Source organism: Amblyomma americanum, chromosome 2 (assembly GCF_052857255.1).
Source record: "Amblyomma americanum isolate KBUSLIRL-KWMA chromosome 2, ASM5285725v1, whole genome shotgun sequence".
In the NCBI taxonomy this organism is placed as follows: Eukaryota; Metazoa; Arthropoda; class Arachnida; order Ixodida; family Ixodidae; genus Amblyomma; species Amblyomma americanum.
This window is the reverse complement of record NC_135498.1, coordinates 181,355,059-181,499,237: the sequence shown is the minus strand read 5'-3', so window position 1 is coordinate 181,499,237 and position 144,179 is coordinate 181,355,059. Positions and strand designations below refer to the sequence as shown.

The window sequence follows — 144,179 nt, the reverse complement described above, 5'->3', positions numbered from 1 at the left end:
CCGGCATTAGTACAACGAGTGGCTGGCGGCAGAAGGGCGGGAACTTACGCCAACGGGGCGCGTGAAGAGAGCCTCCCTGGCGGCTGTGTGCGGGTGCGTGATTTCCGCTTGGGCGGCCGTTCTACGCGATGTCGTGGTGCGGTCATTCAGGAAGTGCGGGCTTTCCATGGAGGACGATGTGCTGTGGGATCGCAGCGGCGACGACGAAGACAGCAGTACCACTGAAGATGACTCAAGTGAGGATGAATAGCCCCATCTATGCAATAAATTTTCGTTTTTGAAGCGCTCCACCGGTTTTTTTTTTTCGGACATGCGATTGGGGGGTCGACTTACAATCGTGTAAATACGGTACATACCACAGGCTGCACATTATCATCAAGAATGCCTTGTCCTTTTTTTAATTTGTTTGCACCACGCCCTTTTACGTACGTGTGCGCTCCCCAATATTCTACACCTTGCAAGTTCGCCGCCTGTCTATCTTCTCTTGGTCTATTATATGGCGCCTGATACATAACCTTAGCACCGTTGCGACTGCATGATTTCGGCCCCATTTTAGCTTGATGTTTTTTTTTAAATACTTACTCTCAATGGTGCAGATATATTGATAACGTACCAGTATAGATAAGAGGCAGACTGCAGCTCAGTTTCTTCAGACGAAAGCCGAAGAAAAGTAGTGTTTTTTTCCCGCGTGTATATATATAGACATACCAATGGCCTCGGCACACTCCTCTGGGGAACACTATATAGCTGACGGAAAGCGTGCCAGAAAAATATTTTTGCACCTGAACAAATCGAGCCTTGCCAAAGGTGTTACAATAAATTAAAGAAAGCAAAACAAGCATTAAAATTTAACATACTGTTCAAACTAATCGTGTAACTGTGGACATCATCATCATCAGATTGACTATGCCCACTGCAGGGCAAAGGCCTCTCCCACCCTATCCTGTGCCAGCTGTGGCCACCGTACCCTTGCAAACTTCATCCACCCACCTAATTTCCTGCCGCCCCCTGCTATGCTTGCCTTCTCTTGAAATTTACTCCTTTACCTTTAAGACAATCTGCTATCTTGCCTTTGCATTACATGCCCTGCCCAAGCCCATTTCTTCATCCTGATTTCAGTTAGGATGTCATTAACCCGCGTTTGTTTCCTCGCCCACTTAATTCTTGTCTCTTAACGTTACACCTATTATTTTTCTTTCCATAAGTTGCTGTGTTGACCTTAAGCTGAACCCATTTTGTTAGCCCCCATGTTTCTGCCCCGTAGGTGAGTACCGGTAAGGTACAGCTGTTGTAGACTTGTCTGTTGAGGGATATTGGTAACCTGCCATTCATGATCTGAGAGAACCTGCCATATGCACTCCACCCCATTCTTATTCTAGTTATTTCCCTCTCACGATCCAGATCTGCAGTCACGACCTGCCCTAAGTAGATATATTCCCTTATTACTTCCAGCACCTTGCTATCAAATGTAAACTGCTGTTCCCTTCCGAGACTGTTGAGCATTATTTTGGTTTTCTGCATATTAATTTTTAGACCCACCGTTCTGCTCCGCCTGTCTAACTCATTCATCACGCTTTCCAGTTCATCTCCTGGGTGACTTAGCAAGGCAATGTCATCAGCGAACTGCACATCACTAAGGTATTCTCCATTAACTGTAATCCCCCAGCTGTTGCCAATCCAGGCCTTGGAATATCTCCTATAAACACGCGTTGAACAGCATTGGCAAGATCATGTCTCCCTGCCCACCACCCTTGCTTTTTAGGATTTTATTGCTGACATTATGGAGGACTTTGGTAGCTGCTCAATCATTATAGATATCTTCTAGTATTTTCACATAAGACTCTTCTGCACCCTTATTCTGCAATGCTTGGATGACTGCTGGTGTTTCCACTCAGTCAAATGTTTTTTTGTAATCAATGAAAGCTACATATAGGGGTTGGTTATAGTCTGCGCATTTCTCTATCACCTCTCTGATAGTGTGAATATGGTCTATTGTTGAGTAACCTTTTTAGAAATCTGCGTGATCATGATCATTTGGTTGATTTAAGTCTAAGGTTGTCCGGACTCTGTTACCAATTACTTTAGTAAATCTTTGTATGCAACAGACAGCTGATTGGGCTGTAATTTTCCAAGTCCTTGATGCCCCCTTTCTTAACAATTAAAATATTGTTATCATTCTTCAAAGCTTCTGGTACGCTCGAGGTCATAAGGCATTGCGTGTACAGGGTGGCTAGTTTTTCTAGCACAATCTCCTCTCCGTCCTTCAACAGATCTGCTGTTGCCTGATCCTCAGCAGCTACTCCTAAGCAGCATTGCTCCTAAGGCTTTCTTAACTTCCTCTTTCATTACTGGTGGGATGTCCCATTGCTGTGCACTACTGCCTCTCTCATTAACGTTCTGATTACATTGGCTACTGTACAGAGTTGTGTAGAACTCTCGGCTGCTTTACCTATCTTATCCATATTGCTAATGACATTGCCCTCATTGTCTCTTAACGCATCTGATTTTTGCCTATGCCTACTTTTCTCGTCACCGCTTTTAGGCTACCTCCATTCTTTATAAAATGCTCAATTCTGTTCACATTAAACCGCCTAATGTAAGAAACCTCGGGCTTATTGATAAACTTTGATAGCTCTGCCAGTTCTATCCTGTCTGCGGGGTTAGATGCTTTCATGCTTTGACATTTCTTAATCAGCTCTTTCGTCTCCTAAAAGAGCTTGCCAGTATCCCGTCAAACCATCCTACCACCTACTTCTACTGCACACTGTGTAGTGATCGTCAAGCTGATAAGCAACTTTTCACATTCAACGGCGACATTTTTCAGGTGACTGTGAAATACATGCTATAACATCGTACAACGTCGACTAGTTACAGCAACTTGGTGATAGGTGGTAACCAGTGACTCCCCTTTTCGTCAGTTATCACGCATTCCACATGAGCTCAGTGATTGGTAAAAAGGATCCGTTAAAAATCCAGAATTCCGCTCAGCATAGCACCCCAAGAATAAATTCTGATTCAGTACCTTTTCGTACATCAAAATTAAAAATCACCAGAATGTCGTCACGTATGTGTGAATACAATTTCATGCAAAAAATCAGATGCAGGGGCTCAGTGTTGTTTTTTCAAGCTCAAAAAATATACATACACTCTGGAAGCAATGATAAAAATTTCTTTATGCTAGATAGATCAGTTTCAATCATATCACCGTTTCTTTTTGATACTTCAGGTTTAGCTTGGCTGAGAAATCACCAAAAATTTCAGGGATCACTTTTAAAGAACTGTTCCAAGACTGTCATTAAAAAGTTTAGTTTAGTTTATGAGGGTTTAACATCCCAAAGCAACTCAGGCTATGAGGGACGCCGTAGTGAAGGGCTCCGAAAATTTCGACCACCTGGGGTTCTTTAACGTGCACTGACATCGCACAGTACACGGGCCTCTAGAATTTCGCCTCCATCGAAATTCGACTGCCGCGGCCGGGATCGAACCAGCGTCTTTCGGGCCAGCAGCCGAGCGCCATAACTACTCAGCCACCGCGGCGGCCCTGTCATTAAAAAGTTATTTGTGGCTTCCTTGACTTTCGTTAATGAATTATTTCTAAGAAGGATTATTTCAAACTATTTTGGTTTCAGAATTTCCCAGTTGTTTTAATTTACATTTAATGAGTTATCTCCCTGGTGAACCACTGGTTTAATCAATGTTCAAGGACAGTTTTCAATAGCACAAAGTTTTTGTCACAGTGATTTACGACACTAAGAAGCGACTGACATGCGCTTTTAACGGTATGTATATGACCGCAGAGCTGATTATCCAAATCTATTATGTCCACATCTGCTCAAGCAAAGTCTTTGTATTTTCTACACAGACGACTTCGTGCTGATGAAAAGCTCTTGTCTACACACAAAAACATTTCATAATCTGGAATTTCTGCCTCCACTGAAACATCTAATTCATCCACAGAAAATTTTACTCACAAGCAAATCAAGAGCAGAACTCCCCATTGTATTTTCACTTGTTCGAGGTTACGGGTAAAAGACTCAATGCGTGCCCAGAAAATATTAAGCTCATGCAAATTAATATTTGAGGGAAATTAGTCACCCATGGTTATAAGTTCTCTGCTGCAACTTTAAGGCTTCATAGTACAGTCATCCACATACCTGTCTAGAGCGCTTGAATGCTGCGCTCTCTTGTACAGATATGACAATCGCCGCTGCCCAATGGGCTTGTTACTGCTTTCAAAGGCAATAAGAAAAATTCGCATGCACGATAAAGTCAGGCTTCATGCATTAGGCCACTCGCAAATGATGTAAGTGAATTCCCCACTGCTCTAGACAGGTGAGCAAACGACTGTACAAGCAGTGCTTGAAGTCTGACTCCATCCAAGGGGGGAGGGAGAGTCTCTAGTGATTCGAGCACAGGTGGAGAGAGAGATAAAGACAGAAAGAGGAGAGCGGCTGGCAGCCTCTTTCAAACATTGTTTATACGAAGGTGAGAAATCGTTTTTGAAGAACGTTGTTTGCTGTTTATCACAAACCTCAAACGATCAGACCCCACACTCTGCCAGTGTGCTCGTTATTGTTCAGACTTGGAACCAAGCGGCCAGCTCTGGACTGACTCTTGGCAAGGGGACATGTAGGCTTCCCTTTTTTTTCCACCCTGCGTGTAGTGTTGCCAACTTTGTATTTTAGAGCGAGAGCTCTATTCCTCGGGTTACAACTTCCAATTTCGATGTGAATGAGAGTGACCTTCAATGCCTCACAAGGTCAAACCGAACTTGACTGCACGGTGGCATAGCCCAAGCTATGGTAGTATCATATGACTATCACCAGTAGGTGCCCGACCTTGGCCTCTGACCTTGACATTTGATTTAAGAAAGTGGAGACCATGCTTAACAGAGCTTTCGCTCGTATAACTAGGTTCAAGCCACATTGAACCCCAGCCATTTTTTTCTGTCTTGGGTTTTAGAGAACAAGAATTCTCACTAAAAATCACAGTGGAATTGTCGAAACGGTACAGCAATGCTTCGACCGCCACTGACAAAAACAGTAAAAAATGGTTGCTTGCTTCGGGTGTATGCAGTCCCTGTGTTCTAGCACGGGGGGTCTATCCTCTTGCCAATGTTGGTGGGAGGGTCTGAGACCGCTGACTTTAAGCGCCTAGTACAAGGAAAGAATAAGGTACAAATCGAAAAAGGAAAGCTAAAATTGAGCAGCAACAAGTAAAAATGTTACTGCAAAAAACCCCACTCTCAGACACAAGCCTTTTATGGTTGTCTATTTCGTCAACAAATGAATAAAAACTTTTGAGCCGAATGATAACAGCTACGCCACTGCCATGAGAGACTCTATTATAAAGTGGATGGAAATACTTCAAGAATCGGTTTCAACAAGGTTTTCTGTGATGCAGTACACTAATATGTAACATGAGAATTTTAGAACAGAGGGACCCTATCGGTTAGGGGGACAAGGGAATAATGTGGCGTCAGTGTGCGGGTGCAGGATTATTCTGGGCACATGAGCACTGGTGCCCCGCTATTCCCATATAACCATAATCTATGGGGTCCCCCTATTCTAAAGCTCGCTATTGCAACTTTTTGGTGCTACCTGCTGGGGCAGTGCATAGCTTTGATCAGCAGCAGCTGTAGGGCCCGGGAGACGAAATGTGGCAGTGCCATGGAGTTTCTCCGCATATATCCGAGGAGTCTGCTCGATTAACCTATGTCCTTTTGTGCATCACATACAGCTCCCTTTTGGTTTCCTTTTACGAGATACACAAATTGGCTACACTTTTGTTATGCTGTGGAAGTCTTGAAACAGCAAGAACAAGCGGAAAAGTTTTTTTTTTTTTTTGGAGCAGGAGCTGAGCTGCTTGCATGCAAAGCTGAAGGTCAAATGACTCTTGGATTTGACTTCTACCCGGAGGCTCACCGCAGGTGTGGCTACGACGGCACACCACACGAGTTGTCGCAGCTGTTACTGCTCGTTCCGCCGCTCCAACCACTCGCTCTCGCCAGCTGTGTCACAGGACTAACCACGTGATTCGCTCTTGCTGAATAAAGGGCAGCACTTGACGCCTATGCAGTACTGCCGCTGCACCGAAACAACTGTCTAACCAAGCTTGATCAAGCTTTCGCTCCATATAACCTGGCTCAGCAGAGGTGAGCCACAGCCATTTTTTTTTAAGGGGGGGGGTGTGGAATCTGGGAATCTCTCCATCCCATCCTTTCCGTAACCCTTTCCTCCATGGTAAAAACATTGTGGCCACCCACTATTCAGAATGCTATCACACCTTTCCTTACGACCACTACATCAACGCGCACCAATCTTCCGAGAGGCAGTAGTTTCGAAACGCTTCGACTGCGCGCCTTAAACGTACAGTGACAATGAAGATTGCATGCATTGCATGCACAGGGTGGTCATGCGATCGCGGGGGAAGAGCTAGGCGTGATCGGCAGTGAAAGGCATCCCATAAACAGTTCTCGCTGCAAAACAAGGCAGAAAAGCATCCCCCCAAAATAGGATATTTCAGATGGGTGTATGGAAACACACTAATGAGCCTGCAGGCTCCAGTAAAGTTGACTCCAACGTTGGGTGAAGCATATAGGCCTTTAATATATTATTCACAGTGCTGCTTTGATGTATATAGTACAGTATATAATATAATATTCTTGTAATATAACATGGTAGAGAGTAAACACGCTTGCAAGAAAGATCGGCGTTGCTCAAATGAATCTCCACAGTTGCAATCACAGTGTAGAAAGGTAAAAACTCCAGAAACATCTGCGCTTCCTTTTGTGGATTTTCGGCAGCAAACACAATGACGACAGGCCACACAAAAATAAAAGTGCCGTTTGCAGTCAAACCACGTCCGCCCTGATCTCTTCACAGCTTGCTCAGACATGCATGTGCTTTGTCTAGCAGTGCCACCCAAGACTCCAAGAGAGATTCAGGTTTATGAGCAACAAAACGTGCCTGCCAACAGCATCACACGTATGCCCCTTTGTCGTGCATTAAGTTCAGCTGACCTTCAAATTTACCGACACGACTAGCCACCAAACCAGATTGTAAACTGAAAAAAAATGTAAAAAAACTACAACAATCTGAAGCATAAGAAATGGACTAGTTAGCAGTGTTCAGGCCGCCATGCACCAAGTGTGAAGTGCTCTAAGAGCACTTCACAATATATGCCAAGCATTGCAGTATCAAAATCATCATTTAAGGAGAACTACAATCTATACACCTTGATGCAGAGTGTACAAATGATCTGTCCATTTGCCACTCCCAAAGTTGACTTCTTAGAGGCCATCTTTGCCAGCATTGTCAGAAACAGGGATGAGAATGTGCAACAGCCAATGGTGTCACAGCACCTGACACAGGGGCAGATCTGAAGACAAATCAGTCGTCTCAGAAATATGCCTGCCCTGCCTAGCAATACGAGTGTCAAAAAATGAATGCAACCCAAAGCAACAATAACCAAGAAGTGAAAAAGAGATGTGCAGCCATGCAATACAGAAAAAAAAATAATCTACTTCGTAAACCTGCAAGACTGTGCATTGAAAAAAAAAAAAAAAAGAGCATTAAGCACTGAAGGCAGCAACCAGAGCTTGTCTATTGCTGCAGAGAGGAAACTTTATGGAACACAGTGAAGGATGCAATAAATGTACACACACACACTGGCACTGTGACCTGTTCCGTTAAATAACTCTTTTTTCACAGGCACACGGTAAAGCACAAGAAAAATTGACATTTACGTTCCCAGGCCAATTTCCACCTTCTACTGCATAAGCACATTTCATAGCCTCTGTTCCAAGGTGCATCACAAGGCTTGCACACCCAAGTGTAAAAATGGCCAGAGCAAACTCTGCTGTACAAGGTGTCTGTGCAGTCAGCCCCTGATGAGAGGAGATGTGCAGTCGTTAATGCTCCTTGTTAGTTTCGGGAGTTGTGCAAAACACTATTTTCCACTACACCCATCCCGCAGGTGTGCTTTGTGCATCTTTCACGTACCCTGCATATTACAGCTATCTCATGTGTACCTCTATGGGTTTGCACAGAACTAAGCCCTATACTGATGCAACATACTCTACAGGCGCAGAGATCCTACTTCTCAAAGGTGTAAGGCCAAAGTGGCACCTGCAGTGGCTGAAGTGCTATTACTATCCTGTGCCTACCCAGTGTGCTGAAATTATGGTAGTGCTGCCCTGGGCCGAGCAACCATTATTGCGGATCTGGTCAGATGCAAGTGCAGATTGAGAGGTGGATGCAAGCGAGCAACTGCTGCGAGGATGGCAAGGTGTGCTTACCAGCACTAAAATTCCACCTAGGGGAGAGAGGTAGGTGACACTGTCCACCACTAATCATCCTGCTGAACTTCAGCACTTATCAGGGTTAGTTTGTATTTTGCTAAAATACCAGGGCTCGTTGGTCAAAAGGAATAAAAGCAGTCAGCAAAGTTGCAAAATACCGTACAACTGTAAGCAAAATCCGTGCCATAGAGCTAGTCCAGAGCCATTAACGCTGCGCCCGAGTGACAAGGAACACACAAGTACTGAGAGGCTCTGAGCCTCATTACTGCTCACATGATCACAAGGATGCTTTGCAACTTCAAACCGACCACCTGTGAATAAGAGAGTGCTATGAAACTTGGGTTCCAGATCTGCAGTGACATTGCAAAGTACACACGACCTTTACTAAAAACAAAAAAGGATGAGTACTCGAAAACAGGCATCAATTACAAAACAGCTGATATTGTGCATCACAATCTTGGAAGGTGACAACAGCAGCATTAGAATAAGAGGTAAAAGTTGTGCAACCTTTTTATTTTTTGGTGTAAACCTTGCAATGAAAATAATGTGCTGTACCAAGAAGACAGTGTAGTAATGCACAGCTGCTGTTCTGCAGCTAGCCAAGCAGACAGTGCGCACCACAAAGAGCAAGCAAATATGGTACGAATGCTCACCAATCTCAACTGTTAGCATTAACACAGTAGTATGCACAGAGCACCTTCCCATTTAAACTTGCAATGACCAGTGCACTAGCCACCAGATTCCCACTTTGCACTGCACGCAGCTCAGTGCGACACAGGCACAGCCGACCACTGTGCTGCGTAGGCGCTTTTGTTCATGCTCTTGCCACTTCGCCGCTAATGATCGCACATTGTACACTGCGATGCCAGACAAATGTAAAGCTGAGTGTGCACCTACACAAAGTGAGCAATGAAGCACGGCTTGATTCCCACCGCCATGGCCAGTTTTATTAAGTGACGCTAACGAGATTTGGCTCAACCTGTGCCATTGAGCTACCACAGCACTAACCAGCAGAGCATACCAAGATGACGCCGCTCACCTGAAAGATTGTAACTGCAATCATATTGCAAAGCCAACTTCACGTTGTATATCCTAATCTTCCACATAAAATACAACCGGAAGAAGATTGTTGTATACTTTGTGGCAAGCATCCAAACTCAACCACAACCACTCAGCTCTGCAGTGCACATTGGCATAAATGTACACTAAAGAACCCCACAGAGCTATAAGCATGTTCATAAAGAGCTTACTTAGAACTGTGAACCATTGATGCCATTGTTCATAAACTTGTTAAGCACTCATTAAGACATCCTCTCGCAATGTGAAAAACTGACATTACTATTAGATGGTACAGTGTTTCACTGCAGGTTCTATATTGTCGCTCTTTTTAACCAGATATTTGGAAGGAACTGATAGCTTAGCGACGAAACAATAAGTGCCTAGTTCTACAGAAGCGCCTGTTCCCAGCTCGCACAGTGTTGGGACTTAAAGGCGCGGGCTCCTTTTCCAAGCCATGCACCCTGAGAAGCCAAGCACCAGGCCGGGGAATGGCTTGTACCCATTTTGGGATGACCGGTGGGTAACCGGCGGCAGTGGGATGTTCAGTTCTGATGTTCAGTGCTATGGGCAAAAAAAGGTTCAGTGCCAATTTACACAGACCATGATCTAGACCACGAGTGAAGGCAGAGATAGTGGTTGTACTGTACATGTGCAAGAAAACCGAAGAGGTGGAGAGGACCCATACAAATTCAACAAAAACATTTTCTTCTTCTGCCTCGTGTTTCCCATTTGCAAGTTATGGCGACTAGTATATCACAGAGCTGCTGCCAAACTTTGTGCAGCTCATGAAATGTGCAAAAATGGAAAAGCAAAACCACCATCACAAAAGTGAACACAAAGGTGAAACAGCATTGTACACAGCATTGTATACAGCACTGTGCATTATGTGCGAAGTATGTGATCCTTTCTCATACCAATCTCTTGGAACGATTGGCTCTTACCAGCCTGCTTATGCGTGCATGCCATCAAATTCAGTCTACTCTGCAGCGTTCTGCCAGCAACAACAACACAACTAAATCAGCTAAAAACAGCCGACAGCAGAGTGCATGCAGCTGTGGACTGAATCCTGCAGGAGCCAAGCATCAATTCCTTTCTACTGCACGTGCTCTCCTTTTTGAGCACTCCAATTTGCTGCAGCAGACAAATTGCATCAAGCCATCCCTTGCACAATGTAATACAGGATATGCATATTGCCTAGTCACACCTGCTTTCCTTGTACTTGCACACTTGCATGCCCTCAACTGGTGGCTGCCACATTGTGTGCCTGTGCAGGCGGTGTGTGCCTCAACTGCACAGCAACATTTATCTATATTCTGAGCGGCACGTTCCAATGGCAACAGTCCAGCGAAAATAGATGTCCCAGCCTCACTAACCTCACGCAACCCTGCAGAGGCCAAGAGCACATGAAAGACGTTTCTTTGCACCACACCACTCCCATCTCAGCTTTGTACAGCACTGCAATGACTTCTTTGCATGTAGACTACCCCACAGCAGTTTGCCCTGGGAGTGCCAACTTTTGAAGCAATGGCTACAGAAAGCAGTTGCAGGGAGCAATTTTTTTCTCTTTTGTTGGCAATTTCTTTAGCAGTGCTCAGAACTACCCACGCCCTTGCACATGCACCTCACTTGTGTAGAAATAACACGCAAAGACTTCCCAGCAGGCTCTAAGAATTCTCTGCTGGGCCCACCTTTTTTTATTTTGTACACTGTAATAGCAAGAGTGGCTATACTTAAACACCAACAAGCTCATCCACTGCACATGGGACAAAGAGCAAAATAGAGCACACAAAAAAAAGCAAGAAAAAAATTGTACAACATAGTTTTTGTTGGGCCCATGTCACACAGATATGTCACAAGCCTTGAAACACGGTACACTGAAAACTGCTCCACCTGGGGCTTCGAAGGGCACGAGATGAGCAAACACTCCCGAAGGCACCACTCTGCTTGTGCAGCTTCCCTTCAATGCACTGTCAAGTTATTCTTCACACAAAAGTACAAGTTGTCAGTTCTCAGGTTATCAGGAGGCCTTTTGCGAGCTTCTACGAGTTCAACGCTGCTCAATCTCACTGCCGGAATTCAACTAATGCTGTCTGTTCACATTCATTGCAATGAATGCAGGGTAACCTACAAATGCCTTATCACCTGCATTTATGAACACTTGCACCTCCTGTACCTCAGTTTTTTAAAATGGCATTCACAACTAGGTAGCTCAACTCCAACGACTTTACAACTTTAAATGAGGCATACCAGGCTTGTGCAGTTTGATTTCGGCAGCTGAGCGAATGACAACTTGACAGAGTAATTTGAAGCACAGAGATCAGATCTTGCTGGGCAGCTCCAGCAACCAAGAAGCTTTCTGTTCAGTGAAGTAGGACTTTAAAAACTTCATAATATGCCCCAGAGCCCCACTTGAAAGCAATTTTAAACTGCTAAGCAGCTAATGTGAATGATACAATGCAACCTGTGGCCAACCTTCTATCTTACCAGTAATATAAATTCGCAACAATGGCCGCTGAGTAACAAGCTGCGAGGTACCTTCAGCCTTACAAAATACTTTGTGCATGTTACGTAGCTGTAATACTTACCAAACTCTGGCACTGAGCTTCCGGCTCACGGATAATGTGGCCCTATTCAGAGGCACACTCAAGAACAAAACCATCAATTAGCAAATTGGCATGAATACTTTGCTTGCTCAGATCACGACTAGTGAAGGCTATTCTATGTGGCTCAACTCAGCACAAACTGAAGGAGACCACTTATAGTAAGTGAAGACTCCAATCCTGCCCAACAACCAGACACAGCAGCTTAGCACCTGTGCCACAAATTCAGTACATCGCAGAAGTCGCACTGCAGCAGCATGAAACCTGCCAAACAAAGCGCATCTGCATTGCCCTATTACTAAGCGTCACTGGCTGACTTCTGAGTGTGACACATTCTTCTTCTCAATTCTGAGTGTGACACATTCTTAACTCTCTGCCCTGACACCACCCAACAGGACGGCTATTGCTTCATTGCAATGGTCCTTTCTCCAGAAGACTTCACATCGTTGTGCAAAAAAAAGAAGCTCTGAACAAATGATCTGCAGGATAAAACCAGTAACAATAAGCAAGGACTCAAAATATAGGCCAGCTGCTTTTACTGACCAATCACTGCTCCAAGCAGGCTACAGCCACTGAAAAAAAACCTACACTTGGCCCACACTTACGAAGCTGTCCCAATAAGAAAAATGTTGCCTTTTTTTTCCTTTCATCTCAGAGACACGCACCACATGCAAATGTGCTTCTGGCGACCAGCACTGGTGTCAAGGAAAAAAAAAAAAGGCTGTTCCATACAGTGTACGGGCTCTGAGTGTGTGCAGCTGACGGCGACCTAATGGCAGGTGCAGAGTGTGCAGTGCCCTGGACGGGGGGTAAAGGTAGGAGGAGCTTGTGGCGCGAAACCAGGGTTGTTGCCGCGGTGTTCCCTCCCGCCCAGCAGAGCCTGCGAGCTGCTCATGCCTCTTGGCGAAGAGTCCAAAGGGGAGGGGGCGCCGGCAGCCATGGCCCTACTGGTGCTGGAGGCCGCCGTTGTAAGCATAGTCAGCCTTGTTGTGCATGATGAGCTTGTCATCCACAAAGTAAAAGCTGTCCGACCGAGTCTCAAACGGGTTGGCAATCATCTCGTCACCTGCATTGCAAGAAGCAACAATGACCATGTGATGCAATTAAGAGCAGGCCACCAACTGGGACTGGCTGTTTTGTATGTAATCAACAGTTCTACTCCTTGCTACACTGCTTTCTCCAGAAAAATAGTACAGGTGGCGGCATATGTGGATGCCCACATACCGATCAAGAAGACAGTAGCATCCATTCAGCTCTAAACATTATTACAATAAAACCTCATAGCAACAAAAACCAACGAGGCAGACAAACCCTTTTGTTGTTAGCAGTACTCCAACAAAGCAAAGATGCCTTAAAGGCAAATCGCAATGAAATTTTACTTTAGCCAGAATATCTCTTAATATGTTTGGTACATCATAAATTTAACTGCGTGTTCTATGCTTCTTAGACAACCAGTTGGACAACGCATGCACCTGACGCTGTATCATGCAGTTAGGCAATTTACCAGACATGGCGTAGGTATCGACCACCGAAAGAGAACCTTCTCAAGCCCAACCCACTGAAAATGAACAGATTACGGATCACATGGATTGAAGGCTGCTGGTTAAAATGCAGCCCGGCTGACTGTGGAAAAGTGTTTAGAAATATGAACTGAGATTATCATGCCAAAGCACTGTGTAGCCATTGGAGGTATAACCGTGCAATGCCGCACAAGAATTGCGCACACTACATGAATTTCCGAAGTACGGCAAACAGTGAGCTTTGTGGGACATGCAGCCAACTGTCTTCTCTCGCATGACATTCTGGCAAGGTCCTTGTCTGGTTTGGTCAGAATTAACCAAAACTCCACAACACCTAAACCTATTCTCAAGAAAAACAGTTTTTACAAAAGTTAAACTCACAGCGCAATTTCTCGCAATTTCTCACAGCGCAAGTTCATGCAATGGGCATTTGCATCACTCATACATGAGTGTAGCGGGTGCCCATCCAGTGCTGCTGTTTCTACAGGTAGCAGTGATTTGCTAAAACACCACAACTACAACACCCGAGTGGTTTTGAGTGCGCAGGTTTTCACATTGGTTTTATGTCATTTACGGTGAACCAAGCTCAGTGGTGTCTTACTAAGTCGCTGCCCCAAGGCTGTCAACACTGATCAACCAGAGCAGTGTGCACAACTCTTCATCCCCTCAGGATCCTACAGCGCAGCACAAATTTTTTTTTATCTACAGTCGACGACAGAAAATTCGGACGCCTGATTTTTTGGACATGCTTGATTATACGGACTTTTTTGTGGCCCCGCGACATGCCCCATAGAGCCAATGTATAAGAGCGACTGAAATTTCGGACGCACCGGAACTGACCGCTCGATTTTTCGGACCTCGTTTGCACTCGCTGCCAATACCAAAGCCGCCATATAATGCGTACAGTGGAACCTCATTAGTTCAAACTGCAAAAGGGATCAAAAACTTGATCAAACAAAATGAAATTCAAGCTTAAAGGGAACCTTTTAACTTGTGATGCAGAAATTCTGTGCGAGTCGGCACATTGCACCCACGTGGTTTCGAATTCGTACTGTTCTTGAATGTCTTCCGCCGCATGAACTTGAACCGTAATCTGAGTTCACGGAACACATCTGTGCCGAGTCTTTCCTCCCGAATATGGAAAGAGGTAGCAGCGAAGCATGTGGGAGGTGCACGGCCTCACGGAGACGGCAAGCGCGGGAGGAAACGGTGGTGCATTTCTGAGCAAGGTCAGCATACCCGCGGCAAAATGCAGCACAATCCGACTCTTCTATTGTAAAACCGTAACAACTGGCGTTTCGATGACAGGCAAGACTCCTCATTATACGCAAGCCACCACAGAGTGCATATCGCTGGATATGATGCCGGTTCTGGCTCTAGTAGCTAGGCCTAATGGCGAAGGCCAAAGCGGACGGAGCGCTTACTTCGGCCGCTTTTCTGTTCTTACTGTTTCGCCATCTTCGCGTTCTCGTTCCGGGCCCATCGTACTGTGGGCGCTGCGCAGTTCTCGCAGCGGCGTGTTCGCTTTCCCGTTTAGACTTTGTCCCAACCCGTACATTCATCGGCGACATGCCGAGGGCAGAACAGCCAGGCCGAGCTGGTGAAAGCGGTCCTTGCCCGTCGTCTGTGCACGTGTCGCGCGACAAAATATAGTCATGAGGAGCTTTAGAATGTGTGCAATACAACTGGCCGCTTCCTCTGGCATATTGGCAATAAGTTCGTGATTTTTTTCGATGAAATTTGATTTTCCGGACTGCCCGATTTTCCGGTCGTGTTCGCGGTCCCTAGAGAGTCCAAAAGATTGGTCGTCGCCTGTAACACAAGCATGCACAGTTTCAGCTGAAAACTGTGGGAACCAGGCAGCACATGTAAGTATGTAGGTAAGTATGAAGAGTTAGCAAACGCACTCCAGTCAAGACTTCTCTGGCTAGATTGTCCGGACTGCCCGATTTTCCGGTCGTGTTCGCGGTCCCTAGAGAGTCCAAAAGATTGGTCGTCGACTGTAACACAAGCATGCACCGTTTCAGCTGAAAACTGTGGGAACCAGGCAGCACATGTAAGTATGTAGGTAAGTATGAAGAGTTAGCAAACGCACTCCAGTCAAGACTTCTCTGGCTAGATTGTTCATTACTGCACTGAACTGAAAGTGCACAAATGCAATACCGACAAAGACAAATGCATTCACGTGAGACATGGATAGACACAGACTTAAGTCAGAAATTTGAATGCAGTGGGCGAATGAGAGAAGCCCGCACTCACACAGCTCCTGGGAGAGGGAGGGAAACTCGTAGATGTGCTCGCACGTGTTCTTGCTGTTCGGGATGCAGAAGCCGAACTCAAAGTCAAACGTCTTGAGCAGCTTGTCCCGGAAGAAGTGTCGCTCGATCATGCGGAACTTGCTCACCGGCTTGCTACCAACTGTGAACTCCACTCTGCAAGACAAAGAAAAAAGAACGACGGGTCCATGCTCTGGTGCCTTCCAATTAAACCAAATGTGGTGCTTCTCCACTGCATTCATGTCTTATGCAGCAACTCTGGTGCTTGCCAAAGTGCCACAGCAGATGCTGTGTACTCCATTTCTTACACAGCAGGCAAAGCTGAGGAGGCTGCGGAAGTAGTGCATCCGTGAAAGAATACTGCTTCGCCACATACCATTTGTTCTTCTCAAAACCTCAATGAGTGTTTGAACAAAAACAGAGTGGCATAAAACAAAGTGGTAGCACTGAAAATCGTGGTCAAAGCTGCGAGGCGTTCAGTGCTCGGGCCCTCTGGCTATAATTTTCACCAAATGTAGACTACTTTTTAGGCACGGATGATATCAGAGTGATTCGCCCTACCAGCCGCACATCATGCTGGCACATGCCATTTTTGCTTCTCAATGTCTCAAAGAGTCCCAGGACAAAAATGTGGGAAGAGGTTAAAAATGTGCAGGAGGTTGCCATTCACGGTACTTGAGATTTGCCACAATGAAATATGCCGGTGGTCACTGTGGTTGTATGGCGAACTACTTTTTGGGAATGCAAGCTAAGGCGTGCTAGCTCTGGCAGCACAGTTGCCAGCTATTGTAGTTAACAGACGACTCACAAAGCGACTAACCAACCACCGCATGCTCTCAAATGAGGTTCAATGCCAGTGGATGATCAAAATAAAATGCAGAGTAGAAATTTCCAAGATTTCCTTTAAAATGGCTCGGCAGGCATTGAAAACCAGCACCGAGCAAAAGGCAAGAATTAGCCATTTCACAAATTGGGATACATAAATGTGATGCGGCAATGTGCTAGTACTATGAGTTGCTGTGCTGCCATCAAGAGTTTTGAGGCATACTTTTGACAGAGGTTCTCAAGACACACACTTTATTACGAGAGCAAAAGGTTTTCACACACAAAGATTTTACATGAGTAAACTGCGCTCCTCATAGGCTCACACAAGAAGTTTGCAGGCCAAAAAAAATTAACCGAGTTTTACTTTCAGCACCTCTCATGGAAGACTACAAATAGGGAAGAATAAACTCATTATAGAAACTATTTTACCAATTGTACATGCCTCCCAGTGCTCTAAAGCTTTGGTGATGATCATTTATAGTTTCCAACACACCGATATACTTTTCACTGGGCTTGCGGGTTATAATAATAATAATAATAATTGGTTTTTGGGGAAAGGAAATGGCGCAGTATCTGTCTCATATATCATTGGTCACCTGAACCATTGGACACCTGAACCGCACCATAAGGGAAGGGATAAAGGAGGGAGTCAAAGTAGAAAGGAAGAAGAGGTGCCGTAGTGAAGGGCTGTGGAATAATTTCGACCACCTGGGAATCTTTAACATGCACTGACATCGCACAGCACACGGGCGTCTTAGCGTTTTTCCTCTATAAAAACACAGCCGCCGCGGTCGGGTTCGAACCCGGGAGCTCCAGATCAGTAGTCGAGCGCCCTAACCACTGAGCCACCGCGGCGGGTGGGCTTGCGGGTTGCCGTATTGAGTTTTGCGGCACATAAGCAACCTTGGCAAGACGGCGTGAATAGACCGAGGGTTCAGATGGTTCAAGCACTATCAAGAACACCAGAGGAGGGTGATACAGCTTAGTGCGTGCTGCCGTACCTACTCCTTTCCCAGCGCCTCCGCCTGCCTCTAGAAATTTCGGGCCTAGTTATTTAAGAGCGCATTGCGTGCAGTTATGTTGCTCTTGGTGAAGCTTCGCACAGCGAAGTGAGCAGGCCCCTGCTTTTGGGAAGTCGTACCTGAAGTGGGAGCGTTTGGCTAAAGTATTACTTATTGTGTTAGCTTTGGCAGCTGACAATTAAGTGTGTACTCTGCTTTGGTAGCTGGCTGTGAAGTTGTTTCTATTCTTCATTCACTCGCTCCTTCTTCCCTTCCCTTAAGGCACGGTTTGGTGTCCACCGAGATATGTGAGACAGTTAAACTTTCTCGAGTTTAACGAGGAGTAGTTCTTCGCTTGGACAGATAAAGGCGTTGCCATCTGCCGGCATGAAAACATGCTGACAGTTTAGTGTTTGCCACATGTGGCTGAGTTAAGCCGGCTGGGCTTTTTGTGCTCGTCTGAAACTCAGTTTGCCTCTAAGCCGGCGCTTTATTGATGCACAGCAGGGTTGCATGAGTATGTGTTCTTGATAGCCATTTCCTTTCCTCAAAAACCAATTTTTCAATGCTAGAGGCCCATGCACTGTGGGATGTCAGTGCACATTAAAGAACCGCAGGTTCTTTAACGTGCACTTGCATTTCTGCATTGTTAATAAAGTGTGACCACGAAGTCCAGTTTCTCTGTTGCTCCAAGTGTCATCATCCGTCCACAGTCTGCAGGTCTGTCTGCTACGAGTCCTATGTCAAATCAACGTTTACTCTGAAGGATCAAGGTGAAGAAGAACCTGATATTTATACTTAGCTGAACCTAACAATCACCAAACACTGTCTGTGGTGCTAAAGGACTAAAATTTTTAAAAAGTCAATTTATTTCGAATATTTCCTGACTTGGGGAACCTTAAAGGGACACGAAAATAAACTAAAGTTGGCCTGTATCAATACATTACTCTATTCTAGCAACAAAAATGCTACTTTCACTGAAAACTAAGCTTTTATGAGCTAGAAAAGGCCAAAATATTAAGTACCAGTGTTGTCATCACCAGCAGATTTCACCACTAAACCAAGCGCACTGACAAATTTTTTGTAGCGTGAATCCCAGAGGGCCTGCTACACTGCCATTCATTCGTAAACAATGGTCATGGAGTCCTTGTTCGGTGTAGACGTCACAAATTCGAATGTTAAATGCAATTTCCTTGGCAATAAACGTGTCTTTCACTGCTGAACAAACATCAACGCAACAAAAGAGGCATACAAGCAATTTCTGATAAGAACAAGAACTGGATGGAGTAGTCCACAGTGGCCCTTGAAGTTAAAACACAGAACCTACAACCACATTTTCTCCTGGGGCTCGTCGGTGTTTGTTCATGATGAGCCGGCTACTCTGAACCATCCTTGGGTCGTATGCCTTGTCCTTGGTGCCATAGACCCCCCATGTCCCAGAACCCCAACTTGGAAAAGCTTTGGAATGCCACTGGTACACATTAGCGCAACGTGATGCCAGTTTCAACCACAGTGGTGTATAAACTTCCTCACAGCCTGGGTGTGCAGCTTTAAACTCAGAAACGTAATGGTTTATGGGGTTTAATGTCCCAAAGCAATTCAGGCTATGAGGGACGCCGTATATAGTGGAGAGGTCTGGATAATTTCGGCCACCTGGGGTTCTTTAATGTGCACTGACATCCCACAGTGCATGGGCCTCTAGCATTGAAAAACTGGTTTTTGAAAATTGGTTTTTGAGGAAAGGAAATGGCTATCAAGAACACATACTAATGCGCCACTGCTGTGCATTAATAAAACACTGGCTTAGAGGCAACCCGAGTTTCAGGCTAGCGCAAAAAGCCCAGCCGGTTTAACTCAGCCATGTGTGGCAAACGCTAAACTGTCGCCATGTTTTCATGCCGGCAGATGGTGACGCCTTCATGTGTCCAAGAGAAGAACTACTGCTCGTTAAACTCGAGAAAGTTTAACTGTCTCACATATCTCGGTGGAAACCCAAACCCTGCCTTAAGAGAAGGGAGGAAGGAGAAGTGAATGAAGAAGTGCATAAAGAGGTGCCATGGTGGAGGTCTCCGAAATAATTTCAACCACCTGGGGATCTTTAATGTGCACTGACATTGCACAGCACATGAGTGCCTTTTGCATTTCGCCTCCATCGAAACGCGGCCACCGAGGTCGGGTTCGAACCCGGGTACTATGGCTCAGTAGACGAGCGCCTTAACCAATGAGCCACCACGGTGGGTCTAGCACTTTGCCTCCATTGAAATGCGACCGCTGTAGCCAGGATCAAACGCACGTCAGACACCGAGCACCATAACCACTGAGCCACCACGGATGCATAGGTCATACATGTAAATGTGAAGTACATGCCTTGCTTTTCAGCCAACATACGCATCTTTTTGATGACATCAGGACGGCGCAAAAATAACAAGGACAAAAGAGGCATACGAACACAACAGGACAGGCACCACCCTGATGGCACCTGTCCTGTTGTGTTCGTGTGCCTCTTTCGTCCTGGTTATTTTCGCGCCGTCCTGACATCATCAAAAAGCTATGCACACACTAGCCCAAACCAAAGTACTTCTTCAATAGCCTGTCAGGAAGACATCATGTTTTGAAAGCGCTTCTGTGAGTTTGTGCACGGTGTATGCATTTTTGCCTCGCTGCAGATGACAGGCAATGCACAAAGACAGAAAATTTCACTTCACTCTTCCCAGCCAACAGTAGTAGTACAATAGCGATTGGCGGTTTATGGCGCAGCAGCAACTCTGCAGCCACAATACACCAAGCACAAGAGATACTGGTTAGTTATTTGTATTAACATTATTAGGGTCTAAATTATGAGCCTAAAAAACATTGTCTACACTTCATACGCAGTAACTGAAGGATGCCAGTTTCCCCAAGAAAATTAAAAGTGGCAGATTTTCGTGTAAAAATTTCGGGTGAGACAGGGTGCATTCTTAAGAAATCTTAATGAAATGATACCGACGTTCTGACTGAAAGCAAGGGCATGTAATTAAAACATGCAAAACTGAAACTGCATCTTCGCGTTCTCTCAGCAGCTCCAAAATGTTGCCAGAGTGGAAGACTCACGTAGCTCCCACTGTCTTCAGCTTCAGGAACTGTGGGGTGAACTGGTACCGAACAAAACGGCCGGCATTGGGGTCCTGGCACTCGGTCTCCGGCGGCTGCTCCTCCCCTGCGTCATCACCATCTGCACAAAGAGCCAGCAGCCCATCATTCACTGAAACATGACCGTTAAACGTCTCACACGGATGATGAAGGCAAAGGCAGCAATGGTCAGCTGCACGCATCCTTCCAACATCTGCTTAGAACAGGCAGTGAAACAGTGCTTTTACGGCAGGGGTCCCATGCTTGCATGGATACTGGCTATTTTTCACAATGTTTGCATAAATGCTGTAGTCCTCCCACTTAAGACAGAAAAACAAGCTTTAGCTCATTAGAAAGATAAATGTATTTATGTTTCATCGGTGTGCCTTAATTGTTAACAGCAATAATTGTTAGTATACTAGTGAAGTGAGCAAAAAACGCAGTGCATTAAACAATACTTTTGTTTGACTTGCCCAATTGCAGGATGGTTTGGAAGAAACTACTGCACCAAATAGAGGGCTGCTCCTACAGTATTTAAATGAAATGATAATCTCAGTATGTTCAGAGCAGTTTTTGGCTCCGGTGGACAGTTTTTTTTAGAACCGGAGCTCTAAAGAAAAATACCAAAAATGATGCACATTAGGGGTTCAATAGCTTCTCGGCTAACCGATAAAACATATATCAATATATCTGGTACGTTTGTGGGACGCGCATATTTCTGTGCAAAATTTGAGCCGAAATTTTAGTTGTGTAGTTTTCATTGTCCAGTGTTAACAGTCGTCATGAAAACTCGACACCCGGTCATCTAGTACTGTGTGGCCAGAACTCTGCATAAGGGAGCTTCCGGCTTGACATGCTATGTCGGCACCACCTACCCTAGAGAAGCTTTCTTACGCAGTTGCAGCAAAAAGTGAATGACGTCACAGAGAATGACTAAATGGCATGCACAGAACATAGCAACCATCAACCAGATGTGCTATCAGCACCAAATGAAAAATAATTCAAGTGCAAATGATAATTCAAATGCAAAAACAATTGGTAAAAATACTACTGCCTGCTAGAAGGGTTCACAGGCAGGGTCCATTAACACTCAACACAGCAGTTGTCGTGTAGGAGTTTCGACTCCACCAGCTAAGGTCACCTTATTTTGCTGTTCCTGTAGCAGTTGTTTTGTTCGCGTTTAATTTGGTGCCGATAGTAGTAAGTACATATCCTCCCAAGACACAACAATGGAAAATTTTTCAAATACATTGGACAACAAAGCTGCATCTGCAGCAGCCTTAGGGAGGAAGTTAAGTGCTGTAAAAAGCTCTTCCTCAGCTGGTTTTCAGAACCTAGTGAGTGAGGCCCAAGTCGTAGTGCGCCCCTCTTCTTCAGAAGCTCTCAAAGAAGTTAGAGTCAGTAAAAGCTAACTTTAAGGTGGCAGTCAAAAATGCAAGAAAATCTACATATATTTCAACAAGCAGCAAAGCATTTTCAAGCACTTCTTAGCGCTCATAACAGTAAAATCAACACACATGAGCACACATTTGAGCAAACAGGAGGCTCAAATTTTCCTTTACTTCAGAAGTTTCATTACTTTTTCTACATTAGGTATTTCTCAGCATTCCGTCAAAAGCTTGAAACGTAGCAACAGACATTTTCAGCCATGTTTAGGATCCCAAATTATCATATACTAAGTGTTTAAAAGCAATTCGGGGGACACTTAAGCTCTGCCTTAAAGGTATGATGCAATAACTTTGTAGATGTAGTGGGCGTCACAAATTACGTGATGTAATTAAGAACACAAGCAAAACAGATCTACAACATGAAATATTACAGAGAAGAGTGCGAGGGAAACACAAGGAATGCACTGCAAACACAGGCCATGACTGACTTTTATGCTGCCAGGAGAGAACTGATTCATTCAGTCAAGGTCACTGCGTGTGCTCGGCACGAACACGACGATGAGCAGTGGCTCTGTCTCATCTTCCACTGCGCTGCCGCCGGTGATGATGCTGCTACACCTTTGGTGCAGCAGCGCTCTGCGGCGCGTCTTAGTTCTGGCAGCCGCAACATGCAAACGCCCCTATACCAATCAGTTGCGGTGCACTACCACACCAGTTGACCAATCCGCAATTTTTCGCCCGTGGATTTCCCGCACCACTCAAGGAAACATAAGCTAACGCTTAAAATCTGAGCCAATTTACGCTCTGATAGTATGTAAAAAGGCCTTATGGATGCAAAATGTCCTTTCTGAAGCGTACTACCATGACATTGTTCAGTGCGCTACCAGCTCACTTGCTGGTGGCGAAACTTGTTTCTTGTTTGTTGGCACTGCATATCTTTTCACCTGACAGTAGTATCAGTCCAGCCAGCTGGCATTATCTTGAGGCTGACTTGTCGCTGACTTGTCGCCTCACTCAATAGTAGTCGGGCAAGGCAATAGATCTCTCATAAAGGTATATGGGTCTGTGCTATTTGGAAAACCACATTCGACGTAAAGCGCGCAGAAAGACTCGGACGAATAAACTCGCCAGGCAAGCTCTCATCCCCGCAGCTGTCATCAAGAGCGGAAAAAAAAAACAACTAAACTCTCTGAAATGACTGCCCAGAAACACACTTGATGACTTTGGCTGATGTGGCTGCTTGACGCCAACGAAAGGAGCCTTTTTTTCCCCCTGTAGTGGAGAAAAGAGGTTCCTTTCGTTGTGCATCATGCAGCCACAACTTCTTTGATAACTGACGCAAAGAATGCAGGTATAAGAATGGGAAAATAAAAATGGAGCTCGAAATAAGTAATCCTGTTTGTTCGAAAAATACTGAAATGTAAAGTGTCCAGGTCAACAGATTCCACTGGAGTATGCTAGGCCCGTTGTCAGGATGTAACGACTGTTCACAAGGCGCCGAGTTTTTTGGCATATCAGCTGCAAAAGAAGATATATTTTTGCGTAACTAACTTTGATTCACTTTTTAAACTATCTATGGTACCACCCTGTCTCGGGAGGACACAAAATTTGTGAAATATCACGTGGTAGAGGCAGTTTTCTGTTCAAAACAGCCCGCCGCCGCCGCATTGCTTCTAATGTAGCTTCATGGGAGAGTGGGACCCAACATGCCGCCGTCGAGAGCGGTGTCGTCACCCTGAAAGCGGTGCTGGCGATCGAGGCAACCTAGTGCAGCAAGATTTGGAACATGGGGGGGTGGGATTGGAGGTCTCTTACTTTTTTCATGATAGTACATGTTACTCAACACATGTTACAGGTTACTCATCACCAAGTTTGCTGATTCACAACATGTGCTGAAGACTATTACACACTAACACGTAAGAGAACTGTCTGCAACAGCACCTCTCGCAAACCAAACTACTGAGTCAAATGGCAGAGAGCGAGGCCCCCTTATCTGCCACGTCAGGAACATGCCTGACAGCTAGGAAACTGCACTTCACATATCTCTTACCACTTCCAGTACTTTAACCTCATACAGTAAACGAGGACAAAACACTGGGCTGGGAGGCTAATCGATCTTCACGTGCTGCAGTCTGCCAACCAGTTATCTCGAGACACATGACAAATCTTAATGCTGTTTCCGTACTTTTGCACTCCCAAGCTTTGTGTGACCAACCTAGTAGCGAGAGACATTCATTACTCGAGGCAAAACAGATTCAGAGCTTTATGTCCTCGACAAAAAGTGCATATGCTCAAGCCAGGAGAAGTGACCTGACCACTCACCAGGTGTAGATGGGGGTGGCGGCTTGGCAATTTCAAACAGCACCATGCCACTCTCCATGTCCCGGATCTTGAAGCGTGTGAAGTCGATGTCGTAGACATTGGCGTCAGGAGAACACAGGTAGCCTGGCAAAAAAATTTTGAAAAAGACGGCAGTGTCACAAGACGTGTGAAAAAAAAGTGAAAAAAAAGAAAACAGTGTGAAAAAAAGGAGTCATACTAAGGCCAACACTTCTAGCGCAGCAAAACCACAGCTATCAGCTCATATGCTTGCCAAGTATATGAGCACGATTCACAGCAGAACCAGTGACCTAACCGATAAGCAAAACTCATAACCAAGAATAAAGGGAATCACAAAAATGTTCATTTTTATATTCTCCAATCCGCTTTCCCTTTGATTGCATCTTGTGCCACATAACGAATAAATGAAATTGTAGCTCACATTTCACTCAGATGTAAAACAAATGCTGTCGCTAATTCTGACTACAGCGATCCCTTTGCATGCGCACATATACAAATAAGGAAATAAATATGCAGAGCTACTGTTTCAATGCAATTTCAAAAAGAAAAAAAAACATAACCAGAGATTGCTCCCAAAAACAGTGTTAAAAGTCCAGTCAGCAATCACTGCAACTTCTTGCTCAAAGAGCAACACAAGTAGCACGGATGGGAGAGACAGTCCTGCTTTTTGTCATTTGATCCATAATACTGCTAACAGCAAAAGCTAGTAAGCCAGCAGCCATTTATTTATAACTTTGTGCTCATGTAGCCACAGGCACAAGTTGCTGAGCAGACATGGTGAGTACAGTTTATTCAATAGCAAGAGAAAACATATCCAAGACACCCTCTAAATGTCAGACAAACGCTCTCCAGTAATCCATTACACTTGCCAAGCCTCAACACTTTAGTCTGCAAGGCCTGCAGCTGCTGCCGAAGTGCGGCTCGAACTGCTGCATTCTGGTTCAATGACCCCCGCTTTCACAGCTGGTGCACAGCATGCTCAGAGCACCACCGCTTTGAGGGTGACACAGTGGTCTTTCTGCACCAGGTAACATCACTGCATCATCCAAGTAACAAAATTCCCCTAGCAACACGAACCAATTGTTTTAAAAAAGAACAGTATACGTTTACAGCAGCATTGCTGGACGCCACCTAGAGGATGCAGAAATATATTTTTTCTTATACAAATGTTAAAATTAATTAATAGTGTCTTGAATCACTGCAGAAATTTTCAGCCAGCAAACTGTATGCCATTTTCAAAATCAAAGTATCAATGGCAGAATTTTCATGTTGGTCTCATTCTGAACAGTTTATTTGGAAAGCACTTTCCAGGTCCTGAATACAGCATACGAAATCCAAATTTTTTGCAGAAGCAGTGTGTGTAATGAACATCCCACATTATGCTCAGCAGTACTCTTTGCAAGCTGCTCACTGGCATAGCCACACACAGCACATGCTGCGGATTATACAAATTGTGCCACCTGAAGTATTTTCGTGCTTTACAACTTTGTCTGAAGCTTGCAAGTATCCACGCTCTATCAACTTTTAACTAATCTCAAGTATGGAAGTTTTATCAACTTTTAACTAATCTCAAGTATAGAAGTTTTATCAACTTTTATCTAATCTCAAGTATGGAAGTTTTATCAACTTTTAACTAATCAGACTAGCCTGAAGTGAAAGATACTCCAGCTTGCTGAGCAAGACAAGCCGACAATAAAATAAAATTTCAGTTTCAATCCCAAAAGAGCCACCAACTTTTTCTTCTTAAATCGTACGCTCACATTACGAGAAACAGCCCATAGTTATGCACGTCTACCTGGCTTTTAAAATATTTTGTGCAAAAAGGGCAATCAGTAGTGTGCTGTGCACTGTTCAACAAAGCCTTCCCCAGATCAGCACAAAGCAAAAGAAAAGCTTGAAATTACAAGAATGTAATGCGGAGCTTGTGGGGGGATGCTTGCATGGTACAAAATTCAATTATTCACGTGCAAATAATTTGGTCACAACAGCTCCCATCAGGGTTGATTTGCTAAACTTGCAATGCTATCTTTCATATCTTACACTAGTTGCTGTAGTTGCACCGGCCTCATCTTTCCCAATGTCACTGGCCAAATCAATGCCATTTCTTGTTGCCCTGTTAGGTCACTGGCATGAGAATACGTGAACACTCAAAATAACGACAAGCAGCTACGACACACACATTTCTTACTCATTGATGACCCATACTCAATCAGTGTCTACTAAGTCTTTGGACATCTAACATTCCCCACATGCTCCAGCAGCTCTGTTATAGTTCATTTGGGCAGAGTCTTTTCATACCGTGCTCATTACTAAGTGAGCTGAGTGGCTGTGTGGCAGCCGAGAGATTGCCGATCTGAACCCTGATACAGACTACCGGTGTGGTGTGAATATATGCTGAAAACTCCGCACATAATTTTTCCCTTCAAACCCTCATGTTCTGAAAATGTACGTCACATGGCAGGAGTGGACATGCAAGCATTTTATTCTTAGGGCACAGAATGTAATCCTGACAAAGCTAGCTACCTGCCGCAACCTCTAATCAACAAAGTAAAAAAAAGACTTTTACAAAAATGTGCACTGCCAAGCAAGAGGAAAGACTACCCACCCACTAAACATAGTGCAGCTGGAACGTGGTGATAACCTCGACAACTTATGATACCCATTTCGTTAGCAACATCTACCCCAGTTGGCAGCCTGCTGAGTGCCCTGCTACGGTCACTAATGAATTCAGTGCATATGCCAGCAGCTATACACACTACCAGCACTCCCTAATGACCTGAAAAGCGAAACTCCCGGCGACCTCGGTGGATGGGCTCCACCCACTTGGCAGTGCCCTCACAGAATAAAGCGCTGCTCACCTTCAGCAAACAGTGCGCAGGTCATTACCACACTACATCTGCATGCTCGACATGCGTCTTAAAACAAAAAACATTTGTTCAGTCCTAGGCTGTCAGTGTAAAGGCTTGCTGAGTACTGTGATAACTACTCTGTAGAAATTTTTTAAACTCAAAAGCTAGTATTAGCTTGCGAACAAGAGTACTTCGATCCCAATGTCTGTAGGGTGAGGCGAATTGCTCAATGCTGATGGCCCATTCGCTAAAATCTCAAATGCATCATTTGGTCTTTAGCGAACGCCAACTTGAAATAGAAGGCTTTATTTGTTAGCAGGCAAGAACTTAGGTGCTTACTTCTTGCACACTATTATATAAACACTTTCGTGGCCACTGAAGTACACAAATGGTGACATTGATTTCATACTATTTTTGAGTGTCCAAAATGTTTTACTTTTTTTTTTTTAACTTAACAAAGGACCACAAGCAGGCTGCCAGAGGCAACAGTCTGCTAAGCGATCGACTACTCCACGCAAAGCCTCGAAGAAGGTCCATTTGCTGCGGGCCATATACTCCGCGAGCGAGAGCAGTGGACGCGCGCTAGCCTCGTTTCGAACGCCGACGACGACAGTGCAGGGCCTTCACTGCTCACGGAAATCCCAGCCCGCGGGACATTTACCTCGTTCGTGCCTCCTTATCGCCTCCGCAGCACCGCATCTGAATGCGAGGAAGTAAAAACGCCGCGGAGGCCTCGGGAAGCCGGAAAGGTCAGGCCGCGTACCGCGCGGCGCCGCGCACCTCCGCGTTCGCCCATGACGACGGCGGCAGCTATCAATGACACCTTCTGGAAAGGCCTTCTTTACTTCTGCTGTTTCCTCCCGGCCGCACCGCTCGATGGCAAAGAAATTCTCGGGCAGCGGCAGCGCCCTCGGATAAATGTAGGCCGTGACCCAGATGGACGCGAATCGGGGGAAGAAAGGGGGAGGCGCACGAGGCAGGCGCATTTCTTATCTTCGCCTGGCTGCGGAGCACACGCGAGGCTAGGCTGCACTCTCTCCGGCGCCATTGTTTCCACGCCGACGCGCGCGCGGTAGCAGACTCTCCCGCGAGAGAGTTGCCTCCGCGGCGACAAAAATAAAACGCGCCCGCGCGTATTTGCGGTTAATTTATGGCCGGCGCGCCCATGCGGTCGCGGACAGACTGCGCGGCTGGCCGCAGTGCTCAGCTGGCGAATGATTCATGCCCCGGTTCATATATATATATTAAACGGACTGGCGCGGAGCACTGCAACCGCGCAGTGCGCACTGAACGCACAGCGCTCTCAAGTTCCGTCGTCTGCTTCGCGCGTCGCACGACCATGAGGTAGAGCGCGCCTCGGCGCGCGCAGGATGACGGATCACGGCGATCCACATTTCCGGGAACGCGCTCGTTCAAGCTGTTCAGGGGGTAATGGCTCGTTCCGCCAAAACGGAAGTCCGCGAATTAGTGCCGCAGCTGTGCGAGAGATAAGGCGCCCACAGTTGCCGTGTAAGGGAAAGCTAGCGCAGCACGGAAGCTGTGAAAAAATACACACTCCTGCACGAACCCTGGCTGGAGCGGATAGGCACGCTACGGTGCCGACGAGAGCGGAATGCACGTCTCGATAGCAGGCCGTAATAATGGCAAACTGTTTGTCCGCGATATATTGGGCAGGACATTTGCTGATAATCTTTAATATGCGAGATAACGAATGATTATCACGGCCAGCTTTCCGCCCAATTGTCTAGCAGTCACCCCGTAGGACTGTTCAAGCCAGAGTCGATCCCATGATACACCGAAGCGGTTCTCGTCGACACCAGAAGTGGAGTAAACTGAAACCACGAAAGGTGCAAATGGGGTTTATTTCCATATCCTGTTGTATGGACCTCCTTCACCCCGCGACGTCACGAAGATGCGGTGGCGCTGATGTTAGCAGCGACTTTCGCATGGTAGGCAAAACAGGTTGCGCTTGCCCGTGCCTACCGCAGCTGCCGCAGTTACCGGCGGCTGCTTCAAGCCTGTGAACTGCAGAAGCAGCATATATTGACCAGCTGCGTCACTGCTGGATCCGCGTAGTAGCATAAAAAATATTAAATTAGCCTAGATAGATTTCTCGCGCATAAATGCCGCATTCGGAAACTGGCTAACACGCATTGGGCCACGGTAGTAAAGCGCGAAGTCTGGGAGTCGGTAGGCACTGCCACTCAATGCACTTAATAGCATGCAAGTTACTGCGTTCATTCACCCGAACTTCAGGATAGTAGGCTGATAATTGCTCAAGGAAAAAAAAGACATATGTAGCTGCACACGTACTTATCACCTTGAGCCGGAGTGCACGGGGCGCCGACAGGTTCACTCGCCCCCAAGGAATGCGTTTTTTTGTTAATAGCACACCATGTTTAAATGGCGCGTTTTGTGACATTTAATATTTACTTGAAACTGTTTCTTGATATGACGACGTAATTATTTCATTCGAGTAGAAAGAAGTCTGGTAAGTTGTGTCAATCTTGCGCGGTCGCGTTGGTGTGCTTAGAATAGCGTACCTTAAGTGTGCTAAACGCCATATGCTTTTTCATTGCATCATGCATGTGTCATGTTTCATGAGGTAATACATGATCGCGAAGCTTGTTTGGAAAGAAGCAGCCGCAGGCGTGCTACTAACAGACACGTGGCGAGATTGAGAGGGGACGCGGCGTGAAAAGTGTTTTCGTTATTCATGCATGCGATATATAACTAAACTTGGTGCAAATATGAAATTCCTACGCTAGTTTCAGTCATTCCTTTTATTTATAGCTATACCTGGTGCAGTTCTGGGTAATTATAATTAACACCGTCGTCAAGTCCCCCCAAGCTTGGTCTCAAATAATTGAGTAGATAGTGCGCAGTTTTTTTATGCCAGCATGTGCATAAAGCCCTGTTCTGTATGATGACGCGATTAGTTCTTTTTCTATATGATCAGTACTTATGCATGCATAGTTACATGAAAACGTTTCTTACAAAAAATAACGAACACAATGCTGCACGTGTAGGGAAAAAATCGAGATTTATTACGCGCCTCAACGTCTCAGGAATAGTTTGCGACAAATGGAATCATTTGATTTTCATGCGAATTACGAAGGTGAGTGATCCAGTCACAGAAAATGTGAGAGGTCAGAAAACGAACCTTAAAGTTTATTCCCTCGTTTATGGCATCTTCGCTTTCGCTTTGGTCAAAGAAATGCGGCACTGAAATAAAAAAAATTACCTCACAATTTTTGACGACCACACTTCTAAAAAGCGTAATTTATAAATTTGTACTCAATAGTTTGCTATGAAACTAGACTTCGGGGCTAGGAAAGAAAATAATTCTAGAAATAAAAAATTTTCACCAAATCGACCAGCTTAACAAGAGGACAAGTCGGCCTGGCTGGTGCGTGGTCATGCGGCTAAGAACAGCGCTAAGCGAGACAGGAGATCGGGGACACGACGCTGTCCCCACTTTTCGCGCAGCGCGACACGTACGTATGTCAGCAGACGATGAGCGCATGTCTGCTCCGACCAAACAACGCCAGCACTTCTCCTCACTACTGTCCCGAAGTAAAATCATTCCGGCTAGTGCATGCAGAGTGTCAAAACTTGCTTTATTCAATGCCTAGCGCATAAATAAACGGCAGGAACGCTTTCTACATGTTTACTACTAACCATATATACAATACACAGTGGCAAACTATTTCTCTTTATAGGCCGCACGTGGACAACGCGAGCTCGTGTACTTCGACAAATTAGTAAGTTGGAAGCATCGACCATTGCTATGATTCGCAGAAACTGGAAACGCGCCTACAAGCCTTGAAAACCCGCGCTCAACACCTATCCGCGACGCCACTCCCCGACCTTTTGCCTACCACGAGCTCGCTAGCGACTGCAGCGCCACCTCGTTTGTTTACAAACATGCAGGAGGTCCATACTAAAGCCCTTCAATGACGTTTTCTGCCGACCGGGGAGAATTGATTACCCCTACCCATTCTTAATATCGCTGCCCCAATTCCCTCTCCGTGCCCTTTTATTCCCCTTAGCCGCAGCTCAGATCTACACGTTTCGATAGCAGATGGCCTGGCTAGTAAAATCTTTTCCTTCTACTGTTATTTTTCATTAACAGCTGCCACTAACAACATCAACAAACGGGGTGTTTATATGCACGCGGTACAAGAAAAACCAAGGGTGTAAAATCGTTGATGAAAAGGTTTCCTGGAGTGGTGTACAGCAAAAAGGTGGACGAAAGCAAACATGACCAGCCCCGCAAAATTTTCGTTTGGGCTGAGAAATAACTTTATTGCCATAGAATGTAGGGATTTAGGGCAGGTGGGCTTGGTGTTGCCCCGAAGTGGGGGAGACTTCCTGAGCCCACAAAACGAGTGCCAGTTGGATGGTCTTGTCTGGCCTTCTGAGGAGTTGGTTCCATCTCTCCTCGGAGGGAGCAGGCAGTAAAGTTCGTCGGGGCGGGTTTCCCGCGCAACCCCAGTGGGTATGCGCCTGGGTGGCGATTTATCCCTGGTTGAAATTTTGGCAGGCGGGGTCGTATTCCCCGCCTGTGATGTCTAGAATGGCTGAGGATCGCATGTGTCTGCAACCTGCAGAGCATGGTGGCTTGCCCAAGTCGGGGCGGGGCGCCTCGTCTCTCTGTTGAGGTTGGTTGATTTCGGCAAAGTTCTGGGGAGCCTCAGCAACAGCGTCTGGATCCGTAGGGCCGGCCGCCCGGCTGTTTGGGCCTCTGGCTAGTCGGCTGACCCCTTCGTTTCCAGAGTTTCCCGCGTGGGCGGGTACCTAGACTAGGTTGATCTTATGGTCGGGAGTGCAGCCGCTAAGGATGCGTGCTGCGGGTGGCAGGGCTGGTTGGTTCATGCTGAAAGATATGACGAAGACACTAGGGACCCGTTTCCCCTGCTGGTCGCGTTGTCTTCGTTATATCTCATCTAGCTACGCGCAGTCATTTCAGTTCATTTCCCTGCTTGCTTGTCCTAGCTGCCCAATACACGCCGTATAAAATGTTCTGCAATTACTAAAAATTGGCTTTTTAAGTTAGAAGACCGCTTTTTAATGCGAACGCACTCATACGCCCCCCCCCCCAACACCGACCAAGAATCTTGTCAAATCTCTCGTGCCGTTGGCTATACAGCGACGCCATCCATATACAGTATGCTGAGTTAAAAAGAAAACACATATCCACGACTGGGAGTAGTGCGAACAGATCGGCTTCGCGAGAGCACTGTAGGCTATCGCCGCAGCCAAACACGCCTCGTGTTAAGCTACAACACACACTCGTGCTGTGCACATATAGTCTTCTTCGTAAACTAATACAGCTATCGAACTATTATCGTCGCCACACGTGCAGACGACCCAGCACAGCAAAGCTATGGGCAAACCGGACTAAATGCAGGCTTTTGCACGTCTACTCGGTTCAACTATGTGAAAACCCTACGACTTTTTTCGGCATAATATTATCAGCGGTGTAGCGCATAGAATACAGCTAAGACGTGCTAACTAGCATGCCGGTTAACTAATATTGAATGGTTAACTTTTAAATATAACTGTTAGTCGCCTTATTTATTGAGAGACTGACCGTAACTAGTAATATCCATAGCAGTTTTTTTTTTAATTTTGAAAACACGGATGCTCTTGTGGCCCGACATATTTTCGCTATTTCGACGAGTTACGTGGACTAGGGGGATTGCTTTGCCTGCGGTGCAAGCGTTTCGAAAGCGCATGCATTTGGCGAGATGTAGGCAAAATTTGTTGGACCAAAGCAGCGAGCGTAACTGCGTTTTCGAAATTCTAAAAACTGATATCAATATTACTTACAGCAGGCTATACAGTCCTCTCAATAACCAAGGCGACTAAGAGTCAGTTAAAAAGTAGTTGACCGTACCTCACTATAAGCATGTCTCAGCTGTATTCTGATGCGTTACATCGCAGACCGTGCTATACCGGAAAAAGCGCTTTTTTTTTAAAAAGCCTATTTTAAAATAAAAACTGCAGACCGTCTTAGGTTCGCAACACTCGGTATGTTAATTACCACTATGAACAACAACAGCCTGCGATGCGCGGTTTCGCAAATTGAAGTAAAGCGGATCATTTCGCGCATTCAAAGTAAAGCGCAAAATATCCGCAGTGTCTAAACTCTTAGAAGACAGCTGCTTCCTTTGGAGCTGTTCGAAAGGACGCAGCAAACACGCCCATAGCGCAGATGGCTTGCCGCTGGCACGTGCGCTAGGTAACGGAATCGGAGACACGAAGAGACGCCGGCGCCTGCCATTTGTTCTCTTTATTAGTGCGCGGAACTATATAGGAGCCGCAGATCGCGTATCAGCCGGCATATCCGTCTCCTGCTGGGCACGTATACTACACAGCCCCTTGGCAGTAGTCTGCATGCATATACGTTACTGGCGCGCAAACGCGCCGCATCTTGGCGCGGCAGTTCCACGCGAGGGCAGAATGAAAAGGAATTGCGGACTTCCGTACAGTCAACCCGTAATCTGCCTTCCGCTGCAGGGCTGGGTAAATATCCTTCGAAGGAAATGACCTCTGACGTGCGCGGTTGACGCCGTCAAAACCGCACCTCTCCTACTGCTCGGACCATAGACGGTCCTGAAAACTTGCGCGGACGCTGACAAGGCGCGCTAGCATCATTGCTAGCATTGTGAAACCCGAGCCGGCTTCACTTGCTGCTGTCGACACAACGTTGGCTTCAGTGGCCGGGCGCGCATCCCCACAACGCCCGCGTGCACGAGGCATTATTACACAGCGGTGACGAAAGCGGTGGGTATTGCACACGATGTTTGCGACTGGGATGTAGCGCAAACGTCCGTGACGAAAGCGCGTTCGGCAGTTAACCGGATAGCACACAAAGAAACCTCTTCCAGACGAACGTATCGATACAGGCGCCCGACTTAATTCCCACGTCTAGACAATGTGCACGGCGCGCCGAAAGACAGCTGTTCAAATTAATTATTCCTGCGGGCGAAGCGGACAATTAAATATTCACCGCGGGAAAACAGCAACGTACGCTATACGCTCCAAGGACGCGCGAAGTGCGCACCAAATCCAGACCTCACGAGCATCGAGGCGCGGACGACGGATCGCTGCAGACGGAATACATATAAGCTCGCCGACTGCAATACGCGTTCCACGAAGCGGAGCACACCGCGCTAGGGAACGGCGACCTTCGCGCGAGCGCGCGACCGCCAGAGAAAAAAGAAAAGCCGATGGCAGATCAATAGTCCCGATAAAACGCGCAAGCCGGCAGCAACGCGGCACCAACAGAAACTATACGCGATTAGACATAGGCAGACGTCACGCGCGCGTCGCCCAGCAGCAGCAGATCGCGAAGCGCGAAACAGCTGATCACGAGAACGGCAGCAGGTAGCCGCGGCCGCAGCCACCGGAGTGCATAACGGAACGTTGCGAAACGCCGTCAACTGAACCTATATGCGCTCCTCATCCAACAACGGCTGCCGCGAAACTGGCAGACAGAAACGCGGCGCCTTACCTTCGGTGATCTTCTGTAGTCTGAGAACGTCCTCCGGGGAGATGAACTCTTTCGTGGCCAGTTCCTCCTCGGTTATGGGCTCCAAATCGGCCGGGTGGTCCTTGCGGGACTTGGCCTGGCGCAGAAAGCCGCCGGTACGCTTCTTGGAGCCCGGCGGGTTGGGCACGTTCGAATTCTTCACCGCACTCATCTCGAAGCGCTCCTCCGGCGTTCGTAATCCTCGAGAAACCGCTCCTAAAACGACGGTCCGCCGCGACGAAGCACGGCCGAGGCCGAACGGGACAGGCACTCGCCAAATGCGGGCTCACCGGCGCGTACTCGGCCCTGTGCCGGCCAGCCGCATCCCAGGAGAACGGGGAAAAATAAATCACCGCCCGCCTGCTGCAGCCCAGCCGCGCGGAGAATTAACAGACCGACTCTGTGTCATGGCGACCAAGCGCCGCGCGCTTAAAACAAAAGAAAAAAAAAGACACGCGCGTTTATTGATGATGATGATAGCGAATGCCGAGAGCAGCGACGGCGCCCCCTTCTGGATTGCTTGCGTACGCGAAACCGAAACTTGCTCCTGCGCCGGCTGTGTGTAAAAGGAAACAACTTGTGATGTACATACGTGCGTATTGAGAGAGCTTGGCTGCATGAACATCGTTCTGTTGTGCCACAAAATGTAGCACTTCGCGGGCCAACCTCTTACGGCATCTCCTCAACACTGTTATATTGCGCCCAGCGGTCGCATTCATTGCTGCGTTTTTAGTTGGCCACTCCCTGCATTTACCCGTTGCCTGTTTGTCTGAACCCGGTTTTGTGGCAGGCTGCTCACATGCCCACCGGGTTTATTTAATCATGAGAGGATACTCTGGAAGAGCAACCTGGGTCGCAACCCAATCCAAATCAACCAGCCGAGTCCTACCGATAGCAGCACCTGCCATAGACGGGCAGTGGCGCTTCGCTTGACAGCTGCACCACTGCGCCAGGGGTGGCACGAAGACTCCCAGGGGTCTATGAATGTAGAGAATGCCAAAATACGTATATATGGTCACCAGAGGTGGGCATTTGACCTCAAAAATCTGGACCTCACCTCAACCTCAAAAAGAATTTGCCGACCTCACTCAACCTCAATTAACCTCATCAGTTGAGGTTGAGGTCTTCTTAGACGCCCTCACCTCACTTTTCCTGATGCCACTGCTGACCTCACTCAACCTCACCTCAACCCGGCTTCTCGACCTCAGAAAACAAACGAAAACAAAACAAAAACGATTAAGAAGTTTTTCAGTTAAAAACAATTCTGAGAATCCTCTGAGACAGAAAAGCCAAAATGATGTTGCTATTATTTAATAAGGTGTGTACAGACACTATTGACGTGCACGCAATAGAAGCCTATAATATGGGATGAACCCTCAGAGAGTATATATGGCCTGCGGGCTTGCAGGGGTGTCCCATACGCGGTTACCAGCAGTACGTCGGTGAGCACTTTATTTGTGCCAATATTTGGCAACCTGCTTCGTGTATACTTCTTCGTATTGGAAGCCTCGCGCTCATTCACGCACGAACTGGCAATTGACAAACACAGCCCTTCTACACCATCAACCAGAAATTGGGAGGAGGGGGGAGGTATTCACTATACTCTTTTTAGGCTTGAGAATAGTTACCGAATGTAAAGAAACTGGTCGTCGATGTACTTTCCGATGCGACGGATTATGCAGACGCATATCAGTATATTTCGATTTTCTAGCTCTATCCGGCATAGCGAGAATGCTCTTTTCAGTCCTCTGTAGCCTTAGAAAACACTTAACAAGCTGCGACTCTAGTGCACCAACAGACACGTTGTATTTATGCCTGTGTAGAAGCGAGCGGCTTCTTTTATTAATGCGAAAGCATTAGATGGCTCACTTTCAAGCTCATATCTGCAAAAAAGTGTCCGCAAGAAACGGCGCCAAGCGACATCACGAGCCTACGAGTCACGCGACGAAGATGATGACGTCACATAATTAATTAATATAACTAGGTAACGCTAAGAGTAATTAGTATAATTATTGATGTCGTCATGTGAGTGCGACGTCATACCAGGTCACGTGACAGCGATGTAATGCATATGCCATCAAACCTAGTCACGTGACGACGCTGTAATATGACATCACACCTACTCACGTGACAACGATGTAATTCCTCGTCATACCAGGCCCCCATCTACCCCCCTTCCACCCCCATTTCAAGATCCATACGGATCCCACGTTACTACACATGCGCGCACGACGCATTACAAAGAGTGCCCACAACCCTGTCCACATTAAGAACATTCGGATTGTCCAGCAGGTAGACGCGCCAGTTCTCATGTATATCATACTGCAAAGATGATGCGACGACACATGCCTTTGATTCTCGAGATGATGGCGACGATGATGATGGTAACAGTGTATCCTCATGAGCCCGGGGAATTCTGATATACCTCTACCAAATTAAAAGTTGCCAGAATATTGATTAAATATTGTACATTACCCAGCAACCGAAGACAATTATTTTGCGGGAAAATAGGAATACCTGCAGCTAATAATTAATGATGATGGTGTTGATGTTCCTGGGAGGTCAAGACCTTCCCCGTTTCCACCACTTCCCTTGGGACCTCCAGGTGGCGATGGTAATGGTATCGAAATCCTGGAATTTTCCGATGACTCAGTGAACCCGCGGCATTTTGAAAGGGCTAGATTACCTCTTCGAACACTGTGCCAACTATTAAAATCACACGGGCCAAATACTGGCCTAGAGCAAGCAGCGTGAACCGCTCTCTCTGTCAAGAGCACCATGGCTCTCCGCTCAAAATTCCCCGCAGCAGCGATATCTTTTTACGAGCCCCCCCCCCCTCCCCCCCTCCACCCCCCACCCCCCGCCGGGAAAAAAAAAACCGCCTAAGTACTCATACGCCTCAACAACAGAATTTTGGGTAGAATTTCGTCAAACAGCCTGTGCTGTGTCGCATTTACTTGGCGTGGTAGCAGGTCAAATGCTGTAAGCCAATCCCTGCCGCACAGGTTAGGGCTCTTGCAGGCTACTACAAGCAGTGTCTGCTGACATGTAGTCTTGCCAAGACATACGTCAACCACCAGCGTTCCCTGAACCGGTATTGTTCCACGTATGCAGTTCAGCTTGATGTCTGTCCGTGAAAGCTGCGGCAAAACACCTTGGTGCTGCCGGTAAGCATCTTTTGAGATTAACGAAACGGGGAGAACCTGAATCCAACTCCATTTCCAGTGGCACTCCATTGACTATGAATGTCACTGTGATTGGCTTCAGGGGTGACTGTGCACGCAAAGAATGCAGGTAGTACTCAGGTGGCTTCTCGGTCGACTGTACTGCATTCACTGCAGTTGCGCTCAACTTCTTCCCTTTCTCAGCACCAGACAAACAGTAGTTCGCCAGGTGACCTACTTTGTCGCACTTGTAACACCTTGTGTTGATGTGTTTGCATTCCGGGGGCCTGTGATCACGGGATCCGCAGCGTACACACGGCCTGGACTTCTCTTGGCGTCCGGTTTTGATTTTGCCTTTAGGCTTCGGGTCTTGCCCATTTTGGCCACCGAGCCCTTGCAGGTGCTGCTTTTTCTTGTGCTTGACATAATTCGCTGAGCCTTCTTGAACCGGGAAGTCGGTATGTCCGCGTGGCCCTTTCGCAGCTCGTTTGCGTTGAGTCCGCCGCCTCTGCCGTTCTAGCAATCTCCAGCGCTTTATCTAGGGTGAGGCTCTTCTCAACTAACAACCGTTGCTGCACGGCTCTGTCACGAATTCCACACACAAGTCTGTCTCTCAGCATGCGGTTCAGCGCCGTACCGAAGTTGCAGTGTTCCGCCATTTGCCGGAGCTCGGCGACGAACACCGCGACGCTTTCATTCTCGAGCTGTACTCTGGTGTGGAAGCGATAACTTTCGGCTATTTCCGATGGAGCGGGGCTGAAGTGGCTGTTGAGAATAGCCATGAGTTCAGTAAACTTCTTTTCTTTAGGCTTTACGGGCGCTAGCAAACTACGGAGCGTCGCGTACGTGCTTGTGCCGACCGTCGACAAAAATACCCACTTTTTCTTATCGTCGTCTTCGATGCCATTTGCATTGAAGAACGCATCCAGCCGTTCCGTGTATGACGACCACGGCTCTTTGTTGTCGTATTCTTCGACTCGACCAAACGTCGCCATGTTTGCGCGGGAACGAAGCGTGCTTCACTTCACTGGCTACTGGCGCAAGTTCACTTGCCTGCGTGCATCACGATGCGATGTCTTCGCTTGCGTCCGGGTCCCCGCTATCCCATCCTCGTCGCCAGTTGTTGTGTTTTGGATAACGTAACAGCAATCTTTATTCTCCTGGGTTACACGTTACACAGGGCCGGCGCGTGGTGGCACGAGACGGCGCCACCGCCGCAGAGCGCCCCCAGCAAGTGCTGTGTGTGTGTACGGCCAGCGCCGGCCCTGTGTAACGTGTAACCCAGGAGAATAAAGATTGCTGTTACGTTATCCCAAAACACAACAGCCTGAGACAAGCTGCTTTAAGTCAATCACTTGTTTTCCTTCAAAACTGAATTAATCAACGGTACGCCAGCATCCTCGACGTTTTTTTTTTTTTTTACGAGCACGAGCACCGCGCGAGCATTCTGCGAAGCCGTTTAAGGTGAACGATGGGTCTCTGCAAAACAGTTAAAGGAAAGATAACGTCTAGTGCTGCATGGTCGTCTGCAAGGCAGGCCGCCAACCTAACTGATCCCATACGAGAAAAGAAAAAAAAAGAGAATGATTAGCAACATACAAACAAAAATCGCACACTAAAAACAGAACCTAACAACAGCGTGCCCCATTAAACGTCATATTAGAAGGTTTGAAACAGCGACTCAGCAGCACAGCGCGAGCATGTAATCAGTTCAGTTCGCACATCTTCAATTAAGAAAGAGGAAAATGAATCAGCTGCCACGTCCCCATACATTCATTATAGTTTTGCCTTTTTTCGCCGCTGCGACACCGCTGTGCTGTGCGGGGTTTCGGAATAATAAGCGAATTTCCGAGAAGGAACAAGGAACTGGAGACCAAAGAGAGGTTATTCGGAACGGTAAAAAAGCGAAATTGTATTTGCATCTGCTTGCATTTCGGAACGGGAATATACAGAATTAGTGTGAGATTCGAAAGGGGAAGTCACCGATCAAAAGCTTGGACGGTGTTATACAGGTTTTTCTGGCTGCGTGCTTTTTTAATCAAATCAGCAGTTGTCCGTGTTAGGAACCACCTGAATCACATTCTCTCACCTATGCCGACTACTCCAGTTTCTGTTAAGTCAGCTTGTAATGTACAGCAGCATCCCCTTTATTCGACTGCAAGGCAAGAGCCATGACGTCAGTTCCGGCAACAAGCATGAACACGAAGCAGTCTTGCTAGGGCCATCCGCGCTCCGACGAATTTAGTGCGTGCTTGTTGGACTGTACTTGTTTGTTTGCGGCATCAAACAAAGCTACCGCGGGTCAACATGAGTTACGTGCTTTGCGCTCTCCAGGGAGTTTGAGCTGACCGGTAGGCAGCCGGGTGCTACGCTAGCGGGGCAAGGGGGAGGGAGAGTTCCAAGCAGCACAAGTAATTGGCCCAACATTGGAGCCGTATTGGCAAAGGCCGACCCTACAAAGGACCAGGATGGGACCATCCTGTTGCAATATTGGGCCGATGACCTGCGCTGCTTGGGAGTGGCGTGCTGTGACAGGAAGTAACACTCCTGAAGGACATTACGGCGCAGTACCGGAAGCTAAGAGGGAACTGTGGCATCCGGTAGTCCAAACAGGGGAAACCGAACACCAAGCGTCATTGCATGAACATTGCTGCGGTGCGCTGCAACTTAGCTTCGGAAGCGGCACTCGTCGGAGTAAGACGTGGCAACTGCAAAAAGTCTCGACCTCAAAATTTCGACCTCACTGTATGATGACCTCACTCAACCTCAAACTCACGCGTCACGTTGAGGTCTGACTTGCTAACCTCACTCACAAAATTTCGAGCCGTCGCCGACCTCGCCTGAACCTCACCTCACGACATGAGGTTGAGGTCGAAACCTCATGAGGCTGCCCACCTCTGATGGTCACTAATCAAATGCTTTCACATAACCTAGCTGTTAGAATTCGATTAATGATTACTTGGAAAGTTATTGCACCCCGTTTGCAAACGGACACGATACCTGGAAGACAATTAAATATTACGTATGTCATTAATCTGGGATTATACGGTTTCATTTAATTTATTTCTCAATAAATTTCAGAGTAAGGATTACTAATGCAGCTGAAAGACACTGCGCCCTTATAGCGCGCTAAGTCGCGGTCATGTTCAGTCCCAAATAAGTAAACAAAATTTTAAGTTATAAATAGTCAAATGGTATCGCCTTTAAAGGTTCGAAAACCTTCCTTATTAAACGCGTTCATAACCAAGCCATATGTGTGCTACGTAGCATATTTATCAGCAAGAGAGTAGAAAGCAAGCTCACCTGGCATGCGAACTTCCCTTTCAGGTAACCTTTTCCTTGGCGCCCTAACATTCTGGAGACCTCTCCCTGGTGTGAACATTCTGACGTCAAAAAGGTGTGGCCTGATTGGCAAAATCGTTGACTTTGTTCTGAACCGGAAAGCGCCAGGGACAATAGAGGGGCTTAGCTAGCCCATCGGACCAGAAACACGTGCGCTGATGACGTAGGCAGGGAGAGGCCAGGAGAGAATCCCCAATCTGTCGTGGTCTCTACAGCACCTTAAGTACCGCCGACGGTCGCAGCCCCCGCGTTGGTAACGTCTCTCGTCTGTGGGGTGCGGGAGTGTCGGAACATCTGTAATTATTCGCAATGTACACAACGCTGTCACAAATTAGTACCTGTATATATCATACTAACATTCATATCAGCCGCGGCGGCTGCTTTTTTATGGAGGAAAAACGCTAAGGCGGCCGTGTGCTGTGCGATGTCAGTGCACGTTAAAGATCCCCAGGTGGTCGAAATTATTCCGGAGCCCTCCACTACGGCACCTCTTTCTTCCTTTCTTCTTTCACTCCCTCCTTTATCCCTTCCCTTACGGCGCGGTTCAGGTGTCCAACGATATATGAGACAGCTACTGCGCCATTTCCTTTTCCCAAAAACCAATTATTATTATTATGAGTGTGTCAAATAGATTCTAATGTACAGTAACAAAGCAACAAAAATGAACCCAGATAACATCGATCAGCATCATCATCATCAGCCTGACTTATGCCCACTGCAGGGCTAAGTTTGGCCTCTCCCATGTCTCTCCAATTAACCCTGTCTTTTGCCAGCTGCATCCACCGTATCCTCGCAAACTTCTTAATCTCATCCGCCCATCTTACTTTCTGCCGCCCCCTGCTACTCTTCCCTTCTCTTGGAATCCGCTAAGGACCAGCGGTTATCTTGCCTTCGCATTACATGCCCTGCCCAAGCCCATTTCTTCCTCTTGATTTCGACTAGGATGTCATTAACAAGCGTTTGTTCCCTCACCCACTCTGCCCGCTTCTGGCCTCTTAACGTTACACCTACCATTTTTCTTTCCATAGCTCGCTGCGTTGTCCTTAAGCTGAACCCTTTTCGTTAGCCTTGCATCCTTAAAATCCTTACGAAGAACCGTCGTGACCACAGATATAATGAACTTATTTTTTAAATGCAAGGCTTGATAATGAATAGTTAGTCCTTTCGGGCGCTGCTCGCGTACCCAGTAGTTCATTAGGTCTCAAGAAAGACGATTAGTCTGGTTAGCAATATTGTGTACAAAATTAAGTTTCACAAAAGCTGGAAATTGCACCATCGAAACTCCAGGATTTGCGTGTTGAGTGCTCGAGGAATTCATATTTGTATTATTTTCAAGATGCACATCAGGCTAAAACAATATATATATATATATATATATATATATATATATATATATATATATATATATATATATATATATATATATATATATATATGTGTGTGTGTGTGTGTGTGTGTGTGTGTGTGTGTGTGTGTGTGTGTGTGTGTGTGTGTGTGTGTGTGTTCCTCGAGCACTCACCACGCAAATCCTGGAGTTTTGATGTTGCAATTTCCAGCTTTTGTGAAACTTAATTTTGTACACAATATTGCTAACCAGACTAACCGTCTTTCATATATATATATATATATATATATATATATATATATATATATATGTGTGTGTGTGTGTGTGTGTGTGTGTGTGTGTGTGTGTGTGTGTGTGTGTGTGTGTGTGTGTGTGTGTGTGTGTGTGTGTGTGTGTGTGTGTGTGTTCCTCGAGCACTCACCACGCAAATCCTGGAGTTTTGATGTTGCAATATATATATATATATATATATATATTACGTGTCACCAGTACTCGCATACGGAGCAGAAACTTGGAGGCTAACGAAAAGGGTTCAGCTCAAGTTAAGAAAAACGCAGCGAGCTATGGAAATAAAAATGGTAACGTTAACAGACCGAAAGCGGGCGGAGTGGGTGAGGGAACAGACGCGGGTTAATGACATCCTAGTCAAAATCAAGAGGAAGAAGTGTGCTGGGGCAGGGCATGTAATGCGAAGCCAAGATAACCGCTGCTCCTTAAGGGTAACGGTGTGGATTCGAAGAGAAGGCAAGCGGGGCAGGGGACGCCAGAAAGTTAGGTGGGCGGTTGAGATTTTGTGAGGATACGGTGGCCGCAGCTGGCAAATGACAGGGTTAATGGAGAGACATGGGAGAGGCCCTTGCCCTGCAGTGGGCGCAGTCAGGCTGATGATGACGATACGGGTTACAAAAGCTGTCTGCATGAAAATGGCGCTGAACGCTGGGCTCACTGTGGTTCCAGAGCACTGTATCACTGTTCAGCGAAATATTATTTGCTACGTTCACTAGTTGTCATAAAAAGCACCCTATCTAGTGTACCTTCAAGAGGCCGGGAAAAAGGCTCGAATTATCTGAAAGTTCGAATTATCGAATGGCCCCGGAAAAACAGTCGCTCGCAGGAAGGTTAATTTATGTACTGAAAGACTGGGCAATGGTTGTCTGATTTTAAGAGTAGAACAGCTCGGCATTGACTGCTTGCGTACTGTCATTGGCATAGAAGCAGAACTACAAAATCATATATAAGGCGTCCGGCATCCTTCACGCCGCGACGCGGCAGAGCTCGATCGCTATCATTAGCAGCACTGTGAGGAGGCTTCACCGCACTAGGGTCCCTAGAAATACTTGCTAGTCTGTCGTTCGTGCGGAGCTCTCTACGGAACCGGTTGGCCGCGCCTCGGATGAATGCGCAGGGGGCGCTGCGCACATTCGGAACGTCGTGCCTGCAGGGGCGGTCGTGCCGTGGCTGCGGAAGCGATGCGCGCTGCTTCTTGGTCGCGAGCCCATAATACTGGTGTTTTTTTGCCAAGTCCATGAACGCTGACTGGTGTGTGTGTTCATAAGGACGTGTCATCGCGTCATGTCTAGACAACGTGACAAGCGCCACATCTGGCCAGCTCAAAGCTCCATGCATTGAGCATTTGTAGGCAAATGGTTTAACGCACCTGATGGTCGGGTGCACGCTCAAACCGATACGAGAAGCTAGGAAAATGGACAGCCAGAGTGTTTCGCTTAAAGCCATGCTGAAGATCACCAGCATGCACCTGAATCACAATTGTTTTGAGAAAATGGGAGTTGCTCCAGCATTCCAGCTATTTGGTGATCATATGATTACCGATCTTTTTATTTATCGCACCCAGTTAGGACGCTCTTTTGACTTCGTGGAAGGCGCTGAATCTTTTGTAAAGAGAATGAATAAGCTTATTATTAGTATAATGACTGCGCGTGTGCCAAAAGGGGCGTTATACCCGCAGTCACCAAACTTTTTTTAAACGTGTTCCTTGAACACTTCACAAAGTGGGAAATTCATGCAAAGGCCGCAATGCAAAATTTGATAATGCTGGCTTACTGTATCCGTCTGACCCCTTGAAGAACACTATTATCACCGCCTTGAAGACAACTTCACCGCTTATTTTAGTCTGAATAAGTTGCGCTAGAAGAGCATTGTAGACTTCGCTGAAATTTTAACACATGTACATTTTCCGCCTCTGGCCTGTGTGAAACATGGACGTGAAATTGTAGATGGCATAATCAATTTCTATATTATGCTTCGCCTGCGCTTCTACATGAAGTAAACCAATGTTGAGACCTAGGGCTGCCAAGAAAGAGCAGTCGAAGCTGTTAAAGATGGGGAGATGCCAGTATGTGGTGCAAACAAGAATGCGGGCAGACTGAGTGCAAAGTGATGGAAATAAATGTGGTTAACAATGGTTTTATTTTGTGCTATACATTATACTGATCCTTGGGTATCTTTTCCCTGACATGACGTGTGCCCTACATAGCATGGGCTAATAATGCCATTTTACCATGCACGGGATTCGAAGAACTACTTACAATGCATGCTTGTGTTCATTACTTGTGTAACTCGGTTGCCTAAACACTATAAGGAATGCGTTCCTGCACTTTGCCTAAATCACATTATTTACAGGACTCAGGTTCTCATCTTACATGTTTTAATTGTGTGTGCATGTAGAAGTTTTCAGTGTTCAGTCTTTCTAGCTTCAGAGTCCGTAGAAGTTGAGATCGGATCAATAGCATGAATGAAAATGCCGCTGTCAATAGCGCTCTGTTGCGCGCACACACGGTCATGTGGTGTAGAATCGTCGGTAATGTTCTTGATGCAAGGATATCTTTATTTAAATTCCTCAGAAGACGGTATATGATACGGCATGGCAGCAGTATTGAGAAAGGAGAATAGGGTGTAAAAATAAGTGGGCTTGTTTCGCCTTCGACTCTGGAGTACATGCACAAAATTTGTTCGCAAGAAAAAAAAAATAAATCGTTTGCGTCGCTACGCCGATGACTGAACTGCGCATTGAAAAACAGTGGCTAAGCTTAAATAAAAAAAATCAGTGCAATAGCATGCGTAAGTCACCCGAAAACGCGCAGGGAATTCGTTTCGCGGGGCGAAACGCGCGCGTCTACCGCAGACGCCGTGGCTGGCATGGCACACCGGTTGCTCGCAGCGCCACCGCGGCGGTCATTCATCAGCAGCCCCCGCCGCAGCCGGCGGACGGCAGACTAGCAAGTATTTCTAGGGACCCTAACCGCACGAACACTGAACGGCACGTGACGAGCGCGCAGTTCAGGCGCACTGGAAGGACGAAACCACGGGGACGCAAGCGCAACCGAAGGGAACAGCGCTGAAGCGGCCGGAGATAAAAAAAAAATAATGTGGATTAGCTCAGGATATACAAAGCGAAAGATGTCGGCGTTCACCGTGTTCATTGGCGTTGACAATGTCTTAGACGGCGATGGCATTGAGCAAAGGAACAGCGCATAACTGGCTCCCTGAACATGCGGACGCCTCATTCGTGCTTTGATACATGTGGCCGTGGTGAGAGAGATGTGGTCTGAACGCATTAACGCTGACAGCGTTGTGGCTGACATGCGGCACTGCAGCAATAGCTAGGCCGCAGCGTTCATTTGGTGACGAATCTCTTGCGATCCACCATTAACTGCATGCCACCTCCCACGGGGACAGGGAGGGCCCGCTGCCTATCCAGTGTGCGGAAGGCAAAGCCGGATTTTGCAGTTCGTCACCAACGCCACGTACATGAAAGCGAGACTGAGGTCTCCACTGGCCCACGGAGCCGGTTGTGCGCCTTTCCTTTCGTGAAAATGAACGGCCTTTGCAAAGTTGTCATCGCCAATGAACGCCGTCGGCTCACTTGTTTTGTTTGGTTTTTGAGGAAAGGAAATGGCACAGTGACCGTCTCACATATCTCGGTGGAATCGGGAACCGCGCCGCAAAGGAAGGGATAAAAGAGGGAGGGAAAGAGGAAAGAGAAAACTGAAAATGGAAAGTTGGATGTTGAGGAAAGGCGCGGCGCTGCGCATCGGCGGAACACCTGTGACTCGGTGCTACTAGTGGCGCATGCGCAGTAGTCACTAGGGAGCGAGAGAAATATATGCGGCGATGCGCGCGTTGTGACGTCATGTGCCTCCTCGGAGCACCGCCACGGCGAAATCGCAAGTTCGCGGCCAGTAAAGCTTTCGCTTTAAAAAAGGAAGGGGGGAGGGGGAGGAGAGAAAACCACAAACGACGCCCCAATCAGCCTCTGAAATTGTGCTCATCTTGGTTAGGCTGGCTGGCTGATGCTTGCTGTTCGAGCTGCCATCGTTGCGGACTGGCGGGAAGCCAAGAAAAGGCGAAACCGGAACTAAGCGGTCGGATTAGGCATCCGTTATCGTCAGGCCTGCCGCCGCGCGCACGTCAGAGGTGCGCGAGCGACTGTTCATCATTGAACTCTGGTTTTGAGCACACCTATTTCAACGATCTCTTGCCGCGCCGGTCATGCACGGGCACAGCCTTCCTTTGGGAGCCCATTCGTATTAACCTGTGCGAGGCCCGTAGCGCACGAATTAGCGACCGTCCGACGCCGGCAGTTCGAATTATCCGAATTAGTGGGGGTCGAATTAACTACCTGCTATTGTAAAGAGGAGTGTTAAATTCATCTTAAACTAAAAAAATAAATAACTGCTAGTTGTTGCATACTCCCAGAAAACGCTCCGAATTCGCTATGTACGCACTTCACGGTGCTTTCTTAACTGAAAGCTACGCCTGGTTAAGCAAATGCAGAAAACTACAATTCACCATTGTCACGTGACCGCCCACTGCTGACCAGCAAAATTTCACCCCCCACATTGTCCCTGAAGAGGGTGTGATAAGAATGTTTTAAAACAACTGGTTACTCTGATCTGCCGCATTGTGTCCGGGCCAGTGTGAGAGGTGTCGGCACAAACAGGGTGCACGATGAAAGCTTCCCACATTGCTTCACCACTATATATGGCAGGCTAGAACAGCCTTGGAGATTACCCCGCGGACAGAACCTGGCCAAGCTACCTGACTGCGACGGCTTTAACACTGCTTTTTCTCAATCCTTAATTGCAGGAAGATTTTGCTGGTGTGTGCTCCACGGACAGAATGATATCTTGCAAAAAGGGTAGAAGTATGATAATTTGTCAACACAGGTGGATCAAGTGCCACTGATACCAGAGGTACAAAAGGAGGGGGTGCAGGGTGTGACAGTCAACTCAGAATGTTACTTTTTTAAATTAAATGCTCAACAATCTCTTGCCCTTGACCCTGCTGGACATTCTTGACACTTGAATAACCCTTCACATTTGTAAGAATCTGTGTACAATATGCGCAATAACTGCTATTCATCCAATTTTACCAAATGTAAATTCATAACAAGGTGTGCACCTATTATTAAAGGGACTATGCAATAAATTAATTGAGATTACGTAAAGCGTACGAGAGTTAGGCATTTCATCATTCGTAACCACAACGCAAGAATTTTTGAGCTAGCATCAATAACAACGAAGATATCGACGATTAAAAATTACGTTCCTCCTCTCCCCCCTCAACTCGTACACGCGGGGCACCAGACAAAAATAAAGAAAACAGGTATGGGACTGCGCCCCGCCCATGAATACGTCATCCGCTGGCGTTCCTTTTGCAACTTCCGGTTGTCGCTCCTAGCACCCAAGCAGCAACGTCGGCGGCGTGATTTCGGCGCGCGTCGGGCGTCTTTCCTTGTCGTCTGTTGTAGTTAGCAGTAATGGACCTCGAGGCGCGACTGCTCGCTCTTACGGCCGCGATGGGCATCGAGCCCTATGCGTTCATGCCGTGCCGGCTCAACGCCAGCGACGACAGTAGCGACTCGGCGAGCCACTGCGAGTGGCTCCGGAACTCTCGACAGAAGGAGGCGGCAGAGGAAAATGGAAACCATATTCGCGAAGGCAATGCCCTCGGTCGCGCTTGCCCGAGAGGGTCGCGCGTCGGCACGAGCAGACGATTTTCACGGCTGCCGGAAGTGTGCCCGTGACGTCGTGGCTCCCGCAAATCACAGCGTGTGGTGGCCTGCTGACGTCAAGGGTATAGTGACGTCTATTTTCACGATTTTAGTCTCAAAATCGGTCACTACGAGCACACCAATCGGCCCGCGAAATTAAAAAAAAAAACGGTTTTTAAGAATTCATAATAAATTGCCGGCTCAGTTCCGAAGACTCATACTTGGTGTGAATGCTTCTTAGCATCATTTCTAAGCATTAAAAAATTTACAAGCGACTTTTTATTCGTTGCATAGTCCCTTTAAGAATTGGGTTAATTTGTGAGACATGCATGGGAGAGACCTTTGCCCTGCAGAGGGCATAATCGGGCTGATGACGACGGTGATGACGACTGGCGCTTATTACAGCACAGGGTACATGAGTGGTTCAGACCTCTATGAAGACCCTGAAGGAGGAAATATAATTAACCCTTAGTGTGCTACACACACATGAGAAGGGACCTCACACCATCCTCATCCTCCACACAATGCAAACTGGTCAGACCTCCCGCAATTTAGTCAAAAACACGTGTTGTTATGCCTGCTTAAGTGGCAGATTGGAAAGACCAAAAGGTAGGCCAAATTTTGTAAGCTGAAATTCCTCGCAGATTACATGTTTTTATTGCACATACAAAGGAAACCAACACTCACCGAAACCAAGAAGCATAGGGGAATGTTCCTGTATTATTTGTGCTGGTAATCAATTAGAGGTTAATAGTACAATTATTTTATCGCCTAAAGATAATTTATTAGAAAGTAGAAGAAAAAACAACCACATGCCGCCGGTGGGATCTGAACCCACGTCCTCTGAATGCATCTGGTGCGCTAGGAACTGACCCACGGTGAAGGCTGTGCAACATTCTTTCAGGGGCACTTATGATGAGTGTAATCCAACCTTAGGAGTGCTCATCAGCACCCCCCTCGTCCATAGCGGCGAACAGTGCGTTGTGTTACCACGAATGTCATGCGGAACGCGATCGAACGGTGAGGACGGAAGGTGTGTGAGAACCCTCTTGTGCTACCTATGGCACCCAGACTCCCGGAACCGAGGCCCTCATTAAGCTATTGAGCAGACTAGGGAAGGAGAATGAGGAGCTCTTTATGACATACATACGAACGAACCCAGCACTCATCAAAACTGCTAAATGCTTGCTTGCAGTGAAGACAGGTTCCTTCATATGTATACATCACAACGAGCCTCTCATTCTCTTTCCCTTCTTTATATTATGTGGCAGCATTTATAGTAGTCATCTGACAAGTTGCAATTGGCCAAAAACATGCGAGTAATATGTATGTAGACAAATAAAATGCTCTGCCAAGACATCGGTGACCTTCTGGACTCAGAGGAGGCAGTGGTATGAAGGACTCTAGCACCACGAGAAACAGCTGGTATGCAAGTAGCGAGGAAGACAGAGTGGTCATGTAGCACAGCATGCTCTGGTTTGCCTTGTTTTGTGGCACAGCTTGTGAAACTTCACCATAAGCGAGCCACTATATAGTACTCTGCTCCTGCATTCACCATTACATATAGGTAAAGGCAAATGTCAGATGCATGGACCATTGGTCAACAATAAATGCTTGTTGTTCGCCATGGGTTAGTGATGCAAAAGGACAGGCTAGACATACTTCATTATATGACCTAGACAATGGGCTTGTGTGTGTGGAAGGGAAGGGCACCCTTACTGCGATTAAACGTATGCTCAGTGGTCTGAACAATCAGATACACACAGACCAGGATAGAACCAATTTTGCAAAGTTTTTTACTTTTCAAAGTATGAATGTTGCACCAATCTATTTGATGCCTTTTAGCTTCAGCATGTTCAGTGGGTGCATTAGAAGACATTTTTTCTCACTGAAGTTTTAACACTGTGGCTTCAGCCTCTGCACAATGTTGCCAGTTTCACCCATGTATGCTTGATTACCATTTCCACATGGTATACTGTAGATTGTGGTCAGAAATGCCTCTGCGTGGAGCCTGTTTTTTAAATTAACAAGAGCATGCGGCAACTTTTTGCCAGCATGTGCGACATCTCAACATCACACGACTACGACTGCAATGTCCAGTGATGTCCTACAACAATGAGGTCCACACTTCTCCCATTTTTCTTCATGTAAACTTTCAACGCCATTGTATGCAGGTCGTAAATGCATGAATGGTTGTTCTGCAAAGAGGACACAAGTGTCAATTTATCCCAAATGGGCGCACCTGAGAAATAAATTCAAATGAGCAGTCAAACACTTCGTAGCATGTGTGCACTTACTGACATTTTAAAAGGCGGGCAAGATTGTTTGGAATGACACAAGAGGCAAGAAATTCAGTCCTTTGCAAGGCTTTATTAAAAAATCAGACAGACAAAAAGTCTAAAACAACTGTCAATCATTCATCACACATACTTTGTGCTTGGCCTTCAAAAGAGCAGACACTGAGGTGTGTGTCAAGAGTGGCCACACTACAGCCCACACCCCATGGTTCACTCTTCCAAGTCATGACACACACTTCTCCCACTTCCAGTTCATTTAGCTCTCTCACAACAGTAGTTATGATACTGAACAAGCCACAAAACACAGCACGTGATATAAAACCCTTCTGCCATTGCAGCTCACTCTACAATTTGCCGAGCGCTAATCTCAAAAGTACAACGATGATGTTGCAGTGGCATGTCGCCACGGCTGCGTCCAACTGGAAGCCGCAAATTCACATTTCAATATATCTATATACATGTTTTGTATGTATATATTTATATATATATATAATATATAATCTAATATGAAACGATCAACTCTCAAAGGAGAGAAGAGGGAGAGGGGCCTCGCCATCGCATATCACGCGTAGAGCTGCTGTCAGCCGATTCTCGATTGTGTACAGGAATGCAATAAATAATCAACGACCTAGGAAAACTGACGCCTGGAAAGCCATCCAATGCTGGCGCACTCCTAAGAAACCCTGGGAAGACTGGGAGGAGGAAATGCTTTAGACAATGGCGATGACCGACCGACTGAAAGACCGCGAAGCTGCCACACAGACGCCTCCTCTGCAATCTGCAAGCGGGCCGTTGGCCGCAAAAAGAAGCATACGGTCATTCGACACTGACAGTGCGAGTGCTCTCCGAGAGACTAGCGATGCATGCAAATGTGGGCGGGGAGGAGGCCACAAGTTCTGGCAGCTCCTCTGTTTATTCCTTTTTTTCTTTTTTCTTCCTGCCTGGTGGGCAGAAACAAAGATGTGTGCATTCCAAGTGAAACGAGACAGGCCATGTGCAAACATCCGCTACAGCTGTGCGATGAAGAAAAAACAGGATGCACAAGTCTGCTGCAATGGCTTCAGCAGGACACCAACTTCTTTGAGTTTCTTGTACACAATGTCCAACATTTGACAGCTGTTCTCTGGACATACCGATAAGCTCCTTGACAGCAGTGATGATTGCGCCGATTAGTTCTTCTCGACTTCCTTGGAACAGCTGAACCAATTTCAATGTCATCTTGTATGGTTAAAGAGCAGTGCACAGCTCATTTACTTAGCTCTTGGGTTTATCAGCTGTCAAGGCTCATACACTGCAGCACTTCCTCTGGTGAAAACAATGTGAGGCTTGCTACAACTGCAGATGAAATTTTCAGGCTACATCAGTGCTGGTTCTTGACTGCCACGAATTAGCGCAGCCAATGCAGAAAAAACTGGAGAGTATTTCAACAAAGTGTTCAACAAATTGGAGACCAAAAGAGCCATTTTAGCCAAGGTGTGCAAGGTTTAGTGGGCTCTGCACTTGTGGTGTGCTACAAAGCAATGGCTTGTGCAGGAAAATGAATGACCAAAGTAGGTAGTCTTTCATTGCTCCATACAGAGTTTGGATGGGTCAGACACAGCACATGCAACAGCATCCCTGGGAGTCTCCAGTAAAAGAAATGTGCGCTGTATATGCTCAGCTTTTGGCTTTAAAGCGTTGCGTTCTATGTGCGAATGAAGGAGGCATGTGCGTGCGTGCATGTGTGTGCATGACCGCAATCCAGTGAAGCATCCCACTACTTATCGCAGAAACTTTAAGTAGTAGAAAACAACAGCTGCGGCTACAACAAATTCCATCTGCAAGCCAACCTGGTGGGGGGTAATAAAAATGAACGAAAAAATGTGGCACGCATTACCTTGCTAGGCACTGTGCGTGGGGAAGCTATGTTGAGAAGACAGATTGTTGAAACCCATTCACAGAAGAAGGCAAAAAGAACAGCACATCTGAGAGCAGTCAACGTTGCCATAACATTTTGGCGAATTCTGATTCCCAACGAAGTATCAATGCAGCGAGTCTCGTCACACTCAAAGTGCACATTATGTATTAGCCACATAGAAAGGTATGACAAAGAATGCATTAGAAGCTATGCAAGTGCGTGTAAAGGCACAAACCAGGAAAAAGCTGAAGCAAACTGAAGGAACACTGTAAATGCATGATAACCAGCTACAGTTTCATAATTCATAAGCTAACTAGGTGCTCCTGTACATGCTGCTTTAAGGCTTGTGAAAGGTTTCGTTACTCCTGGTTTGGTGCTCAGAAGCAGCATATGATGTAGTAAGAGAGAACAGCTTGCTTCAACACCACAATGATGAAAGCACTGCGCTAAAGCACTGGCAACTGCAACTATATCAGAATTGGGCACAATGTAAACCTACTCTCGAGAAGCATAATTCATTGGTGCTTGTGCAAAAGATCTGTGAAGAGGGAAAATGCAGTTCTCACATCCCCCTTTCAAGTTTCTGTTCCATAGCAACACTCTTTCTACAAGGGTGGCCATAGATAATGAATTTAGTGCCTTACTTGACCTGTGTTATATATTACCAAGAGTACACTATCGCAAAGTCCTTAAAGCCCATTTGTCACAAAGCAAAATCTAAACGACACTTGCGTCTAATGATCCCACATTGTCAATATGGTCAGTGGCAAATACAGCACATTTGGCAATTGCATCTACTTAGGCACTCCAAGCACATTTATACTTGGCAGTGGACCAGGACAACTCAGGACGTGGCTTTTTGTGCCACCCAGTAGTCCTGAATGACTGCAGCGCCTCTCAGCAACACAAAGCTGGCAAGAAACGAAGCAGAAGAAGCAAGCCACCGCAATTGAACAAGAAAAGCTTGAGGCAGCAAAAGAGCACTCGCACATCTCTCTGAAAGTGCAAAGTTGCAAATGAAAAAAATAAATGAAGTATGAGGAGACGCAACCAATGATAAATGATTCCATAAATAAGAAGTCGAGGCACAGAAAAGTCGGGAGGGAGGTTACTGCAAGGAGGAACCACATCAAACAGAAGGTACAACCACAAAAGGAAGGTGGGGTAGACAAGTTGACACCGAGGCAAGGGCACCCGCAAACAGCAGCGCTCCTGTGCAACTCGCATGCGCTGTTGTGTGAACGGAACGCTGTCTTTTTGCACCACTTTGATTAAAAAAAAAAAAAAAAAAGGAGGAGGACTCTAGCAGAAATGGTGCACAATGCAGAGCTGTTAGTTGCAGTGCAGAAGGACCACTGCATAGTAACCTTGGATCGCAAAGAGCTGCCAAAAGCATCGGCTGTGCACTTTTTCATTCAATGGGTAAAGTCATAACCTGGCCAAACAGTAACAAGTGTCAATGTACTCAGGGTACAGCCTTCATTACCCGTTTTTCGGAAGAGAATGTGGACAGAATGAAGCTGTTCACTAAAAGCTGTGCTTCTGTTTATGCTCCAAGTGGGAGTGAAACAGTCCGCAGCGACCCCTTGCTAAGCGGGAACTAGAGGCGATGATTAAGTGTGCAGGTTCGTGACGATGAAGCAGCAAAGTTTTGATTCTTGCAAAGTTCGAGTGTGGGTCCTGTGTTTTGCAGTCCCTGAACAGGGTGTTATGAACAGGGTGTTAACACAGATGTGACCTGGGACCACAAAGTATGCTTGGCTGCAGTACAGAGCTAGACATTCATCACCACACCATCTACAGCAAAGGTATCGTCAGCCCAACAGAGCACAAGGGCAGGAAACCAGAGTAGCCATCCCATGAGCTGCAGAAAAAATTTGTGGATTGCAATTAGGGCATTGCAACAACTCTGCTTGTCTTTAATCATCACCTCCAGTGAGTTCCTACCTGACTGAGCACAGCAGGGCTGACACGTCCAAATTTCTGCGATGTAAAAATAAAAAAATATTGACATACGATTACAAGAGTTTCTAATGCAAAATTTGAGCGCAATTCTTCACACGTCACTTGCCACTGCTGGCAGGTGGCCAAGGCAGGTGAGGTCTCGCTGTGCTACCACCTGCCAACACACCACCTGTCACATGCCACACACGGCACCTGTCAGATGACATGCTGCGCTGACAGTGCTGATGCTGACTACGACACAGAATTCAGGAACAGGAGCCTAAGAACTGCACTTTAAAACTGTGCAGAATAAACCAGCTCAGCGATTTACCGCACTCAACAGTAGCCTCCTGCAACATGCTCCCAGCACACAAGTTAGGACTGCAACACAACAAACAAAACGGGAGACGCAAAAATAAAGCCTTAGGCCTCATGCAAACAGTTTCTCTGTCCACTCTCTCCAGGTGTTACCTTCCTTCACACTTCTGCTATGCAGACATTAATGAGACAATTTGAATCTCCACTATTGCAAAAAGCACGTGAGCTTCCCTGACTTAAGAAAGGAAGGCCAGAAGATGAGGTCCAGCCGGGTCCCGACACAAGGACAGCGAAGGATCACCAAAATGCGAGCTTCCTGCTCCGGTACAGAAACGGCAATGCTTGAAAAGAAATAAACAGTGCCCGAACTTTTAAATGCTGGCGGGCTCAAGTTTGGGACTCAACTGGCACCCACCTTTCCAGCCTCTTTTCTGGCTTTTTGCCCACTAACCCAGAAAGATGCCTTCTAAAAACGGACTGCAATGCCACGTCGAACGGGTCACTTCGCGGAGGCTGTGCTGCATTTGCTTCCTTCCTTCAGTCCCAGCCCACGAGCGAGGCACCAGCTAGCCACAGGCGGGTTGCAGCAGTCACGATTCCTTGTCAGGGGAACAATGAGGGTTGATCCGAACCAGCCACCACCCGACCGGCATTTCCTGTGGCGGCAGTCATTGTCCTTGTGGGGATGATGAGAGGAGAGGGGGGAGTGGCGACGGGTGACGCGATGAGGTCTACACACTCTTCCGGGCGCGTGGCAGTCAATGTTCTTCACGCACGCACACCACAAACACACACACGAAAGCGTGCACACGCAAGCGAGAACGGGAGTGCTGAAGCACGCGGGCAGGTGCGGCGATGCCTGTCAGACGTCCCAGGTGCTTGGAAGGCGGGCTGCTGATGAACGGCTCACTCCACATTCTCCTCAAGTCACCCTGTCGGTGAGAGCAAGGCCACACACGTTAGGGTGGAGACACTTCGTTCAAGAGGTGCACTGCACACACATAACCCGTGAGCTCTTCGCTTGAGCACCATACCTCTCCATTCCACACCACCATAGCCACCGTTCCACGTGCATTACGCACTGGCCTGTCAAAATGCCGGAAAGGAGTAAAGCACTATTGCGACATAACAGTGGCGACATATCACGATGGAATGCTGTCCGAGTTGGCGATGTAGCAGCCGAGTTTGTATTGCATGTCTCTAAGGGAGCTAGAACAGTACTGGCTCACTTGAAAGCCCAAGCCGGGGAAAACACAGCACACAGTAATGTAGCAGCAGGATTCTACAGTACCCACAGAACTAGACTGAGTTACTGCGACTAGAAAAGATAAACACATGACTGGAAGGCAGAACCTGTTGTCCTAGAGTAAGCTGCAACCTGACGAGGTGCAGACCTCAAATTTTGGTTGCATGCTCTTCCTTTGCAATAATGTGCTAGATGTCGATAACTATATGTATATCTCCCCATGGAATTTGCTTACGGTCAGCAAATATCTATAAACAGAGCCCTTCGCTTTTCAGGTAAAACCCGTTTCACCTGATTCTTGCATCCCAAGCAGGTTTACCAAAATCGGGTTAAACCGGACTTCTATCCAAAAATAAGTCTTCAGGGAAATCTAATTTGCCAGAACCCAAAGTTGGAGGCGCCTCACAGAAACTAACGGATGTCTCGCACTTATTTTGGATATGTGTTCTCAGTTAACTAGCGATTATTATAAGCTGCTTTAAATATTTCATATTTATGGCTTGACTTAATCTGTAGCTCAGGATGAAAAGCACATTTCAGAAGTGAGAGGGCTGAATAGAGCGACCAGACCATAAAGAGCGAGAGAAATGGAAGAGGATGAACACAAAGGTTCTCCAAGGCTGCCGTGCATTTAAGGGGGGATGAGGGTCTTGAAGACATTTTTTTTTATTTCTTAACATATCTTCCTGAAAATTGGCATGCAGATATATCCTTGAATGCTAATCCCAAATACATATTCAGATTTTATATATCTCATCTAGAAATGAAGATATGGCAAAATAATTTATGCCACTTGGGTCTTTCTTACGGGCCATTATGGTGATTTCTTAATTAGAAAAACTAGTTTTAAAGTTATGCTGTCACTTTTAAGGGCCCATTGCACATCCTAAAGCTAAAGAAATTTTTAAAAAGTCATCACATAGGTCATGAATGAATAACAAAGTAGGGAAAAAAAACAATGTGGGAGTAATTAGCTTACATCTGACCTAATTGCTAGTCTATTGGGTTTAATGAAAATTGGAAAGCTTTAGGATGTAGCTGAGATGTTGCTGAAAAAAATGATACCTACTTCAATAAAATCAGTCGATGCAAACATTATGAAAAGTTCCGTAAGGCAAAGGCATTTGATCGAAAAAGCAAAGCTGAGAAAATTGCATTCAAAGTTTTGCTTACTCTGCCATTTTGTTTACTGATAATATGGAAAAATTTAATGCTTTAGCATGCAGCCCCAGTCATCGCTGAACACAATAACACCAAATTTACAGAAATCTGTTCATGTAAAGATTGTGAAAACCTCTGTATTGCATTGGCACTTGACAAAAAAAAAAGCTCAGAAAATCACTTGCTATTTTCTTTGAATCTGCCACACATTCACAAAAGTCTGGGCAGTAGTCCCTGGGTGCTGTCAGGCTTGTGCTTCTTGGCTATCTTCTTCTTCACCTTTTCAGCATTGGTGTGACCCTTATCAGACCTGCACAGCCTCTGCACAGCCAGGCCTGTAACCCAAGCTGTGCTGCAACAGCTCTGCTGGTTGCTGCCATTCCTTGGTTGAAGCGAGAAACTGCTTCTTGCGAGGTTAAAAACAGGACAGTGAGGAGAGTGTCTAATGCGAATGTTCAAGCTTCAGTTTAGAGCGCACAACGTCTTGGCGCTCTGCCAAGTTCGCCGAACCCCCCCCCCCCCCCCCCCCTTCTGCAGGAGCTCTCCTCAAAATATATAAAAGAAACAAATGATGTTATCAGCGGCGGCGGCGGTAGCGGCTTGGCGCGCTGCCAAGGTCGGCGCTGCGTGTGCTTGTGGAAGCGTTGAGCACGCGAGCTCTGTTCAGCCGTGTCCGTCGGCACCGAAGCAGCATGCGCAAACGCCGAAGTCGACGATAGGCTTAGGTCAGCCGGCTCGGCCGCTTCCCACGACACGGAATTCTAAGCGGCTTGCAGCGTATCAAAAGTCGACATTTTCGACGGCTTAGTCCAGGCACAATCCACCGGCACTGCAGAGACTTGCGGTAACACCGAAGTTGACGCCGATCGGCACTGTCCAGCCGCGTCCACCGGCGAAGCTGTTGTTGGCGAGCTCAGTCCAGCCGCATGCACCGAGGGTACAGCAGCTTGCGGCATCACCGAAGCTGCAGTTCCCGACGTTTGCAGCGCTCTACTTATTATGCGCGTCTCTTTTTGCCGACTGCTTTTCGCGTGCTTGCTTTCAAGCGCGCGTCTCGGTCCATCGTGACACACGGAACAAAGACACCAGGCAGGCAATTACACGCAAAAGCACGAAATTCGAGGCTAAAAGAAGCGATTCAATAGCCAAAATATCTACAATAACGATAAGAAAAAAGGCAGAACCGAAAATATAGGAAACAGAGGACCGCGAAAAATGACGGGCGTGCAAGCGAAAGCAGACGACTGGAAGGAGCCGGACAACACGGCCGCGGAGGGCAAAGCATGCGTCACGGCCAATCAGTAGGCTGCGCCTCGAGGAGGCGCCCGTTTTACCCAATCGGGAATGCGGTCCTGTGTATGAGGCCAGATGTTCAAGCAAGGCTGGAAATTAGGCAACGGGGAGTAGGGAGGTTAGCTTTGGGAGCACATGGCAATACATACACCAAATCAGGGGGTACAGGGTGATATGGGATGGGCGTCTTTCGAGAGCAGAGAGGCTAGCAGTAAGATAGCATTTGAGGAACGATTGAGAAGGATGGAGGAAAAGCGGTGGGCTAGGAAAGTTTTCAGATACCTGTATATAAAGAATGTTGACACGAAATGGAGAAAGCGAACTAGAAAATTGACAAGCAAACATCTGGACAGCAGTAAGGGGGCAAATCAGCAATTATCGGTTAAGAAAAAGGTTAAAGGAACAGAGAGAGCTTTGTGGAAAACAGGGATGCTGACGAAATCGGCACTGGAAACATACCGGACCTTTAAACAGGAAATTGTCAAAGAAAATATCTATGATAATTGTAGGGGAAGTTCTTTGTTGTTTGAGGCCAGGACTGGAGTTTTGCGGACTAAGACGTATAGAGTCAGGTACCAGGAGATAGACACTTTGTGCATTGCGTGCGGAGAGAAGGAGGAAACAGCTGAACACTTGATACTTTTCTGTAAAGGGCTTCACCCTACAGTGGAAGGCAGTGGGGCTGACTTACCCAAGGCATTGGGGTTTAGGGATAGTGAAGGGAAAGTTGATTTTATGAGGTTAGAAGTAACCAAGCGAAGGTTATCTGATTGGTGGCTAAAAGCAAGACAGGAGTAAAATTTCACAAGACATGGCTAGGTGGCTTGAGCCACCGCCCGATGTAAAGGGTTCAGCCGTATCCATCCATCCATCCGGCGGCTGTCTTGCGACGCTTTCCCGCCTTGCGAACGGGTGCTGATAGCTCCGCTGTGCGAGGGTCTACAGCTTGCCGAGAGGCGCCAAATTGGAGAGCGGGAAACCAGCTTTCAAACGAGACCAAGATGGCGTCGATCGGTTCGTGTCGCGCGGAGCTACGGCAGCTTGAAAATGGGGCAAACCTTCGCGCTCGGCGTTCAATTTCGGCTCACCGACGTTCCTAAATTGCAGTTTTTTTCATACTTTGAGTTGGAATTCAGCTATAATATTTTGTAGAGGCATAGTTGGGACATTAAAGACTTCAAAATCGCAATTTTTGAAAATTGCCATTTTTGACCATTTTTCGCGATTTCAAGACCCGCGTCCCTCCCTTAAGAGAAAAGCGATCCTGTTAGCTGAGGGGCAGCTCGAAGACTTGACCTCAACGAGTCAACCATCCGCGGATGGCGGCTCCAGCGGGAGGGGTTTTTTAAAGCAAAGGATTTCGTGGGCCTCGCCATGGCCATCACGTTGGGCTGGAGAAAAAAGTGACAGACTTTATTATCGAGCAGCGCAACCGTCTCATGGAGGTCGGTGTCGAGCTGATCCATTGGAAAGTTAGAGACACTGCTCAAGAGATGGGAAGTTCAGAGCATCTCGTGGGTGGGCCAAAACGTTCATGAAGAGGAATGGATTCTCTCTGCGGTGAACAACACCGATACGGCAGAAGTTACCGGGAGACTTCGATAGCGAAGAGAAGGACTCCGTTTCCGAGAACTCTGCCTCCGAAAGCGAGGAAGATGAATAAACATGTTGGCCACAATGTCTATTAAAGGTACTTTGTTTCGCGCCCTTAAGCTTCACGTTACATTCGTGATTTTATTTTTTCCCTTTGGCCAGCATGTAAAGTCACCCCTTGTGTTACATTTGCAGCCGCGTTACATTCGAGTAAATACGGTATTAACCCCCCTCCAAATCGTGAGCAAACAGACAAACAAACAAATCAATTAAAAGTGAATAAAATAAAGTTGCAAACAAAGGACCCTATCTATAAATGAATTTCTCTCAGGCTGTTTCGGTTTTGATTTCAACAGCCAAACAGTGGTTATGATGTAAAAATTGTGTGAATGCATGTTCATGCACATGTTTCATGCTTTATGGGTATTGTCTTTTTTTTTTTAGTTGGGGCACGTCATCAAGGGCAGGTGTTTTCTGGCATGCATGCGGGACGCACCAAGGGTCGTCGAGAGCACCTGTACACTTTGTTTACTTGCAACATCACTTCAGGTGCTCTGCGGTTTCGTTCTAAAAAGGGGGTGGAGGGAACGACAACTGGAACAAAAGGTAACTAGTAACGTGACACCTCACGTTATTGAAAAATATTAATGCAATTATGTTACCCATTACAGTTCCGAAATGGTAACCAGTACATTATTAAGTTACCGAAAAAAGTAACGCGTTACCGACAACACTGCTTGTGCATCACCGCACGTGCCCCCATGAATGTCATTTGTCTTTAGTTTACAAACTTCCATCACAGAGACAGAAACTGCCATAACTAATTCAAAGAGGGCACATTTAATAGTCAGACTTACAAGCTAGATTACAACTGTCACTGCTTGATATGAAGGGGCAGTTGCTATTTGCCTATCTCCCAGCTATTTGTGACACCACAGCATTGTGCCAGGCATCCACACATTCAAGGGAAACTCACCTTGAGGTAGGCCATGGTCAGGAGCGGGAGTAACGTGAAAGGAACCAGGTAGAGCAGGGCAGGCTGAGCAGCCTTGAACACCTCAGAGGACACCGTGGCTGTCAGCAGACCTGGCAAGGGAGAGAAGCGAAGCAACAGTTGGATCACCCACAATGTGCAAGAAACCTTGCATACGGCCCACATCAGCACTGCTGTAGCACACAATTGGCACACACACTTTGTGCAACAATGCATGTGGATATGATATGCGCAAACCGTGCTTTGCATATGTGCCTAGTGCCCGACATATACAACACTGCTTTTTTTGAGCAGTTACCGTATTTACTTGAATCTAGGCTGGCCGCGATTTTAAGCTAACACCCGAAAGTTGGAAGCCAAATAATAATAATAATAAAAGAACCTTTCCTCGAATATAAGCCAGTAGAAAAAACAAATGAGAACGACAGCAGGGACCGCACACAAATGGCCCTTATTTCCAGGAACCTGCTCCTGCTCACTGGTCCTCGTTATCGCTGATCTCCTTATCGCTGTCCTCTGCGTACAGTGGTACCAACAAGTGCATTGGAAATGCTGCGCTTCCGGAACAAGCGTGCAACCAAGCCTTCTGGGATGTCATCCCAGGCTGCAGAGATTCAGTTAGCTAAAATTCCTAGTGATTTCATGAACTCTGCCAGCGCCGGTTCCACTTCAGGATGGCAGCCTTTCTTCGGTCCTGTTAAAGCCCTTTTTGTTGCGGCACAAACAAAAAATTCATCACGCTGCCCCCTCCAAAGGTACATTCTTTTCATCCCCATTGCAGTCCCGACTGGCTTGCAGGCTTGAAGACTGCTCTGTAGTGAGCACAACTTTTCGCTTGAAGGCGGTGCAATTTATAACACCAGCTGCTTGGTGCTATGGTGTTGGTGAGACACCACGTGTGAAAACATTGCACTGCCGCGAAACGTGCCTACACCACCACAAGAAGAGAATATGAGGTCAAAATGGCAGCCAATGCTCGTGTGTGCATTCAACAGCGTCGGCTACGGATAGTAACGGCTACAGTGTCATCTTCTGGTGGCTTTTTGTGAGGGCACCACCTGCATGCTACTTTTTATCCGTTTTAATGTGTTGTTGTCATATTTTAAGAACACAACAAAATCCTCGAACCTAAGCCGACCTAAGAGTTTTATATCTGGTGTCTTAAAAAACTATCAGACCAGATTCAAATAAATACGGCACTGTAAACGTTTATTGCATAAAAGCTTGCACCTACTAGTGTAGGTTCAAGATGCTCTAAGCTTTTCTTGTGCAAGCACTGCATTGTGTGCATCAGTTTTGTGCATTGTATGCATCAGTTTAATGCATTTTGTGCGTTCAGAGAGTTGCCAGTATTCTCAGGAAACAGCAAGCAGATTCGACCGCATCGACCACATTCTGATTCCACAGAAAAGCAAATGATTTGTGCATTGTCACGAGAAAGCCACCCAGCGTGATGAGAAATGGCATATTAGAGTAGATGTCAAATGGCGGTGTTTCCGTACTCCATGCACATTTTTATATATTTTTTCTTTGTCCTTCCTTCCTGAGACCCCAGCTCAATGATTTAAAGAGGCAGCCACCTCAGCGCATTACCGAGCGTCCTTTCAGTAGACCTGTTTGTTTCTGTCTGTGACATTCCTTGTTAGCGAGTGTCCTTTTCCTGCCTGTATATTTGTTTCCTTGATGTCTCCTCTCTGTTCTGCGATGAGCGTGGCGGGAAAACCTTTTCAAAGAAAGGGGGGGGGGGGGGGGGGGGGGGGGGGAGTTTTTGACGGCACGCTTGTTCAGCCCCACAGCCAGGTGTCTGAGCTCAACGGACGGCTGAAGCACAGACCCAGGAACCCTGTGGCATTTCTTGGAAAGTGAGCCTGTGCATGTGCACGTGTGTTTGCGTCTCTCCTGTGCATTTGTGTCCCTTTTGTTACTAAGTGTGGGGCTGTCAACATCACTGAGAAAAACTAAGACAGCAGTAGCGTGGACCAGATAGAGAGCTAGAAGCAGAGTGTGTGCACGGAGGCTTGAGTGTGTGCACGAGGGGAAGGCTAAATGAACAACACAGCCCAAAGAACATGCCGAAGTATACATGAACTGGGACAAGGAACTAAGCACCTTGTTTTCGTGTGCAAGAATGTGTGTACGGAAAAAAAAAAAGGCGCCATGAAAAATCGTGCGCCCACCAAGCAGACGAAGCGGCATAGTAGGAAGTAGTACGTCATTCCATGCTACGTCAACGCATTGGCTACACCTGCCCATCTTCCGTCAGTCAGAATAACAGACCAATGGAATGTCTTTCGCTGAGACATCATGGGCATGGTCACGGGAATGCTCGGACAAAAGCCAAGAGGAAGTGGAGCTTGGCATTTCGAAAGGGAGCACGGAAGAGTTTGATCAGAATTTTTTATGCTTTTCGGGGCATGCACGACTAGCATTTTGCAGAGACTATCTTCGATGCAGTGCGCTTATTTTATTAAAGTGGCTACACCCTGGTCCGTGGCCCCTTTAAACGAACGGTGAGTGGGGGAGCAGCGCACGCACCGAGGAAGTACCCGATGAGGGAGCAGTGGAAGTAGGAGATCTTGTTGAGGTGGTTGGGCGGCGGTAGGCCCGTCTCGGCCGAGCTTAGCTGGGCCTTCTTGTAGGCATCGTAGCGCAGCACAAAGCACAACAGCAGGCCTGGCATCACCTGCCACAGGAGGAAGGCAGAGAAGCAACAGCAAGAGAATCATCAAACATCATGGCCAACAGGTCGCACTGCTGGGCAAGTTAGTTCATATCGGTTATATGCAGATGAGTTGCACAACGCAGACGTTCACAAGAGAGAACAAGATGGCGCAAGCGCAACCCATCTACAGTAAAACCTCGTTAATTCGAACTCGGCTTATTCGAAATCCCGCGTAATTCTAAGGTTTTTCGGCGGTCCCAACAGTTTCCACGCAAATTTTGCCGGATAATTTGAACAGCCAGCGCGCCCCTATCCAGATAATACGTCGGTTTAAACCGTGGCCTCCGTGATCTGAAAAAATAGCGTTGCCAGTCTCTGAGGCCAGCATAGTTGCCGGAGTGGCAGCCAGGCAGCACTTTAAATTAACTTCCTGTTTCTGGTGCTTTGTTGCACCTCAGCGATCTGCATGATAACACCACCAGTCTTGGAGGCTAGCTTTGGTTGACAAAGCAACAACCAGGCGTCACTAGGTCACAATTTTTCTGGTTCTGGTTTTCGTTGTTTCTTTGTCTAGCTCATGGCAGGCACTGCTCGTAGGGTTTGGTTGTTCGATGCCGCGACCAGTTGTATTCAGTGCTCTGCTAGTTATTCTTGACCACATGCGCGGTGTTGGTGTTATGAAAATGCCGAAGTACAGAACTCTGACTCTCTGCCAGAAAGTGCACCTAATTGAGGAGACTAAAAAATGGATGAACTACAAAATACAGCTGGCGGAAAAGCACAAGGTGCCTTTGTCAACCCTTTCGACGATATTGAAGAATAAGACAAAGATCCTCGAGGCCTACGGGAAGACGCATTCGACGAAGCGGACAAGGATTCGTTTTCCTACGTATCCGGTCGTTGAAGACGCCTTGATAAAGTGGCTTCAGCATGCAAATGCAGCACACCTGCCTGTGAATGGCACGCTGTAGCACAAAAAGGCCGATGAGCTTTGCATTGCGGCTGGGCCATGAAGCATGTCCAGACTTAAAGACCACAATAACCTCACATTTGTGACAGTGTGTGGCGAAAGCGGGAGTGTCGACGCCAATGTTGTCGAGAATTGGAAAAAGCATACATTGGCTCCGCTGCTTCAGCAGTACGCGGAGGACGATGTTTACAACATGGACGAGGCTGCATTGTTTTATAAAATGCTGCCAACGAAGATGTTTGCTCCAAAAGGATGCGGTAGTCATGGGAAAAAAAAAAAACCCAAGGACAGAATAACTGTTCTCTTTGGCGCGAATATGTCCGGCAGTCACAAACTCCCACTGCTGATCATCGGAAAAGTGGAGAACGCATGACTTCCTCCTAAGGATGACATGCTGTACAGAAGTAACAAAAAGGCTTGGATGACGGCAGCGGTGTTCGAGGAGTACGTGAGGCACCTTGACTGTAAGTTTGATGCCATGGGACGAAAAGATCCTGCACAGCCCACACCAACATCCAGAACTTGACAGCAGTTAGGCTTGTCTTCTGCCGCCGAATGTTACAGCTGTATCGCAGCCTACGGGCCAAGGCGTTATTCTGCAAGTGAGGAAAATTTATCGCTGCCATTTGCTTAAAAGGATCTTACTGTGCTGTGACAATGGCAAACAATATTCCGTGGACCTACTGGGTGCCATTTGCCTAATCGTGTACGCATGGAAGCAGGTGGAGGGATATATGATCAGGCGTTGCTTCATGCACGCCGGTTTTTTTTTCCAAGCAATAAGATGACAGTTCCGAGGATGCACCTGATGCTAGCTGCACGCTGGATGATGAAGGAGAGTCATCGTGTGCGCGCATGACCGACTTCGACGAAGAAAACGGAGGTGGGAGCAATGGATTGACCTTTGCGGACTGTTTGAGCACCGAACTTGATGTCCAAACGGCTCATGCCGACTTGGAAGCAGAAATATGTGACAATGGGCCTTCCAACGAAGGTGAAGGCGATGTTGAGCCCACCCGAGCACCAGATTTAAATTAACTGCAGTCGTTGAGTCACTGACCGTTGTGCGCAATATTGTGGAATGTAGTGGCGGTAACAGCAAATTGCTGCGCACTATAAGCAGACTGGAGGACGCAGTCTACGGTGCGGTTAACTACTGCGCCAAGCAGTCATGCATCAATGACTACTTCAAGTGACCGTTTTTCAGGTGAAATAAAGGTGCAGTGTTGATACAGCCACGCTTTGTACGTTTATTTCTCGTTTTTCGTCCATTTTTGATAATTCGAAAACCCGGGTGATTCGATGAATTTTCGCGGTCCGACGGACTTCGAATTAACGAGGTTCCACTGTTCATGCAACCAATGTGGCCACAAAGAGGAACAACGGCAGCATTTGGGCTAGTTGGTTAACCATATTTATTCGTGACAGCGCTCAAAAAGACTACGATACAATGTGTGTCCGTCTCTTCCTCTGTCCTTGTCTTTTTGAGCACTGTCACGGTCTAAAGAAGAACAGCCAATATCGCCAAATCTGTGGCCTCTAATCAGGAAACAAGATGGCCAGTTCCTGTTCCTCTGCATGTGTAGAGCAGCCAGCAAAATGCATCAACACAATGCACTGCAAACTGCTGACTTAGCAAAAGGACACTCCTGCAGTGCTGAGCTGAACTGTAGAGCTGAAAGTACTGCTGTTACTACTGCCACATGACATGGGGTCAAGAAGTGTCAACTGATGTGCATCATGTAGCGCTGTGCAGCGCATGGCAGTGCAAAGTGTGCCACTCCTTGCACAGTGCCTTGCTGCACCAGCAATGGCGATACACAACACCAGGCACGCTGCAAAGGGATTGCACGAACCCAAAGCTAGTGCTTAAACGCAAAATCTGGCACCATAAGATGCCACTCAAGAGCACAAAAACAGCTCTCCTAGCAGCCACCAGCTGCTGCCAGCATGCATGGAGGCTCCAAGTTGTCTGCGACACTCTTGCACCACTGCAGACAACAGTGTCCCTCCCCCATGCACCGTCAGCACCAATTGAAATGCGAATAAGACAACTGATATTTGGATAAACACACAAAAAAAGCAAAAGTACCAGGTGCCAGAGAAGAAATAGCGGCGAAGTACACTAACAAGTCTAAACAGTAATCTTCATGACTTTTAAATAAATATAAACTGCGCCAATGTCGTCTGCCTCAACCAAAAGCTTCTCATATTGTTTGCGTGTCATTTGACGCTGACAATACGTACATGCTTTCTCTATGCGCATGTGTGTCACTACTGCAAAGCAGCATGAGCAAAATGTGATGCAAAAGGGCAAAGCAGGAAGGAATAAGTGTGGATGACAAGAAGAGGGGGCACTTACAATATCACCCAGTCCCAGCATGGAGAAGTGGCCACTGCTGTGCACGCTGCAGTGACAAGGGAAAGATCAGGTGACGACAACCTTCCAATGCGTTAAGCCCAGATATATATATCAAACCCGGATATTTCAGATTTTTGGCTATATCAAACACACAGGTTATCCCCTTGAAAATCCTGCATAAAAGTAGAGGAAAGTTGTGCTGAACTGAAACTTCGGTCGCAACATATCTCAAACTGCACACCGTAACCCTGCAAATGGCACTTCTCCTAATGGCTCTCTTCGATCACTTTTCGCGTGCAGAGACAAATCGGCTGCACGGCCCCCTTGGGCACCTGCTGGCAGCACTAGCGCTCTGCAGCCGTGTGACGAAGTGAATGCGGGGCGAGTTTGAGAGTGATCTGCGGTCTCTTCAACTCAATTTACATGCCACATTACTGTCAGGCGGTGAAGCCTAGCAGTGGCCCTCTCGTGGCATGCTTCGCTGCCGAAGGTATTGCGGAAACCAACTGTAGCTCAATTTTAATGAGTGATTATTCTATTTGCAGTATACTGGCAACAGGACTAGACATCTTATGATAGGAAGTGGCTAGTTCTAAACTACTGCTCGCAGCGGCTTCGGTGCTAAGCAGGCCGAGCCTAACAACGCTCACGGTGCGCTGCCAGCATGCCAGTCATCTGCACGTCGCTGCAAGAAGTGTGTTGCTAGTGCGGGCGCAACGTATTCTAGCTTTTAGATTACAGATGAGCTTATCTATTGCCATTATTTACATACCGCATTTTCAATTTTTTGCGATCCCCATCGAAATCGATACACTTGGGTTCGACTGTACTCCGTTTCATACACAGCGTGCAACATCGGTAAGCTGCATGAGTAGTGCCTGCTTAAGCACATCGCTCTGCCATGTAACACTTGTCATTCTTGAAGCCTCAGTGAAAGTTCGGACTAAAATAGAGAACAGCATAAAACAGCATGCCAGGCATCGTACATTATGGTCAAGGCAGTCAGGTGTTCACTTACTGAGGCCCTCTGATTACACCAGCCGACTCATTTTTTGGACTCCAACAGTTCAGACCTGAGCAATATTTCGGACTTTGCTGCAGAACTGTCACGTACCTCATAGGAGTGGTGTACATAACCACAACCAATATTTTTTACTTTGTAGAGTCTGAAAGTTCGATTTTCGGGACTAAATAGAGTGGGCATTGCTGTCACAGTCAAGCTGACTCTTCACTGCTGATGAATAGGTATGCCATGCTGGATACAATGTGCCGATGGAGTGGCTTGGACAGGCATGGTGATGTCCTGGCCTCATTGTTACCACTTGAGGCAACAGCACGCACTGATCTTTTTGAGTTACCGCGTGGTGACGGTAGTGCAGGAAACAGCCTACAGCCAGGGAGCGCCCTTTGTGGCGCAGATGCTGCTGTTGCCATCCGTTAAATGGGGAGCGGGGGAAGTACAATGGGAGCTCGATCCACTTCTATCATGTTCCATCCATCTCAACAAGTTTAGTGATCGTTACCCTAGAAACAAACTGTGACCTCGACTCGTGCATCTTCCAACATTTCACACGAAGCATGTTTGTGCAAAGTGGCAGCGAGGAGGCATGCACTGTAGTAGGGTATTCGATTGATTGTTCATCCTTTCATTCATGGCACGGTTCGCGACATGACCTGCGGGCTGCGTAAACGGTATTGATAGCATGCAGTGTGGCGCACATTCATGTGGTCTGGACACGACGAAAACGGACTCCAACTCAAATGCGAGCTAATTCAAGGCAATTTAGTCATAGTAAAGTGGTTTCTGCGATGTTCACAGATTCTTCACACTGTTCGATTACTCGGATATTTTTCTGGTCCTGCCAAGTGCAAAAATCGGCTGGTGACTGTATAATTTTTTCTGATCTACTTTCAGGGCACGGATGGAGTCGAGCAAACAGGCATGCTAGCCACATATACCTCCACCACACATTGCTCTTACTTCTCATGGTTTCGAGATTGGCAGGACAAAAACATGGTAAAACGAAGTGCAGGACACTGCCAGTCACAGCTTCATCGCAACAAATGGTGCTTTTCTCTACTGCATGTCGAACTACTTTTTGGCAACGGACATAGCCAGCATGAATAGGTGCACTAGCTTTGGCAGTGTTGCATGCTATGTATGAAACGGAGTATAGTGCTGCGCTTCTACACTGCCAAGACGTGCCCACCAGAGAATAACTAGGGCTTCAGCAAGGGCACGATGTGCCTCGACCTTCAAAAATGTTTGGCTGCGACCAGCTAGGAAAATATGGCAGAGCTTAAAGATGATAATAAATGCAAAGAACTGGGCACCATATTACACTAAAAAGTGAGCCCTGCAGTTTCAACGTCTTCGCTCTCACTTTTTGGCAGCGCCATGTTTTCCAAGTCACGGCACATACTAGCCCAAGAACCAGCACAGCTGCAACTTAATTAGGATGATCTGTGCAAAAAGGATGCCACAACATGGCATGGAATCACATCAAAGAGCCTCGCTTGTTGGCGATCACTTATAGACAGTCCAAGCTAGATAACAGTAATTCTGCGTCGGTAACCATTTCTAGTGTGAGAGCTGGAGCAGCTCAGTGGAAAAGTGATGAAGCCTCCAGCAGTAAAGAGGACAGACTTTTGAAATGCACTGGAACCAAGTAAATATTAAACAGGTATGTGTGGTACCTGGGGTTTAATGTTGCAAAGCTATACACAGGCCTTGAGAAATGGTGCAGTAGAGGGCTCAGGATTAATAGAGACCCCAGCGGGGTTCTGTGGTATGCACCGATATTGCTTTTTAAACTTTTTTTTTTTTTTCATTTTCACCTGCATCAAAATGTGGCCATTGCAGCTGAGGTTCGATCCCACGTTCATGGGCTCAGTAGCTGGAAACCATAGCCACTAAGGAACCACGGTGGGGGGAACAAAGTAAACAAACCAAGGCATCTCACATTAGAAGAGCTAAGACGTTGGACAATAAAAATTTTTTTTTTCACTGTTTTGTACTTCTGAAAAGTAACACACTAAATGCAACAACTAGTTAAATGCAGTAACAAGCTCTCTCCAACATAAAGTACCATGCCAGTGCTGTTTAATGCCAGCTAAAAGCTAATCCTTTTCATTAAAGGGCTCCCCTCTCTCACTCTCGCAGCAGCAATAAAATGTGAATTTTTTTTAAAGCACAAGAGATGCTTGTGGCAGGACAATAGTGCGGCAAGAGACACAAAACTGAGCCAGGTCTATGTCAGCTTCTTTTTGACAAAGGACACACAAAATGGTGCCTCATATCACAAACAACAGGGAACGATGGGCACCTTGGAAAAACCAGCTTTCCTGGCAGTGACAGCTTGGGGGCCTCCCTGACCATGCTGCCCAGATGGAGTTTCTTGGCAACCAGGCCCACCTGGTGGGACAGAGGACAGGGCACATCACAAACAATGATGCGGGGCAAGTGGAAGGCCCCCCTACCTTCACCAAGGGCAGGGAGATTCAGAGCAAACTAAATTGGGTGATGTTGCATTATTCAAGCATTTAAAAACACTACAAGAGAAGACAAAAGGTCAAGACAAAAGAAGGCACAAGACCAATACTGGCTTTCAACCAAGACCTTTGTTACCCCATCTTCTCATCTTTCCGACTACCATAGTGCATGTTGTCGATGGGTAGCTAAGATTACGAATACAGAGAAACTCTTCAGGCACCATGATGGCACCACATGAAAAGTGGCGAAAGCAATATTCCCACAAAACATGCATATGCATGAGCCAACCTATGCCAGCACTAAGCAATAAGGAGCTTGCTTCTCCGAGCACAAGCTGAGCAGGTTATTTATTTGAAATTTTGTTTGTTTTTGTCACCTATACACTATACTCCATGTTGCCTGCACTGAAGGTTTGCACTAGGGAGCCAGCACTAGCTCTATGCGTTTTTTTCTGTCTTTTCTTTTGCCCTCTGCACTGTTCAATTCCCCAAAGGACCCAGCTGCCCTCGTTCTCAGTCTGCCCTCTCCTCAACCTGTCTTCCCCTTTCATGTGCCCCTCACTCTGTGCCATCCTGTCCAGGGGCTGTGCTTTGTGGAAGTGGTTTAATAGGTCAGGCAGGTGTGTCTGGGCACCTATCAGCTCCTATTTATCCATGTGAAAACAGGCTAACACATCACCACTGCTATAAATTAGCGTGGAAACATTTCTGTCCAGAACCTATTCGATGGTCTTTAATAAATACAGCAAAACCAACTCGAAAAGGCACACATGGAATACGCAACAGTAACCAGAAACGAAAACAAACATTCACTGCAGGGAACCTTCATGCAGACGATCACATGACACAAGAAATAACCTAAACACAACTTACAAATGGAAGCTGGGGAAAACGTGTATGAAGCAATACAGACAAGCTATTATATAGGAAGCAGCATTTGTAGATGGACGGGAAATGAAAAAAGAAAAAAGCCTGGAGCATAAACACTCACACTGCCCTTAAAGATAATAACAAAAGATGGTCAGGAGTACGGTTAGTTTGCATAAATCTTGGCCCTTAATCAAGAATACGTTTCTCCATACAGCTGACTGCCTAATAAACTCACCTGCAATACCACTGAGCTTTATTCTAGGTCTGAATCCTTTGTCATCGTTAAAAAGTGCAGCATAATTTATATGGAGCACCTCAATGGTTCACCTTGAATACATTTTAATGCGAAAGAGGCAGGAAATTAACTTCCCAATGTGCAAAATGAAAAGTAAATGGTCAGCGATATTTAATAAATTTAACCATTCCTGGCAAACAGGGCCTTTAACTCTTCACCATTTGTGCTGAAAAATATGGCTGCAACCACAAGAAATCAGCTTATATGCACATTACATTACCTTGCAATACCAGTGAGTATACACAGTGCAATTGCATTGCAGCTCAAAGTGTTCAGACTAAAATATCTGCCCATAAAACTTACAGAAATGCCTGCTGCCTTCTTCACCAGTTATGAAATGCCGAACACGAGCCATATGCTTCTGGGGAATACTGATGATTAAGCCCCTTAACTCTAATGCACAGCACAAGTATTGTTATTCCCAAATATGCTTTTGACAAGATGTAGTTGTAGCCAAGATGCAGGCAATGGAATTAATAATATCTGTGACTTGTTCGGTTCCTTAAAAAAAAATAAAGTTGAAAGCACATGTTCCAAAATACAAGAAGCCTTAATGCACTTTCTCAGACGTGTCTATTTGAGTTTATACACTTCCCTGTTCAAGTCGGCTTCAGCCAAACATCAGGAACAAAAGTGAGCTTCGGGTGAACTAAGCCGCATTCAGATTCACACACTGCAGTCTGCATCCCCCAAGCAGACCTTTCATTTAGCTAGGCTTAAAGTGAAAAACAATTTTAACAGGAAAACATTTTACTTCATTCATTAACAAAAATGTGCCATTAACTGCCAATAAGCACTGCATGCAAAAACAGCAAAGTGCTGCCTGGAGAAAGAAAGGGCGGAAGTGGGGGGGGGCTTCAAAGGGTGGAGAAGGAAAAGGCAGCAAGGAAGACCTCCCGCAAAACAAAGACAAGCACAGATTGGGGGTACTCACAGGATTGTCTGCTGGCCGCGTGGCCACTTTGACCATGACATTGGCATTGAAGATATATGAGGAGAAAAAGACCTGCACACAACGGACGGAGTTTGTGAAGTGGGCAGTCACTGTCAGCGCACTGCTGGAACATCCTCAGTGGTATCATTACTCAATTCAGCTCAGCTGCCAGACAGGACACGTCTTAAAAATTGTAGTCACTAGCACTGACACTGACTGCCTAAACTGCTTCAGCAATTTTGAGGCAGTCACAAATGCAGACAGAAGGCAGTGTGAAAAACAAGAACAAAACAGGCAAAGAAAAATCTCGACAACAACACTGCGAATATTAAAAATTTTGATGCAACAACCTTTTCCTTGAACCAACTCCATGTGCCTGTGTTTTTCATGCAAATTTTGCACTGCATTTTGTATTAAGGAGCGATTTCTTTGGCAAGGCATTTATTTACAGTTACTGACCCATTTCTGTGACCATGAGCTGTTACGTCGAAACCTTCCACATGCTTTTCCAGAAGGTTCTCCTGCTTCCCAGCCATGTACTTCAACTTCATTTTGGGTATGCACAATTCCCTTCTTCAGATTAAGTATAACTTTTTATGAAGGCAACACAGATGCAAAACGCAGAACATGCACCATAAATTTATTGCTGTGCATGCTGAGCATACTCAGAAATGTTCCACCTGCCACTGCTACTAACAGCGACATCAAAAGTAGGGGTGTGCGAATATTCCCTATTTTCGAATATCGAATTGAATATCCTCCTCTTCTCGTGGCTGAACAAATCAAATAGTACATCTTCAAAATTAACCAAAACAAATTAAAAAACAGCTCCTGTTTTCTAATTGTTCTCGAATAATAGACACGAATGGTTCAACTGGGCATGCCGCAGTTTTTTTTCGACAGCTGCTTTGAAAACAGGGTGCCCATGCAGCATGCAGCAGCGGTTGGGCTATGCGTGCACCACCGCAGCGTGGTCCATTCAGTGTTGCATCATTCTAAGTGTTTAAACATATGGCCTCCAAGACTGGGCGATGCAGCCAGGTTTAGCAAAGCCTGCCTTCATGCTCGATATCGCAAGCCACGGCTTGCAAGGTATAACTCTCGTCCTTCTCATGAACTGACATGCTTTGCCAGTTTGTTAACCGTCGTCTTCAGCAGCAAAAGGCAATTTCTCGGTGTGCATGACATGACGGTCACAGAGTTAATACATGACCCTAGCGGAGATCATTGTTATGTCTATCGACAGCTACAGCTTTAAATTCTTGAGCTATAACATTGCCGCTAGCGTTCTGCTGCTTGGCACAAATATTTGTTTGTGTGACTATTTTCACAAGTAGCAAATCACTATGCGAACATTCGATTCGTATCTGATTCAGTTCTTTCAATATTCAATTCGGCTTTGAAAAAGAACCATACCCACACCCCTAATAAACAGACCTGTTACGCCAGATTCCTACATCAGAACGCAGCCGAATTTCAGACTGCACACCGGTGCAGCACACTGTCTAAGTGACTGTAATAAATAATCAGAGCCCCCTTTTCTAAATTTACAATTTCCAGCGGGCCAAAAGATACAGCTGACAAATTTAACCTCATTGCTAGCAACAGACACAGCTTGGCCTGGCTTGACAGCTCTAGCACAAAAAGCGAGCTTGTTTGGAGTCGAAGGCTTCAGGTTTTTGTTGCAGATGTGTGCGAGCACCGCAACACATATCCTACAGCTTTAGTCGCGAGTCAAAGACGAGTGCATACAAGTGCCACAATCACTGCGTTAAAAAGGGCACTCTTGCATGGCATGCACATCAAAGAGGACCGCAGTGGCAACCCCAACAAAGTGCAAATGTGCCAGAGGCTGAGAATTTAAAAGCAGCCCGAAGTGGCGCCCTTCTCAAAGAACTGCACAGAGGTAAGCAGAGCGGTGAAAAACCACACAACGCTTACATCTGTGGACTGGAGTGGCTCAACCCACTCACATGAATCGCACTGTACATAATGGCACACACGTACACGGCATGCGGGAATGCAATGCTCGTCCCTTCATCCACTCACCCAGAAGACATCGTAAATGAGGAGCCCCGTGAGGAGCAGGGTGGACACCTTGAGGCTGGGCAGCCGCACAAACGCGATGAACGCCACGCACAGCCCCATGCCCATCGCTGCATCATAGAGAGAGGCGTGGGGAGGGACCGAGGGACGGGAGGGGGCAACGGCAACACACAGATCAGACACGGCAGTGGTGACAGTGGTGGGAAGAGGGAGGAGGAGGGCGAGGTGTCACTTCCCAACACCACTCGTAATGGCACACCACTGAGCATGTCCTTTCCCTACCTCCTCTTTGTGCCTACAGTGCCTTTGCCAAAACATGCGTGCTGCTCGGCACTGGTAGAGCCTGAGTCAGGTCAACAGATTGGTCTCTCCCTATGCGGACCACAAGTTCCCTCTTAATAGCTTTAGTGCACTGCAACTTCGGCCACGTCAGATCTGCCTGTTACTGTCACAAAGTGAATACAAATAAGCCTGTTTCATAATGCTTACTGATGCCAGCAAATCACCACTGGATGCTGTTGTCAGCGCAACCAAGTTGAGCTTTCTTTCATTTCTTCTCTCTTTATCTAGAAAGCCTCCCTTAGGACGTTAAGAGCATAAAGCCATGTTTTTTTTTTTTTAAACTTGGCACAAAGTAATTTTTTAGTCAATGCAGATACATGAAACTGAGAACTGCCACTCATGCCAGCGCTACTGCCATACTGCGAAACTAATAGTAGCTGCAAAGAAACACCCATTGCCAGGGCTAGGAGGCACTCTGCAACAAGTGTAAGCCAGAAAGGCATGAGTCATCATTCATCCAGACGACACCTGATACTATGAACCGGAAGGAAGGGACGATGCCACCCGTGTACATACAGTCATTACGTCATATTCTGGGTATTTAAGTTTCGACCACTGCCATTTTAGCCTCATTGTGAACAAGGAACCCGTACGGGTTCCGAAACGTCAATTTGTTATTACTTTGACTTGGTCAGTGACTGTAATCTTTTGCTTCTACTAATGCCTGACCAGACGAGCTTTCGTCGAACCCTTGACTATAAAAAGAAAGTGGTTTCCCTGCCAGTGCCCGAGCAGGTTTTCTATATCCTCAGAGTCAGTTACAGCAGTGCTTAGCAAGGTTGCATGCTTACATGGCCCACCAGAATCTGCCAGTGCCACTCGCAGTATGGTGCACTTCAATGGCGAAATCCTTACTTACCCAGCCGTTGTGAGGGCAAGCATTCTGGAACCATGCTGTGTCATTTTATTTTGTGAGTGTTGCGGTGATCGTTTGCACATCGTTACTAACAAACTGTGCACCTTTCTTCAAGTCAAGCGATAGCATTACCCACACAGCTGCAGCTGCTAAACTGCTACAGTGAAAAATGACAGACGAAAGAAAAAAATCATCAATACTCAAAAATGCTTGTTCTCGGACACAAGGCCAAATGAACTCCCATGCAATCATCTCCCAGAAATTCACTGACCAAAATAAAAAATAAAAATACAAAAAGAACCCCAAAATACAAATGTAGATGTAAAAGAAAGAACTCTTGCTATCAAACTAGGTGAGATCCCCAAATTCAACCCCTTTCTGAACTGCAACAAAGTTGGTTCTGTGCTGTGAACAGGTTTTCAAATCAACATATAACAAAACTACACCATTGAAGAATCAAATCAGAACAGAGCTCCAGCAGCTAGAAACTAACCTTAAACTGACCCAGCTTGTTTTCTAGTTTGTCATTATTTCCATTCTTTTGGTCGTAGCACATTCAAACTGCTCAAATAGATCTGTATTCCATGTGCACAGCCATGGGCTGAAATGATTCCATAAATACTAGTTGAGCTGCGAATTCCTGACCAAAAAATGCCACTCAGTTACCTATGTGGACCTTGCAGACTGGCTGTGCATGTGTGTACAGACAGTACATCCCAAATGCAAAACAACAGGCCTTCCCCCCCCTTTTTTTTCTTTCTTCAATCACTCTCAAATGCCCCATAAGTGACGAGTCTAATTTAATACCAATGAACATGCATTTAGTTTCCTGAAGACATTAACGTAATCATCCTCGCAAGCATATAAAGAAGAAAGTTCATACCTACTAGAAGACAATGAGTACTTGAGAAAAAAACCCATGCTTATTTTCTTGAATATTTTGTGATTGCTTCTACCTCTAGAAAGTGCAATTATGAACGCTTAATAAAAAAAATAGAGTATTGAATAAACTAATTCTAAAAAAAAAATAAACATATGGCCTGCAAATATTCAGTCTCCATACAGCGGCAGAAAAGAGACTTCAAACCCCACAATTTCAAACCCACATCTTAAATCTCAAGTTCCTGTATCTCCTTGACTTGTGAAACCACAAAATGACACAGCTACCTGCAAGTGACAGCAATTCACACTTGGTTACCTATCTTCATGGCCCTTCAAGTGGCCATGCTTTGAAAACCCGTGAAAATTATGCCAGCAGTACACAAACAAAAAAAGATATGTAAGAGGACACACTGTCCCGTAGGTGTTCATTCACGTGCCCCACTTCAGCTGATGTTTGACAGCAAGATTGCAGCCCATCTTTGTTACAGCACTGGTCAAATCAATATAACCAAGAGCAACAAAACTTTGACAAAGGCACCGTAATCCACTGAACCATAATGAGTAATGCATTATCCTTCAAGACAGGTTGCAAGTTATAGCCCAAGTGCGAAATCCAAAACATCCGCAGGCATTACGCACCCACACACACACGCCAGTCCCATTTCTTTCGTTTTTCCCCAGCATGCACTGCAAAACACCCAAGGGTACAAAAAGCGGCTGGTTTAGCTTACCATTGCCCTGTAAAAACAGAGAGACAGGCAGAGAGGTCAGTTAAAGAGAGAGTGAGATATCAAATGATAAGATAGGTGCAGATGCAACTAAACTAGTACAGTACTACCCCAGTGTCCAGTTTCAGCATACACCGCAATGGAAAGCATTACAATGTGAGGCAATGCCATGAATTTTAAACTATTGGTCACTACATAAACCCCTATATGAGCAGTATATTTTTTCTTTTTGCTTCCATATTACCCTTTCAGAGTGACGAGGCAGCATGGACACTCTTTTGAATGGCAGTCCATTTCTTGCAAGTGAAACCTGCCATCGTAGTAGCAAGAGCTACGTAATACAAGGCGGAATCCTTCGCTTGCTTCCTGATTTGGTACGAAAAATTATAATGTGTGATGAGACAATATTGAAAAAATTGATCTAGAACAGACTATCATTTATTTGATTACACTTTTACTGCACCACAAAAGTGTCACAATTCACAATGTTGCAGGAACCGGCATGCAGCCTAGATGCGGCGCTTGTCAAAGGTGCAGACCAAGTGTCTAAAAATGCCGTCCTCGAATCGCTGGGCGCAAGAACTACATGTACTTTCATTTTTGCACTGCCTTTCGAACGGTGCAGCTTTTTAAATGCCGAGCTAGCACCTGCGCTGTCTTGCTTTACACAGAGCTCAATACACTGTTGCTGCAAAAACTGACTACCTTCCTCCTGTGAGTCACTGACAGCACATTTCAATTTGCTGAGATGATCTAAGCATGAATTTAACTGGCTTACCAAATACCATTTTCAATTATAGTGAAACGGTGTTAATTGAAAGTCATTGGGAGTGCAAAAAATATTCTAATTATCCGGGTTTTCAAATTAACCAACCACAGCAAAAAAAAAAAAAAAATGGACCAAGGTAAAAAATTTTGCTGCGGGAATGCGCTTACCTTTCCTGGACGAACATTGCGATTAGTGTATATTGCCACGCAAAAGTATACTGAGCCCGTGCTGACCAAAAAGAAAGCTGACTCCAAATATAAGACAGCTTACAGACATTCATGAAATCTGGATCTGAGGTGTTCACAATGGCACTGTCTCACGATAGAACATCTCACTGCTAGCACCCACCTACTACAGCTTATCACTCAACAACCATGGAGCTAATGAGTGCACGATGCTGAGAAGCCGCGCTTTCCAGGCTCTGAGCCACAAATATAACAAAAATTCAGTAAGCTGCTTGGTATAAACCATTATCTACTTGTCCCAGGGGCTATCAAGGTGGCACTAAAGAACGATTCGAGCAATGGAGTTAAACCAGCAACCCTCACAGCAAAGGGCAAATGTTTTGAATGGTCCAATAACAGAGAATGTGAACCACCACCACCATCATCAACAGCCCAACTACGTCCACTACACGACCGGGGCCTCTCTCATTAATTGCCAACTGGCCCTATCCTGAGCCAGCGACACCCATGCCATCCTATGAAATGTTCTACCAACTCTATGCCGACCAAGGCTATGTCTTCCTTCTTTTGGAACCCACTCCACTACACCCGAAGACCATCGGTTATCTGTTTTCCAAATCACATGCCACTACCCAAGTCACTCTTTGACTCTATTTCTGCTAAGGTGGCATTGATACGAATTTGTTCTCCAATCCACACTGCTCTCTTCCTATCTCTTGATCTTACCCTACCATTTCCACTTCGTTAGCCAACTGCACGGTTATCAACCTAACTTCGACACCTATTGTTAGCCTACACATTTCTGCCCTATAGGCCAGTACAGGCGAGATGCAACTGTTACATACTATTCTTTTGAGGGATATAAGCAGGTTACTATTTGTAACCCATGAGTGCCTGCAAACTGCGTTCCAATCTAATCTTACCCTTCTCATCATTTCTCTCGAATGAACTAGCGCTGCAGTTTCTGCTTTGTTCGGCTAATCAGAAGCACTGCTTCACTACTTCCACTATCACACTACCCATCATGAGCTGCTGTTGCTTTCACACATTGTTGCCCCTTACTTTTGTCTCCTTCACAAATTTTTAAGTACCACCATTCTATTTAAATGAATGTGGGTTCAAGAGCTTTAACAAGAGTATACCAGTGCCATCAGCCTCTTGGTGCACTCTGGCCTTTGCTGCTGTTGTACCACTAAGCCCCATCTACTACTACGATAAAATTTCTTTGCATAGCACCCAATTGCAAGAAGCTACCAGACGGAAAGCATAAACTGCTACTGTTGGGGACAACACAATCCAGCATTGCCAATCTTTTCCATTTCTACCATAATTTTTGTAGCGATAACTACATTACGGCAGCATTTTGAGCCTTGAACGTGGCTGGCCACGTGGTGCGGCGCAGCGCCATGACTGATCACGTGGTTCGTCATGTGTTGGTCACATGACCAAGTTCCACTCGGCCAGCTGTAGCTATCGCGTCACTCCAGGTTTAACCAGAGCTAAACCACCGCCAATTTTTTAAAAGTAATACCGCAATGACACCAGGCAACGAAGAAAAAAAACAAAAGGTTGGCGTGCAACTCACCATCCATGAGTAACCAGTGGCCTGTGAGCACCCAGACGCACACAATGGCCACCGAGAGGGAGAAAGAGACCAGCTCTGCTGCCGTGAAGCGGCCACACGTCCCAAATGAAATTCTGCACAGGGGGAAGTGACAGCAGAAGAATCATGGCACCATGAAGAAAACTCTACGCACAGCTACTAGACCACAATGTTCAGTACAGTCACAGCCTCCAAGGCCTTGTGCATTAGTGAAATGACTGCTGCATAACGTAGCAAGCAGCGAAATAATCGAGCAAAAGCACAGCCTGAAGCTATCAATGAAGGGAGCAATTACTCCTTACCATTCACCAGTGCAAGGTCATTCAGCTACAAAGGAAAGCTATAAAGCTGCACTCATGCAGATGATAAGCCTACTCCACTTAAGGCGATTCCTCCGAAAATATTACAATAACACCGTTCCCACTTAAGTTGGTGATCAATTTAGCCTCACCCTGCCAACTACTAGCCATCCCAGTTAGCTTAGCTGGTACAGCAACTGCCTCAAACAGGCAATGGTCCTAGATTCAAGCCCTGGACAGGGAGAAATTTTTCTTCAACAGCAAAGTTTCTCCGAAAACTGTAAATCTTTTCTTAGTAACCATATAGCTGCATTGGGGTAGGTGCTAACTACTCCCTTAATTGAGATCTACTTGACCTTGAGGGATACCTGTAAACATATAGTACACGGGACTAGCCTGAAGTTGGCTATTCAATGTGAAAGACAAGTAGGTGATGAAACCCTATTGCTGGCAACCCGCATTGAAAAAATAGGTTACAGCAATCAATGGGTAGCGTTCAATTGTCTATGCAACCAATCTGGTGTTACATGGCGTCTGCAAGAGATCAATGGGTTTGGCGGAGTTGTGGTGCAGAGGTGCTCACTTTTTGCCACTGGAGCAGGGCCGTATGAGGTACTGGCACATGGGCAGCAGCAGGAAGGCTAGGGCGATGGTGGCGATTACTGTGCAAAGAGCAAACAACAAACACCACAGTCAGGGCGTGCCCATCACCACAAGTGTGAACCTGTTCTGCAGGATGCACTCCGGTTGACCCACAAGTGTGAGGTATAGAGCAGTACATAACTGTATGTGCAAAGAAAAAAGTAAGATGAGCACAGCATGCATCCATTAAAAACCACAGATTTATTTAAGAAGAGTTGCAAGGGCGCAATGATATGAGTGACTGCCTAGATTAACAGGACAAGATGGCGTCTTTCCACCATCTTAAAACATCAACAACAACAACAACAACAACAAAAAAGAGGCATCAGGGGTGACATCAATCTAGCATGGCACACACTATCCACTTCAAAACAGCCAGGAAAGCTAACACGTGTTACATACGCAAACGATAAGTGCTTCAAACTGTCTGTTGAGAACAAAAACGAAGCACAACCCTTACAAGTGCTACTTTGCCCTCCCTTTCAGGAGGACACACCTGAAATTCCCCTCATTAGCCCACAGCTATTAATGTTGAAGAGGACTCACTTGCAGTGCAGATGGCAAAGAGCATCTGCATGGAGTCGAAGAAGAAGAACATGACCAGAAGCGAGATGGAAGCGCCCAGGGGTAGGCACAGCGCTTGCATCGTGTCCAGTGTCTGCACGTCTGAACACAGAAGGAGGCAGCAGAGTCAAAATGCCTGAGCTTCCATAGCAGCAGCTGTAGCAGCCATAAGCAAGGTGCTTTGTGAAGATGGAATAACTGAACCAAGTGGGCAGAGCCACAACAAGAAGGCTATAAAAATATATTACTTGCAGGCAAAAGATCAAAGAGACATTAAACACCATGTACTAAACACTATGTACATATGAAAAAGACAGATCTCTGAAAACAAACACGGCCTACCTTAATTTTTGCCTGCTGCCATAAGGTGGTATTAATCACATCAAACACTCGAGTAATTATGTTAAATATCAATGATGGTATCAATCACATCAAACGCTCAAGTATCAATGTCACTCAACAAGTGCAAAGATTATGGCACTACCAAACAACAGCAAAGTAATCAGTTTTTCAATGAAATGACTACCACATATACAAGCCAATAAATAAATAAATGCTCCACAGTGTGCTCACCAAGGAATGAGCGAATGCACAGTGCTTTCATCAAAAATACTAATTTCAGAAATAACAACTTCAGCCCTGATGAGTGCAACAATAATCACTGACAAGAGTGGAGGGATACAATAATAAGAGGATGAAAGTGAGAAGGCCCACTGAAACTTTCGCACCATGTGTGTTGCTGTGCTTGAGACACCTAGGGCCAGTGACGCACTGTCTATATGACAGAAGATTGACGCATTATTTATAGAGATCAAGAATTTATTGCAATTAAGTTAAAGACTAATGCCAAATTTACTCATGATAATAACATACGCTTATACATTTCCTAATGTGGTATTGAAATAAGAGGCAAAAAAAATGTTTCACTTCTTGTTCTGCTACCAACAAACTGCCAATGGTTCTTGAGAACACAACGAAAACAAAACAAGAAAACCTTGTATAGTGTCCATCACGTGCCAGTGAGTTGAGTGATTGGGCCAGTAATGCTCTCTCTGGGATGGATATATTCACCATGTGCGCAAAAACCGAGATTGAGAGGAAATGAAATGCACCCTCAAAGCCTCCTCACACCTGTAAAATATCCAAATCATTATTTTGCAAAAAAGTAGTTCGGGTGCTGGGCTACTGAGCTAGAGTTGGGTTCCAGAGGCAAAACGCAAAAGATGCCAGTGTGCTAGCTGTGTGATGTCAGTGCACATTAAAGATCCCAAGGTGGTCGAAATTATTTGGAGCCCTCCACTACGGCACCTCTTTCTCTTTCTTCTCTCACTCTTTCCTTTATCCCTTCCCTTATGGCATGGTTCTGGTGTCCACAGAGATTCCCAACAGACAATGCCTCATTCCCTTTCCTCAAAAATCAATTTTTCAAATTCTCTGTAACACAGCTAGTCCTCTCCGAGACCAATGCATGCTCCAACACAGTGAGCACATTAACACGACACCAAGAGTTGACAGTTGCACCATGAGCTTTTGTATGCCCATAAACGTGCACCATGTTTTAACCAAAACTCCTTAAAGAACTATACATACCTCCTTTTATATGCATGTTTTTCGTATGTAATGACACATAATACATTAGAATACATGAATCTCTGTGTGGTATTTGCCTACGATTGCTAAATAATTTAAAAGTGAATTTCTTCTCTCATGAGGTTTCGATTTCATTAACCAAATGATGGCGGTGATGTCAGGCAAGAAAAGATGCAATAACCACTAATACATTGTTTGTTGTCATTCCAGCTCTTGAACCATTGTAGTGAATTAAAACTATGCGCCAGTGATTCATTCTGTAACCCTGAACTCAGAATGAAAGCATATGTTTGCAACTAAATGACCAAATAGCTCGCATTGCTTTCTTGATCAACCATACTAACACAGTTTTGTAGACTTCCTTTCATGAAGCTCTCTGACTTAACATCATGACAACAACCTGACACCTGATAATACCCCTGTAATCTTTTGTGAACCACTCCCCTCTAAAATGCGTCTAGCCTCAATGAGGCTATCATTAAATAAATAAATAAATAAATAAATGCTTCACGCCGGAAGGTTCGACATATCAGGCTGAGAAGGTAACTGCTGTCGTCAAAGAAATATAAAGACCAGCAATACTGCACTCTAGCATTTGCTTCAGCATGTCTGTTTCTCTAGCATGGTTCAGCATGCTAGTTGTCACGCTCATAGCACCTCATTTGCAAAACATGCAGGTCAAGCACACATTTCCTTCCTGGAACGATGTCCAGGCTACCAAGCCGATACACAGCCCTCCATTTGCCTTACAAACACTGCTTTGTTGAAAGGTTGATAAAATGAAGCCCCCCCCCAGCAGGAGTCGAAGTGAAGTACTGAGAAAGGCATGATAAGAGTCTTATCTTAATGCACCTCCCATAGTTTGCAGGCGTTCACTAGAGTCCCAATTTCGCAAGCAACAGTGTGGAAGCTGTATGCAAGCACTACGACTGCGAAAACATATTCCTACTGAACTGAGGTTAGTTGAACGGGCATGTTCAACTTAAAGTACAGCGTCAAACAAAAGTACAAAGTGTTGAAACATGCAGTAACTCAGACTGTCACAAAAGCAAATACAGAACATCATTGATGTGTTTCTGGAAAACTTGGGCAAAATCCAAATCCACACAGATTTTGAAAACTGGGGTTGAACAACGAGATACAAAGGCATTTATTGACATTCACCTCAAAAAGTCAATTAGTGTTTGTGCAAGATTTCAAGAGCTGTTTTGCAACCTCTGAAAAGTGCTTGCACAATTCTATCCACATTTTTGTCCTCCATTATAGGAGCGTTCCACTGCACAAAAGAAAACCACTCATTGCATCCATTCCACCACCGGCAAGGGCAACAGTAACTGGGATCTCTCCCTCGTCATTTTGGGACGCTTCATTCCCTTGTACCTGTGCAACATTAAAAAGCCACCACTACTACTCTTCATGTTGCATGCCACTAGGTTTGGACTGCTTGCACGTTTGCACATCTTCTGTATGCATCAGACAATCACAATTTGGCACAGTTATGAACATGTTTGCAGAGAAATCGTGTTATACAAAAACATATCAACAGGAGGATAAACCATAACTGTATGGGTCACTTTTAATGCTCACAATTTTGAGCACGTATCTACAAGGTTCTACTGTACTTGACTTGTAAGGATCAGGAATTTTGAATTATAACTTCATTTGCTTCATAAGGGCTGCAAAGTCCTGACATTGAAAGGGTGGCATACTCTTACGGGTAGGAAGGTGCACAAAGAAACTGCCTATGAGAGCTTTGGTGGTAGTGCCTGCATCATATAAAGTGCAGTACACACTTTATGCACTGCTACAATTGACACTTTCAAGATTTCATATATTTTCTACACGGAGCAGCTTAGCAAAAGAGAAAAGGCCACACCCCAGGAGGCCTAAACATACAGAAATTGAGTGAGACTATGTTCAAATATAATGGTTCACCATCATGCAATTACTGCAGCTGCTGTGTGAATTGTCAAATGCCATTTTATTTTAGCATTGCTTCTGTTCCTAAGAAAGGACCTTTGCACAAATTCAGTGCGAACAGTCAGTCAGCACTCTTACATTCCCCTCTGTCCAGCCATCCGGAACAAAGTCAATTAGACACGCGATTAGCTGGACAAGCGTTCAGGTAAAATGGTCCGGCATTGAGCTGTGAAGGAAACCTGCAAGTGCAGGACCTTGTGACTAATGTGACAGAGAAGAATGACCAGATAAGGCAAAGGTGAAGTGCTGCAGCCACATCCCCATTGATGAACCACACTGAGCAGGAACTAGCCAGACATGTGATTTGTTGACTGGAAACTAACCCATGAGATCACAATGTGCGTCCAGCTACTCCTCACTACCAGAACTGTGTGCACTCAGCAGGTGGCCAGCCATATCATGACATGACTGATGCTACACCCTCTGCACAAACCAAGGGACACAATGTGTAGCTGGTAATGTGAAACAAATGTCCAACAGACAAGACCAGTAAACCAGTTGAAGGCAACTGTGGCACCTGCCAAATGAACCAAGAACCACCTCAAAAACTAAAGGTGAATTGTAAAGACAACGAACATGAAATGTGGGTCAGGAACACACTTGTGCGCTTTGTCCTACAAATGGAAAACAAAGTGAACAAGTGATTTTATCCTAAATTACCAACAACAAACACAAGCCTCGATTTTATTCATGATGTGTGACTACAGTGAGTTAGAAGCTCCATCCCAAAATCAGAAACTCCTAGACAAGTCCCAAAGATTGTTTGGGACCACTAGCATGGTAGCGGACCTTGTGCTGTATCATGTCTTCTATGTTAGCTTTTGCCACAAGGTATTTGATCACAGTTTTTGTGCCAACACACGTAAAATAACTTGGAATACATGCAGTGTTCCATTCAGCTTGCTATCCCTCCCAAGCTGCAGGGCAGCAGGTTTCCATCTCAACAATTTACTGGCCTCTTCTATCGCAGGCACTCCATAGCCTCACACTACCTCTCACAGCCATCATAACTGACAATGCCACTTGTCAAGGTACACCACTTTCTGTGCGGCTACCGCCAGTTCCAATGCGATATGGCAGTGCAATCGTGCCACCCTGAGTGGTGCACACGACACCAATGTAAGAGACAAGCTGTCATCTCAGAAATCCATGAGCACCTATAACATGCAGGACAATGGCACCAATCTCGATATCTTCCTTTATTTGACTGATGTAGAAGATTTCTGGTTTCACAACTCCGAACTAGAGCTCATCACTTGGTTGGCACTCAATTAATGTCCTCATCAAGACACTCAGCGATCTAACCATGCACAAACTTTGCACAGCTGTTTTCCTCAAAACATCCTGCTGCAGCGACTAGTCGGACTGCAAGTGCCTCATGCCAAGGACTACCCATCTTTCTTTCACAGCAGTGCCCACAGAATTTTCCAACGTCCTTCACCAGCTTCATGTTTCTCAAACAGCAAACCACCTGTTTTTCTGCCAAACCACTGTGAAGGCATTCCAGTACTCTTACATGGAGGCCCAGAGCTAATTGAAAAAGCAAGCACACAACTGCCCTTTACGATACCAAACAAAATGTGCCCAGAAACATGACCAGAAACAACAGTAAACAAAACAAGAAGAGGGACTGACTATTATCGGTTCCCTGGCCGTTGCGCTCTTTCTGCTCTTGCTCCATGTTGAGTGACCTGCAACGAAAGAAGGTACGCACCACATTCAGTTGACCATTGTCTCATGCACAAGATGCCTTGTTACATTTGTGCAAAATGCCCGCCAGCACGTGTGAATGCTGCGTATTGTCCTCCAAAGACAACAAACCGGAAACTAAGAACAGACAGCGGCCAGAGCACAGGAGTTGAAAACCATATTCCATGACATTCCTCACACCCGCTACATTCTATGCATCCATGATAAGAAATGCACAAAGGCACCCAAGAGAGAGCAACTGCATTACAGATGCAGTTGCTTTCCTTCTAATAGTTCTTCATCCATGATGTAAAAGCTTGCATCCTTAGCACAGCAGCAGAACTTGCACAATGACAACAAAAAAAAGGGTCCAAATGACGGTGAAAATGCCTTTCTTTTTCTTGGAATATGCCCCAGCAGTGTTTATAGAACACTAGATGCCTAAATGTGACTGAACAGCACACACAGTAAGGAACAAAAATTGTGGTCTGATGATAACAATGACGCTAGGACACTTGGAATATCAGCCTACAGCAAAGAACACATTGACCGCGTGTTACACACTAGCTGAAAACCAACCATGGCCAATAAGAAAAAGGGCAAGCTGGAGTGAATCAAGGTGAGCAATGCAAGTCAAATCCACAAGGAAGGCAAAAATAAAAACAAAAGCAACCAGAGGTTGACACTGGAGAGTGGATGCTGCTACTGTAGGCAGAGGCTCCAAAGCATGCCCACTGCAGGTGCTTTGCTCTTATGTAGGGATAAGGGCACCAAAGGTGGATAGCCACTGCGAGAGCGTTCTACTTCCCTACATCTGCACACTTGACAGAGAATACAAGGCTCTAGCAATGACATTGCCAACCCATATTTTATGATGCCTCTCAGTAAGCCAGAGCCCACGTGTAGTGAATCTGGAAAGACTGTCATTTAAATGATTGGTTGCATAAAGAAGTGACTTCAAACGAGGCCAAAACCTATTTGCTGCCTTTCAAGGCGTGATGGCAATGAAGTAAGCTCTCAGTCTGTCTTGCTACTAGTGTATGTGACATTTTTTTCTTTTTCGATTAATAAGCCCCCCTTCTTGTCACACATAAGGCCTCTGTCACAGCCTGTAAGCAGAGTGATAGTGCATGCACAGTTCTTGTGGAACAGCTGCATTATTTGTTGAAATGACCCTCCAGACCACCAGCGCAAACCCTCCTCTCATACATAAAAAAAAAAAAGGGCGGAAGGCGGGGAGGGGTAGCAATTAATGTGCATCACTGTAGGAGATGGCAGCACAGCAACTCTGAAAGTCCTACGACATATGGTACCCAGCTTATCTCTTCTCTTTTGGCTGTCATCATGAAAATATGATGTTGGCAATGACGCCCAGTGCCTTCTCTTCTGCTACTGCCTTTACTACCATGATGTTGGCAATGACACCCAATGCCATCTCTTCTGCTACTGCCTTTACAGCCCTTGTCTTTGAGCGCTGTGTACAAGTAACTGGTAAGCTATGTTGAACTGGATACTGTGAGGTCATGTACTCGCCAATCAACACGTACAGCAAGAAATATAAGACCTCCGTGCACATGCCACTCATTTTAATGATATTCAGCACACAGGAGTGTTGCCACCAAACCGTGTTACAAAACAGTCCAACTTAAACGGCAGCCGGCTAAAGCCTGCACACCGGCAACCTGTGGTAAAGTGAGTGCTGGGCATGACTGCTTGGCCCAGAAAACCAGTCCCATGAGGGGAATGCATTGCAGGCCAGGGTAATCAGCAGTATGTCAAAAGTTTTTAGCTATGGGTGATTGGCAACCAGAAAACAAACGCATAGCAGCAAACAACCAATGCGCAGCTGAGAATGCCTCTCAGCTGGCACTGCAGCTACAGAAAACATACAGAAAGACTCTCAAGCCACTGATGCACACGGCATGCACCCAATGAGACATGATGCAAGGTGCATGCCGCTGACTCCGAGTAATAAGCAGAAAAGCAAGACCGAGTATCTTCAACAGTTGAAACAAAGTTGCCCACTGCCTACTGACATATGCCTACTATAGTCCGGTGAATGCACATACTATCCAGTGCCAGATGCTTAGACCACAGAAATTGTCGGAGAACAAACAAATGCTATGTTGAGGCAGACAAAAAGGAATGAAAAATAAAGTGCCCTGGCAGAGAACAGTTGGTTTATTTTGTCTTCCCTACTTTTTTTTCCCAAAGTTGTACAAAAGACGGCTATTCACTAAGCAGTTGAAAAAGCATTGGCACCACTCTCTAATTCCAAATTCCTCAAATTTAGCTCTAGTGACACACAAAGCTTGCATTAAGATGACCTACTAGGAGTGAGGTAGCAACTGCACAAGACTCAGCTAGTGCTTGGCACAGATCACACCAGAAATGACTGGCGACAAGGGGCAGCACCTGAACACAACAATTTTCATGTAACAACTTGGCATCGAGGCACTCATTTTTGAAAAAGAAAAAAAAAGAATGTTTTAATACACCGTGTACAGAAACTTGTAATCAGGGTTCATACTCTGAAAGTGTTCACTAAGTGCACATGTACACTGGTTGGTTCGCACCAATTGATGGCTGCATGATGCCAGATGACGTATTTCCTGTTAATGTCATCTCGGCTGAAACTTTACTTGCCACTGCAATAATAGTTGTAGTGCAAAAGTGAACATTACAATATTTGTGCTACAAATACAATTTATTAAAGTGTTCAAGAGCACAAAGAGGAAGTCTGTTTGATTTAAAGGTAGTGGGAGCTCCCCTGCAATTAAACCAATCAGAGAGAGCAGCAGTTTCTTCCCGCAAAAAAAAAAAAAAAGAATGCACTTAGTTTAAACCAAACCCATTCTGACATGTCTACTTTGTGGACACTTCCAGAATACGGGTGCAGGTCAGGTTATTCAACACAAAAGAAGAGCTACACAAGAAAGCATAGGAAGACACACACTGCACACATCAACAAGGCATCTCAGACAGGCTCAAGCACAGTGCGTGTGTGCATGTGCAAAGCAGGCTCACCTGAAGCTGCCATACACCATGAGCAGAATGGAGATGAGGAAGGTGGACACACGTGACGAGTCCACCAAGGAGTACGCCCTGCACAACAATGAGAAAAACAGTACCACGTCAATCACCTGCAGGCTCACCAGACTGAGTACTGCTGGACACCAGCTTAAAATACAGGATACAGAGAACACACCAGAAAGGGAGCTGCAAATGGCAAAGAAAAGCATCCCACGAAAAAGGTGTGCTGAAGGGTGACACTTTTGCAAGCACAGTGCCAGATTAATTAGCTTTAATTTTTTATTAAAAACCACAAAGTGACATAATACTTAAATTATCACTCTGTTAAGCTGTTAATGAGTTCAAATTAATACAATAAACAACAAACAGAGTGTAATGAGCAGACTCATTAAGCAGGTTAAGTGCATTAAACCCTCGCTAGCTCAAACCTGCGTATCTTAAAATATCTAGTGAGTCAGAAGTTCATGTCACAGCGTAAGCTCCAGTGGGTACCGTCTTTGCCAAGAAGTAACCAGGCGACAGGGTTTGCTTCTTCCTGAAAGAACAAAAGGCCTCACAAGCAAGGACAAGGGTTCCGCTTACCTTACAGATATAGAGCTAGAGGGGTGGCATAAGTGCTCCACTATATGTTTGAGAAGCAAACAATGCAGCCTGGATACTCTGGCAAAGGTGGCATGCGTTTGCCAGTGCTGGCTTCGAAAGATTTTCGCGGCGCAATTCAAATATCTCACGATCTCGCTCGTGAAAAAGACATAAAAAGGGCCATTGGCCTGTGGTTGTGCGACCGCAAGTCATGCTGCCAAACATGCCGTCAAACAACGCCCCTCCCCATCCCTTTGTACTTCGGGCAGGTGTCGGCTGAGCAATTTTATTTATTTTTCCTAGTCCATCCTACTCTTTGTACTTCAAGCGATTCCGGCACAGACAACCGATGCGTGCTGCCTCTGCTCTCGGTAGTGCACTGTACTCACGCGAAGCTTAGAGAATTCACAGCAGAGGCGAGTGGCGAGGACAGTCAGTGTCGCAGGGCACCAACGGCCCAGCAGACCGATAGGGGAGAGATGTAAGAAGGAGAGGGAACTACCAAGCGCATATGCCATTCTAGCAAGTGCGCCATAGAGGGTTATCTCCAGCCTAATATCAATGCGAAGCCCAAGTGCACCAGAGGTTAGTGCATAATGACAGGGACAACGGGAAGGAAGGAAACGGGACACAGTGCAGCCCATGTCATTGTTCCAGTCATTATGAGCTGGCAATCCGGCAAAACTATGCATCAACAAGCCTGCAAGAATCTCGGCACCAGAGGTCAGTAAATAAAAAAAGGATATATTAAAACCAGGAAAGTTGGAGCACCACTGAAGGCCAAACCGTCTCTCTAGCACTGATATGTGTTGCACTACTGAACTCGCCAGACTGGGATCATTTATTCTTGCAATAAAGGACTAAGTGTAGACTGCTTGAAAAGGTGGTTTGTAACGCTTACTAATCTTTCCAGCGCACATAGAAGACATGGACAGAGGACAGGTGTATACTCTCTCTCAGTCTGTGTATCTCATGCGTGCTGGAAAGATGAGTCACAGTGTAACAAGGGGTGCTAGCTTTGGACTTTTCTCTCTACTGCAGGACAGCCTAAATTAATGCAGTGCGAGAAGCCCAACTAGCATGTGCTGACACTGTGTCTGGCACTGGGCATGAAGCGAGGAGGCCGTGCAGAGCCCTGATACATGAGGCAGATCGTAGCCGCATGCAGCGATTCGGAAGCGCTGTCCACAATCTAAAGCAGCACTACCAGAGAGTGGCAATGATCGCAGCACCCTCTCTCGGCTGTGCGCCTGCACCAAGCCATGGTTCTTGAGGCCTAGAAATCTTTGACAAAAGCTGTACTCTCGTGCTCAGTGTGGCCATAGTGCCATACTACAGAAGTAGCGTCACCTAGCTACTGGTCCCATCACGAACGCTATGCTGGTTTTGGTAGCCGGCCAGAGCCGAGTTTGACTGAGTTGGAGCAAGTTGGCTGAACTCTATAATCACATTATTTTTAGCTTTTCAGCTTGGGGGGGTGCTTGTGTTGAAAAGAATACTGATTTCGTACGGCTCTCGTGGCTACCGGAAGCCTTTATCTCACACTGCTGCACTGGCATGGTGTGCCTGTGCGCATACCGAATTTTCATCGGCCAAGAAACAAACGCCCATTGTGAATAAACGACACGGGAGGAAAGCGAGATGCTCTTAGTGCCACTGAGCGACCTTGAATGACGTATGTCGGTGCAGTCATACCCTGGCAGCCTCATATGTGGCGCACTGGATACAAATCAACAAGTATGAATGTATGCAAAGATGCTTCCTCTTTTTTTGGGAAAATATTGCACCTGATATTTAATTGGAGCATTTAGTCAGTAGACTGCACGCTGGTCTTCCATAGGATTGCGTTTCTGCAGCCTATGCCTCTTACAATGATGAATGAAACACCTGCTGGCCGAAAGTGGCAATCAGCAGGATTCAAATGAAATTTACACATAACTTCCTGGAATGCCTCAAATGGCAGAATGTGCAGTTCGGATTCTCGATGTTAACAAGCATGGTGACTCAGTCGCCAGAAGACAGACCCATGTCATCAATCAATCAATCAATCAATCAATCAATCAATCAATCAATCACAAGCAGACAGACGGGACAGACGGATATGCATAACCACACTTTGCCACGTCGAAAACAACACATTTCTTTGTGAATATAAAGCAGGCAGCATGCAGTGTCTTAGGACTGTAACCAAGCAGATGGAGCCCAATTTTTATATGTCCCCTTTTTTAATGCGCCAATATCCGCCACTGGCTCAATAGTGCAACCACACGTGCGTTTTACGCGCCACATCTTTGTCCAAAGCAACACACCAGACGCGTGGCCACCCGCGCGCGAATGCACTTTTCGTTTTTTTCTTTCTTGTCAAAATCCGAGCAGGTCAGCAAGCATATTCATGCGGGAGACTGGTCTCTGGCCAATCTGTATGCTATCAAAGAAACATGCTGGGAATTGGAAGTGGTAAAAGTACAAGAGAATGATCGATCTTCCAAGGCCAGCCCAAAGCCACCGCGCCCGTCATAGATGAGGAGGAAAAAAAGACCCACTCCATTGAACGCGGGGCCCGTCTTAATACGACACCACTTCCCGGACACACGTGTATATTACCTGCGATTATTAATCTCCATTTTAATCCTTTCCCTCAGGACGCGGTCCAAGGGCCCAGCCAGCCCTTCCTTTGCTCTCGACCACCTTGTGAAGCGAGCCTAGGCAATGCACTGCGTCGCTTCAAACATCGCATATATACTGAACACACACACACACACACACACACACACACACACACACACACACACACACACACACACACACACACACACGCACGCACGCACGCACGCACGCGCACACACACACACACACACACACACACACACACACACACACACACACACACACACACACACACACACACACACACACACACACACACACACACACACACACACACCAAAAAGCAACCGGATACAGCTCTTCTAACAATTGGCTACTTCCAGTTCACTCTAACTTAGCCAAAAGTACAGCCTTTCCCTCGCCCACACAAGTTAGGAAGGGTACCAAGACAAGCCCTCCTCTCGCGAGCGGCGGCATGGGCAAATTCTCTAGAGGGTGTTGCATGGACTCTCTTCTGACGCAAGGACAAGGCCTCGGCCAGCTGTGTTCCACGCAGCTGGGAACGACGCGCCGAGCATCGCGGGAGGACGCAGCTTTACGCACGGGAGCACAGTGCGCGACCGCCGCCAGCAGTGCCACGCTTCGCTGCCACCTGGCGCGAGATGTGCGCCCTGCCTGCACCCGGCAGCACCGGGGGGTCAGCGATCGCTCTTTGTGCTCGCGCCGTGTCCGCCACGCAAGGAGAAGCTAACAGCGCGACGGGCAGCGAGAGGCGACAGGGGGCAGACGACTACCAGCGCTGCTCTGGAAGCGCGCGTCTGCTACATGCCTCATCGAAGCAAAAATGGTTACCAATCCATTCAGGAGGACGACGCTGCTGACGCGAGGAGCAGTGAGTGGACAGAGACGCTTGCCACCCATCCAGAACAATAGTCGATGATACATGAAGAAGAAAAAACAAAGATTTTCCGCGTACTGCAGACGAAACGCCCCTGCCCGTTGAAGGAATGGGCGCCTGCTAAAGCGTCAGCAACGAAGTTGATCTCACCAAATGACCAAGACAAAAATAAATTTTAAAAAAGAACGAACAGCTCGACATACAAGGCTGAACCCACACGATATCACTTTTTTTCCCCCTCAAGGGATTCCTGCTGACGGTAAGTGGAATGAAGGGGATTTAGGCTAAAGCCTTCTAGCCCGTCATTTCTAGCCCGTCATTTATTTGAATCCACGTGTCCACGTCTCGATCGGAGGATCGATCTTTCTCAAGAGTGATTTGTCTTCACTGATATTACCCCTTTTATAGGGGTTTGGACACAGCAGTGGTGAGCGAGAAACGGATAGAGTACAGAAATAAGTAGATAGTAGTAAAAAAACATATACAAGTAAAAATAAAGAAATAAGCATAGATAGGAAAAGGGGGAAGTGGGGACCGCACGAAAAAAAATAAAGGAGAGTGCGCAGAACGTGTAAGGAGTAGGGCAATACAATATCCACATGTGTTTGCCAGGTGACAGGCATGTCGAGCTGAGGTGTGATGGGCGACAGCGTGCGTGACCATGCAGGTACCTTCTTGGAAAAAAATGCGGGAACTCGTCATTCCTCTCCCGTCCGCCAGTGCAGGGGGGAAAAGAATTTTGACCCAACAGAAGAAGCAGCAAAAAAAGAAGGAAACCGATAGTAGTGTTTTTTTCTTCTTTGCATTCGGTAATATTGCATCCCCGCTGGTTTAGCCGCTGAAGCTGGAATTTACGCGAAAAAAAAGGGGGGGGGGGGGGGTGAGGGAAGAGGGTGGAGGTACCCAGTTCAGTTCAGAAAAACTATTTCCGGCAGATGGTGGTCTCCCTACCCCCTCTCGGGCTCGGCCGAAGCCTAAGCCCGATTAGGAGAAGAGGCCGTCCGCTGAGGACGGTGTAGCTGATGCTTCACGGCCTCAGCCGCTACGCGGGTGGCTTTGCGCTGCGCGTTGGGGTCCTCGTTCCGCAGCAGCGCCTCCCAGGCTTCAAAACTATTTATTTCTTCCTTAGCCCCTGGTGAGCTAAGACATTCCCAAGTAATGTGGTTTAGTGTACCCCTTTCCCCACAGTCGATACATTTTTCGTCACCTGGGTTCTTAGCAATTTTGACTGGCGATATGTATACCCCTGCTTGGATCCTCCTCCAGATATACGCCTCTTTGTAAGGAATACGTCTGGAGGAGGGTATATTCTTCTTCCTAATTTGTAACCATCCGTAATTTCCTTGTACGCGATTGGGGCATCCTTAAGATTTGTGCAGACCGGTTGCTCCGCTGCTGCCCGGATGTAGGTTACTCGGGCTAGCAGGTGAGCGGTCTCGTTACCAGCTATTTCTTCATGTGCTGGTATCCAGAATAGTGCAGCAGACCTATGTTTTGGCATGCTTTCCAGAATTCGTTTGGCTTCCCAAGAGACCAAGCCCTTACTAAAATTTCTGACAGTGGATTTACTGTCGCAAAGAATGTACCCTGCATTAGATCCTGCCAGGGCGAGCGCCACCGCCACTTCTTCAGCAGTTTCCGTGTTCTGGGTTCTGACTGAGGCTGTGATCAGGGGTTTTCCCTGACCGTCTACAACGGCCGAAACCGCAGCCCCCTCCAGACCCCCAGCAGCGTCTACGTATGCTACCTCCTCAGCAGGCAGCTCTCTGAACTTTTTTGCCATAGCCTTGGCCCTATGTTTTCGTCTATCTTTGTTGAACTGAGGATGCATGTTTTTCGGTATGGGAGGAATTTTTATTTTGGACCTGATGTCGAGAGGTATATCTACCTTGCCTTCTATTTTGCTGTCAGGCTGTACCCCCACCCATTCCATAATTTTCCTGCCTGTCCGGGTTTTGCTAAGTCGTTCAAGCTGTGAAATTCTAACTGCTTCCTTAAGCTCCGCCCATGTGTTATGAACCCCCATTTTTTCTAGTTCTTCAGTGGATGTATTTACAGGTAAACTTAGGGCTCTTTTTACACTTTTCCTAATGATTATATTCAGTCTGTCTACCTCCCCTTTGTTAAGTTCCATGAAGGGGGTGGCGTAGCAGATCCTGCTTGTGATGAAAGCCTGCGTGAGCCTGAGCAGGTTCCGCTCCTTCAACCCCCTTCCTTTGGTAGCTATTCTTCTAATTAACCCTGCTATCTTATCTGTATACTGTTCTAGTTTCTTTATTGTGCTAGCGTTCTTGCCTTTAGAATTGATGAAGAAACCAAGGATTCTGATTTCCTCAACTCTGGGAACCTTGCGGCCCTCAACTATGATGTTGATGTCTGGCTTAGGTCCGTATATTCCTTTGGCGTACACTAGAACCTCTGATTTTTGAGGAGAGCAGGCCAGCCCTCTCTCTTTGGCATATTTAACAATGATGTCCGCAGCCTGTTGTAGCTTATCTCTGGCTTCGAACGTACCAGGTTCGCTGATCCAAAGATTTATATCACCGGCGTACAAGCTGAATTTGAGGTTGCTAATTCTGTTGAGCAGGGGTGGGAGTCCTCTCATTGCTATATTGAAAAGAAATGGGGATAGCACTGCCCCTTGTGGCGTGCCGGACCCCCCTATCTTAATTGGTTCCGACTTTGCATCCTGAAACCTCAGTATCGCTTCTCTGTTCGCGAGAAAGTCCTTTATGTAGTTGTATGTTCTTAGGCCCAGGTTTGCTTCCTGTATGCCTCTAAGTATAGCTTCATGCCTAACATTATCGAATGCCTTAGTTAGGTCTAGGCCTAATATAACTTTCAACTCATGTGAACGGTTCCTGATTATATCCTGCTCTAGTCTTAGCATTATATCCTGAGTGCTTAACCCTGGTCTGAAGCCAACCATCTCGTGTGGCCATTTGTTATTGTCCTCCATATGCCTGGAAAGTCTGTTGAGCACTACATGCTCCATTACCTTTCCTACACAGGATGTAAGTGAGATTGGTCGCAAACTATTGAGTTCCTCGGGTTTCCCCGGTTTTGGTATAAATACTACTTCTGCCTCTTTCCAGGCTTTGGGAATCTTTCCGGTTTCCCATACTTTCCCAATGTAGGCCGTGAGGTTGGTGACGGATACATCATCAAGGTTTTTAAGTACCTTGTTGCCAATGCCATCTGAGCCGGGTGCCGACTTAGTTTTTAGATTGCATAACGCAGCACGCAGCTCCGCTTCCGTGATTGATGCATCCAGCTCCGGGTTGTCCTCACCACCATATTCTGGTAGAGGCCCAGCCGGTTCCTGGTTGATATATACTTCTGCCAGACGCTCGCATAGTTGTTCATCTGTGCCGCTGAAACTGTGCCTGACTTTCGTTTGTCTAACTCTTGCCTCTGATTTGGTTTTACCTGGGTCCAATAAGTGTCTGATTATATTCCACGTCTTTGTCAGACTCATTCCCTTTTCCATCATTTCTCCTTTCTGGCTACACTCTATGTCGACTTCACTGGCAACATTCCTTGGGTACCTCCATCTGGTCCCAAGCGCTTAGCCAATTTTGCTCGCATACCTGAAAGGCATGCTTTCCCTGTTGAGTTTGCTTATACGAGGAAAAGGATAAGCAAACTCAACAGGGAACGCATGCCTTTCAGGTATGCGAGCAAAATTGGCTAAGCGCTTGCGACCAGATGGAGGTACCCAAGGAATGTTGCCAGTGACGTCGACATAGAGTGTAGCCAGAAAGGAGAAATGAGACAGAGAAAAAAAAGACGAAAAAAAAGCCATCTGGCCTTAGAATTCCACAAGATGAGCCAAACGGAGGGTGCACAAATGTGGCATGCAAAAAGGGGTATGACCTCAGACAAGGCAGTCAGTGGCGCTTTGTGTATTTTCGTAGGTCTCTGACCTCGGAAGAGAGGTGACGGTGCCGTGGCTTTCGTTAATGCCCCTTTACACAGTGTTAAATTTAAAAATAAAATATGATTCTCGTTGTTTGCGCACAGGAGTGTTTTTGAAGCCACTCTGTAATATTGTTACTGTAAGTTTATCAAACTCGTGGCCTTTCTCGCGCAGGTGTTTCGAAAAAGGGAGGTTGGGGAGGGATTGTGCATGGGAACTGACCATTTGCGGAGAAGTTTCTGCGCATGCGTGGTGAAGGCGCAGGCAGCGCCCTCTCTGGGCGGTTTGGTTTTTGGTTGGAAAACATGAGCCAGCCGTGCATTCCTGCGCTGTAGAGCGACGACTGATGTGAGCTGTAACTTCCACGGAACTGAAATGTAACTGCAACGCGATTTATCTAAGCTAACCACGTTTTTTGCAACAGCGAGACTTGTACGTAATAAAGGCCGCGACGACATACAAGGCGCAAAAGACGAACCCGTTGATGGGGCCAGTAATGCGCACATCCAGCACATTTCGAAACTGGTGTTGCTGCTTTATTTCGCGCTTACTGCCGAGTACACACTGCTCGGTCGTTCTAGAAGAGTTTTGCCACCGACGCAGGAAAACCGAATGATATATATTAGTATGAACATTCACCATTAATGCTACAATGTGCTTCCTGAACAGCGGGAGCACGGCCGAGCGCAGCCTCGCGTATATCCGCGCATTCTAACGCTCCCGCGGCCCGTTAGCACGCAAAGCAACGCTCTGCCGTATCAGCACGAGCCGGGATTGAGATAGTACAACGGGTCCCTTAATAATCAGCTAAGTGTGCTTTGAGGCAAAAGGTGTTGTGTTAAGTTAGCAGAAACTCCGGCCCTATCAAGGAAGCGCAAACATAAACGTCTGTGTGCATTAGGAAAGTGCATCCCATTATACTGTCACACTCGCCCGCGCATTGGCGCACATTCACGCACATTTTCACTTGGTGATTCGGCGCTCCGTTGAGGTAGCAGAGTGCAGGTATTGCCACATATGGTCGTTTTTCAGGCTACAACGCGAAAATAATTCGCTACACCATTTCTAAAAACGTAAATGGGATGTTCTCCTCTTCCATCATACTCTTTCGTTAGCAGGCACACGTTTCCGGCCGATAAACAACACTAAAACAACAAAACAAGCGCACGTGAGCTGCTGAACGCTGCCTTGCGCATGCTTGCTCGAGAGCCCCTTTCCAACCAAAGGTACCGGCGGAGCTTCTCTGTTTGCACGACAGGCGGCGCTCGCTTTTCCGAAAATGGTCAATTGCCTGTTTGGCCTACGTATTGCATTCGGCAGTCACCACACTCGAGCATGTAAACAAGATAACTGGAATCGCAACTTAAACTTCCTATATATATATATATATATATATATATATATATATATATATATATATATATAGAGAGAGAGAGAGAGAGAGAGAGAGAGAGAGCAGACAAGGCAAATGAAATGAGGAGCTCGTTTGAGAAACATATCAAGGAAGCCAACAGTAACCGAAAGAAAGGTGCATAAGGGAATGTTTCTATTTTTTATTTGTAGTGCTAATCAATTGGTTTAAAGAAAATTACTTAAAAAGCAGCAGAAAAACAACCATGCCGCCGGTGGGATCCGAACCCACGACCTCCGAATATCGCGTCTGGTGCTCTACCAACTGAGCTACGGCGACGGCTGTCCAATCTGCCGCTTTCGTGGGTAATTTTAAGTAATTTTCTTTAAACCAATTGATTGGCACTACAAATAAAAAAACAAACATTTCCCTATGCACTTGGCGATATTCGGAGGTCGTGGGTTCGGATCCCACCGGTGGCATGGTTGTTTTTTCTGCTGCTTTATAAGTAATTTTCTTTAAGCGATTTATTAATCTAAGTAATATTATCCCACTGATAAGCACAACACATAAAAAATAACGTTCCCCTATGCACCTTGGTTTCGGTGACTGTTGGCGCCCTTCATAAGTATATATATATATATATATATATTCAGTCCTCCTCACTGCAATCATCGTCGTCGGAAGTAACATAGGCATGTCTTATCAACGCCTCCCACCACAGCAAACACCAGCGATTTCCCTTCTGACAGCCGACATACCACCAAAGTGCTGACACTGCCTGCACAGTGGATCGACACACGATGCCTTGCACAAAGACAGTGGCCGAAAAACCGTCCCTACTCTGTTCTGCACACTGACGACTGCCTGCGTTCCCAGCCCGTGTCGAACTGTCTTCGCAAGAACGATGGCCTACACGAGGCGCTGTTTGCAGAAGGAACCATCGGTACCAACGCACAGCCCATCTAGCATTTGTAAGGAACGGACCCTTAAGGACCGCTCCAGTAGCTCCCTGTATATATGTTGAAAATAAAGTTTTCAGTCAGTCAGTCAGTCATCAGCCGACGACGAGTGCGAAGCGAACGAAAAAAAAAAGAATCAACGTGGAAACAAACTAATAACTGAACGATAGTGTGGAAAAACACCGATTCACCATCACCTCTTAAAAGCGACCATAGCACTTCCGGAGAGATATAATCAACCCCGCGAGTATCTAATCTCGCTCGACTTAGCCCCAACTCGATGCACACATCCTAGGCGTACGGCGGAGCGCCTGCGCGCCCAGCGCCGCGCCGCGACGGGCGTCGAAAAAGGCATCCACCTCCATGCTCCCTGTGCTGGCGCGTTCTCCCTCTTGAGCCGACCGAAGGAATTTCAAGCGTGAAGAAAGGGGATTTGGGGGGCGCTGAAAGGACAACTTAAAGCGCGAAGAAAAGTTTCAGGAACCTGAAAGAGCTTTAAGCCATAAAGAGAGTCCCCGAGAGCCCCGCGGTCCTCCTATTGTTGTAAACCAAACCCCTCTTCCGACGCACGCGCTTTGCGCATGCGCAGACGGGATCCAGCGTACGCCCGTGCGCGCAGGCGCTCCGCCGGTACGCGTAGGATGTGTCCATCGAGTTGGGGCTTTAAGACCATTCTGATGTTCACGTTTCGCTTGTCCGCGATAGTAAACACTGCATCATTCGAAGTAGGACAGTTTAAAATGTCCCAAACAATGAGATCGAATGAGTGGGTTACACGATTCATACGACGTGCCTTGTTTTCCGCTCGCGCAACAGACATCGTTTCTCAGCGCAACGACAGAGCGACAAGGCCGATAGAAGTTCGCGCGTCCTGAGCGTACACATCAGTCTGCGCGTACCGTTCATAGATTTTTCCTTACTATACTTGAAGCCTAATCTATCTCCCTCTGTACTGCATATGTCTAACAACTTCTGCAGGTCTTCCTTGTTGTCAGCTATTATCACTATATCGTCCGCGTATATTAGTCCCGGTAATGTCTGTTTAAGCAATTCCCCTTGCTTGAAAAAAGATAGGTTGAAGCCTAGTCCGCTCCCCTCTAGCTTGGCCTCCAAACCTTGCAGGTACAACATGAACAACAAAGGGGACAGAGGACATCCTTGTCTAAGCCCCCGCTGTATCTCTACAGGCCCTGATACATTTTTTTTCCATTTTATGAGCACTCTGTTACCTCTATATCTTTTAAAAGATTAATTACTCCATTTTCCACATCCAATGTGCCCAATATGTCCCACAAATGCTCCTGAGTAACGTTGTCATAGGCTCCCCTAATATCCAGAAATGCTAGCAATAAGGGCCTATGTTCCTTTTCCGCAATTTCTATACACTGTGTCAAGGAAATAGATTGTCCTCCAACCTCCTTTGTTTCCGGAACCCATTCTGTAGTTCCCCTAACGCCCCCTCGTTCTCCACCCAAGCCTGCAGTCTATCCTTTATAATTTGCATCACCACCCTGTAAACCACAGATGTCACTGTTATGGGGCGATAGTTACTTACGTCTGCTTTGTCCCCCTTTCCCTTATATATCATGTTCATTCTACTTAATCGCCATTCATCGGAGACTTTCTCATCCACTATCATTTTGTTCACTACCTGCATTAATGTTTGCTTGGATTTTGGTCCTAACTTCTTTATCAACATAATCGGGATACCATCTGGTCCTGTTGATGTGCCACTAAGAACCTTCTTCTCTGCCCTTTCCCACTCTCCTTGCTCAAGTGAAGCTATTGCTGTAACCGGTCTATCCTCCTTCGATAAATTATGTACCACGTGCTTTGCTGAAAATTTTTCCGTCATCCTTGTTCCTATGTGTTTTATTGCTTCATCCCCTTCTAGTCGAATACCCTCATCTGTAACAATAAACCTTTGCTCTAGCCTAGTTTTATTACTCATTGCATTTAGATGTTTCCAGAATTTTTGGGCTGCTTTTCTATCCTTTTTATTTACTTTTGACATCCATTGGGCACCCTTTCTTCTAATTTTCTCATTAATCAAATAGGATGCATCCCTTCTACACTTTATGAAGGTATCCCATTTTCTGTCTACTTCGGGTTTCGGTTCCCCCCTCTTCTTGGAATATCTGTGTTCCCTGGATGCTTCCTTGCGCTTTTCTATTGCCCTCTTGACCTCCTCATCCCACCAACCCTTGGGTTTGCATCTTTTCCCTTTTAGCTTTACTCGCACCTTAGCTAGCTCTAGCTCCAGTAATCGAGTTAATTTGGTATAAGTCCATTCTGTTTCACTATCCTCAAAAATTACTTTCTCGATTTGTTTGGCTGCTACTTCCAATTGCTTTTCTGAGTAAAAATTTTCCCCTGATTGTTCATCTTGCTTCAGTCCTACATTGCTAAGGGCCTAATGTTCAAGCTGCGGACGACGCCGCCTGGCGCGAAACTGGGGAACGAGCTAGGAAGAGCTAATGCTCTGAAAGTGAACTCACAGGACGGTTACCACTGCGCAATGCAAGATCAAGCGATAATTGTTAGCGGTGGAATATTTCGTCGATTAAAAAGTTTTCTCTCCTTCTACGCCCGAGCGCGCACGGCGTCAGTGTGCTGTCACTCGCGATGTCACTGCGCCTGGAACACTCGTCAGGGCGTGTTGCAGCGGCGTCACGCATGGCGCTAACCAGTAAGCGCGGCGCTTTGCATACGGACGTCACGCTACACATCACTGCATGCTGACCAATAAGCGTCGCGCCACACATCAGGGATACGTGCCTTTATAGCAGCTGTCGCTGTAAACCGCACGCTGCTAAACAATCCGAGCGACCTACAGCCCAGTGAGCTGATCTCAACTGAATTGGACCGGACTGGTGCTCGCAATCAATGCTTACATACCCGCCGCTGGCGGTGGATCCGACTTTCCGCATGCGCGTAAACTCTCGATGCAGTGCGACAGAGTGAAGCACGGAACAGTCGAATGCGAATGCGCACTGGCCGACGAGTGAGGGAGCACGATGACACGTTTGACAAGCCTTACGAGCATTGTCGCCGCTAATTACCACGGCGCCGTTTGTACCACTCGGCCGGACTGGATGCGGCGGTGCCACCAGACCGGCTGTGTCTGTGATCGCCTGTTCGCGTTCCCACCTGCTGTTGCTTTCGTCACGGCCAAGTGAAATGAAAAATGCAATGGATCGTTACAGAATACGGCCCCTGCACAAGGTTCAAACAAAGAAAAAAAAACACAGGTTAGCAATGTATACGTTGTTACCAGAGTTTTATGTACGTCTAAACAGCAGCTAATACCCGGTTCTCTAACTAATGGCTTTCACAAGTCAAGCAACGTCGTATGATGGAAGGCTCCGGTCTGATTTCTGGGGTTCGTGCACGTGGGTGTTTTCGGGACGCGCTTTCATCGACACGCGGCCGAAACTGGACCTGGGGCGACGTCCAGCTTTTCAGGCACAAACACATCTTGCATCCAACATTCCTTTCTTCGAGCCTGTCACGGCTTCACTCAAAACGCAGAACCAGCGTTTTGAATGACTTTTGTTTCGTCGTGCGGGAGTAGAGGTAGTATACACCCACTGGGGAGGGGAGGCGTAGAGGACGCTTGATATGCACGACACGATTTGGGTCGGAAAAAAAGGTGTAAGGCAATATAACTCTCACAGTTGAGCAATCACCAGGCGGTCGGCCTATTAAAATCACCGGCGTGAACCGTATGCGCTACAGGCAGAGGGAGTAAAATTAGGGGTGTGCGAGTGATCGAAATCTTCCAACCCTCGTATTCGATTCGTCGAAAGTTTCAAATAGTACATGTTCTGAATTACTCATTCGAAGCGAATCGAACACATTCTTAGACTTTCGAGTACTTTGTGAATAATCGGTAGTACTATAGCAGTATCTGTAGTATTTTACTATATTTAAGAACAAAATTAAGTTCCCAGCAGGTCAGCGAATTGACGAGCCAGCACCAGTTGATACTCTGGCGAGGAAGACTTATTACGTCAGGTACTACGTCAAACGGCAGTAGGTGGGGTTAAGGTGGTGATTTGAATGCCCACGGGACAAAGGAAAAAACAGTGCTCTACAGTCGGATACAGCTCAAGAACACTACGGCAGATCTCTCTCAAAGGAAGCCCTCCAGCCAATGGCCCCGACCGACTGTCGTGAAGTCGCGGTTAATCCGCTTAATCCGTGGTTAATACCTCCCGCCCCTGCACCTGCCAGGCTCTTATTATGTCACACTAGCACCCGCAACAGGGATTAACTATACAACGTCCGGACTATCGGTCGACGTCACTAGCTGGAGGGAATCCTTTTGAGGGGGATCTGCCGCTGAGTTTTTTTTTTAGTTTTATATGACAAGTAGAATCAGTGCTGAGTCCCTTGACACCTGTATACCTATAACTAGAACAGCGTATATATGGAGTCGAAAGAATGAAGTCTGCACACTGTCCACTGAAACCAGGGGCCTCTTGCCGCAACGCAGCCGGCGCTGGACCAGCGTTGTGACGACCTTCAAGATGAACCCAGACTCAAATCACCTACTCACATCAGAAAAAAAGATAGTTTCTATGTGCTCAGAATCTGCAACCCACTCCACGCCAGGTTCACACGCGGGTACTCGACACTTCACACCCTAGGGCAAAAAAAAAAGAAAACACCTTCCAAACGAGCGTTGTAGGCTCCTTCATACCAATTCAACGTTAAGTCCGCGCAGGCCCCTAAAGCTGCTCCCGCCGCTGGCGTCCTGAATGTTATTGCGGCCAAGAAACCCGCTCGCAGTTTACTCTCCCCCTTTCGATTATTGTCGCTCGAAACTGCCGGCGGCTGGAGCCGTGAGAAGCCCGCCACCACGAGGAAGTCACGGCAATGCACCTGCTCTCCATTAGTGCACAGATAAGGCTCGAGGCAACCACATAGGGGAGGGCCCAAAAGGAATTCTCGTTCGACCTCCGCTCCCGCGTCACTTCCGCCCATGAGGTGGATGCAAATGGAGCTAGCCAGCCCCTCCTTCCCACGCCATACATCCACCCAAGCACTAACAGAAAGTAATCTTTTACAGTAATCGAGTTGGTCTTCCCTCTGGATCTTATAGAAGGAAATATAACCTTTGTCCGTAAAGTTTCGAGACTGGTTTATTTTCTTCTCTAGAAATGATTCCAGAAAACAAATGTTGGTGCTAAAGCCCCTTGATATTGAAAGTAGCGACATTCTCCTCCACTCTCGCGTTTTCCTCCTCTTATCCTCGCCCGCCGGCTGTGCGCGCTGCGCACGGCACGCTTCGCAGGCCATCGCGCGCTCGCCGGCCCGATGTGTTCGCTGGCACACATGAGCGCGCCGAAGTTTGCGTTTTTTTTTCTCGCTATATTATTAAACACAACCACAAGAAACTGATTCGACATGCGTGACTCTGCCACGAACCACATTTATCACTTTCTCGTTCGAGAAATGACAGCACTAGACGTGAGCGCTTGCGGCATGAATAATCAAACCGCACTCCGTGCTCCTCAATACGGCAGAGTTTTTATTAGCTTGAGATTTTTGTTACGTTTTTATTCAATAATTTTCAGCTCACTGGCGCTCTGCTAAATGTAATTTGACCTAGCAGTACATTTTCGCTGTTTATGAAGCTGTTCTTTTGCAATACAGCGAGGTAAAGATTGCGGTAATTTAGGTCACGAAATCGTTTCACGAGTGAATGAGTGGCTGCGAAAATGCTGGAGAATTTTCTTTAATGCGCGTTATGCATTTTTTGGCGGGTTTCAGACCGAAAATTTTATGCTTGGCTCGTCGGAGTGACGCACACGCCACGGCTTTATTGCCTTCATTTCAAATTTGACGGCTTGGAAGAGAATTTTATTTTCTAGTTTTTCGTTAACTTTATTAACTACTGCAGAAGCGAGCCTGGCCAAGGGATTGACTTAAAATTTTGGAGTGATTGCTGGTGCCGACAGAAGAGTTTATTAAGTGGCGAAATATATGATATTCTCTCGATGACTCATCTACGCTAATCCCTCTAATGCATTCAAGGAATGCTTCAGGTGCCCGTGCTGAATCAATATTCAGCACTGCAAAGCGCGATCAGAAATGATGTATTCATTCCGTGACTAAGTGGGTCTCACGGAAACGAATTGTACTCTTATAAACTACGGAGCTAAAGAATCTGATGTTATTTTGAAAACACCATTCAATGCAGTTATCATAACAATTTCGCCTGGGACAATTCACAGTTCGCTCTAGAAAGCACCTTTTCTGTGACTCACTCCTCAGGTGGCATCAGATCTCGGAAACGCGGTAGAGCTTCGCGCACTCGCGACGGTGGAACGAGCGCCTTAATCTCTCTAAATATTTACACCCCTTATAATCCCCCAGAAAGACGATGGCATAACGCCTTTAAAGCTACCACGCTAGAGCTCTGGGGCACACGGGCGAGAGACTGCCGTACACGCTACGAAAATCAACATGTTTTCTATTTTGCACAAGGTCAGGAGCACGCATATTTGCTAGCAAAAGAAAAAAGAACGTCGACGATGCAAACGTTTTTCGCGGAAATCCACGCTGAGATTCAGAAATGAAAGTGGCTATAATAGGTGTTATCCTCACGCCAACAGACGCGAATAGAACACAAAGAGCAATGCCATCAAATGGAAAGATTAGCATGTGAAGCGACGCACAATTATCAGCGAATTAAGCAATATTATCAGCTTCCTGGTGATCTCGCAAGAAGTTTTCAGTATGCTCACTAGTTTAGGTACCAGGAAATTCGCAGTACTTCGCCGAGGACGGTGTGCTTTGTCAGAAATAATTCTTTAAGGGCGATGTTGTGGATCCACTTTTTTCTTCGGCTGATGCCATTTTTTTCTCCGAGCAATCACGAACAGAACGACGCCATTTTCACTCCGGCTTGTGCACTGAAATGCACCGCAATCGGACACAACGCAGCGCTAAAAGTTGAGTTCGAATTGTCAGCGCGTAAGTCAACGGAGCTGGACCCGCAGCAGAGGCAGACGGCCTGCACGTGGCTCCGACGAAAAAAGAAAACACAAGAAAACGATCTTTTCCCGCGCGTTGCCTGGGCGACGGCCGGGCGGGCCAATCATCGTTCAGAAAAGCGCCGGGCAGAGAGTCCGGCGAGGAGGATGTGCGAGAGTTCACGGCGCGGCGGCGAAGTTCACAGAAATGTGCTACTTTCAATATCAAGGGGCTTTAGTTGGTGCTAGGGTGCCTCGATGGTTGGTGCGTATGTGTAGCGCCATCTTTTCGGGCTAACCTGAGCTATTTATGTTAATTGCTGTGGCAGCCGCTAGATGGCACTACATGTAAAAGAATACGTTGTCGCTAGTCGTCTGCGCAATCTACTCTGAGTGAATGTGGAGAGATGGACGTCCACCTCGAACAGCGTGTAAACATAAAATTCTGTGTGAAGCTTGGCAAGACAGCCACACGGACGTATGAGCTCCTTCGTGACGCTTACGGCAACGAGACATTATCGCGGGCGCGAGTTCTCCACTGGCACAAGAGGTTCGTTCGGGAAGAACGTCGGTGGAAGACGACACAAGGCAGGGGCGCCCTTCAACCTTACGGAATGAAAACAACGTGACTCGGATAAGGGAAATCATACAGCAAGACCGCACCATTACAGTCCGCATGCTATCAGATGCTGTCGACATTAGTAAGACAACATGGCACCAAACTTTGTGCGAAAACTTGGGGAAACGAAAGCTGAATGCCACACTTGTGGCGCACTCCCTTACACAGGACCAGAAGGGCACGCGGGCATCAGTGAGCGCTGATTTGCTCTTCGAGGCAGATATTGATGCTGCATTCGTCGACAGCATCATTACTGAAGACGAAACATGGTGTTTTCAATACGATCCTCAAACAAAGAGGCAGAGCGCCGAATGGCAGTCCACAAGCTCTCTGGCGTCGAGAAAGGTGCGGCGATAGAAGACCACAACAAAGACGATGCTGATAGTTTTTTTTCGATGCCAGAGGTGTCATACGCCACGAGTTTGTCCCACAAGGGCAGACGGTGAATCAGGAATTTTACATCCGCGTGCTCCAACACATGGATATATTGCATCACATACGTGATGGATATTGCAGAATGGATATTGCATGACATGCGTGATGCAATGCGACGTCGTCACCCTAACTTATGGGCACCTGGACAATGGAGCCTTCTCCACGATAACGCAAGGCCGCACACTGCTCTCAGCGTGACAAAATTTCTCACCAAACGCAGCATTACTGTACTTCCCCATCCGCCATACTCGCATGACCTCTCCCATGCGATTTTTTCCTGTTTCCTCGTATGAAGAGAGCCCTAAAAGGCCGCTGGATGGGGAGCGTGGAGGCCATTCAAGGCGCCACGACAAATGAGCTGACAGCCCTGCCAAAAGAAGCGTTTTCAAACTGTTTCCAAGACCTCAAGAAGCGTTGGAAGCTGTGCATAGACTTCAAGGGAGACTATTTCGAAGGGGTTTTGCACACATGATTTCGATGTTAAATGCATTTTTTTAATAGGCTCAGTCTCGGAACTTTACGGACAATGGTTGTACATTGATGATGATGGGTGTAGGATGCTTGACGCCTTGCAGATTCGATGTTCCTCAGTCACGTAGCTCGAGGACACTTCCGCAAAGGTTAAATCTTTATAACACTTAATAAAACAGAAATAAAGATACAAGCAAGGAGAAAACTTATTTACACTTGAGTAGATCGCAGTGTTACCTGACGAAGCCAGCCTCCTTTGCCAAAACGGCCTGTTTAAAATCCTATGTCCCCACCCTGGGTGGGGACAATAACCAATTAGGTAAATTCACAAACATTCACCGAATAAATCATCGGGGAAAGGAAAACATAACCAATCAGGGATTGGAGAAAGGAAACAAAATTAGCCAATCAAGGACTGGGGAAAAGATAAGCCATCTCGACCAACACAGTACAAATATGTACACTCTCCATTATCGAGATCTCAGAGAAGTCCCCTTTCCTCCGGCGAGCTTTGCGAACACTCTCGCTTTCCCACGCGTGCGGAGTCTTTCAGCTTGAAAGAAACACAGTTTCGAGGAAGAGCCACCTCCGAGGCCCATCCACGAAGGTGTCGTCGCTTACAACATGTCTTCGTGCACAGTACAGACGTATGGACACATACTCTCGTACAAAGCACGTCTATCGCGTGCCCCTTCCCTGTAACATGTCATTTTTCGCTTCTGCAGCCAGCGGGGGAACAGTATTGTTGACCGCGCCCTAGGCCATCAAAGAGGGGCAGCCGGGACACCCCACGCTACATGGGACAAAAGCGACGCGACGCTACTTGTGCACAATGGGATGCTCCCGGAGGGGACGGCCGTTTTCATAATTTCTTACCTGGCAATCTGCTGTAAACACAGGACTTTTACAGAGCAGCCAACTAACGGAGTGAACGTCTCAAATAGCACCATCACAAGCTCAAGCCGCAGCGGTCGCACTGTGGTTTCGGCATTCGCTTCGCAAGCGGGACGTGCGCGGTTAAGTCGATCCCCAGCACCACCGGGTACCCACCGGTCATAAAATGTGTACACGCTTTTCCTTGACTTTGTGCTCGGCTTCTTTTGGGTGAAATGCTTGGAAAATTGGCTCGTGACCTCAACCTGTGTAGTCGAAAAACATATCCTGTACCACGGCGCTCTTTGGCCGAAAGCTGCCCATGCGCCATAAAAGCGCACCATCATCATCACCTTCACAACACATCAAAAACAGTAACCAGTCAGATGGAACGTCGCTTTCGCGTTGATGTCCTTCTTGGAGCGCCATTTGACTGAACTGTTTCTTTTTTTTTTTGGGGGGGGGGGGGGGGATGACAGGTTCAGCAATGCGGAGAAGGACCGCATGTACTACCGCTGGAACGTATGTTTCTCATATTAAACAGCACGACATGCGCTGCAGCCTGGCTCACGCGGCTTGAGTTCCTGTGAGCATTTTGAGAAGCCCAGCGACTTATATAGACCGATCGCATTTCAAGGACTGCTCCCGCGCTAGAGCCTTGCACAGCTCCAGATATAAAGACACACTCCAGAAAGGAGCCGAGCACCGAATGAAATACCCACTCGGAATCAAGCTCACGGCGCGTATGCTGAGGGTTACACTGACGTCACACAATTCAAGCCAACAAAATAAAGCGAAAGCGCATTCACACCGAATAGCCCTTCAATAGGAGGTATCTGGAGTGACGGCTAGCAGCGAATCGTGAAGATTCACGGGCATTCAGCGGAAACGTTTCGCAACCGAGCCGAAGCACCGTTACCCCCCCCCCACCCTTTGTGCGAAGCTTTCTTTTCGTCGCTCTCTCGGAACAGAAGTACGAAGAAGCCTCCCGAACAGCGTACAGACTCTTCCTCACTTAGCGGTGTAGCTGTATGTAACTGTTTCGCAGAAAGAGCAACCACCGTGCGAACGCGTGCCCAACGTTGGGGCAACTGACACAAAGCACGATCAAGGCACCCATTTCAAGCCCACGATAACGCAAAGCTTTCTTCCCTCGTAACACAGCAGCGCTACAGAAACACAGCACCCGGTGATGTTTGGCAGCGCTCCAAGAACAGTAAATCGCCGCTGTCATAGAGGGGCAGCTCCCGCAGCCTTGCCACGAAAAGCCCGCAGCACGGCGCGCCAGTAGGAAGAAAAATTTCCCCCCAAAGGGAGACACTTAATCGCGGATTACGTGGGACAAAGCGATAGCATTGAGTGTCTTCGTGTGTGTGTGTGTGTGTGAGCGTATGACGCCTGGGTATGCGTGGGAAACTTTTCTTTTGTCTCTTCGATCCATTTTCATCTAATAAACTTTCAGTTGCGAGTCAGCGCCTGTCCTGTTGTGTCTCACTTGTCCCTGTCCTTCGCGCTGTTCACCACCGCTAGCGATAGCACATCACCTGACCCGCTCCCATAGATACCCTTGCACGTGTTAGTTGACGGTTCGACTCCCACCGACCGACAGTTGGCGCCCGCAGCTCACAATCTTTCCCCCATAGAAACCGCCGCCTCACCTAGTGTGACAGCGACACATGAACAACGCCTGCTGGAAAACGCCCAACGGTCTCCCTAGGCTATCGCATAAAGTGGCCCCGCCTTAAGCCTATTCAGAAATCTAAGCCTCAAAGCAAGTGCGCAACATCCGTAGAACACAAGGAAACGCACACAGGCGCAACGCAGCGCAAACACCAGGTTCTCGGCGCGCCCTGTTCCGTTCCGGAGAGATAATGCAGCGCTTCGAAACTGTATACCGAAAGCGGCAAGCGCACACACAACAGGAAGACGCAGCCCGACGGGAAATACGACCAGCGCACAACCGTGCAAGACACGCGTTGTTTTTACGCTCAGCTGCCGCTCTCCATACAGATATTACGTAGTTTTTTCATCGCAACAGCAGTTAAGGGCGAACGTTTCCAATTGGGCGATCTGCGCCCGGAGAAAGACGACGCACGCGTCGACAGGCCTCGGCGCTAATTACGAGGCACAGTGGCAGGGCGCAAATCCGCTTAGCCGGACGGACGAAAGCGGCGGAGAGAAGAGCCCCCGCGGAAGTGAGAGCTGCCCGGAGTTAATTAGAGCGGCCTAGCAATCTCTCCCCGATATACAAACGGCAGCGTTCTTCATCTTCGAACTCGCCCAGCAACGTCGCGAATAACGTTACACACTCCGGCCTCGGGTTTCAGGCACACTCCAAGCAGTTCACCCGAATTCAACTTTTTCGTGTTTTTTTTTGCCCTCTCGGCCTAATCCAGCCCCCATTTCGGCGCTCATTAAACGGACGCTGAGCGAGCCCGACTCGTCGAGCGCCGTGCTCTTTCTCGAAAGGCGCGCTCACATTAGCGGGAAAACGCGCAACGCAGGACGTTTTCCGCGTGCCGCTTCCCGCACAAGCCGGTTTTTCTCCCGCGGACAGCCTCCTGTGCCGTCCCGCAGAGCGATGGGTTCGGTACCTATTTTTCCCGTGCCGGTGACGAGAACAGCCAATGGGCGCCGACCGTGAACCGTGACGTCGGTCCCAGTTCAGTGACGCCGTCGGCGGAGGCGGAGGCTGCGCGCGTCCGGCCGGCCGGCCGGGCACTCGGCGGCTGCTTTGCCAGGGCGACGGGAGGGGAGCTAGCAGACGATCAAGACGACGACGCGAGAAAAGGGCGCGCTTTCCAGTCTTCTCTGGTGTCACGTGACTATCCCCTTCTCTTTCTGCTCGTTCGGGTCCTCCCTCAGCGCCTCCTCTCTCCACATTCCAAGACAACCGCAGCGAGAAAACGCGCGCAGTGTGAGCGTCATTCTGAGGAGCTGCGAGGCAGCGTCGACGTTGACGCTGAGCCGGTGCGGGAAGCTTCCCGCTAGTGTGAGCGTGCCTGAACCCGGCCGTTGCGACAGGACCCGCGGCACGGAGGGAGGAAAGCAGCACCGGGTGCCCCCCTCACTGCAGCCCCGCACTCAAAAACGGCGCGAACGGAATCGGAGGAAGGCAGCTGAGCGGAGCGTGTCCTCGCGACGCCAGCGGTGATGCCCCCGTCAGGCGGCCCGCCCCGCTGACCCTGTTCTGCATAAGAAAGCGCGCGCCCGGCGCGTAATGAGTCCTTTGTGCCGGCGACTGCCCTGCCCCCTACCCTCCCTTCCAGCGAAAGACACGCAGCTCTCGAGGAAGTCGGACGCGCGAGGCGGCGCTGCGCTACCCTGCCCCACATGTTAGCATTGTGCACTCGGCAGAGGTACTACGGAGAGCAACAAGTGAAGAAAAACAGAGGACGGCCCAACAAGGGCTCGGTTTCTTCATTTCCACGGGAGCTGCGACCCTGAATGCCGCGGCCGCTGCGCCGCCGCCGATAAGCAGGAGGCGGCCGCCTAACTAGTTCTCACGGGCTGCACGCCCCTCGGCGGGCCCGCGACAGGTGACCAGGCTGCCTCGCCCAATCTTGCTCGCACGCAGCGTGGTGCTTACTGACGGCGGTTATTTCTGCCACCGTTTCGCTTAACGCGGCGCAGGGTAGCGGTCGGAGATAAGATAGAGGGAGGGGGGAAAACGGAAAATAATACTCGGCCTGAACGAGGACACTAGCGAGGCCGACGTTTCCTGCTCCGCTTCCGCAAACTGCCGAGATGTTCAGGCGGACGAAAAGCGTGGGAACCACGCCCAGCAAAACGTCAGCAGAGTGTTAACGTATACGGTTACATCCAAGGTGACCACTGCTAACGCCCACTGTCGTCGATTCGAGGGGCGCCGCTAGGCAGGGCCAACCAGCCTGGCGGATGACAAGAATGGACAGGAATGAAAAAAAAAACAATACGGCGACAAACGTGGTGCCCACAAATGTGCCCCGTTAAGCAGCTGACCAACGGAAACGTTCAGCGCGTCACCCCCTGGTCACAAGACCCAAGAGCGGCTTGGGGACGGCCGCTGTCGAGGGAGATGGAGGAAAGAGGGTGAAACAGTGACAATCACACTCTAGATTTCACTTCGGCGATCCTAAACACTATGAGTTTTCACAGCTATAACTTCTTAGTCTTCACTGCTTCAGTAGACCAACGAGAGCTAAAAAAAATTGGCTGTGGTTTAGCTTTGGTTAAACATTGTTGAATTGCGAAAGCTCGCTTAGCTGCTTCGGCTTCTCTTCATTTTCTCAATCGTTCCTCTGCTTCCTGGGCACGTTGCAACCTCTTTCACTCATTCTTCCTAGCTTGCTTAGCTTTCGCCTTGCAATTTGACTGTTCCGAAGCAAGTAGAGCAACTATAGTCAGATATAGACTCTTCATCGCCAACTTCCATGGCGAGACTGACCAACCAACGAGTAGCGCACCGCTGTATATCCCAGTGAAGCCGCCACGGAGCGAGCGCAAGGCGAGGATGTCGTCATATCAACGGAGGGCGCGGCGCCGGCTCGGGGGCCACGGCACACGCGACGAGCGGCCCCTTCTACTTGCAGCGGGGAGCAAGCTGGCCTCACGCGTCGTCATAGCAAAGGAGAGAGCTCACGTCACACCACCTTCTAAGCGCAGCGCCGGCCCGGGTGGGAGGCACGGCATACGCGACGAGCGGTTAGACCTGGCGTAGTATTGCTTCCGCAATAAAAAAGTCACAGGTCTGTTGCAACTGCAAAACGCGATATTGAGCGACAGCTCACTGCGGCGGTCTTACTGTCTCCGCGCACTCTGGTAGAGTGCGCGTCGTCAGTATGCCGTCACTCCTGACGTCACCGCGTTCGAACCGCTCGGCGTAGAGCGTTCTCATGCCACGTTGCAGTGACGTCATGCGTGGCGTGGCCAACGTCGACGCCGAAGAACCGCGAAACGTGCCCTTAACACCTGTCCATGTAAAAAGAAAAAACGCGCCTGTGTGAGAGAAGTGACGGCAAAGGAATGACGTCACACCCTGGACCATATGAAGTTTCAGAGGAAGCTGTATACCTTTCTTTTGCAGCCGTATGGCAGTGTTCGGGTGAATAAATAATTTGCTCCCTTATTACAAATCTACTCCACCTTGGGGATTCCCCTGAAACATTCGGTAACTCTTCATTCCCACAGGCAGCACCCACACATCCCGTTTTTGAATAAACGCTTGGTCACGTCTCGTAAGACGTCACACACGATGTGTGTGACGATGTGTGTGTGCGTGCATGTGTGTGTGTTTGTGGCTCGACGGCTAGTTTAAAACACATACAAAATGGCCAAGGGAAAAAAAAAAAACAACATGCCTGGCGGGTTTCAGAAAGCCCCGAGTCACAACAGCGCAGTTGGGGCGCCATATAGCAACACGAGGCAGCGCAAGCGGAATTCATTACTCGCCGCCAGTGCGTGGAAAAGGGGCCCTCACCGCGGTAAACAATTCCCACACGTCCTTCGGGCGGGGGGGGGGGGGGGGGGGGGGGGGGCATTGTCCGCAAGTGCCCGTCGAGGAAGCAGATAGGCATGAAAACAACACTACACTCCCTGCAGGCTGGGAAAACACAGCCTCGACGGGAAAGCGGCGAGAAATGCACAGCGGCCGGCGTTGACGCGCGTACTTCATCGCTCTGCCTGTAGGAGCAGGGAGGAGTGAAACACGGCGCACATTTCGCAACCCTGAAAACCAGATGCCCGCAAGAGCAACGCCCAGCGGCAGTGGGCGCTGTAATCGCGATGCGCACGCTGCGAGCAGGGTCGTGGAACACGGCATCTGAAACGCCTTGCTGGAGGTTCAGGCCACACGAAGTCAACAGCTAGTCGGCTCGCTAATACGCAATGCAAACGCGACCGACGCTGCCTGCATTCTGCGATGGCTACATACACGACAGCTTCACTCGACTCTTCTTGTTTTTTTTGTTCTCTCTCTCTCGTTTCCTTCGGAGAAGAGGGAGAGAATGCTTTAAATTACTTTCTGTACACCCGAAATGTTCCTAATAGGAGTAGTTATACGAGGGCAAATACGGTGGATCGACAATGAATTACAATGCAAAGGCGTTACAAAAATGCGACGAGCAACGGGATTGCACGAGCGTTCGGAGCGGGGGCGTGGCGGTAACACACACGTGCACAAATAGCTTGCCAGGTGAAAGCAGGATGTGCATCGCAGGAAAAGTGCAGCACATTCTTGGACGGGCTTGCTTCCGAGGGCGTCGGCTCCCCAGGGTGCCACGCGTTGTTGGGCTAGTTCGACGCGTTCAGCGGCAATGGTGTCGAGCCGTGCGGTATCTTTGGCTCGAACAACTACTACACGGATCTATACGGCACGGAATGTTAAGCTGCGCGAAGCGCTCTTGTTTTACAGCTTCCCCGCGTCTGTTAGCAACAAGCTGGGGCGCACACAAATTCAACACTGAGATCTCAGTCACTTCCACGAGACGGTTGCTGTTAGAGCGATAGCGTTGAAGGCCAAGTTACACAGGAAATCCGGCGTCGGCGTTGTGAGAGAAAAATCACGGGCATGAATCTGGCAGGCGGTGCCCAGCGAGCAGCCTAAGAAGCAGGTGTGCCATCTATATCACGTGACCTTGCGGTCACAATATGCCCACCGTGACAGGTGGCAGTTAAATTAATGACTATAACAAGAGCATAATTAATAAGAGCAACCTGCGCCGCAGAACGCTGGGAGCACCTGCCATCGCAGGGCAGTGGCGCGTCGCTTAAACACTGCACCAGGAGGGAGGGGTATGAGGACTCCCAGGAATCAATGAATGTACATTAGAGAACGACCTTGAGCACATATCGGAATTAACCCATTATGCTACAGCGTCATACCCTTAAGGCGGAGCTTAAGCGCCCTCTCCAACCTTTTAGCTCCAAGCTGAGGCGCACAATATTGACATTTACAATGTATACAAAACTGGCATTTAAGGAACAGGACTGCTGAGCTCCAAGCTGGGCGCACACAAACAAAACGCTGACATCTGAGTGCCTTCCCCACCAGCCGACACTGCGGATTCCCATCGATGTAGATAGGAGATCGGCGTCACAAGCCGCGCTTACATGGCTGCGACAGAAGTGCATCGGAGCGAGCTGGCGCAGTGGCCGCTGCGATAAGTCAAAGTCTGCCTGCTGCAGTGAACTACAGAATGCACAAATGCGGATTAAAGTAAACCGCTTTGCACCTTGTGTCAATTGATAATTGTGCATGCTGGTAGTGGACGCATCTGCGCTTTCATTTTCTGATGGGGAAAGCGCGATTACGTGACGAAATAGCGTGCTCCGTTTACCTATGACCGCACCTGGACATGGCAGCGCGTCGACCCTTTCGCAATGGTGGTGCCGCACTGCGTCACAGCTGGAGGCGATGCGACCAGATGCGGCTTGGCCGCTTCAGGCTGCAGCGATTGCAAATGCTGTAGCCTGAATAGAGTGGAGATGCTTTCTTGTTTTAAACCGCTAGCCATAGGGGCTCACATATAGTTCCCCACTCGCTTAGCTGCGTCTCGATGCATACCCCCCGCTGGCGCAGCGAAGAGAGGCACTGCGACGAAGCAAGAGGTCTCGCGGAGAGCAGCCATGAATGTAAACTTCGCTACAGACGTCAAAGTGCACACCATTCGAACGAAAAGTTTCGGTGCTCCACGTCAGCTTGGGCGTCATGTCCGGCCGACTTTGCCGAGAACGGGGGCTAAGAAAAGCACCGGCGGCGAACGAGGTTCCACCGACGCCTCGATCGACAACACAGCACAGCCCAGACGGCCAGTGCGCCGGGCGTTTGTCAACACGGCCCAGAAATCGTGCACCCTCCCAGCCACTCCAGACTTCTCACGCGCGCCAGACAGTCCACTCACGATCGAACACGAGTAGGGAAGAAGGGGGCCACTCAATTTTTCGAGCCCATTGTCTCGGGAGGCGGCGCTCAACCCAATTCCCGATGCAAATTTGCTTCGTTTCGAACAAAGCTCCCCCCTCCTTTGGGGGAAGAAGGACGCACTCCGCCGGGCGGTGGAATGCGGACGGCCACGGGGCTGCTGCTCGGGCGTTGGTGCGTTAATCCCCCCTCCCCCCGTACCAAGGTGACGAGGCCGCAACATCGGCGCCGGAGCAGAAGCCATTCTCCGCGGCCGTCCGTAGCTGCCACCGGGGAGGCATCGCTTGCTCGCAGTCGGCACGAAGGTTCAGTTTTGGAACGTCTCCTGCATCCACGACAAGCGGAGAGCACGCAAGCATAGCGCCGCCCTTCGGTGCACTCATCACTCGGATGAGAAACCGCGTGCGGGTTGCCCCACGCGGCTTTCCACCAGTATCGCACTTTCCACCAGTATCGCACTCGCCGAAACGCGGCCCGAATTCGCTATTTCGCGCCCTACGGGTCCACAGCCCTTCGCCACACTCGAGAGAAGGTCACCACGAGGGATAAAAGCCACACACCGCTCAGCGAAAAGCAACTCTGAGCGCCGAGGAATGGGGTTTAAAGGGTAACAAGGCCGGTGGAGAGGAAGCCGCCCATGGACGGACACATTCCTAGCGACCAATAATTGTCCACATGACGTAACCGCAACTGGGAGGGCACTGCCCTGCTCCCCAAACCTGTAGCGAACCGGCCGCTTGAAACCACAGCGCGGTAGCCCTGCAATGCATCTGACGAACGGTGTTCGTAACCCTCCTTCCCCGGGGTAGGCTACTCTGAGGAGGAAATTCACGAATTGTTCTTCGACTACCAAGTTTCTGTATTAATCTTTCCTTTGTAGCCGTATGGATGCGATGGCAATTGTATACATGGCTGCAGCATTGGCAACAGCTGAAGCTCTGGCCTCCACAGGCTAGCAGCGCGAAGGCAAACCCGAAGAAAGGTGTCGGGGAGCGCGCACCACGCTGCAGTTGTCGGGGCCCCCTCACACGTTCTCCACGCAACGGCAGCAGCAGTTGCCAGGGCCACAACATCGAGATCAGCTGGAGCGCTGCTCTGCCACAGGGAGATTACGAAAGCTGCCGGCCTCTCTAGCGCCCATCCGCGGGCAATGTTGACAAAAGTCAGCCCACACTCGTTTTTTAGAGTCACTGAATAAGTAGCCGCGTTTACATGAATAGGACAGTGGCGCATCGTATTTCGCAGCGTATCTCGCGGAGCCGACACGGCACTGTTTACATGTACCACATCAAGTCTGCCCGGACGGTGACACCTCGCCCAGTGCACGCGAGGGAGGGGTCCAGCTGCCCCCATCTTGAGCGCAGTCTGCTTTGTATTGCATAGCCGCCCCAGGGAGGAAGAGGGGCACCTCCAAAACTCCTTCCATTCACCGCGAAAGTCGAATTGCCTTTCTTAAGGCCCCTGAAGTTTGAATTTGAGGGGCTTTAGCTTTTTTCGATCTACCCCTGCCTGGTGGTACAGTGTTCACTGTACTGGCGATTTAAAACGAAGCGCTTTCCAGGCGCATTTTCCCCGTTTACATGAGTGCGATATGCCAGAAAATCGATACGATGCGCTGCAGCGCTGCCGCATTCATGTAAACGCGGTTAGTGACTAATCGGCTTGCCCATGCAGAGCTCTTAAGCCGCGTTTACATGAATGCGACAGCATCGCATCAACTTTTTATCGCATCGAATTCACGTAAACGGCGATCATGCGCTAGGAAAGCGCGTCGCATCAGTGCACCAGACGGGGGTAGATCGAGAATGGCAAGTCGACTTCAGCGGTGAATGGAAACGAGTTTGGAGGTGTGCTTCCTCCTCACCCCCCCACCCGCCAGCACACCCGAAGTCCCGAGGGCCGCGGACGTTGCCCATTTCCCTCCGTCCTCCCCACTGGCCGTCGGCCGAGCGAGCACTGCACGCAGGTGTGGCCGGCCGGCAGTGTTGACGGCGCAGACAGGGCGCGGTGCAGTGCACCGGTGCCAGTCTCCATCCGCGGGTAAACATTCGTTCGACGAGGAGCGCTCCCTGCTGCATACACCTTTCTTCATCTCCGCTTGTGGCTTGTTTGGTTGTTGTGCGAGGCCACCTTCACCGGAGTAAACAACGTCGTAACCGATACACGAAGGAGCGAAAGCGCGCCTTATCAACTCTATCAAGCACACACCCTCTCCACGCGCTCGCAAACCGCGTTAGCCGCCATATTTGGTAGGGTAGGCAACCGCTACTCTCCGGACAAAACACACGACGTACTATTCTGGCAACAATCGTCACCTCCGATCAAGTAATTCCAGCTGGTTAAATGGCGGCCGCTACAAACATTTCTGCCGTGTCTTGTTAAGACCATGCATGATGCTCAAAAGTGCGAAAATATACGAATTTCAACTTCATGCAGTGAGCCGTTAATTTCGAGTACACCATGATTCAGCTGCAGAGGATCAGCAAAAACTTCTCCCCCCGCTTTCACACCCCTGTCTGAACAGTTGTTGACGTCATCTTGTCTTATTGCGTTGCAAACTCGGCTAACATATGCATTCCATAAAAGCACAGTCTCTGTCCCAAGTTCGGAGGGTTTCGCTTCCGGGACATGCTGTGTGGCCCGTTGCGCATCGGCAGCGTTGCGAATCGCTTGAAATGCGGCGTGGAAGGAAGCCCCTTGGACTCTTCACTTGTGACAAAGGCTGTGCCACTCATTACTCCTACAGACAGGCCTTCTTACGAAGCAGTATTCGTGAAATATAAATAAGGGGTACTCGGGGGCACGTAGTGGATCAAGCGAGCAGCCCGGAGATGATGGTCTATGAAAGTTTGAAAACACCGCACGCTCGTTCCCCGCGCGGCCCCGTTCAGACCGGGGCAGCGGAGTCAGCCTGCGCTGCGGTGCGCCCTGGAACTACGATTTCATCCATTCATTCATTACTGCGCGTCCAAAAATACCGCGGAGGCTTGACCCTGGCGCAGGATGTCGTCATGACCACGAAACTATGCCACGAGCGTGGGAAGTGAAAAATAAATCACTTAACCACTACGTGAAAAAATAAATAAATCTAAGTTTGCAGCACTTCTAGGCACCTGTGAAAGACCAACGGTGCCGAAAACTAGACTTTTTTTTTTTCAGGCAGTTAACTACCATTTTCATCCTGCGCATAGGCGAGCCTTTATGGCGTTTGTCTGGGGCAAATACATCGCAGTGACGTGAATATCTACTCGTAACATGCAGCGGCAAGTTGTTTAGACGATCAGGCACATCAGTTTCACCGCGAACAACCCGACATGACTTTCCCAGTTCAACTAACAGGATGACCTATAGGAAGAGCTTCACTCGACGTAGCAGGAACGACCCGTTTGTTCACGCCATCCACGAGCGAGTCTGGGATACACAAATGCTACAAGAAGATGCTCGCTGCCGCTCTGCGTGTCTGCCGATCAAGGGCCACCCGAATGAGTCAGCTCAGAGTGGCAACCAGAAAACCTCCCGGCTGCATCGTCTGCGCGAGCAGAGCCCCACGGAACGAAATAAATTGCGGAATACGACCGGCGCAGATTGCCAAGGGGAGAGCACAATGGCTTACCGCTGCGTTCCACTGTACAGTGAAAATGTGCGCAATGTCTGCGTTCTGAACACGATGCTTTTTGTTGTCTTTTTTCTTTCACAGCGAAAGCTGTTATGCGGAGCCCTCCCCAGCGGATTCAGGATTCACAGCGCAGACCTTGAACATCCGGTAGACGTGGCCGGACGTCACCGAATGTTGCCAGTCACGGATTCACGGTCACACGTCATCACGCGACCCTGCGCCCATTCTGGTAGCTCACGCTGTAACCAAGTCTTCACGTAGGTCCTAGACATCAGCAAATGGCGATCAGCAGCACGGCGACAGGTTTCGCCGCGTTTAGAGGGTTATACCCCTGTCACACGGACACTGCAAAGGTACTTTGAACAAATGCTCCATTACTCTAAGGACGAATGCGCGCTGCCACACGGACGCGCCAAAGGACACCTAGCGCAAAGGAGCTTCGAAACAAGGCAGCTCGAGTTCGTCCTTTGAGGCTTCAAGGGAGTACTCTCTCCCAGCGAATTAACACCATAAATAAATTGGGAAAAGAAACGTTCAATTTTCATTTTATAAATTCACTTCATAAGATTAGTGGTGTTTTAAAATATAAGATCATTTGTTTTGTGGCAGTCTCACAACGCCATACTCTCGTTCCAGATATACGAGCGTCACGGTAGCCACGGTAAATATGCCGCCATGTCGGCCGTGTTTTCTCGCGTCGTCATGTGGATCGTCACTCATTTTGATGGAGACCGCCGAACAAGGCACACCAGAAAGACGTGACCACAAAAACAACGATCGCAGGGGTATAGTGCCTAGAATATACTTGCTAGTGTGCCCAGGGCGCGCGCTCGCGTAGCCGCTGCGGTGATGCCTTCCTACGGCCACCGCGTCGTGGCGCTGCCAGTCGCTAAGGAAAGCAATTGGAAGCAGCAGCCAAACAAATCGAGAAAGTAATTTTTGAGGATAGTGAAACAGAATGGACTTATACCAAATTAACTCGATTACTGGAGCTAGAGTTAGCTAAGGTGCGAGTAAAGCTAAAAGGGAAAAGATGCAAACCCAAGAGTTGGTGGGATGAGGAGGTCAAGAGGGCAATAGAAAAGCGCAAGGAAGCGTCCAGGGAACACAGATATTCCAAGAAGAGGGGGGAACCAAAACCCGAAGTAGACAGAAAATGGGATACCTTCATAAAGTGTAGAAGGGATGCATCCTATTTGATTAATGAGAAAATTAGAAGAAAGGGTGCCCAATGGATGTCAAAAGTAAATAAAAAGGATAGAAAAGCAGCCCAAAAATTCTGGAAACATCTAAATGCAATGAGTAATAAAACTAGGCTAGAGCAAAGGTTTATTGTTACAGATAAGGGTATTCGACTAGAAGGGGATGACGCAATAAAACACATAGGAACAAGGATGACGGAAAAATTTTCAGCAAAGCACGTGGTACATAATTTATCGAAGGAGGATAGACTGGTTACAGCAATAGCTTCACTTGAGCAAGGAGAGTGGGAAAGGGCAGAGAAGAAGGTTCCTAGTGGCACATCAACAGGACCAGATGGTATCCCGATTATGTCGATAAAGAAGTTAGGACCAAAATCCAAGCAAACATTAATACAGGTAGTGAACAAAATGATAGTGGATGGAAAAGTCTCCGATGAATGGCGATTAAATAGAATGAACATGATATATAAGGGAAAGGGGGACAATGCAGACGTAAGTAACTATCGCCCCATAACAGTGACATCTGTGGTTTACAGGGTGGTGATGCAAATTATAAAGGATAGACTGCAGGCTTGGGTGGAGAACGAGGGGGTGTTAGGGGAACTACAGAATGGGTTCCGGAAACAAAGGAGGTTGGAAGACAATCTATTTTCATTGACACAGTGTATAGAAATTGCGGAAAAGGAACATAGGCCCTTATGGCTAGCATTTCTGGATATTAGGGGAGCCTATGACAACGTTACTCAGGAGCATTTGTGGGACATACTGGGCACATTGGATGTGGAAAATGGGGTAATTAATCTTTTAAAAGATATATATAGAGGTAACAGAGTGCTCATAAAATGGGAAAAAAATGTATCAGGGCCTGTAGAGATACAGCGGGGCTTAGACAAGGATGTCCTCTGTCCCCTTTGTTGTTCATGTTGTACCTGCAAGGGTTGGAGACCAAGCTAGAGGGGAGCGGACTAGGCTTCAACCCATCTTTTTTCAAGCAAGGGGAATTGATTAAACAGACATCACCGGGACTAATATACGCGGATGATATAGTGATAATGGCTGACAACAAGGAAGACCTGCAGAAGTTGTTAGACATATGCAGTACAGAGGGAGATAGATTAGGCTTCAAGTATAGTAAGGAAAAATCTGCAGTCATGATATTTAATGAAGAGGGCAGCGAGCATAGAATACAGGAGTTCGTGCTAAAAGTAGTGAATGAGTACAAGTATCTTGGGGTGTGGATAAATAACAGTGTTGAGTATCTGACAGAGCATGAAAAATATGTAATGAATAAAGCTAGTAGGAATGCAGCTGTCATGAAAAATAGGGCACTGTGGAATTACAATAGGTATGAGGTGGTAAGAGGGATCTGGAAAGGGGTGATGGTCCCTAGCCTGACCTTCGGTATGCGGTCCTGTGTATTAGGCCAGATGTTCAAGCAAGGCTGGAAATTAGGCAACGGGGAGTAGGGAGGTTAGCTTTGGGAGCACATGGCAATACACCAAATCAGGGGGTACAGGGTGATATGGGATGGGCGTCTTTCGAGAGCAGAGAGGCTAGCAGTAAGATAGCATTTGAGGAACAATTGAGAAAGATGGAGGAAAAGCGGTGGGCTAGGAAAGTTTTCAGATACCTGTATATAAAGAATGTTGACACGAAATGGAGAAAGCGAACTAGAAAATTGACAAGCAAATATCTGGACAGCAGTAAGGGGGCAAATCAGCAATTATCGGTTAAGAAAAAGGTTAAAGAAACAGAGAGAGCTTTGTGGAAAACAGGGATGCTGACGAAATCGGCACTGGAAACATACCGGACCTTTAAACAGGAAATTGTCAAAGAAAATATCTATGATAATTGTAGGGGAAGTTCTTTGTTGTTTGAGGCCAGGACTGGAGTTTTGCGGACTAAGACATATAGAGTCAGGTACCAGGAGATAGACACTTTGTGCATTGCGTGCGGAGAGGAGGAGGAAACGGCTGAACACTTGATACTCTCCTGTAAAGGGCTTCACCCTACAGTGGAAGGCAGCGGGGCTGACTTACCCAAGGCATTGGGGTTTAGGGATAGTGAAGGGAAAGTGGATTTTAAGAGGTTAGAAGTAACCAAGCGAAGGCTATCTGATTGGTGGCTAAAAGCAAGACAGGAGTAAAATTTCACAAGACATGGCTAGGTGGCTTGAGCCACCGCCCGATGTAAAGGGTTCAGCCGTATCCATCCATCCATCCATCCATGCCACCACGCCGCGTTCTCTGCCGAGGCTGTGTAGGTACGCTGCGCTTTTCACTAGGAAGCCTGTCTCTGAACGCTTTGAGAGCACTGTTAGCATAAAAACACTACTGGCTGCAGACAATCTTACCGGCCTGGCATTATCAGGAGAAAGTCCTGGACTGAAACAGCGCTCGCCGAAGCGTTTGACACGTACCACCAGGTCCAGTTTGCTAAATTTTTATTCGTTTGTGGTTGAACCGCGGAAGTCATATTGACTGCCTAATGTTCAGCGAGGTACCCAACTTGAAATAAGCAACGAAAGTTTATGCGTTGGCCGCATTACGTTGTTGTGATTGAACGATCGAGTATGGTCCGGACTCATCGTTGCTACATGGAAACTTCCGATCGAGATTTTATTCGACTAGGGGCCAGTCGATTGCGATCCACGCATCGCGATCGTGGGTGAAGGACATCGTATACACCTTCATGCTGAGTGCGCGCTCGGCTAGCTCTGTCCAGGTGAAAGACCGAGTCGTGGCCCCTATTAATTCTCAATGGCGAGCAGAACATCTAACCCGGAATGGCGTCGCATATAGGTAAAAGAGAAGCAGGGCACTCTCGCTCTTTCCCACCACGGGTTCCATCTTCAAAGATCGCATGCGACGATCAACACAAGCAGTTGGAATGGGTCTCACTATTCATGTGTTTTATTTGCAAATCACAGCTTGCTTGATCAACTTATGCAGGTGTGTATGAGCTTGCGCTTCCCTTTGTAAGAGAACAAAATAAAACGGTGATTGTACCATATTGATTCTTATTTACAAACCTGGAATACAGTAAAAACAGAGCTTGTTGTAAGCGCGTGCTTGCTTTGTTCTTTGCCGAGAAAATACACGACCACAAGACTGCGTTCCAGCATCAAGCTTCCAAATGTTATACCATTCTTTCTTTATACAAAGTGGCAAAGTTGTTTTTCTCCGCTCCATAATGTGCGTAGGCTACAGAGCCAGCAGGTACGAGCTTCAGATATTTTGGTCCAGGTTGCATGGATACAAATTGAGTCCAACGGATGCTGATCTTCAACAGCAATACAACCCATCTGCTGCTGCGGGCATGAGTTCTCACTCGACTCCTCTGTTGCTGCCGGCTCGTCGGAAACATCGTCGAGCGTGCTTGACGGTCCATGGCTGACGCCTGCACCGGCACAGCGCGTTTTCCCTTTAGCGGCAGGTTGGTCGCACAGGTTCCTCACTTTTCTTCTCGATGTCTTCTTAGGCAGAACGTATTTCGGATAGTTGTCGAATACTGCTGGCATGACATCGGGCATGAGATGCATGTGGTCTATCTCTGGCGAGCTTGTTGACGACACCGTCTCTCGATGTGGCAGTCTTCAAAACGTTTCTCGCAGACAAAACACGCTGGAGTCAACTTGCGGTCTTGTGTTTTGATCAGCCGCTCCCACTCCGCAAGCCGTGTTGGGTCCGAGGACACACGGAACATGGAAGCCTTGCCCGGATTCGACCGGTAGCCACTCCGACAGAGCGGCACGAAACATGTTTTTTCTCGGCCATCAATGCTTCGACTTTGCCATATTAGGCGCTGTGGTTTTCCCTCACGTGGAACAGCACGGACAAAACAACAGAAAAAAGCTTAGATGCGGTCAAAATGCTGTAATCCACAGCGCGCACGACCAATGCAACCGCAGCGACTGCGGTATGTCCGGCAGCAACGGCACCTTTAAGACGAGCAGCGCCCCTTGCGGCCAAAGTTGGAAGGCATCGCGCGCGCTGCCACCCTCTCCCATTGGGAGAGCGCTGCGCTCGACACACTAGTAGGATATTCTAGGAACCTAAGGGAACAACCGAAGAACGAAGCTGGGCCTGAGCCAGACTGAGCGAGTTGGGCTCAGTGTGGCCAGCACTGTGATGTTATCCTCTGTACTTGGAAAATCATATCATTATTGCAGTTAAAATTGCGTTGCTTTAACATAATACGGTTATAAAACTAATTTACTAAAAAAAATTGACATTTCTCTATTTACATGTGCAGCGAGGTTTGCAATTTTAATAACGCTTTTCGCCGATGAGGGCGCTAAAAGCTTCTTGCGAAGGTCATTCCGCGACCGTGTAGCACGGACGAACTCCCTTGAAGTAGTGCTCCTTTGGGAGCGTAAAGGAGCATTAGTTCAAAGTGCCTTTAGAGTGCCCGTGTGACAGGGGTATTACGCAGCATACAGAGCTCAAGCATTTCACTTTTTTTTTCCTAAGAACTATATAGTTATCCTTTGGGGACGTTGCAAAGCCAAGACACTCGTTTGCTCCGAGGAGCTAGCGCCGAGACTCTAGTCAACGCCACGTCTGCAGCTTTTGAAGCCCGTTTATAGCGTTTATTACTTTTTATTCTCCGTAGAACGTGCCACTCTAGAGGCACTTTGTTTTTCGCGTGCTTTTAAAGCGACGAGCCGTCAATGATAAATTGTGGGGTTTAACGTTCTGAGCCGACACACATGGGCTACAAGAGACACCGCAGCGGAGGGCTTCTAATCTAGACACCCGGGGGTTGTTTAACGCGCTCTTACATCGAACAGCACACGGGCGTGTTTGTACTTCGCCTCCATCAAGATCGGGATCGAACCCGCGACTTTGGGATCAGCAACCGAACGCTAAAGCCACAGAGACATCGCGGCGGGTGCGACGAGTTGTGGGCATTTGCTAAAGACTCCTGCCGGATAATCTCGCGCTGGCTCACCTTACATCAGCTTGACCACGCGAGTGAAAACATGTGACATTGCTATGGTCGGGTACAACTCAAGAACGCAGCGGCTTTTCCCCGACAAGGGCCCCCTTCCAGCCAATGGCGTCGGCCGATTCTCATGCTACCATAGCTATGCAGGGAGTGGCAGATGAAAGGGGACAGTCCCGTCCCTGCATTGTCACGCTAACATGCTCGCGAGAATCGGCAGACGCCATTGGCTGGAAGGGGGCCCTTGTCGGGGAAAAGCCGCTGCGTTCTTGAGTTGTACCCGACCATAGTAATGTCACATGTGGTCACTCGCGTGGTTAAGCTGACCAAAGGGCATTTACCCGAAAAGCATTGACCATGAAGACGTTCACCCTAAAGCATTTATTCTACAGGCCTGCCAGGTGTACATACCTGACAGGTCCCGGAAGGCATTTACTATGAAGATCTTCCCAAAAGTACAGGGTAAAGGCCTGCCACAATGCGAAGGGCACGTGGGCTGCCTGCCACAAAGCAGGCTTCAGGGACACACACTCGCGTTTCTACCTGGCTGGTACAAAAAAGACAGATTTGATTGAATTCATGGGGTTTAGCGTCCCAAAACGACTCAGGCTATGAGGGACGCCGTAGTGGAGGGCTCCGGAAATTTCGACCACCTGGGGTTCTTTAAAGTGCACTGACATCGCACAGTATACACGGGCCTCTAGCATCGAAATTCGACAGCAGCGGCCGGGATCGAACCCGCGTCTTTCGGGTCATCAGCCATAACCACTCAGCCACCGCGGCGGCAAAAAAGACGTCCGGCAATGTATCACGGACGACTCTAGCGTCTTTCTCCTATCACCGAAGTAAACGCGCGATGAAAAGAAATTCGGACAGCCATCGCGAGTGAACGTACAGTTGTGGACAAAAGTTTGTGGGATGCGGATTCGCGGAAAAAAAATTACTGCGGCGCGGTCAGGCACAGCAGGTGAATGAAATGCATAGAAGCGTGACAATACAGGTGCACTCCATCTACTAGAATAATAACATCTAACTGGCTAGCGAGGCAACATAGAAATATTTTTTTCCCGCCAATCCGCATCCCGCAAACTTTTGTCCATGACTGTACGTACGCATGCCCGAAATGGGAAAATGCTCCTAGCAGTGCCACTGCACGAAAACCAGCCTGCTCCTCTGTCTGGCAGAAGAAGTCTTAACCCCGTTGAGATCTTATTACCAATCGCCTCGGTAAACACATTACGAGCACAACAGTTCCAAGAGTTTGCCACTGGCTCCAGAGACCGCTGCATTTCCCAGAAAGCGCGCGCACGGCAGAAATCAAGGAGAGTTGTGCAAACTGAAGCGCAGACCTAAGCCACGCGGCGTCGACAAAGCGGTCGACGTCCTCCTCGATGCAGCACCTCGGCAAACAACAATAAAAGGCTGCGTCCAAATTCAGCTGGCACTGCGAACACTGCGGGACAAGGAGAAGCGTGCATTGCCACCTCTCCCGCACCTGCACGCGAGTTGGGGGGGGGGGGGGGGGGGGTCAGCCTTCCAGAAAATCATCATCATCAGCCTGACTACAACAATACCACCTAGACTAGCTCAAGGCCTCCGCACGCGTCCGTGACGTCACACACAGCAGATAGGCCTGGAAGTCAGCTTCACCCCACGCGGTTTTTCCGGTTGCCCGTTGGGCACCCATTTCTCAAAATACTGCGTGTTTTGTGCCAGCTTAATATTAGTATTTAACGGTTTCTGATTAGAATATGTATTCTTCAGGAACAGGCGGGAACGCGAAATAATCGACGCCTTCGCTATGCATGTTGCTCCAGATAAGCAATGCGTCAGCTCCGCTTCGGTGCTGTTAGGGAGAACTGAATTAAACTACCTCAAGATAAGTAATCTTCGGCTGTTGTAAAGGCACGTGTTGTTCGTTTCTATTCTATTTTATTTCTTTCTTCATATCGCTCTTGTCAGTGCGGTGCGGTCTTCCCTCTTCTGCGCATGATTTGACGTTAACATGTATATATATATTCATGTTTCTTCATAGAATAAACAGTTGCTAGAAAGCGCTTTGTCCTGTTTGTTCGTCCCTTCTCGTATTTTGACAGCGCTTATCATCCCCTTCAAGAATGCATTTCCAACTAGCCCCAGTTGTAGCTCCTTTGACTTTTTTTTTTAATTCTTCCTAATCAGTTGTCTTGCATCCATAAAATGATTACACTATTCACTTCCCACTCATAACCACTTCAGTAAAAATCGAACATTCCCCTATGCTTTCCTTGGTTGCATTGACTGTCAGCTTCCTTCATATGTAATTCTATACTACTTCACGTTGCACGGATGTTTCACAACAAACCAGCAAGATTTCTAAAAAAGTTGGAACGAATACAGTGAATAAAGAGTTTATTTAAGCACTTCACACTCACACACACATACACAAAGAATATAGCTGTCACCAAGTTGTGTGATTTGGTGAGATGCGCACACATGAATCCAGTACAATTTGTTCAGTGCCATACTGTATAAAACAGGAACAAACATACCCATTTGCATTTACATGTCCATCATACAGAAGGGAAAAAAATTTGGTACACAAGTTACCACTCACTACAGTTCTATCAAATGTTCTATAGCTGCAGTTGCTAAGTATGAAAAGAACATGTACAGATTATAAAATGCCTTAATACAAAGCTATCTTTATAATGTAATCAGGTGTGCAAGAAAGGTCCGCTATCTCAGAAACACTTGCCATTAAACGATACAGTCATCAATCCTCAACTCTTTAGAGTTTGCATTTTTCGCTGCCCCTTCGACACTGTTGTGTTGTTTTTCGTTTTGCACAGATTATTTAACAGCGTGTTGGCAGCAGCACTCAAAATATGGTGCATGACTTTTTCTGGCGAATGACCAGAATCACACGTATCAAGGTCTCCAGAATCGTGGAGAATGGTTGACACAAGAGAAACAAGGGCCTCCTTCTGATTTGGAAGAGCTAGAAATTTGGATGCATACTGCTCACTCCTCAATTTGTCAAGGACTATTTCTGTATAAAGTACAGCGTTCACTACGACATCTCGTGGAAACTTTAATCCTCCTCTTGTCATGCCTGAAATGAGCAGTGTGTCATCATGGTCCAAACTGGTGTTATCCAGGACGAGATTGTCCTTGCACGACATACACATGAGCTTTTTCAGTGTTGCATGGGCACAGTATCCCGCAACATACGTAACAGCGGGAATCATCGACGATTTTTTTGCTACATCAGCATTGGTCACTGCTATACTGAACTGTGCACAAAGTGATTCAACACTTATGACGGAGACCGGTTCTGCAATAATGTCAAGATCAGGCATGTCCAGTACTTTTTGAAGCCTTAGCTTGTTCTCAGATTCATAAATCTGCCTGATCGAGACATGGTATTGGGCTCCGGATAGCTGGCGATACTTCCCGAATCTATCCTCAAGGCAATCTGTTTGAAATTTTCCAAGGAGCACATACCGAAATCCCAGCTCTTCCAGGCAGTATAAAGCGATCTCATGCAGAGCGTGGCTCGTGTGGCCAAAAGCCATGTGAGTTTCTTTCGTCAGGTGGCCAGCATCGTGTCTGAGGCTAGCCCAGTAGTCTAGCCACTCTGGTATTTTCCTCAAAAATTCAAGCTGTGGACATGTTGTTGACGCAATCGGAGACTGCATTTCATCACGCAGGCGTTCACCTTTTCTTGGCGTCTTTACATTCACTATTCGCCACCATGTCAAAATGGTGTTTATGAAATCTGCTGTTCCTTTAAAATGTTGTACAGCGGAACATTGCAGTGCAGCTGCTGTCGATTCATTAAAAATCCTGAGAGCAAGCTTAACGTTCTGGCGCTCCATAGTTGATGGGTTCAGTGCTTTCAGTGAGAGTGTTGGTGCCAGCTTTAAAAGGTTATTTTGCTCAGCCTCATGCAGATCACACAAAGATTTAAATGATGCCGTAGGAATAGGTTGCTTTGGGTCATTGCTGCTTGGATCAAGGTAATATATACACTTTCCACTGTTTCTCTGGTTTAGCCAATTGTTCCTAATTGACTTCAAAAGGTGCACAGGGTCCAAAATGAAAAACAGTGGACGAGAGGAATCAGCTGGGTGTGTGTAAACTATACTGGCTTTGGGGGGGCTAGCAAAAAATGTCATGGCTTTCCGATTGATAGCATTGTTGTCTGAAACAACAGCTAGTACCTTAAATCCAAGTGACTCAAGGTCAGTAATGAGCTTGTGCAAAAATAGATGCAGTGATTTTGCATCTATCTATGCGACTGGTAAAATGTGAACAACATCCTTGTTGCTTGACAAAAGGCTTTGTAGCATGAGCACATATGCTGTTTTAGCCGGATCGGAACTATTGGCTGCGGCACCTGTAACGAAGCCTGCTTTGTACTCAAAATAGGTTTGAAGATGGATCTCATCCATCATTAATGTCACAGTGCACTCATGCTCGGCCACTGCTTGCAATACAGTTTTAGCATAGTTCAAGAAACAAGGATCTTGCTGTTCAAGTGCTGGATTCATGTGATATGACGAACACAGTCGTTGAATAGTGTCTGGGTGCGGCAGCTTAATTTTAAGCGAGCTTCTGATGAACCTGTATGCATGTGGAGAAATGGTATACAGCAGACCTGAAAACACGAGTACATCTGGTGGATATCGAGGCACATTATTCAAAACAAGCTCGACTTGGCTTCGCACAAATTTCAGTACCTGTAAGTTCCATCCATGATGTTCTTGGAGCTCATAATCCTTGTTCACCTCATCCAGGAGCATTAGCACAGTTGCGAGAAGCTGGTGTTCCTTTTCGCTGCCACTAGCACAACTCTGCAGCTTTTCAACAGACTGCAGCACTTTATCAAGCTCCCTTAAATCCTTCATTTGTGACGGCACACATTCGTCTCCAAGATTGTGGAGACGGGACCCTCCGAGAAACACCTGAACAGACAGGTCGTCTAAAACCACCACTGATGAACGCACTGCGGGAGCTTGGTCGAGGGAGAGCTCCAGGAACAAAACCTTTGCCTGTGTAGTGACCTCAGTCCAGAAGTCAGAAGTCTTAAGCTTCGGAAGGGCAGAACACAGCTCCCCAAAACTGCAAATTTTGTTCCTGCGATCTTCTTCCTCTTGAGCAGCAACAGAAAGCTCTATCGCTTTTCGCAGTGACGCTGCTTCGAGTCGGGCCTTCTTTTCTGCAGGAGCTTCTCGCGAAGATGGTGGCTGAGAGAGATATTTCGGGCAGCCGGGGAAACACACTCGGGACAGCAGCTGGCTACAGGCGGACACGCTGCAGCGGAACTTCGATAACGTTTCCAGTGTTCTCGTCCGTGTACGTTGCAAACCTGACGAAGTCACTCGTTTGAAAGTGTTTTTCACACACCTAAAAACAAAGTAAAACCACAAGTCCATTAGGTTTGGGCGACAGGCTTGCAAAATTCGGCAAGCGAAATAACTGGGAAATAAAACTCCGCAAGCGAAGTAATAAGAAAGTGAAGAAAAAGTCCCCTCTCCGAAGCAAGCCATAAATAAAAATGTCGTGTGAAGCACAAAACCAAGGAAAAGGAGCAGCGCAACAGCATGCAACCACAAGAGAAGAAAGGACAAGACACGGCACAAAACGCAAAAACAGCGCTCGTGTCTTGTCCTTTCTTGTGTGGTTGCATGCTTTTGCGCTGCTCCTTTTCCTTGGTTCAAAATGCACTAACTAGGCTAAAAAACAAGTTTTACTGAAGCAAAAAGTTTAAGGCAAGCATCCTGAAAAACAGCACCAAAAGCGACGCTTACCACAGTGTGCTTGGTTGGCACAAAATCTTCGCGAGAAATAGCCTTTGTCCATGCTGCCCTTTGCGTCTCGTCGGCAGGAAACTTGTAGACGCGGACACTCGGACCACCATCATAATTTGATCTGCAGCCTGGGGCGCAGCAGCAGCCAGGCATTTCAGAACTGAGGCTACGCAGGTTCAAACACGCAAACGAAGCCTCTGCAGATGAAAAAGCTTGCACAGTTCATCTCTTCCGTGAAAACGCAACACATTCACGTCAGCTAGCACCATGACCATGTGCGTACTGGTTGTCTCAGTGTTCCCAACCAACTTAGGATGCGGACTGGCATTAGCTTTCAAGCTCAAGTAGAGTTTGATATTAAACATTGTTAAAGCTGCAGTTGACAGCAAGGATGCAAGGCTTAACACGACATTTATTTTTGCAATATTTCAAACTATAAACTCGTTAAAATAAGCGTGAAAAAAATAAGAAAAGAGTTTTCTTGAGTTTTATTTGAAGCGACAAGAAAATAGCCAAGTTCGAGCCAAGCCAGGATAATTCCAAATCCGATCGAAGGAACAGGATTTTTCCGCTTAGTCAGTTTTCTCCCAGATGACGCCACGTCAACCTGCTGCGCGCTGCATCTCTTAGCAGTGACGTAGACGCTTGGCGAGGAGGCCATGCGGGGGCCTTGTAAAGTTATCTAGGTGGTATTGACTACACCCACTGCAGGGCAAAGGCCTCTCCCATGTCTCTCCAATTAACCCTCTCCTTTGCTAGCTGCATCCACCCTTTGCCTGCAAACTTCTTGATCTCATCCGCCCACCTAACCTTCTGCCGCCCCCTTCTACGCTTACTTTCTCTTGGAACCCACTCCGTTACCCTTAAGGACCAGCGGTTATCTTGCCTTCGCATCACATGCCCTGCCCAAGCCCATCCTTTCTCTCGATTTCGACTAGGATGTTATTAACCCGCGTTTGTTCACTCACCCACTCTGCCCGCTTCCGGTCTCTTAACGTTACACCTATCATTTTTCTTTCCATGGCTCGCTGCGTTGTCCTTAACTTAAGCTGAACTCTTTTCGTTAGCCTCCACGTTTCTGCCCCGTAGGTGAGTACCGGTAAGATTATGCTGTTGTACACTTTCCTCTTGAGGGAAATTGGTAAACTGCCACTCATGATCTGCGAGAATTTGCCACATGCGCTCCACCCCATTCTTATCCTTCTAGTTATCTCCCTCTCATGATCCGGATCAGCTGTCACTACCTGCCCTAAGTAGACGTATTCCGTCAGAACTTCTAAGCTCTCGCTGCCAATTGTGAACTGTTGTTTCCTTGCTAGGCTGTTGAACATTACCTTGGTTTTCTGCATGTTAATTTTTAGACCCAACGATCTGCTCTGCATGTCTAACTCAGTGATCATGATTTGCAGTTCACCTCCTGAGTGACTCAGCAAGGCAATGTCATCAGCAAATCGCAGATTATTTAGGTATTCTCCATTTATTCTTATTCCCAACTGTTCCCAATTCAGGCCTCGAAATACCTCCTGTAAACATGCGGTGAACAGCATTGGCGAGATCTTGTCTCCTTGCCTGACGCCCTTCCTTATTGGAATTTTATTGCTGACTTTATGGAGGACTATAGTAGCTGTGCAGTTGCTATATATATCTTCCAGTATTTTGACATAAGGCTCTTCTACCCCCTGATTACGCAATGCCTGTATGACTGAGGTTTCCACTGAGTCGAATGCTTTCTCGTAATCAATGAAAGCTATATATAGAGGTTGGTTATATTCTGTGCATTTCTCTATCACCTGATTGATAGTGTGAATATGATCTATTGTGGAATATCCTTTACGAAAGCCTGCCTGATCATTTGATTGATTAATGTCTAACGTTGCCCTGACTCTATTAGCGATTACCTTAGTAAATACTTTGTAGGCAACGGACAGTAAGCTGATCGGCTTGTAATTTTTCAAGTCCTTGGCGTCTCCCTTTTTATGAATTCAGATAATGTTTGCATTCTTCCAAGCTTCTGGTACAGTCGAGGTCATAAGGCATTGCGTATACAGGGTGGCTAGTTTTTCTAGCATGATGTCCCCTCCATCCTTCAACAGATCTGCTGTTTCCTGATCCTCCCCAGCTGCTTTTCCCCTTTTAATTGCTTCTAAGGCTTTCTTTACTTCACCTTTCGTTACTGACGGGATGACGCATTGTTGTGCACTGCTGTCTTCCTCATTAACGCTCTGATTACATTGGCTACTGTACAGATCTGTGTAGAACTCTTCGGCTACGTTAACTATCTTATCTATATTGCTAATGACATTGCCCTGCTTGTCTCCTAATGCATACATCTGGTTTTTACCTTTGCCTAGTTTCCTCTTCACTGCTTTTAGGCTACCTCCGTTCTTTAGAGCATGCTCGATTCTCTCCATATTAAACTTCCTTATGTCGGCTACCTTGCGCTTGTTTATTAATTTCGAAAGCTCTGCTATTTCTATTCTGTCCGTAGGGTTAGACGCCCTCATGCTTTGGCGCTTCTTAATGAGATCTTTCGTCACCTCAGATAGCTTCCCGGTATCCTGTCGAACTGTCCTACCGCCTACTTCTACTGCGCACTCCGTAATTATTGATGTCAGATTATCGTGCATTGTATGAACATCAAGATCGTCTTCCTCAGTTAAAGCCGAATATCTGTTTTGCAGCGTTATCCTAAATTCCTGTGCTTTCCCTCTTATGGCTAACTCATTAATGGTCTTCTTCACTAGCTTCTTCCGTTCCCTGTTCAAGTCTAAACTAAGTCTAGACCTTACCATTCTGTGGTGGCTACAACGCACCTCTCTGAGGACGGCCACATCCTGAATGATGCCAGGTTTAGCGCATAGTAAATGCCAGCGTTAAAATGGCACTCTTCTCCCGTCACCGAGGTTTGTGTGCGATTTGCCCGCGTTTTATTCTCTCCCGCCGGCCGTCCTGCAGGACTGCCAGTGAGAGGGCACTACTCCGGATGTGTACCAACCCCGAGCAAAGAACCTTGTCTCGTGTGATCGGAGTAACTCGGGTAAGCTCGGGAATGTTCGGAGGCGCACCCTGCCGCCGAGTGGAGAAACGCGCTTGCATGCACACGCAGACGCCAGAAAGATTGAACGCATGCTTTCGCACGTGCAGCCGGTGCAACCGCGTTAAAACCCTACCCCTTTTTCCTGCAGTCCTGCGCCAGCTACAACTGCGTGTTTCACTTGTACTCAATCCTTATGCGACCAGCCCTGCAGTGTTCTAACGCTCACGCTCCGGGATCATAACGCAAGGCCGCCGTACGCAGTGCGAATAGGAGGGCTGTCTCCCGTCTCATTCAGTGCTCAGCAGCCCTGCTAACTCCCTTCTTCCTAGCAGACGGCTGCCCCGTACTCCACCCTCGGGACCCTCTGAGAGCATGACACTCCCTCTGCTTCACGGGCAGACGACGTCATTAAACGCTCGTCTCCGAGACCCCCAACCCGTATTCAGGCTCTTAGTTCCTGGCCACATTCCTGGCAGACGGGCAGCACCCGGGTTCAAGCGCCCGCAAGCCCGACACGTGCGAAACGGACGCTGAGTACACGGGATGCTATAATCTGCGCAGGTCCCATCCGAAGGAGCGACACACACAAAGAGGGGGTCCCCACAGCGTGTCGGGAAGTGCGGTAGAGGGGAGGGGGGGGGGGGGCAGGGATAAAAAGTCTCGGAAAACGGCACGCGCCCCCGACCCAGGACGAGCTTTCCGTTTCGCCCTTTGCTTGTTAGCTTGCTTTTGCGTCACACGGCTGCGATCGGGGTTAGCCGTGCACTGCGACGCGCGTCCGCAGCACACACGAAGAAGAGAGGGGGGATGTCGACATAAAAAAAAAGAAAAGAAATAAACCAGTGCACGAAGAAAAGACAGAAAAATGTGCCGTAACGGAAAGCCGTTCGACCCTTCTTGGCCTCCTTTTCTTCGCGCCTCTCCTTTTTTTCCCTTCTTTTTCGTGTCTGTGAGTTTATTTGTTCCGGGAGCCTAGCCGCCCCGAAGAAATGGCGGTCTAAATGCGGGGCGCACCTGAGATTGAGTTCAAATGCAAAGGTGTCACGGCACCTGAGCACGCCCTCGTCTGCATACGCGCCCCCATATAGGGGAACATTCCTCGGTTTAGCGACCGCATATCCTCGCATCCTCCGCGCTTCGAGCGACCCCGGCGTCGGCCGCACACACTGTATCAGGTGTGACGAGTGAGAAAGTGACTGCCGCAATTGCTAGAAGGGAAATAAGACACAGGATATGAGATAGGCAAACCACCAACTCATCTTCATCATTAGTCTGATTATCGTCCGCTGCAGAAGGCCCTCTTCCATATCCTGCAGCTGCGAGCACCTTATCCCAGCTGCAAAGTTCCTAATCTCATCCGACCGCTTGACTGAAGCCCTCTCGGCTGCTCTCGGAATCCACGCCGTTTTAAGGGACGCCGGCTTATCCTGCCTTCATACCAGCTACCCTGTCAAAGACCATTTCTTTTTTTGATTTCATCTATGGCGTGCCATCAACTCGCGCTTTGTTCCTTCACCCATTCACCTGACTTCCTGTCTTTTAACGCTAACTCCATCCCTTTCCTTTCCGCAGAGCTCACTGCAGTGTCTCCTCAACCAAATCAACCCTTCTCGACAGCCTCCACGTGTCTGCCCCATCATCATGTCACCCTCAGTTAGCGCGGTCAATGCGCGCGTGAATCGAAGCACGGGCAAATGACGCGCAGTGACGAAGCGCAGTGCCCATTTCCTTCGGCCGTCGAGGTGGGCTCCCCGGGAAACCGCTTTCTCCACACACGAACGAATGTCGTTACCTCGCTTTGCGGCAGCGGTAAGGTAGCCGGATCGAAGACCGGTTTAGCACGGCAGGGGTGAAGAACAGTGCGAAACCAACGAGAGAGAGAGTGGGCACACTTTGCTATCAAACAACGTCCGCACTCCAGCAGGCCGCAAAGGGGAGCAGACGCACGAAGACACGCCTATAGCCTTTCTCTTTATCCGCGTGCCCCGTTCCGTTTTTGCACCGTGGTTTCACACAACAAAGGTTACTGCACTACAGCCACCGCAGTGACAGTAATCTAGCAATGCTGCACGTAGAAATCTCGTCCTGCAGAGCGCCGAAGGAACTATAAACTAAATTTATTCATATACTGCGTTTTTGTTTCACTGTTGCCGCAAGTCTCATTGCATCACTTAAAACTATTAGTTATTCTCGTGGGATTGTTCATTGAAAACGTTTTTTTTTAGCATTTATAATCAGTTTTTCTCGCTTGTGTTGCCCTAACTGCTCAGCCTTATCTTTCTTGTTGGACAGCAACCCTCTCCCCGACCCACTTAAGACCTCTTCAAAAGAGCGGGAAGGAGTGAAAATGAGCAAAGATGACGGCATGATGCCGTCGTCACCATCATGTAGCGTAAAATCTCCTATGAGCGCTTGGACAGGCATTATGCCGCAAAACTTTATATTTTTGTTTTATGCGTAGTTCCTTGGTATCTTTCATGATTTGTACTTTTGTTGTTGTTTAACCCTCCTTAGTCAGTGCTCCGTGCTGGAGCCTGCAAGACATTTCAAATAAATAAACTTGATTCCTGGCGTTGAAGAAGATAACAGCAGGCGGCCATCATTGAACCATAAAAAACCAGAAAAGGTGTTGAAGCGTGGCTTACTGGGCGAGTTGATGCATAACGTTCTATGGGTGAAACCAGTGTCCACTTTCGCTGGTTTCACCCATTCGTAAATGTGGGCACAAATTGATTTTTAAATAAGTGCGCTAGCACTACATGGGTCTCCTGCGGAAAAAAAAGAAAGCTGCCTCGTCATGTTGAAGCCTCGAAGTAACTTGGGTAAGCTCGACGGAGCGCAGCGCCAGCTGCCGCCGAGTGGAGAGGGGGTGTGACGGTGAAGAGCGAGAAAAGCGATTCCGTGCACATGCCGGAAAGAAGAGGCGAAGGATGAAGTCGCCAGAGGAACGAAGTTTACTGAGGTAAACAACAACAACCTACAGTGCAGCAGACGGCAAATCATGGATGAAGCCGGTCCTTCGACAGGTTCCCAAGCCGAACGAAAGTGTACACGGCGAGGTGAACAGCAACGCAAAAGAAGCGAAGTCGGTACAACCTTGCTAAACAGGATGCGGAAATAGATGCAAAGCGTGAGGAGAAGAAGAAGAAGTCGCCGGATGAACGTGCGTGTACGAGTGACTTCAGAGACCGCCCGACAGCGGGAACGGCGACTCGCACCACGAGCAGTTCAGACGGTTTATCGCAAGAGGAAAGCCGAGGGACGACTGCACGAACATTTGGGCGTAACTCCAATTTTCAAGCTTATAGAAAGCTAAACAAGGCTAAACAAGCGCGAACGTGCTGGCGCACCTAAGACGCATTTAGCTGAACCTGGTAAATCGGTGGAATTTTTTTTCTTCTTGAGAATGCTAAAACAGAAAGCAGCTAGACCCAAGATTTCCGCATGCAGCCTGCGGCACTCCGAGCCCGTGGAGAGGGCAGATGCCAGCGTCACAACCAATCTCCTTGGACACAACTGAGCCACGGCCAGAGATAGAGCGACCGTGACTGAACTGTGCGGACGTCGTGGGTTTAGACACCACCGGCGTAGTGATGTCACTTGTAAACAAAGCGTTTTCAAAATAATTTATAATTTCGCCATTATGGCCAATCCACGCATTTTTTTTTTCTTTCTTGGATTCACAGGATCGGTGGTTCATTCGGTTCGAATGCTTGGAATTCGCATCTCGACGAATCGTAAAGCAGCGTCACTCTAACCGCACGCGCAAAATGGCAACGACTTTGTCGCCGCGGAAGAAACAGACCGGGTCTTTCCAGGCACGGCCCGGCGCGACCGCGCCTTAGCAGCACTCCGACCCCCGGGCCCTTCCGCAGCTTCGTAATTGCCGCCGTCAGTTTCGCCTGGCATCCCCTCCACAAAACCCATTAGAGGCCGAGGGGAACGCCAGCGGCCGCTGCACAGAGAGCATGACAACGATTACCTCGCATCGCTTTGCGGCCATCGAGGAAGTCAAATAACGGTGTCGCCGCGTGCAGTTTCCGCCGAGGTGCACAGCGGAACCTCGAAAAGGAGGGGGGGCACGACTACTCGCTTCACGATCTCTAAGCGCCTTTTCATAACCTCCCGATGGAATGTGGCTTCCAGGACGGTTTGGGGCCAAAGCACGGCGACGGAATGATCTGTTGGTCAACCCTTTCTTCTGCCGCAAACCGGCTTTCCAAAGCCCACATCTCCGGAATGACAGCGCCGTGGAAATGTCCAGCCATCGAAACAAGGATGCCGTCATGGCAGCAATTAGATCACCCATCTGCCACATCACAGACGCTACCGCTCAGTTCCTCAATGCGCGTCCGCGAGGTGCAAAGGGGGTGCAGCAGCCAAGGGCGCAGCGCAGCGGCTTCCCCGACTGCAACCCAGATTCCACCGAGTCCGCCACGCTGGTCGGCCAGGTCGCGGCAACGGCTGCAAGAAGCGGCTACGCGGCGGACAATGAATGCCGAGGGGTGCGGAATAGCCGCCCAAAAGTTCGACCGGTCCCGCTGCTGCAGGTTCTTGACCTGGGCGAGACCGCTCGTTAACGACAACAAAGGCAGGACCCGCTCGATCGAAACGCGCACCGTCTGCTGTCCGAGCGACGGGCCGTGACAAAGGAGGCTTTTGCGCGATGGTTGGCGCGATAGCCCGTGCGCCGACTGTCCCGTTAACTACCTGCACGCTTCCCCCGAAAGGATTCCGGCTGTCGATTTGATGCACACAAAAGACCCCGTTAGGGCGGACGGCTCGTGGAAACAACTGATGTGCTGCTGATGCTAGCCAGCAAGAAGACCCTTTGCTGCGCTGCAACGCATTTATTTGCACACTGCAATCATGCGACGGAGAGATCTGGACGACCCGGCACAAACAATGCCGAGATGCCCTTCAAGAAGAAGGAAGCCGTACAGCGTAAACCTCTCGCTCGACGCTACGGCGCCATCCAAAGCGTTGCTGATCTGGTTTCCGGTCTTGACCAGCAGGCCGTATTGTTTTTACCGATGGCTTCAATCGCGTATCGACCAAGCCGCCAAGAGACGTCAATGGGCCCGCACACGAGGTGAGCATGATAAGGCGCTCAACCTCGGAAACGGCAGCGCGGTCCCAGGCGAAAAACCCGTGAGAAAAATAAAGGACGCTGACGGCAACTTCCTCTCGAGCCCCGCTCCCAGAGCGTCGCCCGTCGTTACACCACCCTCTCCCCTCCCTGCAGTGCCCCTCTCGTCGCGACAAGGCAGATGTTTGACGTCCGACGCTGCCGCTGTTTCCGCAAGCAAACCAGCGTGCGACAGCGACTGCTGTCGGCCGACGGGCAGAGACCGCAGCGACGCTCGGACCGGGGATCGCCGATGTGTGCTCGCAACCGCCACTAGGCAGGCCAGCGCACGGTCTCCACTCGCACCTGTCTGTGCGCGGCCTCTGACCCACATTTGGGCGACGCCGTTCACACGGAGGGGGCCAGTTTCGGACAAGCGTTAGGCCTAGGGAAAGCCCCAAGCTGCGAGTCGTCGCCAGCTGCACGCAACACGGGCATGCGCGCCTCTTTGTTCTCACGCCGATCGAACGACGGGGAAAGAAAAACAAAAGCAACGCGCGAGAGGCTGCAACTCGAGCTCGCGCGGCACACGCTCGCAATGTAGTACTCGAGCGTGGGAACGGCAGTACTGCAGCACGAGCTGCCAAGTGCCGTCAGTCAGCTGCGGTCCGGTTCGAGGAAAGAGGGGGACCGCCACTCACCATTGGTACTCGGACATGACGGCCGCCTTCTCTCGGGCACTGAACGTTGCCAGCTTGGCTGCTTTCTTGGGGGGCGACCGGACCCCCTCGACAGAAGCAATCACAGGGCCGTCGGCGTCCGCCGCCTGAACTCGCGTCTCCGCCGAGGTCCTCCCGCCGACATCACCGCCAGGCTAGCAAGCCTCCCTTTCGGAGGGAGCTCCCTTCACCGCCGGCCCGCTTGCACACACACATACAGGGGCACGCACGCACCGATCACACACACCAACTCGGCCGACGCTTGTTGCGGCCGCTCCGTAGACAAGGCCCGGAACCACACGCAGTACTGCAGTGAGAATAAAAAGCAAAAGAAGGTCGATCGGCGGAGCAGTCGCGTCTCAAGAAGCGATTTCCTGCTGCTGTCGTCCCCTCTTCTGGAGCAGCGCTGACGAATCGGCGCTGTCCGCCAACAAAACGGCGACGGGCAGCAACACTCTCCAAGGTCTTTCACCTTCGTGAAACGGTTTGCTGCCACGGATCGCGGGACCGGTACTGTTTCACCGCCGCCTCGCCCGGCGGGGGTTGGCCCAGACTGCTAGAGCACCAGCGTCGCCAGAGCGTGAACTCGAAAGCTCCGCTGCAAGCCGCCCGCAGCGAGCGCCCAAGATGCTGCCGCTGCTGTCTCGGCGATATCCTCGCTTTGGCTACCTCCGCGTCTCCGACGGTCACGAGAGTCGCATTGCGCGCTGATAAGCGACAACACCGCGCGGCCAGCAACAACACAGCCGGGAAAGGCGAGCGAACGCGGTCCTCGGGTCAGACGCTCAATCTCGTCGCTTACATCACAACATTGTCATGCGGGCACAACACTCGCACCACTCGACAGCAAAACGCCACTGGGCCCGCGGCGAGCTTTTTGATCGGGCTCGCCTTGCCCCCCTCGCTCCTCGCGACACAAGTGGAGTCACGTGACCAAGCATGGCGACGACCTCATATTTACCCACAGTTCCTCGCGAACGAGTGGCGCCAGAAATGAATTCGAGCGGAACGAAACATACGTTGTATGGCGGGTTTGCCTGCTTCCTTTTTCGCAGACGTCTGTGGTTGTTACCGCAGAGCGTTGAGAGCTTTAAGGGGTTTAGGGTAATTATGGCGCACCTGGCTCTGCTCGTCGCAAGTGTGTCCCCCCAGCTCCGCACATGCAGGTGCGCTCGAACAGACGACTAATGAGATCGCGTGTCATTAAGAGTAAACGGCCTTACACATCACACAGCCTCACGGCGTAACGTGACGTAACCTCTGTTTTGGGTATTCACTACCATCTGCTCAGCAGCAAGGGTGCTGATAGCTCTTAGAAACAGTTATTTACGCCGGCTTTCAAACGCCACAGCTCTGCCGACCATGATAGTCCGTGTACTGTGCGATGTCAGTGCCCGTTAAAGAGCCCCAGGTGGTCGAAATATCCGGAGACCTCCACTACGGCGTTCCTCATAGCCTGAGTCGCTTTGGGACGTTAAACCTTAATTACAAACCCACGACCGGCTTTATTACCAAGTAATAAAGCCGGTCGTGTACAAGCCAAACCAAACCATGATCGCGAAGAGATCACTCAAAGGTAAACGCGGATTACTACGAAAGCGGTTCGAACTCCGCAGTTTCGCGGACTTCTGTCAATTGTCACGTAAACGGTCTCCAAAATCAATATAACAACATTTCAAATGCTTTGCATTTAAGGACTCCAGAACAGGGGAGGGGTCAAGGGAGGTGCTCAGATCAAATTCTGACAAACGCTTCAATTCTAGGACATTAATAATGCAAATCATAGCTAGCTGGCTTCATATGGTCAGTGTTAAAGGTATTTAACTGAACAACCAGAACCAATCATGTCCCAACAGAAGTAATTGACTGACACATACATGTTCATGACCATGATTATAGCAGAATTGAAACAGACTGCGAGCTAATTTTTTTACTGCAGTCATGTGCATATCTTTATAAAGCTGCCCATTGCAATTTAGGTTTCATA

At 47.6% G+C, this 144,179-nt stretch overlaps 2 protein-coding genes and 1 long non-coding RNA gene across 3 annotated transcripts; all 3 read right to left on the bottom strand.

Moving 5' to 3' along the window:
* Window positions 1-6,583: 6,583 nt before the first annotated feature.
* Window positions 6,584-35,239, bottom strand: unc-119 (unc-119 lipid binding chaperone). Its single transcript, XM_077655561.1, has 5 exons — window positions 34,791-35,239; window positions 24,402-24,524; window positions 20,674-20,794; window positions 15,741-15,913; window positions 6,584-13,027 (listed from the first exon to the last, which is right to left on the bottom strand). The coding sequence occupies exons 1-5, from the start codon at window positions 34,978-34,980 to the stop codon at window positions 12,906-12,908; spliced, it is 729 nt and encodes a 242-aa protein (XP_077511687.1). The 5' UTR covers window positions 34,981-35,239; the 3' UTR covers window positions 6,584-12,905.
* A 15,783-nt stretch (window positions 35,240-51,022) lies between these two features.
* Window positions 51,023-143,123, bottom strand: SppL (signal peptide peptidase-like protein). The gene is made up of 13 exons (XM_077655560.1): window positions 142,175-143,123; window positions 90,203-90,280; window positions 87,122-87,177; window positions 81,899-82,018; window positions 81,294-81,372; window positions 80,394-80,506; window positions 75,050-75,156; window positions 73,001-73,072; window positions 70,736-70,824; window positions 67,410-67,455; window positions 63,951-64,098; window positions 61,398-61,507; window positions 51,023-56,060 (listed from the first exon to the last, which is right to left on the bottom strand). Exons 1-13 carry the CDS (start codon window positions 142,189-142,191, stop codon window positions 55,887-55,889), a joined length of 1,209 nt encoding a protein of 402 aa, XP_077511686.1. The 5' UTR covers window positions 142,192-143,123; the 3' UTR covers window positions 51,023-55,886.
* LOC144122043 (uncharacterized) lies at window positions 129,948-134,568 on the bottom strand. Its single transcript, XR_013312786.1, has 2 exons — window positions 133,369-134,568; window positions 129,948-132,964 (listed from the first exon to the last, which is right to left on the bottom strand). It is a non-coding gene; the product is annotated as an uncharacterized LOC144122043 (long non-coding RNA).
* Window positions 143,124-144,179: the final 1,056 nt, after the last annotated feature.

Excerpts from the sequence above, each read along its gene's own strand:
- unc-119 (XM_077655561.1), bottom strand. The coding sequence starts at position 34,980 with ATGAGTGCGGTGAAGAATTCGAACGTGCCCAACCCGCCGGGCTCCAAG. Across the intron at positions 20,795-24,401 it reads GCCACCCCCATCTACACCTG|ATGGTGATGACGCAGGGGAG; the intron begins GTGAGTGGTCAG and ends CTCTTTGTGCAG. Across the intron at positions 15,914-20,673 it reads CTGAAGACAGTGGGAGCTAC|AGTGGAGTTCACAGTTGGTA; the intron begins GTGAGTCTTCCA and ends TTTGTCTTGCAG.
- SppL (XM_077655560.1), bottom strand. Across the intron at positions 81,373-81,898 it reads CTTTGCCATCTGCACTGCAA|TAATCGCCACCATCGCCCTA; the intron begins GTGAGTCCTCTT and ends CTCTTTGCACAG. Across the intron at positions 61,508-63,950 it reads CCTCATCGGGTACTTCCTCG|GTCTGCTGACAGCCACGGTG; the intron begins GTGCGTGCGCTG and ends CTCCCTTGCCAG.